Source organism: Orbicella faveolata, unplaced genomic scaffold (assembly GCF_042242905.1).
Source record: "Orbicella faveolata isolate gen_17 unplaced genomic scaffold, um_ofav_v1 contig_25, whole genome shotgun sequence".
Taxonomy (NCBI): Eukaryota; Metazoa; Cnidaria; class Anthozoa; order Scleractinia; family Merulinidae; genus Orbicella; species Orbicella faveolata.
The window spans coordinates 24,580,157-24,704,561 of record NW_028301553.1 but is presented as its reverse complement, the minus strand read 5'-3'; the positions used below and the strand labels follow the sequence as shown (position 1 = coordinate 24,704,561).

Sequence of the window (124,405 nt, the reverse complement as noted above, 5' to 3'; positions counted from 1 at the left end):
TTTACTTGTACTGATGCTTCTTTGGGAACATACGTTTGGTTGAACTGCATCTTCAAGGAATTGAGAAGGAAAGTGAATTTATCGACAATGCCCAAGTAAAGCCCAATACAGTATAAAAGTGACGGAAATAATTGTTGCATAAAAAAAAGACCCTTGAAAGGTACTAAAATGCGATTTGTAGACCCAGAACATACCGAGATTAATGGCGACTTGTTTAAGTTTAAACACATTAAGCAATAATCGAAACTGAGGCACAAACTTTAACCTCCAAAAACTACGAAGACTATCTCCGTCGCTGTTACGTAACTGATGGGGAGTTCCCATTCCCTTTCCCCCAGCTCTCAGGCTATGGTGAAAAGCCCCGGAGAAACGCCGGACAAGCTTCTCTTCAGGTTTCTCATGTCTGTAAAACACTGAGTCAAAGTTGCAGGAAAATTCATTGCCAAACGCAAGAAAATTTTCAAATAAACCTACGTACATTAGAATATTTGTGTCCTAAGTTGCCAGTTACCACGTGTTTCACCAGAAACAACAGGTGCAGTAGAGTGCGGCAAAGTGAAGAAAGTTTCAGTGGAATTTCGAAAAGGGCCAGTCCTGTTGGATGAGCTAGTTACAACATAGCGCGTGCGCTGGTCGTACCTAATTTCTATTGAGCCATCATGATAACAATCCCTATTCACACACGGCCTGCGTTAATAACATGACGTGTGCAGGTTCATTTTAGCTGCAACATTTCCGTGAACTTAAGCCGCGAGCTTTTTTTGTTAAAGTTTGTGCACTGTGAACATTATTCTGAACAATCCAAACCCTAAGTTAAGCCTTTAACTTTTGCCAAGCAAAGATGGTTACTGAAACTTGAGTATTTTGACTTTGTTTGCAGACATTTTCATTGTGTATTTCTGACTTTGTTTTCTTACATTTTCATCAAGTCGAAGAAGCGAATGTTTCATTGACAAGTTAGGAACCAGATAAACATTTCGTTGTTCTGAGCTGTTGCCCGACTGATTGTGGCGTATTTTTAACCAGGCAATAGGGTCCTTTGTTTTCCTTCACTGTGCATTGTGAGAACTTTGTAGTTAATCACAAACAAAAAACAAAAAACAAAAAACAAAAAACAAAAAACAAAAAACAAAAAACAAAAAACAAAAAACAAAAAACAAAAAACAAAAAACAAAAAACAAAAAACAAAAAACAAAAAACAAAAAACAAAAAACAAAAAACAAAAAACAAAAAACAAAAAACAAAAAACAAAAAACAAAAAACAAAAAACAAAAAACAAAAAACAAAAAACAAAAAACAAAAAACAAAAAACAAAAAACAAAAAACAAAAAACAAAAAACAAAAAACAAAAAACAAAAAACAAAAAACAAAAAACAAAAAACAAAAAACAAAAAACAAAAAACAAAAAACAAAAAACAAAAAACAAAAAACAAAAAACAAAAAACAAAAAACAAAAAACAAAAAACAAAAAACAAAAAACAAAAAACAAAAAACAAAAAACAAAAAACAAAAAACAAAAAACAAAAAACAAAAAACAAAAAACAAAAAACAAAAAACAAAAAACAAAAAACAAAAAACAAAAAACAAAAAACAAAAAACAAAAAACAAAAAACAAAAAACAAAAAACAAAAAACAAAAAACAAAAAACAAAAAACAAAAAACAAAAAACAAAAAACAAAAAACAAAAAACAAAAAACAAAAAACAAAAAACAAAAAACAAAAAACAAAAAACAAAAAACAAAAAACAAAAAACAAAAAACAAAAAACAAAAAACAAAAAACAAAAAACAAAAAACAAAAAACAAAAAACAAAAAACAAAAAACAAAAAACAAAAAACAAAAAACAAAAAACAAAAAACAAAAAACAAAAAACAAAAAACAAAAAACAAAAAACAAAAAACAAAAAACAAAAAACAAAAAACAAAAAACAAAAAACAAAAAACAAAAAACAAAAAACAAAAAACAAAAAACAAAAAACAAAAAACAAAAAACAAAAAACAAAAAACAAAAAACAAAAAACAAAAAACAAAAAACAAAAAACAAAAAACAAAAAACAAAAAACAAAAAACAAAAAACAAAAAACAAAAAACAAAAAACAAAAAACAAAAAACAAAAAACAAAAAACAAAAAACAAAAAACAAGAACAAGAAACAAAAAACAAAAAACAAAAAACAAAAAACAAAAAACAAAAAACAAGAAACAAGAAACAAAAACAAAAAACAAAAAACAAAAAACAAAAAACAAAAAACAAAAAACAAAAAACAAAAAACAAAAAACAAAAAACAAAAAACAAAAAACAAAAAACGAAAAACGAAAAACGAAAAACGAAAAACGAAAAACAAAAAACAAAAAACAAAAAACAAAAAACAAAAAACAAAAAACAAAAAACAAAAAACAAAAACAAAAAACAAACAACCAAAAAGCAAAAAGCAAACAAACAAACAAGCAAACAAACAACAACAACAAAAAATATGTTCTAGCGTTCAAGATGTTGTCGCTATGTTATAAAAGAGTTGGTTCATGCTTTTATTATTTGTGCGTATATCGAGTTGTAGATGTACTTGGGTAGTTTGGAGAACACTCTAGAAGCTAGAGTTACTGTGGGCTGCGCCTCCAAAAACTTTGGGCTTCCCTCGTGCTAGCTCTCGAAACTTCCCGCTTGCATCCATAGTTCGATGTACGCAAGCTAAGTATGAACCAATTCTTTAATATAATCAGACTCCTCTGTGCCCTGAACATTACAAAGAGTCGTGTTTTATCCTGTATCTTACAAGTAAGCAACGATTATGAATCCGGATTATACTTGTTTTGCAATTAAATCCACGTGGAGAATGGATTCTTGCGGTTCATATAACTCTTCCGATATTGTTTTAAACAACAAAAAGTCCTGACCCCAAACATGAAAAGATGGTGTCTTCAGAGTAAACCTGGATACCATTGAATTCAACTCTGACAAAACTTTGCTTGGAGCTAGCACGAGTTAACTTATCTTCCCCTGTCCTGATTGAGTCTTCCTTTTTAATTTGTTCGAATCATTCAAAAGAATTTGACATACTTGTCAATCAACATTACCACGCAGCACCATTTAAGAGCTTCGTTCGTTAGGTCTCCTGGCAAAACCTAAGACCGTGACTGTTTATATTTTATGTTATGTTATTTGTCGCCTAATATAATGAGGGAACAAGGATAGTTAAACATGCGATTTTGAACGGACGTTAGCGATGCATGCGCTATATGTTTTCCCATACAGGATCTCGCGTACCCTGCGCGGCAAGCGTTCCCAGACGAAAGACGAGCTTTAATTTCTGAGCTGTGTTTTGGGGGCTGGACGAGGTAACATCGTCTCCTGTGTGAACATCAGGAGTCTTTGCCAAAATCGTATTGCACGTGTACCAGATGTTTCTATATTTCACACTCTGCCAGATCAGGTGGTGCGACTTTGGCTGCGAACTCTGGTGTGTCTGATAGGAACCTGGAACGTCATGTTCGTCCGTTGGGCCTCAGTCTCTGCCAAGAACACTTACATAAAAGACTCTCTAGCAAGCAGATTAGGGGATTCAAAATCATTGTCACTTTAACCCAAGCCCTTTCTTTTTAACTCTATGATGGCTTCGCTGTCCAACGCGCCCAGTTTAATCACGATGTGTGTCCGGCTGAAAAGTCCGTTAGTTTAAATTTCTCCTACTGGTCTACAAAGCTCTCAATGGAACAGCGCCTTACTACATCAGTGAATTAATTAAGTACAACACCTCTCAACGAAAATTAAGATCGTCCTCTCAACACCTTCTGGCGACCCCGAAAGCTAGACTGAAAACATATGGAGAGAGAGCATTTGCTGTGGCGGCACCGAGACTATGGAACTAGTTCCCACTTGAACTAAGATCCAGTAGTTCGATTAACATTTTTAAACGGCATTTAAAAACATATCTTTTTAACTCTTTTAATTTTTAGATTATTTTTTTAATTTTTTTTTCCACTCCCCTTTTTTGGCTTTTTAAATATTTTCTTTTATTTAATGTAAAGCGCCATGGACAAATAGTGGATTGGCGCTATATAAGTATTTTATTATTATTATTATTATTATTATTATTATTATCATTAAATACTGGGAGATTGGTAATAGCGCCTCCAGCCCTCCCAACAACTTTTTGCAACATGAACTTTTTTTTTCTTCAACTATCAGTAACCCTACCTACATGCAAAGAAAGCTCTACATTGATTTTGATTTGTTATTTGATTCCATTTGTGCCACTGCATTAATGCTAATGGCCAGGGATACATGGTCCCTATTTCCCAACTTTTGAGGGGTTTACGTGTTCAGCTTTGGTACATGTAGAATAAATTGTTTATCCGTTTAGCTGTAATGTTATTTATATGTCAATTGAAACATATCCTGGCTTGGCTGACCAAATGCACACATGCATCAAAACTTGCGTGTGTTTTCGATTTTCTACGTGTAGTGAAGGTAAAATGATGTACATCATATAACTTACTTCAAGCTTAATTTTTAATTTTTGGCGTAATTTAATAACGATTTTAATAATTAATGGGTTCACCCAGTTCCTGTTGTCCACAGTCTCAGTGGAGAAAAAACACATCACTTAATTATTAGAAAATTATTATTGGAAGGCTACATTATAAAGGACGGTCTTTCAGATCGCAGGAATTTTCTTTCACGTCCACTACATTAGCAGGATGTTTTTTTTCGGGGGCAAGTCCACTGCACCAATTTTTTTCTACAGCAGCAATCACAATCTTGACACCCTCGCCACAATCTGAATGCCTAAAACAGCCTTCAAGTTCAAACAAATATATTTTTTTAAACTTTCACACTGTCGTTTTGCTTTCCTGTCAAAATTATACTCGGGGGAAACAGAACCAGTTATCAGATACATCCAAGTGCTATTGCCTAAATGGGGCTGCATTGCTATTTTGGTTTGATGTTTAGGGAAATATCAATTTTATTGATTTATTACCCTTGTAATAAAATTCATTGTAGCCATGCAGTGAATCAGGTTTTAAGCTAGGGTTCTGTGAGTGACCGTCCAATAGAAACATAGGACTGAAGGGCTTATTTAACTAGGTGGGGGGGGGGGGTCACCCCAGAAAATGTTGGAAACCTGAAGCATTCTTGGTGCGTTTTCCACGATTTTTAGCCGATAAATTTAATGTATCGATTTGACTTGAATGACATTTAATATAGACTAAGGACAGCAAAAGAAAACCCTTTAAATGGAACGCCCCTAGATGGAATGCAAACAGTTTTTTTAGACACTAAAAAAGTGTTACTCTTTCTCTTCAGTTTTAGACTATCGCTGAAGTCTCATCATGTTCAAGATCATATGCATGAAAAGGTTGCAGCAATACTATCTGGAAGAATTTTCCTAATAGGTCTATTGCAATAGTGGATGACATCGCCCCCGCAAAGAAAGGATATCTTTCAGCGTCATTTGTTTATTTGTGATTATACAAAATAATAAGAACGATACCAAATTTACATACTCCAGACCTGCTATTTCAACTTTGACAACCCTGCGCGCAAGACAATTTAGGAGACTTGCATAAACTTTTCAGATCTCATAAAATAAACCAAATGAACAGTTTTTGGTCCTTATGTATTACCTCTATTAACCTAATGACTCCCAGAGCTTTTTGCCAAAAACGTATTTTTTGGACATTCTGGAGATTTTCAGCCTGAATGTGGGCCAAATTAGCTCCAATTTACTCAAAAAAGTATTTGCAAAATGACAGTATACCTTTCTCTCCACTAGCATGGCGCTTTTGCGACATTTTTGCTCGGGCATGCGCAGAGATTAAAATTTCGAGATTTGGACGAGAAAGTGACGTTCAACTTTAGGCTCTTCGGTTTTTATTTTTTTATTTTTTTTCCGCCTCTCCTTTCTGTCTTTTTCTTTTCCTTTCGCTGCAGTGATTGACCTTCTACCGGGCTTGCTTCCAGTTAAAACATTTCTGAGAAAGCATCATGGAGACGAGCAACTGTTTAGATGGAGTAGTTAAGTTTAGTGGCAGGAAATTTTGCTGCGAGTTTTTCACGCAAATTTCTGAACATTTTCTTGCGTATTTCAGGCTCCATTGAGCCGATCGCTCTGATCTGGGTATCATTGGAAACATCTCTTACATTCTGCAGAACTTGAGTATAGATGGTGCCAATTTTGGTCAAAGGTGATGGAAGTCTCGAAAATTTAAGGTGGCTCTTAAGCTTTTGTACGGACGTTTTTTAAACTTTGTCCAAAGTTGCGTCTTATCATACCTATTAACATTTGATAAGAAAAAAATCACCATGCCGTTTTTGAATTATAAGCCCCTAAAGCCGTAAATTGAAGTGTTTTTAGCAGGTCATACTATTGCTATGGTAACCTATTGTGTCACGAAAATAATAACAGCGTGTTCACCAATGATTGAGCACTGTTTTGATACCATGGTGGTAGCATCAAGTGATAAAGAGTGGTTACAATCACCCATCAAAATATAACTGCTGGAAACTGTTTTGAGCCACCTTAAGCGGACACTATCCATTTCTCCGAGGGTGGCCGTTTAATAGGTGTTGAATATCCAGTTTTAGTATATTCTCAGCTCCGACTATTGCATTTCTAGCTCTCTGATTGGCTCAAAAACTCCGACTATGAGCCATTAGTCGGAGTTTTACCTTATATGGAAAACAGTGCGCCAAGTTTAAAAATTTTCCGCTCTGTAAAATTGTTGAAATAAAAATCGGCGGCAAAAACCCGATTAAGAATATACTAAAACAATTATTCCATTCGACCTTGTTGGATATGAAGTGATCATAACCAACTCGCGCTACGCGCTCGTTGGTTATTTATCACTTCATATCCAACGCGGTTTCATGGAATAATTGTTAAATAGCCATACATGAGTTTTCCCGCATACTACACTGTCTACCCGTCTCAATGGATGTTATGTCATAAGATGTTATCTCAATATGACAGACTTCTGGCTAATTGAACACCAGCGAATTCGCAAAATTCGTTTACTACTTTTTCCTCCCCCACAAAATTCCTCTATAATGCCGCAGTAATGTATAAATATTATAATGGACAGAAAAGCCGAATAAATATAGCTGTGTAGTTTTTTTATTATACAGTTAGAATTCGAAACCGCATTCTCCTTCAGGCTTATAGCTAATAATCTGAAAAGAATAACTATTGTAGTGCATACAACATGGCTGACCGACTCGAAACAACAGCTGATAGAATAGAACAACGTTACGTAATGCCGCTATTACCATACCAATTAGTCTGAAGTTGGTTTGCGTGATCTTGAATTCAATTTGACTTCATCGTTAAGTGTCTTAAGTGGTTTTAAAGCTTTTCACAACGAGCTGCTACGGATACTGAGTTACCTTAACTGCCGTTGAGGGACAAAGAACAGTTTGCACCACAAGTGAAGGTGAATTACTTGTTCTTGACATTAAGATGTCTTAATTCTTTTCATAATTTGGGCATAACACGGTTGATTGTTTTTCTGCCTAGACTAACTGTTGACTATAAAACTTTCTTGACTAAATGCCCTGAAGTCTGAAATTGTCACAGATTTTCGATAGAAAGTGTTATTCAAACATCTTGAGAGTGTGCTGTGTTTGCTTGGAAATGCCAACCAATTCCACAAATCAGTTTGGTCTTTTAAAGGATCACCATGTTCTCGACACTTAGGAAATTTATGGTTGGACTCTCAGATAGAGAATATGACAATTTCAAGAAAAAGACATGTTTAAACGCCCTGAGAGTATTCTATGTTTATTCAGAAATACCAGTCCATTTCAAGAATTACTTTAATATGTAGTATAGACGAATCTTTTGAGCTAAGGATACTATCAATCCACCATGTCTGTTTCGGTTAGGCTCAAGAGCGCTAAATTACATGAAGTCAGAAATTGTTACGTAATTGCCACGGAAAGAATCCCTTAAACCCCTGAAACGTTTTGATGGAGATTCCCAACGATTCCAAGGACTGTTTTGGTTTTTCCATTTTACAAATTTTCTTAGTTTTAGCATGCCATATATTGCTTGTCTTCAATTCTGAGAAATTTGTGGTCAGACGTTTCCGGTGCAAACATTGAAAAGAATTCGAATTTAAAAATCGATGGAAATTTTAGGCTGCTGGGAATTTAACTAATTTAAGACCTTTCCCAGCTATTTGACGAGCGTATGGTCATTACGTTGGAATTCATAGCCTCTTGATCGAGCAGTCCATATTTAAGAGCTAGAAAGAGCTCCTCTGTTATGTTCCTGGGAAATCACAGCTTATCTCTCCATTGAGACACTTTGAAAATGGAAAATTTGGGGGGATAACAAAAAACCCAGTAAAACTGAGCCAAAAGCCTCATGTGCTCTGTGAGACATACAACGGAAATAGCCATCACTGTGGACTTTAATTCTCAAAGTGTTTAAAATAGTGCATGTATAACAGGCATGAGAGGTCTTGGACCATCTTCAATGTGTCTTCAACACTGAAGAGGGGCCAAGATCGAAAGTGAAGCCTACATGGCTTTTCTAACCCGACAAAAGTCAGAGAGTGCCAAACCATCAGTAAGTAAGTATGTAAATAAGTAAAGACTTTATTTAAAGAGGGTAGAGCTTATCGAAAAGTGCGGCGAGCCGTAAATGTTTTCTTTACTCCCAGTCTTTTTATGTTAAAGAATATTCTAAAGTTTTACAAAAAATCACCCAAAATTTTTATAAGATGTCTGAAGACGCTATAAGACGCCCTCAATATGCATTTTCTAACCAGTTTTTTCAGATAACCTTTTCCTCAAAAACGCAGGATGCTATTAGTAATAGCATCCTGTGTGTTTGAGGAAAAGGTTTTTTTAAAATTTGTATATGGAGTTCGCTGCACCACTGACGACATCACAATAGCTGCAAGAAGGAAGGATGCATAATTCTGAGATTTGTACTAGTACTAGCTGGTGCGCGTTTAAATTCCCACATGAAGGAAGCTATCCTTGCTCAGGAATACATCAGGCGAACAACAATGAGTTCAGTTGACATGCCAATCTACCTAAAGCGTCGTTTGTGGAGACACATGACTAAATTACGAATGTCTAATTTTGCACGTGCGATACGACCTTGGCAAAGCGTCTGTTCCTTTGTGACTAGACTCCTGATGCTCAGGCAGGGGACGACGTTATCTCGTCCAGCCGCCAAACCACAGAAAAAGCTCGTATTTCGTCTGGAAACGCTTGCCGCGCAGGCTACGAAAAATCCTTTGTGAGAAAACATATAGCGCATGTATCGCTATCGTGCGTTCAAATTCGCACATTTAACTATATTATTGCAGTTGGCGTATATCAAGCGACAAATAAGATAATAATACATAGTCACAGTCTTGATTTTTATCAGCAGACCAAAGAAACGAAGCTCCTGAATGGTGCGGCTTGGTAATGTTGATTGACAAATATGTCAAGATTCCATCACAAATTGACATGGAAGATCAGTCACAGCATGGGAAGATTAATTAACTCGTGGTAGCCCCAAGCAAAGTTTTGTCAGAGTTGAACTCAATGGTATCCAGTTTTACTCTGAAGACACCGTCTTTTGGGGTCAAGGCTTTTTGTTTTTTAAGAGAATATCGGAAGAGTTATATCAACCAGAAGAATCCATTCTCCACGTGGATTTAATTACAAAACAAGTATAATCCGGATTCATAATGGTTGCTTTCTTGTAAGATACAGGATAAAACACGACTCTTTGTAATATTCAGGGCACATTAAAGAATTGGTTCGTGCTTAGCGTGCGTACATCGAATTATGGATGCACGCGGGAAGTTTCGAGAACTAGCACGAGGGAGGCCCAAGAGTTTTTAGAGGTGCAGCCGACAGTAACTCTAGCTTCTGGAGTGCTCTCCAAACTACCCAAGTGCATCCACAACTCGATATACGCACAGCTAATGAAAGCGTGAACAAACTCTTTTATAATATAGGGACAACATATTGAACGCTAGAACATGTTTTTTTTTTTTTTTTTTTTTTTTTTTTTGTGATTAACTACAAAGTTCTCACAATGCACGGTGAAGGAAAACAAAGGACCCTATTGGCTGGCTAAAAACACGCCACAATCAGTCGAGCAACAGTTCAGAACGACGAAACGTTTATCTGGTTCCTAACTTGTCAATGAAACATTCGCTTCTTCGACTTGATGAAAATGTAAGAAAACAAAGTCAGAAATACACAATGGAAATGTGGGCAAACAAAGTAAAATACTCAAGCTTTAATAACCATCTTAGCTTGGCAAAATTCAAAGACTCAAAGTAGGGTTTGGATTGTTCAGAATGATGTTCACATTGCGGAAACTTTAACAAAAGGAGCTCGCGTCTTAACTGCACGGAAATGTTGCAGCTAAAATGAACCTGCACACGTCATGTTATTTACAAAGGTCGTGCGTGAATAGGGATTGTTATCATGATGGCTCAATAGAAATTAGGTGCGACCAGCGCACGCGCTATGTTATAACTATCTCATCCAACAATACTGGCCCTTTTCGAAATTGCACTGAAACATTCTTCACTTTGCCGCACTCTACTGCACCTGTTGTTTCTGGTGAAACACGTGGTAACTGCCAACTTAGGACACAAATATTTTAATGTCCGTAGGTTTATTTGGAATTTTTCTTGCGTTTGTCAATGAATTTTCCTGCCAATTTCGACTCAGCGTTTTACAGACATAGAGAAACCTGAAAAAAGGCTTGTCTGGAGTTTCTCAGGGGCTTTTCATCATAGCCTGAGAGCTGTGGGAAGAGGGATGGGAACTCCCTATCAGTTACGTAACAGCGAGGAGGGTAGTCGTCGTTGCTTTTGAGAATTAAAGTTTGTGCCTCGGTTTCGCTCATTGCTTAAGGTGTTAAAACTAAGACAAGTCGCCCTTAATCTCGGTGCCTTCCGGGTCTACAAATGACATTTTGGTAGCTTTTCAAGGGTCATTTACAATTATCCGAAACTCATCCCCGTCACTTTTATTTTTGACTCGCACTGGGCATCGTCGATTAATTTACTGATCCCTTCTTAATTCCCTGCAGATGCAGTTCAACCAAACGTATATTCCCGACGAAGCATCAGTACAAGTGAATAAACCCATGGAACAAATATACAACAATCAAGTGCTGCTACAAAATTGCTTGCCCTTCCCCGACTGTCCTGCCTCTTGGGACACACTGCTACACAGACAAAGTATGGAGGAATTTGAACAACAGACTAAGGAAACTATGAACAACCTGTATTCCAAACGTCACCGCTCCTCGGGAATGTCATTGACCAATCGAAGAGATCTGAACCGAGAAAGAGAGCACAAAAGGCAGACGCGTCTGAAGAAAGCGTTTAACGTGCTTCGCAACGTAATACCCGATTACTTCTCCAAGAGAGAGCCCGGAGACAGGCTGTCAAGGATCCAAACTCTAAAACTCAGGCACAGAAGTACATCGCTGCATTACATGAATTGTTAGGGACATGGTTCTGTTGCCTTTCCTACTGAATGCATTGTGCGCCGTTCTAAAGTATTCAGCAGATGTTCTAAATCAACAACATGTTAGCAACAGTAATTCATTGTTTGTTTTCTGTTGCTTAATGGATTTCTGTTCATAACTTACATTTATTGTTTGAACCATGCTTTTCAATGATTTTCCACTGCACCTATTGTATCTACCTGTTATATAACTCTAGTTCAGGTGATTATGTTGAGCTCAATGGATAATATTCTGCACTAACCCATCGAAAATACATTGCGGTATTCATACATGTCCTTACGCCGCTGAACTGCTGCTCACTGTATATTATCAATATGATCATCTACCGGAAAAAAAGCACTAACTAATTAAATGATATCTCTGCTTCTCCTTCAACGAAATAAAAAGCCAAATTAAGGGTGAACTGTCGTTTTTAAGCCATATTAAAGGTGAAATGTTGTCTTAAATCCAATAATTATGGGTGAACTGTCGTTTTAAAGTCAAATTAAGGGTGAACTATCGTTTTAAGTGAAGTTAAGAGTGAAGTGTTGTTATTAATCTTCACTAAGGATTTGTTCTGTTTGCCATTATCTGCTGGTTTGATGCTAAAGTTTTGAAAAGCCAGGGTAGTTTCTGAACAAGATGAAGGTGGCGTAGTTCAGTTGTTACTGAAGTACCGTTAAAACCAGGGATTTCGAGTGGATTAATTCATTGTAGAATCACTAGTCTTGTTTCTAAAAAAATATTTTGTTTTCTTTTTAAAATCTACTGTTAAATAAACTGATGTTGTTATCACAATGAGCCCTAAGAAAAACTTTAAAAAATAAATGCTTGTATTGTCATACAGATGTATGTACATAACTTACACATTTACAATGCTACATTTGCATGTAGCAAGGATTTTCCTATTTTTTGGAAAGAAAGTTCCTAAATTTCCTATTTTTTTGAAACACGAATTTCCTATTTTCCTACTTTTCTGAACAACCATGATGCTGGACACACTGTCAATGTCAAAATTAAACTTATGCTATAATATTTGATTGATTTCAGTTGAGTGATTGGAAGTGTTTAATTGATTGATTGAAATGTTTAGCTACGTTTGTATGCGTCATGAGAGACTCGCCAGAATACTCCTTCTTGTTCCCAGAGCCACAAGGACCGAAGGAACGAAGATGCTCGTCGTCTTGCTTGGGGTGTGAAAAAAAGATTTTGGAACGTAATAGTTCATCAATTAGTTGATGTTTCTTGGATAAAATGTCGCCGAGTATATTAACCGTTAAAAAATCATTTGGAATTTTGACGTTTGCGATCTCCGATTTCCATTGTGTTTGTATGGTGTAACTCGTTAAAAAGTACTGACTTTAAAATCATCCTTTACTGTTTTGGATTGACGTTAGACGACCCGCGCCTGAATAAGAGCCCACCTGGCGAGGGGAACTTGGTCGAGGGGCAGTTGTTTGTTTTCTTCCCATTCCCCAGGCTGTGATCTTTGTTGAAATTTTTATGATTAAAAAGTCAGTGAAAAGACCACGAGGTTGATCTTGAATCAAACCAGGTGGTCCGTTTGCACGATCAGTTTGGTAGAATATCGGTGGACCTTCGGGCACTGAGTTACAAATACTTGGGAGAATTCAGTTCATAAACGAACAAATTGCTTTGGAAGTTGTATCCAAGGGCTAAACTTGCTGATCTCGCTCAGATGCACCGTGAACAGGGCTAGAAGACAGCAAAGGTTCTTTAATGTTTTAATTGAGATCTCATTTTATTTTTATCTTTCAGCAAAAAGCACACTTTATCATTAATTGTCCTGAAATCCGATAAAACAAGAACATTCAATTCAACAAGCATTTGACTATCCTCATGAACTCACGCTGGGTGTGAGCAGATCTGTATCGTTATTCTCAACACCTACACATGTTCATTTATTTATCCACGATAAAAATATCCAGCAACACTGACGCGTTCGTGTCTAAGAATTGAAAACCAAAACCCAATTATAGCCATATAATTAGTTTTCCTGCACAACACATTGTCTACCCCTCTCAATAGAACAAATAAGTGTCTGACCTTGCGAGACGCTATGTCAGTATGGCAGACTACTGTTTTCAAACTAGCAGCACGGAAGAATTCGTTTACTAGTTTTCTCCCCTAGAAAAACCTCTCTTATGCCACAACAATGTAGAACTATTATAAAATGGACCAACAAAGCCGAAAACAAATAGCTGTTTAATTTGTAATCGTTCAGTTACACAAAACGGAAACCACATTGTCCTTTAGGCTCTTAAACTAATGACCTGAAAAGAATAACTATTGTACTGCATACAACATGGCTGAGCGACTAGAAACAACAGCTGACAGAATAGCACAATATTACGTAAAGCCGCTATTACCATACCAATTAATGTTGATCAAAGTTCAATTTAACTTTATCGATATGCCATAAGTGTCTTAAGTGGTTTTCGAGCTCTTCACAACGAGCTACTACAGATACTGAGATACCTTATTTGCCGTTGGGGGACGAAGAAAAGTTTGCACGACAAGTGAAGGTGAATAACTTTGAAATTGTTGTTAACATGTCTTTTATTTATTTTTCAAAATTTGTGCCTGACACTATTAATTTTCTTATCTACCTAGAGTTGATTCTTGATTTTAAAACATTCTTGAATAAATGCCCTGAAGTGTGAAATTTTCACAGATTTTCGAGAGAAAGTGTTATTCAAACTTTTGGAGAGTGTTCTATGTTTGCTTGGAAATGCTAAGCAATTCCGCAAATCATTTCGGTCTAATACAAAATCACCATGTTCTCGACACTTAAAAAATTCATGGCTGGACTCTCAAATAGAGACTATGACAATTTGGAGAAAAAGATCCATTCAAAAGTGCAGAGAGCACTCTACGCTTATTAAGAAACGTCAGTCCATTTCTAGAATTACTCTAATATGTAGCGATGATAGACGAATCTTTTGAGCTGGGCATACTATCAATTCGCCAAGTCTATTTCGGTTAGGCTCCAATGTGCTATACATGCGGCAGTCAGAAGTTGTTACATAATTGCCACGGAATGAATTCCTCAAACACCTGAGAAGTTATGTTAGAAATTCTTCCCAGCTACTTGACGGGCATATGGTCACTATGATGAACTTCATAGCCCCCTTATCGAGCATTCCATATTTAAGAGCTAGAAAGGGATCCTCTGTTGTGTTCCTGAGAAATTACAGCTTATCTCTCCACTCAGATATTTTGAAAATGAAAAATTCTTGGAATAGCAAAAAACCAGTAAAACTGAGCTCAAGAAATTTTGTGATACTTACCGGCAACTAACATAGTGTTTACAGTAGACTGTAATTCTCAAAGTGTGAAATAGTGCGTGTATAACAGGTCTTGGACCATCTTCAATGTGTCTTCAACACACTGAAGAAGGGCCAAGACCGAAAGTGAAGTCGACAGCTTTTCTAACCCGACAAAATACAGAGAGTGCCAACCCAGCAGTAAGTAAGTTAGTAAAGACTTTATTTAAAGAGGGTAGAAGTAGCTGAAAAGCGGGACGAGCAATGATGTCCTTGCTCCTAATATCTTTATGTTAAAGAAAATTCTAAAATTTATAAAATATCGTACGGCCCACTGAATGTTTAACTTCTTCCCCTATAAGACGCCCTCAAAATACATTTTCTTAAAGTTTGCGGCTAACTCAATAGCATCCTTCGCCTGAGAAGTTTTTTAAATTTTTGTATGGAGTTCAGTGCACCGCTAACGACATCACGATAGCTGCAAGAAGGCAGCCATGCATGAATGTTAAAAAACTAATTATCCTGCGACTTTTAGTAGTTTAAACAGTTAACTTATTAGAAGAAGAGTTTATTTCAGTTGTTCTCGTTGATTTCCAGCCACAATATTTGTTTCCTTTCGTAGGACACAAAGACGGCGTTTCAATACTGCACTCTTTACATTTCCTTGGATAACTTGAGTATGGAATATCACATTGACCTGAAACTCCGAAAAAAGATTATCTTTTAATCTTCTTAGTACTTCAAACGCCTGATTTCTTTTATTCAGTGGTTTAGATTTTACTATTGTGAAAATGACACTGAAAGCAGCCAGTTGACCTTGACAAATGTACTAGCTATTTAGTTTTCGCCTATCTTGGTGAAGGTGAATGGGAATCTTTCATCAAAATCATTTTTCTCGTTGGTAGCTTGTACAGTCATTTGAAGCAAGTACGTGTTTGGGAAAATAGTGCATGCACCGGTTGTGCGCGTTTAATTTTGCACATGAAGCAAGCTATCCTTGCTCAAGGATACATCAGGAAAAGAACAATGAGTTGAATTGACACGCCAATCTACCCAAAGCGTCGCTTGTGGAGACCCATGTCTATGTCTGTCTAATTTTGCACGTGCAATACAATTTTGACAAAGCGTCTGGTTCTTTGTAACAAGACAGGGGACGACGTAACCTCGTCCAGTCCCTAGATACAGAGAAAGCTCGTATTATGTGCGGGAACGCTTACCTCGTAGGCTACGCAAGATCCTGTGTAAGAAAACAGAGCGCATGTACATGTATCGCTAGCGTGCATTTAAAATCTCACATTTAATTATATAATTGTTCCGGCGGTATGTCAGGCGACAAATAAGATAAGATATAAACGTAACAGTCACAGCTCCTGAATCGTGCGTCGTGGTAAAGGTGATTGACAAATATGTCAAATTCGCTTGAATGGTTCGAACAAACTGACATAAGAGATAAATCACGGCATGGGAAGATTAGTTAACTCGTGCTAGCCCCAAGCAAAGTTTTGTCAGAGGTGAACTCAATTATATTCAGTTTTACTTTGAAGACACCTTCCATTTTAGGGTAAAGACGTTTTGTTGTTTAAAACAATATCTGAAGTGTAATACGAGCCAGAAGAATCCATTCTCCACTTGGATATAATTATTAATACAAGACTATATCCGGATTTATAATCGTTGCTTTCTTGGAAGATACAGGATAAAACACGACTCTTTGTAATCTTCAAGGCACAGAGGAGCCTGATTATATCGCCTTTTTTTACCAAGCCATTGTTTGTTAACTATACGATACCTGAGTGTATCACCTCTTCCAGACTGAATTAAATTAAAAAGACGTCCTTGACGCAGTGGGAGCAATTGTCAGCTTTGCTTTGGCGGATAGTCGCCCTTTTCGGTCAAGATTCAATTTGTTTCGTAATTGCACCGTGAATTTAGGCGCAATTTAGCTTATCCAACAAGACGTCTGTGTAAATTGCACTGAAACATTCTTCACTTTGCCGCACTCTACTGCACCTGTTGTTTCTGGTGAAACACGCGGTAAATGGCAACTTGTGATACAAATACACATAGGTTTATTTGGAATTTTGCTGGCGTTTGTCAATGAATTTTCCTGCCGAGTTTGACTCAGCGTTTTACTGACATAGAGAAACGTGAAAGAATCTTGTACGTTTCTCTAGGATATACAATCATAGCCTGGGAGCTGGGGAGAGGGTATGGGAACTCCACTTTAGTTACGTAACAGCGATACAGAGAAGACGTTGTAGCTTTTGGAGCTGAAAATTTGTGTCTGTTTCGCTTCAGTGCTTGATCAGTTTGATATAGTGTCGGAGACACTTTCTAGCTGCGATAAAGTTGGCCGTAGGCTGTGGTGAGTTCTACTTTGCTCGCTAATGTGCCCTGAAATGGACTTGAACATTCGCGTCGGAAAGCAAGGTCATGTGTTTATTTTGACTGATTTTAAGAGGTGGCGTTGTTATGTTTCATTCCTGACATCAATCTGTGTCAACAATTATTTTGAGACAAAGAAAAACTGGATTTTTTTAAATAAATTAACCTCGTAAACATTTTGCTTATTGGGTTTGCTAAATTCGAGACAAAGCAATAGTTTCTTACCTTGAAGTAAGCTTAATTTTAAGACCAATTTTGTGTTTGGCTTATAGTTTCGTTCAACTGCCGACTGAGACTACTCGAGTCATTTTCTAGAAAAAGAAACTGTATTTTCTTTCTTCTTCTTGCTTTTTGTAGTTGCTCACAGCCTCGAGAAGACCTTCTTGCACCTTATATTTCGCTTAGTCACGTAAAATATTATCTAAATTCTGAAAACTTAGGGAAAGTGTATTATTGGCGTCATCTATGCGTCTGTCCTCTAATAGATCATAGGCGTGAACCAATCAAAATTCAAGAATAATTTGAGTTATTATATAAGTATTAATTGAAGTGCTCAAAACAAATTGACGTCAGTTTTTCATGCGTCTGTCCTGTTATTGACAATGAACTTCTTCACAACATTGTCAAAGTAGTCTACGGATAAGGCGGCTATCGCCTCGTGGACCGGCCACAGCTACTTCTACAATGTTATGACATGTTCAATAACAGGATAAACGCATAGAAAATAACGTCAATTTGTTAAACAAAACTTGTACGTGCAGAGCAAAAGTTCACATACCATAACTCATCACTAGACGTCTTCACACGAAGACCTTGTGTTACAAGCATTCGAGGAAATGGTTTTGGCTTTAACGTTTCCTTATGGGTTCAAATGGCTCAATTGGCCTCCGAATATTACCTGGACGTTTAACACTTCCTGTTTGGTCACTTATTGTATCAGGTGTAGTGCAGAGGGGAAGTGGAAGAGACGTAATTGACACCACTGAATATCGATTTAGATAGGTTTACCTGCGTCATAGTAGACTCGAAAAAAATACTCCTTCTTGTCCCCTGAGCCAGGCGGACCGAAGGAACAGGAGATGCTTGTCGTCTTTCTTAGGGTGTAAAAAGGAGGTTTTGGAACGCATTAGTTAATCAATTAGTTGGTGTTTTTTAGACAAAATGTCGCCGAGCATACTAACCGTTGAAAAAAAAAAAAAAAAAAAAAAAAAAAAATTTCGAAATTTAATTGACGTTTGTGAAATGATCTCCGATAGGCCTAGACAGATTCTGCTCGGCAACGTTTGCGCAACTTTTACAATTTTGAGCAACTTATTCGATTCTGAGCAACTGTTCGGAGGGTGAGCAACTTTACAGCATCTTTTCTAAAAGCTAGCATATTTTTGGCATGTTTTCATTATTTCAAAATCACATCCATAAGTAATTGATAATGATTTTAACACGTTTTTTTTTGGGGGGGGGGGGGGGGGAAATTCACAAGAATTTCACTAGAAACTCTCTTGCGTTTTGATCGGTATCTTGTGTTGATAGATTCCAAATATGGATATGCCGGATGTGACTCCATTTCCAGAATGGGTATCCTGTGTTGATATTCCAAATATGGTACAACTAGGTCAAAAAAGCGCTTTCTTCTGACAATGAAGAATCCGATGAAGAACAACATCAAGGAGATCCAATCCATGGCTTCCCTTGTAAAGAAAATACTCCTCGTCCAACCGAGCTCTGCCTCTGCCGAGAGGGTATTTAGTCTGCTCAGTACCCTTTCATCCCAGCAGGAAAGCGCCTTAAAAGATTACATTGAGGCATCCGAGATGATCAGGTACAACAGTTGCCGAAGAAAGCAGTAAGATGAAACCAGTGTTATAGCTTGGTCTTCAAGAAACTGTAACTGAACTGAAACTATTCTTTTTTTTTTTGTTTTACATAAAGAGAGCCGGCTTGCTGCTCTTTGATTTCAGCAAGCAACTATAAAAAGTTTTTAAGCAACTTTTGCGATTTTAAGCAACTTTTGAGCAAATTTTGAGGATATTTTTAAGCAACTTTTTAACATTTTTTCAGCAGAATTTGTCTAGGCCTATCTTCCGATACCCACTGTGTTTGTGGGGTGTAATTCGTTAAAAAAGTACTGTCGTTAAAATCATCCTTTACTGTTTTGGACTGACTAAGAAGACCCGTGCCTGGATAAGAGCCCACCAGGCGAGGGGGACTAGGTCGAGGTGTAGTTGTTTGTTTTCTTCTCATTCCCTTATCCTTGTTTTTTGTTTTCTATTTTTTGACTGTAGGCTGTGATCCTTGTTGAAATTCTGCAATAGTAAAAAGTCAGTGAAAAGACCACGAGGTTAATCTTGAATCAAACCAACTGGTCTGTTTGCACGATCAATTTGATAAAATGCCACTAGACCTTCGGACAATCAGATTCAAATACTCGGGAGAATTCAGTTCACGAACGAACGAATTGTTTTGAATTCGTGTCTAAGATGGTAGGTAGGAATAAAGGACGGCTAAGGTTTTTCATTGTTGTATTTAACTCTCATTTGTTTATCTTTGAGCAAACGAACACTATATTAACCGTCTCAAGATCCAGCAAAACATATAACATTCGATTCAAGAAACATTTGGCTATCCTCGTGAACTCGCGCTGGGTGTGAGCAGATCAGTATCGTTATTCTCATCACCTACACACCTGACAGGGAGATTGATTACGTCCCTCAAAAGCGTCATTATTAAGTGACCACGACGCTTGAAATAATACTTATAGTGTACAGATATCATACTGCTCCGATTAGCCAAAGGTAAGGGAAAGCACTTATTTCTTTATACGCGATAAAACTATAAAAGCAACGCCGTTTTCTCACATACCACATGGTCTACCCCTCTTTAATAAAACAAAATAACAGTATGACCTTACGAGATGTTATCTCAACATGGCAGACTTCTGTTTTCAGGGTAACATGTACAGTACGGAAGAATTCGCAAAATTCGTTGATTACTATATTCTCCCCCACAAAATACCTCTATAATGCCGCAACAATTAGCACAATCATATCATGGACAAACAAAGCCGAATAAATACTAATCGTTCAGTTACACAAAACAGAAACTGCATTGTCCTTCAGGCTAATAAGCTAATGACCTGAAAAAGAATAACTATCGTTGTACATACCACGCGTCTGAGCGACGACTCGAAATAACAGCAGACAGAATAGCACAATATAACGTATGGCCGCTATTACCATATCAATCAAAGTTCAATTGCACCCCATCGATTTTTGCGATAATTGGCTCAGGTGATTTTCAAGTTTTCACAACATAGTTAATAGAGGCGACTGGTTATGAAGCCCGGCAAACATCAAAGGAGCAAACAAAGATACCAAGATTTATGTTGGTCCACGACCGTGGACAATCTTTCATTTTGCGCTCATACACTATATGCATGAATTACGTAACCAACACGTTTCTATTGGTTGCTTCCTCGGTACGGAGTAAACAACTATTGTGTTTTGTGCACGGTGAAGGCCAAAACACAGAACAAAAATATGAAACAAAGAACTTTGTCGAGTTTCATAACCATTCCCCTCTATCAACTATGTTTACAACGAGCTACAACTGATGCTGAGTTGCCTTAATTGCCGTTGAGGGACAAAGGACAGTTTGCACGACAAGTGAAGGTGAATACCTTGTTCTTGACATTTTGAAATTGTTATTAACATGTCTTGTATTCATTTTGTCATAATTTGAGCCTGACACTGTTGATTTCTTTTACCTGACTACAATTAATTATTATTTTGATACGTCCTTAGCTTAATGCTCTGCAGTCTTAAATTTTTACAGATTATCGACAGAAAGTCTTATTCAAGTCTCTTGTGAGTGTTTTATGTTTGTTTGAAAATGCCAAGCAATTCCACAAATCAGTTCGGTCTACTATGAACCATGCTCTCTACACGTAGGAAATTTATAGCTGAACTCTCTGATAGAAACTGTGACAATTTCGAGAAAAAGACGCATCCAAACGCCCTGAGAGTACTCTATGTTTATCAAGAAATGTCAATCGATTCCTAGAATTACTTTCAATCGATTTGTATTATATACAAATCTTTGGAGCTCGGGCATGATATCAGTTCGTCAATGATGTCTGTTTCGGTTAAGCTCAAGTGCGCTAAATGCCTTGCAGTCAGAAATTGCTGAAGAATTGCAACGGAACAAATTCTTTAAACCCCTGAAAAATTCTGTAAGAAATTCCCAACGATTCAAAGGACTCTTTTGGTTTTTCCAGTTTAGGAATTTTCTAAGTTTTAGCATGCCATAAAATGTATGTTTTCGACGCTTTGTGGTCAGACCTTTCCGAACAAACATAGAATAACATAAGGGCATTTGGTCACTGCGTAGAACTTCATGACTCCCTGATCGAGAAGTCCATATCGATGAGCTGTAGCAGGCGACCCCTGTTATAATCCTGAGAAATCACAGCTTCTTTCTCCACTCAGAAACTTTGAAAATGGAAAATTCTTGGCATATCAAAAAACCGGTAGAACTGACCAAAAAAATATCATGTGACACGTGAGACTTACAACGAAGATAACGGTCGCTTACGGCCGGTAGACTGTAGTTCTCAAAGTGTGAAATAGTGCGTGTACAACAGGCGTGAGAAAGATATGTATAATTTTAATTATTTTTCTTATGGAGTTCTTGCACCACTGACGGCATCACAATAGCTGCAAGAACCTGCAACTTTTACTAGTCCGAACATTAAACTTGTCATAATTAGAACAAGAGTTCTTGGCAGTTGTTGTCGTTGATTTTCGGCCCGCGCATTAGCTAGCGTCCTTCCGCAGGAAACAGAGATGGCTTTTCCATCCATACTGACCTCTATGAATTTACTTAGAAAACTTGAATACCGAGTACCACGCAGACCTAAAACTCAACCTGGGAGATCAACTTTTAATCATCTTTAATGTTTTAAATTCCTGACTTCTTTTATTCAGTGGTTTGGATTTTTACAGTTGTGAAAAATGACAGTAAAAACAGTCGTTGAGCTTTACAGATGCACTATTTAGGGGCATCCAACGGTTTGTTTCGGTAAATTATCTGTTCGGATGGCTTTTTATCTCCTCTGGTTTTCTGAAGAGAATTGTCACCTCGAACTTTCGTGATATGAGAAATTTAATGTCTGCTGTTTTCGGATTGTAAACAAAATGTCGTTTTGGGTACCGAAAAAAGGTCAGCTATCATTTTCGAAAAGGCGATAAGACCTAAGGTTTCCGGGGAATGGACAAAAAAGCCCTAATAAATTCGAGAATACTCGAGTCCCCCTAGAATAACCGAACAGATAAATTTTCTTTTAACGCAACCTAAAATTAACCCACAGAGCTTAAAAAGTACTCCAGATAGCCTGAAACAGCGTTTAAAAGCATTTGAGAGAAAACGGTCCATGGGTGCCCCTGACTATTTAGTTGTCGGCTTCCTCACAGAAGGTGAAAGTGAATTTTTAATCAAAATCAAGGAGTTAATCGATGAATCGACATGCCAATGTCGCTTGTGGAGACACTTGTGAATCACGCATGTCCAATTTTGCACGTGCGATACGATTTTGACAACGCGAACGTTTCTTTGTGACCAAACTGCTCAGTGCTCAGACAGGGGACGACGATGCCTCGTCCAGCCCCTAAATACAGAGAAAGCTTTTATTACATGCGGGAACGCTTGCCGCGCAAACTACACAAGATCCTGTGTAGGAAAATAGCGTTGTATCGCTTGCGTGCCCTCAAAATCGCACATTGAAGTATATCCTTGTTTGGGCGTTTTATTAGGCGGCAAATAAGATAACATAAAATATAAACCGTCACAGTCTTGAATTTTGCCAGGAGAACAAACGAACGAAGCTCCTGAATGGTGCGGCGTGGTAATGTTGATTGAACAGTATGTGAAATTCGCTTGAATAATTCGAAAAAAATTGACATGGAAGATCAATCACGGCAGGGAAAGATAAGTTAACTCTTGTTAGAACCCAGCGAAGTTTTATCAGAACTGAACTCAATGGTATCCAGTTTTACTCTGAAGACACCTTCTTTGTAAGGGTAAAGACTTTTTCAGTGTTGTTTAAACAATATCGGAATTGTAATATGAACCAGAAGAATATCTTGGATTTAATTGCAAAAGTCTACATCCAAATTCACAATCGTTGCTTTCTTGGAAGATTCTAGATAAAACTGAACTCTTAGTAATCTTCAGGGCACAGAGGAGTCTGATTACATCGCCTTTTTTACCAAGCCATCGCTTGTTAACTATACTATACCTGGGTGTATCACCCCATCCAGAAATCATCTTAAATATCCTCCCGCACTTGTTATTTCGGGTGAAACACGCTGTTCCTGGCAAGCTAGGATACTTGTACTATTTTAATGTAGGGAGGTTTATTTGGAATTTTTTTGGCGTTTTTCCAGGAATTTTCTTTACAGACATAAAGAAACCCAAAGAAAAGAATGTGCGTTTCTCTGAGGCTAATAATTATAGCCTGGGAGCTGGGGCAGGGGGATGGGAACTCCACTTCAGTTACGTAACAGCGACGGCGGTGGTCGTCGTAGTTTTGGAGATTAATTAAAGTCTGTTCCTCGGTTTCGCTTAAGGCGTTTTTAAAATCAAAACCAAACACCCTTAGAGTTATCTTTAGGATATCTCGCTTTCTTCTGGGTCCACAAAGCGACATTTTGGTAGCTTTTCAAGGGTCATTTATAATTATCCGAAACTTATCCTCGTCACTTTTATATCTGACTCCCACAGGGCATTGTCGATAAATTTGCTGATCCCTTCTTAATTCCCTGCAGATGCAGTTCAACCAAACGAACGTTCCCGACGAAGCATCAGTACAAGTGAATAAACCCATGGAACAAATATACAACAATCAAGTGCTGCTACAAAATTGCTTGCCCTTTCCCGACTGTCCTGCATGTTGGGACACACTGCTACACAGACAAAGTATGGAGGAATTTGAACAACAGACTAAGGAAACTATGAACAACCTGTATTCCAAACGTCACCGCTCCTCGGGAATGCCAATATTGACCAATCGAAGAGATCTGAACCGAGAAAGAGAGCGCAAAAGGCAGGCGCGTCTGAAGAGAGCGTTTAACGTGCTTCGCAGCGTAATACCAGATTACTTTTCCGAGAGAGAGCCCGGAGACAGGCTGTCAAGAATCCAAACTCTAAGACTGGCAAAGAAGTACATCGCTACATTACATGAATTGTTAGAGACATGTTAGTACTTTTTTAGGCGCTGTTGCCTTTGCTAATGCATTGTGTGCCGCCATAAAGTATTCACCAGACACCAACGTAGGAGACAAGAAAAATAGCAATTTTTTTTTGTCACGCTTAGTTACACAATTTAAGGGGATTTGATTCGTTGCACTGGCTTTAGCATTTTAAAAGTGACTTTGCCACGTTAGGTTACGCTATATCATTGTTAGAAAATTATGGCTCGCGAGGTTATGCTAATTACGGCGCTTTTGTCATTTTAGGCGACTTGATCACTTTAGGTTAAGCTATGTTCGACGATTTTGTAACTGTAGGTTACACTCATTTAAGCGATTTTGTAATACCAGGTTAATTTTAAAGAGAACTCCAGGCCGGTATTATAAAGGGTGGAAAAAGCTATATACAGATCACACACTATCCAGTACAGAAGTGTTCATAAAATCAACAATGTCGTCCGTCATATAGTAACTTAACCGGTGGAAAAGGCTCTCGATCGCTTGAAAAACCAGACTTAACTTTACTTTTCTATAGAGTGATCGCTTTTAGGCATGTTGGAGCTACTATAGCATTTCCAACAAACAATGTTGAGAAATTAGGAAAAGTCAAGAACTTTCATTAAATTGTAGGATTTGTTATAAAAAGACCTAAATAAAACGTTCTGGTGTTTACATCGATCATGGTTTATTTGGTGCGAATGAACAGAGCTCAATCCCTATCCTATAAGGCAAATAAGGCTTTGACATCTTCTTTTCATTCACTCTGATTTAATTGTTGCTAGGGCTCTCAGAGCTTATGGAGCGGGGTAACAGGGGCATTTATTATAAGGGAACAAGGAATATTGTCAAATTATTTTCAGGGAACAAGAGATCAGAACTCCTGATTAGATTGTTGGGATCAAGGGAACACTAATCTAGATTTAATTACTGAGGGATGCCCTTAACAAACAACTACAATGTAAGCAAGCCGGCTCTAGGAAAGACAAATCTTGCACAGAGCATACTGCCACCGTAAGGATAAGATTTCATAGAACAGTGTAATGAATGGCAGACGCCATTATAAATGAACTTTATTGATTTTGAAAACGCATTGTTTACACAGGAACGTCATATGGAAGCTTATACACCACTATGGAATTCCATCGAGGTTTATTAAGTTGTTCCAGGACTTCTACGAAGCCTCATCTTGTCAAGTCATCCACAGTGGAAAACAGTCTGAATCTTCGAAATGAGTACAGGAGTTCGGCAAGGCTGCTTGCTGTCCCGTATAATCTTTATTATGGTTGTCGACTTAATCATGAGAGAGGTGGAAGATAAGGGTAAGAGAGGCATACAGTGGGCACTAACAACTCAGCTATATAACGTGGATTATGTAGATGATATACGCCTTTCCTATCAGAAACTGCAACATATGCAGGCCAAGACCAACAACCTAGCGCTAATCGCAGAGACTACTGGTCACAGTTTAAGCAAAGAGAAAACCAAAGTCATGCGAGCTAATAACAAGCAGCAGGATAAAATCAAGTTGAGCGGCAAATCGAAGATCTGGAAGATGCAGAAAGGCTCACCATATCTGGGTAGCGCCATCAAAGTCACCGGCGGAGCTTAGGAGGATGTGAAAAGCAGATTAGGCAAAACCAGACTGGCCGTCCACACGCTTAGACCAGTCTGGAATGCCTCGTCGATTTCTAACAAAATCAAATTGCGCATCTTCACTAAAAATGTTAAAGCTACGCTTCCCGCTGGGTCAGAGACCTGGAAAGTGAGACAAGCTCTATTGAAAAAGCTGCAAAGGTTTGTCAATAAATATCTCAGAAAGATTCACAACATACATTGGCCGGATAAATTAGTAACAAAGAACTTTGGAGCAGGACGGGACAAGACCAAATACCAACCGACATAGCAAGACGGAGATGGCCTTGGGTAGGCCATGCGCTGCGAAAACGAGCCACTGACACGACTAATCAGGCCTTGAAGTGGATTCTCTTAAGACGTGCACGATAAGGTCGACTGAAGAACAGATGAAGATGGCACAGCTGAGAATATGGCACAAAACAGAGTCCGCTGGCGGAGCACTGTTGAAGCTCTTTACTCCACTAGGAGCCTAAAGGATTAAGTCAGTTACCACTACATACAGTATCTCAACGTCTTTAAACGCTTATTGTCGAAAACACATTTTCAGAAATGAGAAGTGGTGCCAACGACATGCCCCTACAGCTTGAACCGTTTTCATCACTCCTCATTACGAGAATTTACCCAGGTTTCGCCCTCGAAAGGCACTTAAACTGTCTAAAAAGCAGGTAAATTTAATGAGGAACAGGAGAGCAATGTATGGTCAGAGCGTCCGCCAGAAAACCGTAGGGACTTTTAGTAACGCAAATTTTTGCGACGGCGACGACGACTGCGACCGGAAGTCAGATTTATTTCTGATAGACGTCTTACATTTTGGCAGGAAGCCGTCCTCTCTCCGCGCGGACGTGAGAACAGCGAGTTTCCCGTTGTCCACAAAACGTGAGTAAACTTTTTTGCTTTCATGCTTTAAATATCTACCATTCTTATTTGGCTTCCGAAGGCTTAAACACGAACTAGGCAATATAAATCAGATAGATTCACCACAGTTTCGTAGCAAAGATAAGAGAGAAGTTACAGAGCGTTGGGTATTGCTTCGACGAAAATTCAGGTCAAAGATCAGAGAGGAGGCGGCGGCTAGTGGTGTCGTCGTTGAAGATCTGACAGAGAAGGAGGTTCTAATCGAAGAGTTGATCGAGAGACAGGATACCATCAAACCAGATGACAACCTATCAGTTCAACAGACGAATGACAAAGATAAAGCCGAAGACATAAGGAAGAAAGTTATGGAGAGTATGGGAAAAAAAAAAAAGAAGCGAAAATCATCGAGGGGAACGACTGATGATGATCAGCCAACAAACTCAGGCCGCAAGAGATGCGCAGAGCCGCCAGTGGATTTCTTGCACGAAAATGCTAACCACGAAGGGGACCTTTTGCCAGCAAGAGTTGGACATTAAACGAAAGGAACAGGAAAAACAGCAAGAAACGATGCAAGCCATGATGTTACATCAGCAACAGATGAATCCGGCTTTCATATCAGTTGTCAAAAAATAGGCAGTCGAGAACTGCATGTGGCTACCTTGGATACAAACAATTGGCTGAACTCCTCGTTTTGATAAGAAATCAAAACGATTCGTGATATTTGAATCGGATCAGCCTTTCGCTTCAAAAAATTGTTTACGTACCATTGACTTGCTGGGACAGTTGATGCTCTGATTGGTCACCGAACACTTTCCGGGGATTACGCTTGTGTGAACGCAATCTGATTGGCTACGAAAACTATCCGAAGAGTAAGGTTACATGGACGGGCTACGAAAACTATCTGAAGATAGACCCTTTTCATGAATGGCTGCCAATTATAAATTCTTTTGTAAGTATTAAAATTAGCCTGACTAACCTCGTTTTTGAGTTGATAATTCAAAAGAATTTTTACTCCCAAACGAGTTTAGTGAGGCTAATTTAAATACATACAAACTAATTTTAAATTGGCAGCCATTTATGAAAAGGGTTTATTGGGGTTACGAAAATTACTTTCAAGGACGATGACATTAGTGGCTACGCCTCCTTGAGGCCGGTAGCTACAAAGAATTGCCTGAGAAGTGAAACATGATTTTATTTGTAGGCGACACAGAGTTGATTAAAACGATTGGCTTGTTCACAAAATTGGAATACATGCCGCAACATTGTGAACGCATGCCAGTTAAAACGTTTTAACCCAGTTACTGCGCTTTTCAATACATGCAGGCTCTAAAATTCAAAGCTCGACCGACAAATGCGTTTTTCGCTACCGTCAATAAAATGTTCGGCGGCTCCTGCCAGCTTACGACTATGTTGTCTGAACTGTGCTCAGCGATTTGATTTGATTACCACGTGTTCGGCAGTAGTCGGAAGCTGGGAGGAGCCGCCGAACATTTGATTCACAGTAGCGAAAAACGCATTTGTCGGTTGAGCTTTGAATTATAGAGTCCGAACGTTATTGAAAGGCGCAGTACAGTAACGAAATTTAAACTTGTCAGTGACTTTGAGAATGACTTTTACACTTTATTGCATTGAGCTTAACTCTAGTATCTTAGAACTAATTTTTTGCAAGCTGAGTATATTGCTGAGTTCGAATATTTCACACAAGCCATTCGATTACACGGCTTTGTAGAATTTTTAGGTCAATTAAAATTGTCTTTATAAGTTACTGGAAATTTGAAGGGTCAAGTTAAAAAAAAAAGTGAAGTTTGGTTTTTATAAAGGCAAGTAATGCAGTTCGAAGCAATGTTCATACCACGTACATCTTTTTTTTTTTTGTGATCAAGGAATTTAAAATATTTTTTTTTCTTTTCTTTTTATACTTTAACTGTGATTCACACCACTTACAAAACTTTTACAACTACTGAGTACAGAAGTGATAACTATTTACAACAATAATACAACTACTAACACTACTTAAACTACTTAACAATTCGATGTAATTACAGATGCTACTAATTAATTGAAAAGAGTTAATAACGCTGCCAAAAAGCCATTCAATGAAAACCCGTAATCCACTCATTGCGTCGTTGTAGACCTGCGTCTGCAGAGTAAGACGACTTTGACGAAATGGAGCTTCGAGGTGTATCCTAAGAGGGAAGCTGGGTGCCTGTTGGAAGATGCTGACTCATAGCCCAACCATACAAATTATTAGCATCAAGATAAGTGATGTATTTTGATGGTTTGGTCTTATCATATGATTTCATATATTTATTGTTTACGTCACCAAATCAGTTTGCGATATAGCTTGTTCCTCCACGCATACCCTCTCGTTAAATTGAAACATATCAATATCACTCATCAGTTCCAATTTAATGTCAGTCATTTTCAACATAGCATCCCATGATAATCCTGAAGAAGTAAAATAATGAGCTGGATCGAGCTTATAGTATTCAAGGCATGTTTTCCTGAAATTTTCAAACACGTCGACTAATAATAGATTATCAGAAATCAAAAATAGATCATGATACTCACCCATATTCTTGAGCTGAAATCCTCTCCATACTTTTTTAGCGTGCTCATAATCGTCATCACTGATATGTTGATCATTGAGTATACTGTAGAATGCTTCTTTTGTCGGTAATTTAGTTTCATTGAACTTTTCAAATGAGTCCATATAGTCGTATGGGTAAACACCTTTTTTGGACATCAAATCAAGTGCTTTTCCTTGGAAAACTTCAGATGTATATTTTAATGATTCCGACTAGTTTATCCAAACTAGAACTCATAAACTGGAAACTATCAATAAATACCAAATTGCGACCTAACATAAACGCCATGTTATTCGGGATACAGTTAATACTCATTTCTTTCTCCTCACCCTTTTTATTGATGTAGGTGTTGTTCTTAGCTATTTAGCCAATCTGGTGCATGATAAAATGGCAATCATAGCCCCTGAGATTATGGAAAATGACTGTTATCTTATCTGTTAGTTGAAAATTGAGGCGGCAAGCTTCATGAACAGACCTTCTGTATTTACCTGTCACATGACAATGATCTCTGACTCTTTTGTCCTCGTTGGTATACTTCTTGCCGCAAATATGGCACTCTGTTAATTGTTTGAAATTCTCTTCGTCAGCAAGAGTCATCTTGATTGGTTTATTGAACTTATATTTGATGGTATTTCTACAATATTTCACTTCATCTATCATTTTTTCCATGAATTTGTAAACCGCAATTTCACCTCGATAAATTTTTGCTGGTTTGGAATACTTATCATCATAACAGCAGACGACTTTATAAGCAAATCCACAATCTGTATGTTTTTGATAAGCTTCAGTATATGAATCATTATCATTTGGTTTACAAGAATCTACTTTTTCTGTGATGGCTTCGAAATCAGCATAAATCACAAATGGTACTTATAACTGTCGGCTGTGATTTTGAAAGCTAATTTTTTCACCTTTCCCAGGCATTTTTATTGCTTGTTCACCATTAATCACAATACACTCAGTCTTATGTTTATTGAGACCATCTTCAGATGAGAAACACTGAAGACAGTGCAAACAAAAGTGTTTTCTATGCTCATGTTTGGTTTGATTGTACATGAATCTATCAAAGTCTTTGATCAACACATAGTGATGTTTGTCCTCATTGGTTATTAAAAGAAGATTCAAATGATCATCAAATCGTTCTTGTGAAACATAAATTGGATGTGCTTGTTTATTTTCATAACCAAAAACATTAATTTTGATACTATTCTGTTTCTCAATTTTATGATAATCATTAATTTTGACCGGAAATTCAACATTATAATAATCTAACTTATTAATAAGTGATCTGTCTGATTTCTTGATTCTATCTGGATCTTTCTCTTGAGGATTAATATGCCTGATATGACACCAATGAAAGCATTCATTGTCCTTATTTTTCATATTTATCAAACCTTTCAACGAGTTTCTCAACTCTTTTGGAAGTTGAATATATGATTTACTCTTCATTGGTTTATATTTGACAATATTCAGATAATGTTTATCAACTGAGTCTATGATCCAACCACTACCCTCTGATAGCCATTGTGCGATCTTTTTCAAAATCTCTTCCTGAGAAATGTTCAATTCTTGATTTAAATCAATTATGTTTGTGACAGTCTTAGCCTTACTATTGAAATGAGCAGTTTTTCGTTTCAAATAATGCTTACCACCCATCACCTTATCAATTTCAACTTCGACGTCATCATCATTTTGTTTATTATCAGGAACCTCTTTGATGAAGGTTGTTCTCATAGTTTCATAAAATTTGAAATGCGTACTTTTTTCCAAGTGAGATTTATTAAAATGATGCTCAATTGCCTGCCTGGTTGACTGTAGTTGAACAACCGGATCACTTTTATTTTTCAAACCAATCTCATAAGTTTTAACAGCATCTTTCAAAGCTAGTTTAACTAGCGTTATTTTAGTTCTCGGAGCTGGTATTGGTTTTTTAGATTTAACACGAGGTTTTGGAACTGGTTTTTCTATCTTCAGCATAACACCAATAGGTAATTCCATTAGTCTTGTTCTCGGAGCTGGAACTGGTTTATCTCTGAATTCAAGAGGTGGCGCAATTAATATTTTCCTTATAATCTTGCATCATTTACTTCACGCTTTTGCGCGGTGCTAGAATAGGTTTTTCGATTTTTTGTTGATCTTTTAACAATAGAACAACTAATTGTTTTTTTGTCAATTTATTCAATTCTGATTTATTCATCTCTACGATACTATAGCTAGATAATTTTTTATTCTCATAATTTCTATTTTTCATACTCATTATTCCCAATGTATTAATGTCGATTTCTCTTTAAGTCATTTTCAGAAGCGCTGTTTGGCCACTTGGTGAGTAATTTTTTGATTTGCGGAGGCCTGGGACAGCCCAATTTATGCTGTTTCTGGCAGAAGGATTTTTTTTTTATTTCTGGAGGGGTGGTAAGATTATTTTTTTCGTCATGAGACAGCTCCGCGAATTTTTTCTGGCAGACGGATTTTTTTAATTTCTGGAGGGGTGGGAGACATGAAATTTGCTCACGAGAGGGCTTGACTTGGAAGTTGCTCTGAGAGGCCTGAAAATGCATTTTTTTTTTTTTTTTTTTTTTTTGAGTTGAGGCCCGGCGAGGGTATTTTTTTGATTTGTGCAGGAGTGGGAAGGCCGTTTTTTGCATAATGCGCTGGTAGCGCCATTTACTACACTACTCCTCATTTATATAATCTCGGGTACCCGAGATAACCCTCCATCTGCTGCAACTACACCGAGCGTTTATATTTGAAAACGTTGTCCCTGTAAGCCGAGTCAAAGTTGACCCTCTATGATTATTCATAACCCTTTCTATGAGTTTCCCTCGGTCATTCGATTACAGGGGGTTTTGCCGAGTTAAATTTCACTTCCTTGATACAAATCTCTGCTTTAAATCCTAAATCTAGGCATTGCATGATACTTCCCACGTCGAGCCAAAGTGTGTATATGAAGAAAAGTTGTACCGCTTGCTAGGGTGACCCTATCTGCCGAGGCGAGACAACTCGCCCACCCGACTTGTCTCGCCCTCCTAGACGGGTTCGCGATCCTCAAGTAAACGGTTGGTTTAATTTTTCAAGGAATAAGTGAAAAGTTAGCACAGTCAGGGTAACTCGGGGAAGGGGTGTCTCGGCTTCTTACATTAATTGCAGGAGTTTCAAATTTAGACCATTAACTTCATTTCAAAATATGCGATAGTAGCAAAAAGTTGCAAAGAGCAACGTAAAAATTTGCGTCAAACAGGTGTAGAGCAAGCCATGAAACTAGCTAACATTTCATCGGAGTAGCTGGGAATATAACATCCATCTGGTTTACTGCATGTTAGCATCGTTATAAGCTCGGTGGTTGTTTGCAAAAAGGATTCTGTTGACTACTCTTGCTTCAAATTATTGCTCCTTCGCGCCATGTGAAGCCTTGGATCCAACTGGCTCATAGCTACCGGAGTTTATCCCGGTTTCTGCAGCATGAAGCGGCTAGGAGTATTTCTACTCCCCCTGGACGGGATGCTAGTCCATCGCAGGTCCCTCCTCTGCAATTTGTTAGGTTTGGGCTCCAACAATTCGCCGGTACCCAATTATACTCCTGGGTGGAGAGAGGCACTGTGAGAGTTTAGTGTCTTGCCCAAGAACACAACACAGTGTCCTCAACTAGAGTCAAATTCTAAAAAAATGAAACGGCTTTTTATTTCTTTTTCCCGCTTCTCGCACCTGTTTACATCCTCGACGAGACTTTTTTGTACTTAATCTTTGGCCCAGTCACGTAAAATAGTATCTAAATTCTGACGACTTTCCTCCACTTTAAAAAAAACAGAGGGAAAGTGTTTGTTATATTGACGCCATGTATACGTCTGTTCTGTCCTCTAATAGATCATAACAGAAAACCAATAATAATAATAATAATAACATTTATAATGCGCAAATTTCATAAAATATTCAATTGCGTGTGACAAGATTAGAAACGGAATAAAAAGGCTAAAAAGCTAAAATTAACATAACCTTATGACAAAAACCAATCAAAATGAGAGAATAATTTTTGATTGATAGATAAACATTAATTCGTGTGCTCATTGTGTTTTGTAAAAAAAAAAAAAAAGAAAAAAAAGAAAAGTGACGTCAGTTTTTCATGCTTCTGCTCTGTTATTGACAACGGACAACGAATTTCTTCATAACATTGTTAAAGTAGTCTGCGGATCCACCGTCGGCTTATGGCTATCGCCCCGTGGATCCACAGCTACTTTGACAATGCTATGACCAGATTCATGGTCAATAATAAGACAGACGGATAAAAACTGACGTCAATTTGTTAAGCAAAACTTGTATATGCAGAGCAAAAGTTCACATACCATAATTCAGTCACTCGACGTCTTCACACGAAGAACCTGTGTTACAAGCACTCGAGCAAAGGGGTTTGGTTTTTACGTTTCCTTCTGGGCTCACTTGAAGGGCTCGATTGGCCTCCGAGTTTTACTTGGACGTGTAAGAGAGTGTCTCTGTAAGAGCGGTCCGGTCGATTTTGCTTGAGACACAAATTTAGCTCATTTCTTGTGTGTTGTAAGCCATTCATTTACCTATTCTAAAACCACAATCCGTTTGATCGGATCTCTTTATTTTTCAAAGTTTTACGGAAATTAAATTTCAATCGAGCGAAGGCCTGACGTGACACTTTTAAGACTTAAATTTGAGACAACTTTGGAAGACAATTTACAAAAAACTACGGGACTCAGCAAAAAACAAATACCACAGCCATGTATATTAACTATTAACTATATTAACATCACGTTTCAATCAAGAAAACAGGAAGACTTTAGTGACACCTTATCGGTTCGCTTAAGTCACACACGCGAAAACCGATCAAATTCAAAGTAAATTTTTAAAAAAGTGAGGCGTTCTTAACTGATCCAACTAACATGGCTAGGAAGAAGGTGCCATAGAAAAGGTAACTACAGAAAAAAAACTTTGCGGCCCGACCTTTACTAAAACTTTATAACTCCGTGAACTTACCTAATTTTCGGCAATCTCCAAGTTTGGCCGCCATTTTGAGGGACTTGTCAACATGAAGCGTAGTAGATATAAATCGAGCAGGTAGATCTAAAACCGTCTGAAATACACACGAAAGCATTCAAATGAACTTTACTTTCAATTCAAGCGGCAACATTTAAAATTGTTCGCAAAAGGCCGGCTAAATAAGCTCCTTCCCCTGGTAAGTAAGTAAGTGACCTTTATTTAAACACGATAAGTAATTAAGCTTGCAGCTTGAGGGGTCGTGTATAAATAAACAATAAAGAATAGTTACAAAATAAGAATTTAAAAAAAATTACAGTGTAAGATGTAAACTAGTTTACATAAAAATTTGCAGGTAATAATAATTACCTAATTATTAACATTATGTGACTAATAAACGTACACCGGTGGGCAGTCGAGTCATCTTCTGCAGTATATATTCGCAAAGCTAATGTCCCTGACCAAAGTAAGATTATTTATCATCTTAGAGAAGCTGTTTACACTGTTCGCATTCGGCATCCAATCGGTAGAAAATTCCACAGAATTGTACCTCTGTAAGATACGGAGGATTTCTTGATATTTGATTTAAAATGAGGGATTTCCAGCTTAAGGCTGTTTCTTAGATTATAGTAGGATTGTGATTTTGCAATATGTGCAGTCATACAGGGTGGTGAATCATTGTAGTACATTTTATAAATTAGCTTCAGAATGGAGTTCTTATAATAGGTTCTTAGAGTGTCCCATTTGGCCCTGGTGAGGGCCTCAACTGATGGTAGGTCTTTAGGAAAGTTGAAAATAAGCCTTGCTGCTCTGCAGTGTAGTCTTTCGAGTGAGTCGAAGTCATCTGAGCGATTCGTGCCTCCCCTTACGGATATACCGTACGTGACTGCAGGGATCACAACTTTGAAATATAGGTTTAAGAGATCTTGCTTAGGTAAAAATCTGCTCTTCTTTATGAGACTCAACTTGTTGACGAAGCTCTTCTTTAGTCCCTTAATATGTGCTGACCAGTTTAATTTATCGTCAATATCGACACCCAAGAGTCGACGTTGTGTGACCCGTTCCAGAATGTTGTTTCCAAGGTATATGGGTGGGTGGGGGCCTGTAAAGGATCCTCTGTGGATTAGCATGTATTCGGATTTTTTCGGGTGCGGAGTCAGCTTATTTCTCACACACCACGCATACAACTCGGTCAGGGATTGATTTAGCGCAGCGGCGACCTCGTCTACGCTCCTCGCTAAGCAGTAGATGGTCGAATCATCAGCATACATATGGACGGTCCCAGACTGAACTGACCCCACGAGATCGCTTGTGTAGAGAATAAATAGAGCGGGACCCAGGACACTTCCTTGTGGGACACCGGAAGTACACCGAGCAGAATCTGGATCGTTGCCCGTTGAGGGCCGTGTACTGCAGCCTAGATGTAAGGTAACTCGTCAGCCAATCTAGTAAGAGGCCACGTATTCCAAATCGACATTGAAGCTTGTTTAATAGGATGTCATGATCTACACAGTCAAAGGCTTTCCTAAAGTCGACAAATGCAGCACCCACCACGAGACCTGAGTCTATGGCATCTCTCCAAGTTTCTGTCAGGTGGATAAGGAGGAGCTCAGTGGAGTAGCCCTTTCGATATGCCCACTGATTATCTGTTACCAGACGATTAATTTTTTGACGATTAATTTTTTGCTCCTAATTTTTTGGTTGCTTTTGCCCCATGCCTCTGCACGACTGCCTGTTAGCTAAAAGGAAATTTGAAAGACTGCTATGCAGGACACCTTTTCTTTTTCATTTTCGGTTACCCTCTACAATTTTTGTATGCAAAGATAAATATATAAAAAAAAAAACAAAAAACAAACAAACAAAAAAAAAAAAACACAACGGTTTTTACAAGTAAACTGTTTTTCGTGTACCAGACTAAATATATACATATACTTTGTTCTGGCAAAATGCTGGCTAAGAACGACTGAATATATACGTACTCGGAAATAAATTATGCTGTTTGGTTTCCCGTTAAAACATTACGTAAGAATGACGCGTGTCTATTCAAATTGTGACAACACCAAGTGACAAAGTCAAAGCAAAACAGAAAAAAAGTGTAATTTTCACAACCAACTTACAATCTCTCCATTACAGACAGCAACAAGGGCCATTGCGTCACTGCTTGATGGTGTAATTATCCTTCCACTGAGCACTGGCATTCATGAGTCATTTCCTTTAATTTTGACTTTAGAACAGCTTTGGAATCTCTAGATTTAAATGGAAGCTCGAAGAAAGTACAGCTTTCCTTAAGCATGGAAACAGTAAAATAGTTCATTTTTTTTCTTCTTGACGTAGTCACACAAGTCATAAAAGTCAGAGACAATCGGATGTGTTAAGCCAATTTCTGTTACAACTGATTTGACGGTGGTCATATGACTCACTTCTTTCTCGTCAATTGATTCCTCGTCAGATTTATCGTCACCGCGGTGCTCGGAGAAGGACCTGCCCGTCTCCTTCTTAAGGAGGACAAACGGGAGAAAAATCTTTGTATTTAGGCTTCGGTCAGCCACTCTTCCAGGGAAAACAGGCGCTCCCTGTTTTCCCCCTTTGCTTTCCACATATCTTGCGAAACTTGTCGCGGATCCTCTCTCCTTCCAGATTGTTCACCAGTTTCAAACTTGGAGGTGAGATACTGCCTTACTTTCTCTAAGAAGCGAACAGCGCCACCTTTTGGTTTATTATGTGCCCATCCTTCGCTTGAATTCGACTGGAAAAGTTCGCTACCTTGTCTCTCGATAACATTGTTACTGTCGTATTCTGAAAGAGTAAGGGGTGAGAATTTTTCAACCCAGCCTGAGTTTGAGTTTGTCATACACACTCTCTGTATGTTGTCCAACAGATATATGCAGCTCCATTTCTTCGACAGATTTGAATGTCCTAGCACATACTGGTTCTGGGCATTCCAACACTAACCCCAATTCACAGCTGCTTTCCGCATCACCACTGTCATGCGCGCTTCCATGCGTTACTCTCGGAGTGAAGCCAGAATTCTCCTGTTCTGTTGTGAGATCGGTGGCGCCTTGATGCTTTATGTAAATTTCATCCCACGGAATGAGTTTGCCAGGCCCAACTTGGAATGCCTTCCACACTCTGAGCCCGTCTTGTTGATACGAAAAGTCGTGTATGGCAGTGAATTGCTGGAGTTTCTTGATATCTAAATCTTTCTTGGTTTCATTTACGCGGCATACAGCTGCGGTACATCCTTGAACTGGCCTTTCTTTGAGCGCCGTGTGTATATCACTGGCAGTGAGAACGTCATGGCTCTCGTTAAAGTATCTCCTTATGGCACCTTTCAAGGGGTATAGGATCCTGTCGCATACGTCTTTTCGAGACTGTGGCTCAGAAAAGTCGTATCTCTGAAGTGACACACCTACACGCTCTCCAACATCACGGGTGGCAACAATAAGCTGGCTATTGTGGTAACAGCCGCCTTCATCTGATTTGAGGTAAGCCTTCTTTACCTTTGGATTTGAGGAGCGAACGGTGATTAGGAGACTCTTCAAGATGGACAGCACAGAGAACCAATCCTCTGAACAGCTGTTGAATAGGTGGTTGTAGAACGAAACGAAAAAATTCCCCTTTCCATCACTCCTGATAGCACAGTTAACGTGCCAGTTCATTCCCCTCTTAGCATACCAATCGTACTGCTTTTCACGAAATCACCGCTGTAAGAAATTCATTGCCCAGTCCATCACTATAAACACGGAATCTTCTGTCAGGTTTTGTGTGAAGTTTTGTTTTGCGATCTCTTGGTTTTCGAATCGGAGAATATGGCATTTCCATTCGTTGATGAAGTTGACGGACTTTGCAAAGTCATACAGAAGATTACCATGTTGTTCTTTGGAGTAAATCGAAGAGCAAAGTTCATTGATTTTCCCTCCACGGATCGAAGAACAGTCTTCAGTTCCTCGCAACTGTCACACTTTGATAAATGGTCGTGTAAGCCCTGGTGTTTGAAGTGTTTATCAACGGGATCACTAAGAGCGAACTTCCTGCATTGATCTGCACAACGGCTGCCTTCGTTGCGACAATGAACGCCTTCTTTAGGCGGTTCCTACTTTTCCTACTTTTCCTCAAGTTGTTCAACAATTTGGGTGATTCTCTGGAAACCTTCGGCACTGTCAGCGGATACACTGTCCAGTCCTTGCAAAGACTTACGCTGAGACGCTTCCCTCACTTTAGGGACGCGGTACATATTGTTGCACGACTTAGTGGTTAAAAACCACGATCTTCACAAAATGCCACATACTTATACCACTGATGAAAAGCAAAAAAGTCATATGGGTACCCAGGTTAAAAAGATTTAAATAACTCTATTAATTAATACCAGTTCTAATTTAAAGGGAAACGTTTTGAGAATAAAAAAAAAGTTTTCTGTTCATGCCTTCACTGTTTAGACTGAGAGTCCTAAAGCTTTTTTAGCATGTATAAACAATAACCTCCATTTAGCGCGAAAATATGCCAGGATATTTGTAACGCGGACATGATCTGTTCCGAGAAGCGAACAGTTTTCCGAGAGATGATGTGAAGTGTATATGAAATAATTCATATTTGGACTGCGGTCATAGATGAAAGTGAAGAATGATCATCGCAGTCAATTTTCCAATATGAAAGAATTACTTCATATATACTTCACATCATTTCACTCCTCACGGGAATATGAATTCAATTAATTGGCCTCGCTCCCAATGTGTGGCTTCATAGCTCAGTTGGTAAAGCATCGCACCGGTATCGCGGAGGTCACGGGTTCGAATCCCGTTGAAGCCCTGATTTTTTCAGGCTTCTTCTTTCCAATTGCTTGAATTGAAAAATTTACTGCGATGATCATTCTTCACTTTCATCTATGACCGCAGTTCAAATATGAATTATTTCATATATACTTCATATATATATATATATATATATATATATATATATATATATATATATATATATATATATATAGAACGTTTGATAAAGCAAGGACGGACAACTTCTGACGGTAAAAAAAGTTAAAAAGTTAAAAATTTAATAGAAAAACGTTTCGGTCTTACACCTTCTAAGACCGAAACGTTTTTCTATTAAATTTTTAACTTTTTAACTTTTTTTACCGTCAGAAGTTGTCCGTCCTTGCTTTATCAAACGTTCTTAAATTCATTTTTGCGGTGAGGCTTGGACTGTGAATCTTCATTGATCCTCCTGACGCAGTGGCATTCTTTGTTGGCTTGAGGCATTTTATAGCCGTTATATATATATATATATATATATATATATATATATATATATATATAAAACGGTTATAAAATATATATATATATATATATTTATATATATATATAAATAATTTCACTGGCTGACTTTTAACCTCTGTCTATTGTTAAGATCAACGTTTTTCATCAACAGCCGCGGTTTTTGCTCATGGATGAAGTAACATCCACGAGCTTAGGAGCCAGTCGGATGGCGCTCGATCACTCACTCACGATCACTCACTCACTCGATTTTGATTAATTTATTCATTAAAACCGGATTAAATGGTTTTCTCCTATCCCTCCCCTGCTAAATATAGTTTTTGTCCTAGGCACTTCTTTGTGTAGGTTTGGCAGGTTTTAGACGGGGACTAGGAAGGCGAAATGTTTGTCCGACAGCATGAAGTTTATACATGGCGGTTAACGCGGCACGATGATGGTTTTTGGTTGAATTCGTGGAGTTGTAAAATGGAAAGTTGATAAGCTAAGCAACAGTAGCTGCGACAAATGAACATGGAGAAGACTAGAAGGAAGCACTATACCATTTTTGTGCGGCAGCATAGCGTAACGCGGCACGAGGATGGTTTTTCGTTCAATTTTATTGAGGAGACCTTCGTGGATTGGTAAAATGGAAAATTATCAAGCTAAGGAACACTAGCTTCGGGAATGAACATTGAAATCCTGAAAGCCACGATGCTCGCTTCGAAATCTTTAAAGCTACAATGCTGAAAAGCGACGATGTCACGACCGCGGACGAATCGTTTTTAAGTCTTTTAAAATGTCACCTGGAGGGGGACAACAGTGCAACGGGGAATGAACGCTGTATCATCTAGAAGCTAAGGTAAGCCTCCTTGTTGTGTCGTATTTTTTACTATGCCTTTTATACTGGAGGGATTATTTCGTCCGGAAAGTAGCACTGGTACAAAATCGATTCCGAATGTGGTCACGTGACAAAAGGCATTGTTTTCTGACTCAAAAGAGCTGCCTTTCGCCATTTTGGGTCATTTTGGGTGTTGTCTCTGCAGAGTTCTCTTCGATCTGTGTATTCAATATTGGCGATTTATATTATCGGTGCTATGGATGTAGTTTGTACAGAAAATGCTGATAACAAGTCTCTCGTATATTCGGGGACAAAAGTATTATCGCAACCCTCTACTGGCCGGGGTAATTCGCAAGGCCAGGAGACCTTTAGCTTCGAAGAAGCTTACGTCGAGTTCCCCTCTCGCTGGGACTTAAAATGCCACAATCGTGGAAAGCGAGATTGAGAGAGAATTGCCAGATACTTGTCAAACAAATGCTAAACAAATGCCAAATAATGTATACCAAATAACAAATGCCAAATACGAAATGTTGAACTGTCAAACACATGACCTATCACATGAGAAATCGCTGAAACGTGAAAATACCAAGGAGGAGAGCGAGTCTGTTACAGTACCCGAGCAGTATATCGACGCATGTATTAGAAAAACTGAACTTCAAAATAAACACGGAACACCATTCCAAGCGTCAAGTAAGTTCAATTGCCTATGCAGTGGCGATAATCTTCAAATTGCAAATGTACTCGAGAATGAAAGAATTATTCAGCTACGAAATTCAAGAGCAGTGATAGTCTCCCATTCTCGTTTACGAATGAGACGTGAGAGAGAGCCTTCGAGAATTTCTTTCAGAATGGTTTCTAGACTTTTTAAAAGGAGACAGACAAGAAGGGCAGTCAAATTATACATTAAGAAATGTGTCCCTACAACATGTAAGTTGAATGTTATGCTTTGCGGATATACTCGTAATCACTTCTTTGACCAATGCTCAAGATCAAAATTCACGGTATTCCCAAAGAAGAGTTTGAATAGACGTAATTTGTTTCTTGTTCGAATGATGACATTTAAGCACAAAAAGTTACCTTTGTTTTGTATTGGTACTGAAGACAATAACCACCAAAAATTAAAGCAGCTCCACATTAGAATTTTGTATCATTTAACTAGCAGACTTATATCACTTAGTGGAGATGTTGAGTTAAATCCAGGGCCTTCTAATCAGTCTAACAATGCCATGTGTAGTTCACCTACAAATTTTGTACCTCTATTAGAAACTAGATTGTCTAACTTAAACAGAACTGCGATTGATGTTGGAGGAGGTGGTGACAGCTTTTTCAGGGCTGTATCACATCAACTCTACGGCAATCCTAACAATCATTTTTATCTGCGCAGTGTTGGTGTTCAGTATTTAGTGCATAACCCTGAACAGTTTATAGAGAGTAACACTGAACATTCTTGGCAAGATTATTTACAAAGCATGTCAAATCAAGGAACATGGGCTGATGCTATCATAATTCAAGCAGTTGCTAACTGTCTTAACTTGTCAATTTATATTATTGAGTCAAATCCAGCCTTTTCTCCTGCTACTGTTGTTGAATCAATGAATGTGACACATGGTAGCCTAAAAATTTACATTGGGCATGTACACGAAATTCATTATGTTCCCACAAGTGAGATGCAAAGGAGATACAGTAATAGTGAAACAAATATAGACAAGAATTTAAACCAAGGTGCCCAAGAAAGGAAATGAACCTGGGACATGTAAGGGAAATCAAGCGAAAGTCCTTTAGAAAACGGAAAGCAGCTAACCCAGAGCTTGTACGGGAAATTAATAAGCAGTCAGTTAGAAAACGAAAAGCAGCTAACCCACAGCTTGTGCTGGAAATTAATAAGCAGTCAGTTAGAAAACAAAAAGCAGATAACCCAGAGCTTGCACGGGAAATTAATAAGCAGTCATTTAGAAAACGAAAAGCAGCTAATCCAGAACTTGTACTGAAAATTAATAAGCGGTCAGGTAGAAAACGAAAAACAGATAACCCATAGCTTGTAAGGGAGACTAAAAACAGTTTTTTTAAGAGAAAGAAAGCCAGTAACCCAGAACACATTGAAGAAATCAATAGAAATTCCAAAGAAAAGCTCAAAACTGTGTCAAGTTTCCATACAGTTGGTGTAGTTAATGAAACACTTTTTCAAGATCTCCCAAATGTATCACAGATAACATTTGGCAGTGACAGGTTGCAAGCACAAAAAAACAAAGATACTAATGCAATTTCCATGATAAATTTGTTTCACAAAAACATTGCGCATGGCCCAGAATATGTATGTACTTGTTGTGATCAGTTGTGGTACAAGTCCTCTGTGGTAAAATGTGATGTAAATGGATACAAATCCTGCTCACAAAATGTGGTTAAGTCCTGTCTTACTGGTTTTAAAAGTGTTAATGACACTGAATGGATTTGCATAACTTGTGATTCAAATCTGAAGAAAGGAAAGTTGCCCAGCTGTTCTAAAGCCAATAAAATGAGTTTTCCTGACAAGCCTGATATATAGAAGAGCGACTAATATCACCACGTATACCTTTTATGCAAATCCGTGAACTACCTAGAGGTGGTCAGTTGTCCATTCATGGAAACATTGTAAATGTCCCAAGTGATGCCAATTCCACTGTACATTGTCTCCCAAGGCCACTAAGTGAATTACAAACTATTCCTATAAAACTTAAAAGGCGTCTCAACTATAAGCATCATTGTCAGTTTCAGAATGTTAGACCTAAGATAGTACTAGATGCAGCTAAGTATCTTGTAGACACAAGTGACTTGTTCAAAGGAGAAGGTATAGAAGTTCAAAATAGATGGCTAAATGATATTAATTCCACCAACAATGAGGATTGGCGAGAATTTGTGCAAAACCCTAGTGTCCTAAATCCTATTGATGAAGCCCTTTCAAAGGACAAGATGGACGATGTAAGCAATAACAACATTTTTAACACTGGAGTTGATAGTCAAGACAAAATAGTTGATAATGATGATTGGTGTGGAGTTGAGGAAAGTCCTTCAGGAGTTACAGATACATTACTGCAGGAATCCAACATAATAGAAAATGCAGACAGAATTATTAGTTTTGCACCAGGAGAAGGAAACAAACCATTAGGGATATTCTTGGACAAGGACTCAGAATACCTTTCATTTCCATCAATATTTTGTGGAAAACGAAGGCCTGACAACAATGAAAGAAATGTCCCTGGATCATACAGTACAATTGCGAAGTGGGAATTAAGAAGTAAGGATAGTAGAGCTGCCATGTCTGTCCCTAATATCTTTTATGAGCTGAAAAAGCTGCAAATCAAGCAAATTCAAGAGAGTGTTTGTATTTCACTCAGAAAGTGTAAGACGAAAGGTAAATGTCTCACTGCTGGAGACTTGAAATCTGAAGATTATCTCAATAAGCTTGTACACCTAGATGAAGGTTTCAGAGTTTTAAAAAGTGTTCGAGGGTCACCACCTTATTTTGAAAAGTGCAAAAAAGACCTGTTTACAATGATTCGTCAACTTGGCAACCAAACATGGTTTTGCTCTTTTCCAGCTGCTGAAACAAGGTGGACTCATCTTCTCCAAACGTTAGGTAGAATTGTTGAGAAAAAAGAGTACAGTGATGATGAAATCCAACAAATGACTTGGGAACAAAAATCAGATCTTATTAAAAAAGATCCTGTGACCTGTGCTAGGAACTTTGACCACATAGTACAGTTGTTTATTCGTGATGTTTTAAAGAGCAGTGTTGCACCTATAGGAGAAATAGCTGATTATTTTTACAGAGTAGAATTTCAGCAAAGAGGAAGCCCACATATTCATGGATTGTTTTGGATAAAGGATGCACCGCAATATGAAAAAGATTCCAATGAGGAGGTTGTTACATTTGTCGATAAATTTATCATCTGCCACAAGCCAAACAGTTCAAGTGAAATGGAAAATCTTGTCAATTTGCAAATGCACAGACATGCCAAAACTTGCAAGAGATCAGGGAATAACATATGCCGATGAGAAGGAGAGTAAACTAATAAAAGAAAATTCCAAAAAAATTAAACAGGTCCTTGACAGCATGAAATATGGGGAATATATACGCTTTGAAGATTTCCTGAAAAAATTAGGATTAATTGAAGAAAGTTATCTCTTAGCTATCAGGAACACATTAAAGCGTTACACATCATTTCTTAAAACATCACCATCAGAAATAAGGATCAACAATTACAATGCTCACTTACTCCAAGCCTGGCAAGCAAACATGGACATACAATATGTGTTAGATCCTTATGCCTGTGCTACATACATACTGTCGTACATTACAAAAGGCCAGCGAGGTATGAGCAGACTTCTGGAAAAAGCGTCTGAAGAAGCAAAGTCAGGTAATAAAGACATTACCAATAGAGTTAGACATATTGGAAACAAATTTCTCAATGCAGTTGAAATCAGTGCTCAAGAAGCAGTTTACCTTGTATTACAAATACCTCTAAGACGTTCATCTCGTGATGTTCAGTTTATAAGCACCTCACCTCCAGATGAAAGAACATTCTTAATAAAGAAACTGGAAAAGCTGAAAGAGTTGCCTGATAGCTCACATGACATAGAATCTGATAATGTAATGAAGCGGTATCAACGGAGACCAAAACAATTAGAAAAATTTTGCCTTGCTGACTTTGTTGCTTGGTCGTCACTCACTGCTTCTGGTGACTTTCTTCCAGAGACTACTTTTGAGGAAAACACTGATGATGACCCAAATGACACTAATATTACTGACCCACAATGTGAACTAACTGAATACAAACTGAAAGGAGGCATGAAACTAGTAAAACGAAAGAATGCTAAAATTTCTCGATATGTCAGGTACCATAAAGATAAGGACCCAGAAAAACATTACAGAGAGCATCTTATGCTTTATACACCATGGCCGAAGGAAAGCATAGATTTGATTTAAGACTGTCACACTCACCAAGAGAGATTTGAGCAGGTTAAGGATAAAGTTATCAGGCATTCAGAAATACTAGATAACGCAATGGAGGATATGAATAATACTGAATGTGACAACTTTGACAATATTAATGTCGCTCCAAATGCAGAACATATCAATCAGCAGGACTGTACTGTTGAAGACAAACAAGCCTAGTGAACTGTTTGGTTGCTTTGACCCCGGCAAAAACAAGCAGCATGGCCAGTATGATTTGCTTGATGATATTGGAACTTTCCCCAGAAGTAGTGATCAGGAAGAACTTGTTGTAAAGCGCATGTCTGATGACGATTATCGTAGACTTGTCCGCTCTTTGAATGAAAAACAAAGACAGTTTTTTATTTTATTTTTTTTTTTTATCACGTCTTAAATTCAATTAAAACAAAAGATGACCCTCTAAGATTATTCTTAAGTAGAGGTGCTGGATTTGGCAAAAGTACCGTTACAAATGCATTGTATGAAGCTCTGATCCGATTTCTGAATAGTATTGCTGGGGAAAATCCAGATGATGTGAAAGTTGTCAAGACTGTCCCAACTGGTAGAAAAAGCAGCATTCAATATAAAAGGAAATACACTACATGCTGCTTTGAAGGTATCTGCCAATAGAGGATTCGAGTATTGTGCCCTGGCCAGCGACAGATTGAATACCATTAGAGCAAAACTAAACAAACTTAGGGTGATATTTATCGATGAGATTTCTATGGTTGGAAGTGGTATGTTCAACTTTTTGAACTTAAGGTTGCAACAAATTATGGGAACTAATGAACCATTTGGTGGAATAACCTTGGTAACTGTTGGAGATCTTTGCCAGCTTAACCAGTTTTTGATAAGTGGATCTTTGAAAATTCCCAATCTGGCTATGATGAATTTGCAACTAACATTTGGACAGAGTACTTCACCCTCTTCAAATTGACAGAAATAATGAGACAAAAAAATGACAAAGAATTTGCTCAGCTACTCAATCGTTTGAGAGAGGGAAATCACTCTGAAGGTGATATATCCATTTTGAAACAACGACTTCTGAATGTAAGGCCTGAACAAGATAATTATCCTATGAACATGGCACATTTATTTACTACAAATGCATCAGTAGATGCTCACAACAATCCTCTGTATACCCTCTCTAAAGCTGATAAAGCTCAGATTAAGGCTGTGGACATTATAGTTGGGGACATTTCTGATGATCTCAAGAAACAAATGAAAAAAAAAAAAATCCCAGATGATCCAACAAAGACAATGGGTTTATATTCGCTAGTGTCCGTAGCAACTGCAGCAAAATATGACTTGACAGCTAATATTGATGTGACTGATGGACTCACCAATGGTGCAGAGTGTGTCATAGAAAACATAGACTACAGAGTTGAAAATTCTACCAGACCAAGTATTATCTGGGTCTCTTTTCCACATCCTGACATAGGCAGAGACCAGCGCAGAGAAAATGCACATTTGTACAAGGCAGCTATAGATAGAAATTGGACACCAGTATTGGAAGTAACAAGACAATTTCGAGTCAATAAAAAAAGTCAAGTCCAAAATCTCCGGCGCCAATTTCCGCTTAGACCCGCTGCTGCCAAGACTATTCACCGTTGTCAAGGCGACACATTAAATGAGGCAGTTGTTGATTCTCTAGCATCCACAAGAGAGCACATGCATTATGTTGGCTTGAGCCGTGTACGAAACAGCTCTGCACTGCATGTTCTTAATTTGAATGAAAACAAAATAAAGGTTACTGACAGGGTTAAAAGTGAAATGAGCAGATTAAGAACACAAGCAAGCCTTGTACCTTTAGCAGTGTTACAGACTGACAATTCACTCCAAACAAAAGCAATCTTGTTTCAGAATGTTAGATCTCTCCTCCTCCACATAGATGATGTGCGAAGTGATTACAACATTCAAAAAGCTGATGTCAACATTTTTGTTGAATCAAAACTTTGCTCGTCAGATAGAGATGATACATATCAGCTTGGTGAGTTTACTCTTTACAGAAATGACTTTAGTCAGTCTAACATAAGAACTTGCTATGGAACTGATGTGTACATTAAGAATGATTTAAATGGTGCTAAAATTCCATACAGATGTATCTTTAATAATTTGGAATTACTGTTATGGTTTTAAGCCAACCAATTCCAAATATTCATGTCACTGCTATCTACCGCTCGAAAACTAAAGTTACAATTTCACACTTAATTGATGCTCTTACTCATCTTCGCAACTCGGTATTAATAGAACCTACAATTCCAACTGTACTGCTTGGGGATTTCAATATTGATCTAATGCAGGCAAATACAGAACAAAAAGCTCTAACAAAGTATCATATAACAGACGAAGGATACACTCAGATGATTAACCAGTATACTACTGACTGCCGTACACAGATAGATCATGTTTATACCAATGTACCACAATGTGTACAATCAGTAGGTACCCTGGAGTCTTGCTACAGTGATCATAAGCCTATTTATATTTCCATGAAATCTGTTTGAATATTTGGTAAAAAAATTTCACCATGTGTATCATATGAGATCACTATAATTATGTTTAATTTAGCTGAATATGAAACTTAACATACCAAATAAATATCTAAATGTATCAAGAAACTATTTGAATCACATATAGAAAATAGTCACAAAATTTATTGGCAGAAACAAAGAATGGTTTGGATTTCCTGTACTTTTCATGTTCTTAAATTCCTAGTCCTCATAGAGATTCAAAATTACATGTAACTCTACCAGAATCTGCAGATTCTGTACATACGAATAAATTTTTCAGGTCAAAGAGATTATTTGGCTCCAATGTTCCTTAAGGAAAGCATACCATTTATAACTGGCATTTCCTTTCTTAAACCCTTTCCAGAAAAGCAAGAAATTTCACTTGGACACCACATTTAGGTAAGTAGCTTATTTTTGTTGGGTTTGGGGAGAGGGGAGGGGGGAGGGGAAAGGGCAGCAAATTAAAGTTATACATTTCATGTATCATTTTTCTGCATTCATTTTCATACCCTTTTAAAATATGTGACCATTATCTTTATTGTGTATTGCAGGTGACATCGCGTTGGGGCTTTACGGCGTAGGGGGACGTCCCCCAGGTGGCGGATAGGGAAGCCCTCCCTTTGGTGGGGGGGGGGGGGTTGCACCTGAATAATACGGAATAGGGTGCCGTGGAGAAGACAACTCTGATCTCAAAACCCGGATAGATGGAACTCGATAGCCTTGGTAGGCAGTCCGTCTAGGAGAAGGAAAACTCTGATTCTAAACCACAGGCGGATGGAGCTCGTCAGCCTTGGTCGGCAATCCATCTACGAGAAGGAAAACTCAGAAACCAAATCAACCGGCCCCCCGGGTTTAGGGTTGGGCGGTGGGCTAACAACCCAGTCCCGGAAAAAACAGACCTGTTACAGAAACCACAACAACAAATCCAGAAAACAACTTGGCTCCGGAAGAGTCCTCTCCAGTAGAGCCTATGATGCGGGCTGGTGAAAGCCTTCGGGAAGCCAGTGCGAAGGCAACTCTTCCGACAGCCAAAAGCAAGATCAGAATAGGGACCTGGAACACCCGAACCCTATATGAGGCAGGGAAATCTACACAAGTGAGCAGGGAAATGCATCGCTACAACCTCAAGATGCTAGGGCTGAGTGAAACACACTGGAACGGCGCTGGACGAACGCGACTGACGAGTGGTGACACTATCATCTACTCCGGACATGAGGAAGGACACCCACACGTTCATGGAGTAGCCCTGCTTCTGACACCTGAGGCAGCACAGGCACTACTCGTCCGGGAGCCAGTATCACCGAGGCTCCTGACGGCAAGGTTCAATTCCAAGGGGAGGAAAGTTACCGTCATCCAGTGCTATGCACCCACCAACGCAGCAGAGACCGAGGAAAAGGAGGCATTCTACGAACAGCTCCAGGCAGTGATGGATAAGCTGCCAAGAAGAGACCTGAAGATTCTAATGGGTGACCTCAAAGCAAAAGTGGGGGCAGACAACACCAACAGAGAACTCGTCATGGGAAAACATGGAGCTGGCGTCCAGAACGAGAATGGAGAGCTACTTACTGAGTTCTGCACTTTCAATGACCTGGTCATTGGAGGCACCGTGTTCCAGCATAAGCAGATCCACAAGACGACTTGGACATCACCAGATGGGAGGACTGTGAACCAAATCGATCACGTCACCATCGGAAGAAAGTGGAGGAGAAGATTACTGGACGTCAGAGTCAAACGAGGAGCAGACGCAGCCTCGGACCATCACCTGGTGGTGGCAGACCTGAAAGTCAAGCTGAAAGTCTACAGAGATCGAGCAGACAGGCCATCTCACAAATACAACGTACACAACTTGAAAGACAAAACAAAGGCTGAGATCTACCAATGTGAACTGAGAAACCGGTTCAGCGCACTCGCCCACCAACCAGAAGAATCAGTAGAGGAGACATGGCATGGCCTGAGGGACACCTGGAAGGCCACATGTAACGAGGTCCTGGGGAAGAAAACTAGACAACGCAAAGAGTGGCTGTCAGCCAATACATGGACCCTCATCAAGGAGAGGAAACAGCTGAAGAACGACATCAAGCAGACCCAAGACCTGCAACGGAAGCAAGATCTACAGGCCCAGTACTGGGAGTTGAACCGACAGGTCAAGAAAAGAACCAGAGCGGACAAGAGGAGCTTCATACACGATCTCACAGAAGAAGCAGAAACAGCAGCTGGCAAAAGAGACATGAAGAGGCTGTATGAGATCACAAGAACACTGTCAGGGAAGAATAAGGCCCCCTCAAGACCAGTGAAAGACAAGAACGGCGAGACCATCACAGATGAAGCCAAAGAGAGAGCAACATGGTCAGAACACTTCCAAGAGATTCTCACCAGACACCCACCTCAAGTCCCACCTGACATCCCACCAGCAGCAAACCAGCTAAAGGTGAACATCAATCCACCAACCAAGGCCGAGGTCAGCAAAGCCATCAAGTCCTTGAAGTCAGGCAAGGCAGCAGGCCCAGACGGCATTCCACCAGAAGCACTAAAGGCGGACGTCCAGACCTCCACAGAGATGCTCCATCTACTGCTGATTAAGATCTGGGAGAACGAGCAGATCCCGGAGGAATGGAAGAAAGAGTACCTGGTGAAACTGCCGAAGAAAGGGGAACTGTCATCATGCAACAACTGGCGGGGAATTATGCTGCTCTCCATCCCAAGCAAGATCCTGACAAGAATCATCCTGGAGAGACTCAAGAAGGCCCTGGACGAAACTCTACGAGAGGAGCAGGCAGGTTTTCGCCAAGACAGATCCTGCACAGACCAAATCGCCACGCTGCGAATTATCATCGAGCAGTCGTTGGAATGGCAGACCCCGCTGTACTCAGTATTCGTCGACTTCCAAAAGGCATTCGACAGTGTCGATAGAGGCGTCATCTGGAGGCTCATGCAACACTACGGCTTCCCCCCACCCCCACAAGTTCATTTCCATCATACAGCAACTGTACGACAACTCCAGCTGCCAAGTCATGCACGATGGGAAGTTGACGGACACATTCCAGGTACAGACCGGTGTTCGTCAAGGCTGCATACTGTCGCCGACCATCTTCCTTTTGGTAGTCGACTGGATTATGAAGCAGGCAACATCAGACTAAACGACCGGCATCCAGTGGACTTTCACCAAACAGCTGGAGGACCTGGACTTCGCTAACGACACTAGCCTCCTCTCACACAGACACCGGGACGCACAGGAGAAGCTGTTCCGCCTCGCCGTAGAAGCTGTGAAGACGGGCCTCAATATCAACACCAAGAAGACGGAGGTGATGCGAATAAACAACAAGAAACAAGACCCCATCACACTCCACGACGAAGACCTGATCGAGGTGGAGAAGTTTGTCTACCTGGGCAGCGTCGTCAACAAAGATGGAGGAACAGACGAAGACATCAAGAGCCGGATCAACAAGGCCAGACATGCATTCAACACCCACCGCCCCATTTGGAACTCTTCAGCCCTCTCCCTCCTCAATCTTCAACACCAGCGTCAAGTCTGTCCTACTGTATGGCTCCGAAACATGGAGAACTACCAAGTCAAACACCCACAAGCTGCAGACCTTTATCAACAGATGCCTTAGAAACATCATCAACATCAGATGGCCAGACGTCATTTCCAACGCTGACCTATGGGACAAGACTGGTCAAAGCCCCATTGAAGTGGAGATCAGAAAAAGGAAATGGGGGTGGATTGGCCACACACTCAGGAAGTCCCCCTCAAACGTCACCAAGCAAGTCCTTGACTGGAATCCGCAAGGAAAGCGAAAAGTAGGAAGACTGAAACAGACTTGGCGCAGGAGCACTGACGCAGAGGTGAAGGCCATCGGAACGACATGGGCGCAGCTGAGGAGGACCTTACAGAACCGAGTGCGTTGGAGGAGTGTTGTTGTGGCCCTATGTTCCTCAGGGAATTAAAAGGCTCAAGCAAGTATTGCAGGTGAAGCAAGTTGTACTATTGTGCAGATGCATACAACCCAGATGAACACTGCAATAACAAATACAGTATAATATGCAAGTGACAGTAAGCAGATGTTAATATTAACAACACCATTACTGATGCTATACATGTTTACCAGCCGTGCCAAGAATAATGTCAAAAGACTCATAGAAACTGGCTTTAACAACACAAACTTGTCACCCTTAAGACTTCATGGAATTAATCTGAGAATTACAGATGGATATAAAATACTCCTGCTTACAAAGAGAGTTGCTTTCAACGCTTGTGTTAGCTGCCACTTGAGCTGTTGAAACTCATTCTTTGTAAAAGACACTAGTTACAAGCATATAAAATGGCTCTCCAAACTGCACTTATAATTACACAGTTGGAAACACTTTGGAACTTTATCCTCGTATGTTGTTTAAAATCAAGAATGTCAACAAGTGAAATCCACCTGAACTCACGACATGTGTCAAACTTAACTCAGAAATGAACCTATAGCTTTGCAGTTCATGAACATGTACATGTAGAGTAACATCAGTCCTACATATTAGGACTGCAATTAAATGAAACTGCTAGACCCCATCATAAAGAAACACTGAAATAGAATGTGTTAATCTGTCTCTATTAATTAAATAGAAATCTTGCAATGTTTATTTCAAGTATAGGCTATCCTAACTTTTCCAGCTTATACCTGTTGAATTTTCATTCAATTCTTAAAATGGTTGTCTTGCTGTACTTCTGCTACATGTGTGTCCTACTGCGGTAAAGATTATGTTATTTATAACCCAGCAAAAAATTGATAACCTCTTAGCTTTTATGTGCTACGTTATGGTAGTCAATATTTCACTGTGTTACTAAGAAAGAAAATGTTCCTAATAAAAGGAGTGTTCTTCTTGATTTTTGTTGTTGCACTCTCTTGAGATCTATTTCAAATGTGTAATAAATAATTATTTATTAAAAATGATTTTACCAGAGAACGAATTCAGCCACCTAAACGGTGTCAGTAAGCAACCATATTTAGACATCAGAACCTATGCATTACATTTGACCAACAGATGTTTATTTTCCCGTTTTTCACTCTTCTCTTTTTATTCTACTACCTTTTCTACATTCATCCAATAGATCATTTCCGAGTTGCCTTTTGCCTCTATGTCAAAACGAGTCTAAATGTAAAACCATTCATATGACTTCCACCTAAAGGTTCCTTTTTCATGCCAATCAAACTCAGGTTTCGCACGAAGACCCATTGTGAAACAAAAGCACAAGGAAACATTTATCCATGAGCTGCCTCACAGGGGCCTTTGATTATACAGACAGATTTATCATAGTGTCAAAGTCCACCATTTGTTGACACGTTGCGTGACAGCGCAAGTTTCCGTAGACTCACAAGTTTAATGGAACGAAAATATTTACATTTATAGCCTTCAAATTTCGTGCTAAATATTCTCACATTAACTGGTAATGTTTGAACGTAAAAGGTAAGTTGTAAAAGTAAATTTTATATACATTATTCTAAACTGGAAGCACAAATGTAAGCAAACATTTGCAATTGTGTGCTCGTTTATCGTCAGCGTAAACAAACTTCGTGCGACTAATTCGCGTATCATGTTCCCCTGATGAATAAGGTAGACATATTTAAATAATTTGCCGTTCCTTGGTTCAGGCTCACTCTGATGGATCTTGCCTTCAGAGTACTTTTCCAGCGATTCCAAACAATATTCAACCGGATAAGGACTGAGCTATCTACGTGTCTGTCGCGACTGGAAATAATCAACTAATGCAATCAAAATATAGCTTTTCCCACGGTTAACATCCGGAAAGCCAAGGCGCTTCAAAGTCGTGTTCGTTTTAAAACAAATAAGTTAAACAAGGTCAATTCCATCAGATTTCGATAAATGCCACCGTCGAGGCGTTTACGTTCACCTAAATCCAACGCTGAGAGCACAACTGAATACTTACAGCTTCCAAATTACAGTGTAAATGTCCACAAAAACCCGCACTTGAACGAAACAAAGACCCGCACTCGAAACAAATGTACAGGACATGGTTTGGCGATGATGTCATTTGTTTCGCCCCTGCTGCGGGGCGGCCAAATCGGTGTCGCAACTTCGTACAAAGGTCCACCGTCCCATGAAACTCGACTCAAGTCTGCATTAGGACTGCGTTCTACGAACGCAATTATCCTTCAAATCTTTTTCGCAACGCGCGCAGTTTTGAAAAATGGGGAATATTCTCGGATATTCCCCAGTTTTAGCTGGGGAGTATTCGGTCACGTGACGCGTTTAGAACAATCGTGCGCGATGGGTTATAAATTCGAATATCTTATGACGATAAGCCCGCCAGCGACCCCACTATGGTTGCCGGATTGTTGCAATATTTAATAACATACAATTTATATTCAGTAATTCATATTTTTATTCAGTAATCGTCACTTTATATTGAATGTGTCGTATTTTTGTTCACTAAACTCATTTTTAATTCAGTGATTCATATTTTTGTTCAGCAATCGTCATTTTATATTCAATGTGTCATATTTTTGTTCAGTAAAACTCATTTTTAATTCAGTCATTCATAGTTTTGTTCAGCAATCGTCATTTTATATTCAGTGTGTCATATTTTTGTTCAGTAAAACTCATTTTTAATTCAGTCATTCATATTTTTGTTCAGTAAAACTTATTTTATGTTCAATGATTTTTATGTTATTCAGTAAATGATAATGTATTTAACAATGTTTTTGTTCAATAAAATTCCCAATTTTTGTGCACGCCGTCAAAATTTTATTCAACCCGTCCGATTTTTATTCAATAACTTCCGCTGTCCTATTTGTCAGCGGATCACTTTCGCGCCTTTTTGAAATCACATGACCCTCTGTTGTACCAAAATGGCGGAACATACTGAGCCGATGTTTACTGCAAAGGACGTGGAAGAGGCTGTTCAAAGAGGAATTCAGAGAGGTATCGCTTCATTTAGAAGCGAAGGTAAGTCTTCCAGCACTTTATGTTCCATTTCAGACTGTCTGGTGGAGAAAGCGAGAGTAGCTTTCATTTGTATTTAGCGTACGTGCACCTAATTGAGAATGGTACTTTTTTTTTCTAAAAAGATGTCTTGCTTTAACCACAGATTTGAGACTCCCTGGTGTTACATCAACTCCTTTTCCTGGACGATCACTTGTAAGTGGGGCAATCAGTCGAGCTAGGGACCTTCTGCGATCAAATATTGGAAGTGTTAGTAGCTCCTTGGAAGCATCAGTAGCTCAACAGCCAAAGCGTAGAAGAATTGGTCATCATTACACTAAGAAGTCAGAGAAACAACCAGAACAAAAGACCTTAGAGATTTCGGTGGTTGACTTTATGGCTCGTGAAGAATTTGTCGATGAAAAGGGAAACATCCCTCAAGTTGTTCCAGACTATAATTTAGGAAAGGAGGATCTTCTGTTTTGTGGAACTTTTGATGTTATAACTAATGATAAGGAATATGCAATAAGATCAAAGATAACCGAAGTATTGGCCACACGAATTCCTGGTATATTGCCAGATGATTTTTCTTTTGTTGAAGTCTCCAGGAAGCAAGTGTGTACACCAGCATGCAAAGAGGGGCACAAATGGGATTTCCCTCAAGTCAAGACTATAGCTGGGCAGGGTAAGCTGTATGTTCGCTTGCAAAAACCAAAAGCTCTAATTGGTGTGGAAAAACCATCAACGGTGAGTGACCTTCCATCTACTTGTCCGCTGTCTGTTCCTGAGTCTGCACCAGATGTACAGCTGGTAAATGAATGTTTTGCAGGAGGCAACATGTCTGCATCCTCACTGTGTGACCCTCAGCCATCAACCTCAACTGGCAGAGTTTCATCGAGCACCATCAAAGTAGGTCCTTCCAGCATCAGTAACAGAGGAACAGGATCACAATCTACAGCTGTCAACATCTTGACCTACAACCAGTCTTTTGATGAGGATGAGCAGAAAGACATAGAAAAGCTCAAAGCAATGTTCCCTGATAAAGATGAGTCATACCTCTCTGATGTTATAAGAAACAACATGACTCTTAATGACACAATTGATGATATTGTTGGCGTTGAAGCTCTTGAAGGTTGGTTTTGTTTTAGATAAAGTAAATGTACTGTTAAAATAACTCTTAGAACCTTGGTCATGGTATAGCCAACATAGATAGCATGCTGTGCTATTGAACAAACTTGTTCTGTACAATTAGGGTGGAGCTGTACAGAATCTGTTATTTTAGTTAGAAATTTAAAATTAACTTGTTATGGCTAATAAAATTATTTACTCGAACATCATTATATGGTTAACTTGAAAGGTGAAAACAATAACATCTGTTAAAAGCTGGTAATTGTGGATATGTTAAAGAATACCAGTGAAGTGGAGTTGATGTAAATGGTGGGTTTGCCTTTTTAAGTAGAGTAGAATATCAAGTCAAAAAATAATTTAGAAATTGCTCGTAGCTGTAATATTCTTGATATTTCTTTCAGGGTCAAGTATTTCCAGTGATTAGGACTAGTTGTTGATAAGGATTATTTCATTTGCAACATAAAGTTACATGCAGTTGTATAATTTTTTACTGTATGTGTTTTCTTTTAATTCTCAGTTCCAATTTGTTTTAAAGCTGAACTGGCATCACATCGTCGGAAGTACGGACCAGAAGAAGGAGTTAATCGAATAAATGTAGACAGAGAAACTCTGTTGGAAGATAGGATCATTACTTTTAAAAGCCCAAAATTTGACACCCGAGGAACTTTGCGTGCAAGGTTTGCTGGCGAGGCAGGATTAGATCCAGGAGGAGCAGGGATGGCGCAGTGGTGAGAGCGCTCGCCTCCCACAATGTGTCCCGGGTTCAATTCACGGACCCGGCGTCATATGTGGGTTGAGTTTGTTGTTGGTTCTCCTCTCTGCTCCGAGAGGTTTTTCTCCGGGTACTCCAGTTTTCCCCTCTCTTCAAAAACCAACATTTCTCAAATTTCAATTCCATCCTTGAATGCACGGACATTTCTGAACGAGTTCTGTGAACTCCTTGGTGCTCCGTGGGTAAACAAATTACATTTACATTTACAAATTACAAATTACATTTACAGGTTTGAGGATGGAGTACTGCTTGTTACTTGCAAAAGTCACTTTTTCGAGGGAAGCATCCTTGTTTGAAGGGTCAACTGACAGATTTGTTCCCATCTACAATACATCAGCCATCCAATGTGACATTTTTGGATTGGCTGGAAAAATGATGAGCTACATGATTGTTCATCATGATGTGTCATTTTCTTGCATGAGCCCAGCTGTTTATGAGTATTTGGTAAGAGGGGATCTTCATAAAGCAGCACGATTGTCTTCTGTGTTGGATGTGCCCGATTGGGATATACGTGAAATCATTTCAAAGGTAACAATGTATGCAAATTATAACTGAAGAATTACCCTAATAGGTATGATTATCCACTTGCTGTATTGCATTTCTCTTCTTCAAGTAGGAGTCATCAGATCTGTAGTAAAGAGGGTAAAGGGGGTTCCCTAAAATTTGAACTGTGTTATAAGCAAGTTCCTCTGCATATACTTCAGTTTTATGAAGGCCAGTATTGACTTGTATAGCTATCATGAAGTAATGAAGGATGTAGAACAGCAACATATGTTTTCCTTGGTTCACAAGTAACAACTCAACATAATCCATTCCGAATTTCTAAATTTAACTCATTCTTAAGGTTATTTTCTTATCCTCCTCTCTGATGGTAACACAAATAACTTGCAATGTATTACTTTGATTTGAAACATTTGCCATTATGCAAAATGTTTGTTTTTACAATTTGACAGCTAAATGACATCAAAAGTGATGAAGACTTGAGGAACTTCTTACTGGAGAATCCAAATGTCCGTGACATATTGAATGTGGCTGGATGGGTCAAAAACATCACTATGGCAAACAAAGGATCTGCTGTAATGAATCTCCTCATTCATGAAGTGCTCACAAAACGGAAGGTTCCCTTGGATCAGCTACGAAGGGGACTGGATTGCTTGGAAGTTATGTCTCTGATTCAGAAATATCCTGAGGAGATGAAAGTTTACTTTGTCAAGGCAGATGGTGAACACTTAACACCAGATATCGTGATCAAGAAAGTCTTCGCAAATGCAACACGTGAAGAAGACAGTGAAGAGAAAGAAAGAGCACGAAAGTTCTTTGTACAAAGTCTTGGTGCCTTGTATGATGGTAAGTATTTCTAAATTAAGGAGTAACAACAATGATGCTGCAACCTTCTTTGAAGCAGTGTATTGAACAAGAAATTGGGTTAATGACCAAGTTTTGGAGGAAAGCAGACAAGAGATCTCCCTTGTTGAAGGCACATAGCCACCTGGGAGGGTTGTGGATATTGGTCCTGAAGCAAGCCTGTTTACCACAATAAATGATGAAATACACGATGGAAATTCATGCACACATTGTGGGTATTTTGTGTTTACACACTGTATGCCCCAGGGTTTTTTTAATGAAAATGTGAAAATGGCTGATAAAGCGAGGAAACAAATTGCTGCAGAAATTACTCAGAATCCAAGCAATACCATTTACAGTGAGCGTTATTTTGCATTGGAGCATGTCTGCAAGCTTCCCCCTCTCTCCCCCTTCTCCTTTCACGGTTAATTCAGCGTGATGGGTACCTGTCTCCCTCGCTCACAACTCAGTTTCCAGGATTTGCCAGGATTATTATTATTATCATCATTGTCATTATCATTAATATTATCATTATCATCGTTATTGTTATTGCTATTGTTGTTGTTGTTGTTTTTGTTATTATTATTATTATTATTATTATTATTAGGGTTAGAAAACAGAGGAAATTCTTAATGCAGAGTCCAACGTTGTATGTTACAACCATTTAAACCTGAATTTCAGTGTGAACTACAATTTATACTGATGGGTAGCAGTTGTCCTGTCGGTAATGATTGTAGATGACCAAAAAGGATTTTGACTAGATTTACAAAGTCCATGTTCATTCTACATGTAAGTGAATGAAACAGTCTCCCGCCATTAGGATTAGAAGAGAGGGTAGAATTAGTGTACAAGATTGATGGTTCTTCTATATTTTTTGCCTGTCTACTCAAGCTTCAAGTCCCACTGGTGTTTGACTCTTTCCATAACTTTTATGAACAGGTCATCTTTGCTGTTGATTATGGGTACAGAGGCTTTGGGTGTGTTTAATAAAATACCTTTGTGAAAATATTTTTGGCAGTTATTACAGCAAAATTAAAAGTAAGCTGCCATTGAATTAGAGCCAATGTTTGCACTTACTTGTATAGTTGACAGTTGTGTTGCATTAGCTGAACAGTTTTGTAATTGGCCTTACAATGAAACTTAGGATTATACGGCATAGCCGTCAGTCAGTAATTTCTTTCTACTTCCATGACAGAAATTACAGCAATTGAACTTCAGTTTTAAAGCAGAAGACTTATGGGCACTAGAAACAAAAACACAAAAATAGGCTGCAATTAAGTTTTCCTTGTTATTGTTCAAGTTATACTGATGCGTTTCTTAATCTTCATATCCCCAGAGTTATTGGAAATGATAAATCTCCTTATATCAGTGCTTTCCAATGTCAAACACAAACTTAACAAATGTATAAGGAAATGTATAACAGATGGATAACAGAGTATGAAAAGTCCTCATGAGAGCCCTGAGATCTTTAGATTTAGAGGGTTAACAGTAGAGATCATTGCTTCTACTGGTCGGTGGTGGGATGTTAGGATTAAGAATTTCTTACAAGTAGAAAATATGTTGATGTTGATGTTGATAACTTATCTTGACTTATAATAATTATGCCAACAACCAAAACATAGACTTGTCGTTTACCAGATACCCAACTGATAAAGGGAAACCGGAATCTCTAAAAGTAAAGCGAGCAAACCTCGATGATGCACTGTCTTTGTACTTGAGATAGATGTGGAAAGTAAATAAAAAGTTTGTTCTTAAATGTTAAACAATTGCTTTAATTTTTCAGCCTTCTTCCTTTTCCTACAGTACAGCCTGATAACGGTATTTTTCTAATTGAAGACGGTATACATCACTAGCCTTTCACACAGATGTTTGAGGGGGACGAATTCATGATAAAGCCGTAAAAGCACCTGTGCCTGTGTGGGAGGCAATATGCATAACAACTAATATACAATTAATATAAGTGAAGTTAAGATGTAATAACATAATTATACATGCTTGATTAATCTCATGGTATACTTCAGAAATAGGGCATTGAAACTGTATAAAACAATACAGTACAGTGAACAATGACTTCCATGTACCCAGTGCCCAATTCCCAAAACAACCTTTTTGAAATGATTGTAAAATATTTTTTGCAAGTATACAGTGCATAATAACACCCAGTAAACTGAACGAACTCGAACACCTGAATATAGCAGTTTCCTTTGTCCTAATAATAAGCCTGACCTCCTTGAAAAAATGGCCAAGGGGGATGGAACTAATGGATTAATGGAATAGGGATGGATTAATGGACACGGTCATTTTCCTTTAGAGTCTGGATTAACCAGGTTTCACTGTACCTGAGCACTTACTCAGAGCCCACAGTAATGTGATACAAAAATGATGGATCAAAACAGACTATAAGATGATAAAACTAATAACTGATAAAAATAAATTTTAACCCTAGGTTGGCATAAACCTGCATTCAAAGCAGCTTGGCCAAGTTCAGTAAAAGACCTAAACCTGAAAGGAACCTCAACCCATGGCCACTTGATATGGAAGGCCAAAGTACCCACACGTATAGTAAATTTTCAAAGGGAACTCTGTATTATGGCCAGGAGAATTCCCGAGGAAGAGGTAGCATACATAATTCATGTGTTACGGTAAGAGTAAAGTACTTAAAATATTTGCAAGTGTTGGGAAATCTGACTGTATTAACATTGTGGTTCTAAACCCTAACCCCAAAAGCACTAAACTCTTCACAGACCAGACCAATACTCTTTCTGTTTTGTTTGTGAATGGAATGCCATTTTCCTTGGAGGATATAAAAATGGTGCAGAGGTACATGCCTAGTATACGACTTTGGCAAGTCACTCCTGATCCCATACAAACTACCTCCAGGATTCTGTGTACATTCAGTTTTACAACAAAGAAACCGCTTGCATGTACAGGTCAATCCCATAAACATTTGACTCCTCAAGTGGATTTACAGTTTGTTGCAGCAAATTCAGCATGTCTTGTTGAATCGGGCATCGTGGTGGGTCTACCTCAACCATGTTTACTCTTTCCACTGGAAGAGGCCCATCCCAGTCCGCTCCATATAGATCAATGTTCTCTGGAACTGCTTCACCAATAGCTGGATCACGAAGAGCTGTTTGTCCTTCATTACTTGGGTTGATCATTCCATCGATCCATATCTTATTAGGACCTCCAGTTGTTTTCTGTGCGAATGGGACGATTATTAAATGCGGCGGCAAACTCCTTTAATGCATAATTGATGCGTGCTTTAAATATGTAATGCAAAACAAAAATGTGCTCATTGTTCTCCAAATCAAGACTTCCACTTTCCTCCAATGCGTAAAATACACAGTAAAATAGGAAAACAACACACCTAAAGACCTCACGCCAGAGTCTCTCTATCCTCTGGTTCCTAGTAGAGGAGCCGGCAATAAAACTACCACGGCCGTCACCCCTTACTTGTACCATCAATGAAGCAACAATAGAGTTCTCACCCCCATGATCTCCTCGAACACGTGAAGGCCATCCAAATTCTTCTGCTGCATTTTGAAACAGATCACCTACTGTTTCTGAACGGTTGTTGTCAGCACATAGTAGGTATAAAATTCGTCTCGAAAAACCGTCGATGCAGCCATGAATAACGAACTTCCATCGAATTAGGGAATGATGGCCGTCAATGTGCCACAGAGAATTTGGCCCAGGAACGCTACATACCCTTCGCGTTATCACGCATTCCCACCTTAATGCAGTGTTTTCTGGATCAACACGAGTGAGTGACATCCTAATCCTATCTCTTTGAACCCTCAGCCCACGAGACCTGATAAAACCAATCAAATAGGATTCTCCTGTTGTGTTTCCATGCCGAGAAATATATCCTCTAATTAGGGCATCTAGTTCATCATCTGAAATATCCGAATATCGACTTAAGTGCTCCAGATTGTACTCTCTTACCCTTCTATACAAGGTCCAGCGCGAAATTCGTAACATCTTCGCAATATCTGTCCATGTGTAGGAAGCGCTCCGGAGGTCCTCTAGTAGTTCCTTCTCGATGTCAAAACGTGGTCTTCCCGGGTTTGCAGCATGATTCGTCTCGCGCAATCCAAAATCTGGCAAACTTACAGTCCTTCGTCTCATTTGGCTTACTTTTGCTCCCCAGTATTGGTATATATCTGTAACCAAACCACACAGCTGACCTAACACTTGACCAACGTTCCTGTCTAAATCCAGTTCCATATCAACTATTGCACGCAGGACAGATACCGCCATTTCTAGTCTGTTGAGGACTAGTGCCGCTTCGTGGAACCCTAAATCAGAGTTATTATCTTGGATTTCCGTCTCCATCAACAGGTTATCAATGGAGGAAAGTACGACCTCCCACGTAACCTCCACAATCGCCGCCATGTTTTTTTTTTTTTTTTTTAATGTAACTTTTGTGGATTCGCTGACCAATAGGACAGGGGGTATTATTGAATAAAAATCGGGCGAGTTGAATAAAATTTTGACGGCGTGCACAAAAATTGGGAATTTTATTGAACAAAAGCATTGTTGAATATATTATCATTTACTGAATAACATAAAAATCATTGAACATAAAATAAGTTTTACTGAACAAAAATATGAATGACTGAATTAAAAATGAGTTTTACTGAACAAAAATATGACACATTGAATATAAAATGACGATTGCTGAACAAAAATATGAATCACTGAATTAAAAATGAGTTTAGTGAACAAAAATACGACACATTGAATATAAAATGACGATTACTGAATAAAAATATGAATTACTGAATATAAATTGTATGTTATTAAATATTGCAACAATCCGACAACCATACCCCACCCTGCGCCGTATTCTTTTGACTCAGCGGCTGGTCAGCGGTCACGTTTATGAGGTAAACATGGCGATCACTTCCTGATTACCGTCCTTCTCGATCAGAAAATCAAAATACCAGCATTTATTTGTATATTTACTCGTAAAAGTCTTTGTCGTTATCGTATGAAAAAAATGTACAGGAAAATTGCAAATGAAAAGAATAGGGTTTAGTGATAAAAGGTCAGATCGAATCAAGGAATGAGCTGAAATTAACATAGTTCACTTGACAATTGTATGTCGGGCTTAAAAATGGACAACGTTAAAAATTGTACAATACTAGTTTTATTAACACCATAGGTAAATGACATTGGTCACTGTTATGGAAAATCATATTTTAGAGTCAGCTTTGTATAAAGCAATGATTATGCATGCATTCTTGGGAACAGCAAAAAAGGATTTAGAACAAACGTTCTAAGTATAGTGTTCATTCCGTGCAATGGGGTATAAATAAAAGGCTCTGGAAGAAAAGACACCTTATGTTATACCACTGATGACAAGCACAAAAGTCATATGGGTACCCAGGTTAAAAATATTTGAATAACTCTATTAATTAACCCAGCTCTAATTTAAAGGAAAAAAGATTATGAGAATAAAATAAAAGTTGTCTCTACGACGAAGCATGCCTTCACTGTTTAGACTGAGACTGAGTCCTAAAGCTTTTTTAGCATGTATTCGAATATCTTATGACGATAACCCCGCCACCCACTCCACCCCGCGTCGTAATGTATTCACTCAGCGGCTGGTCGGCGGACACGTTTATGAGGTAAACATGGCGATCACTTCCTGATTACCGCCTTGTCGATCAGAAAATCAAAATACCACCGTGATATTGCCTCGAAGATGAAGCAGTTATGTTATTTGATTCGTACTTCACATTCGAGTCAAAGCTTAGGTGGCACAGGGTATTTTTTACGGTGGAATCGACGAGGGGAATTCGAACACTAGTTGTAGTGTTTAAATCGTTGGAAGAAATGGTCACATGGGGATGTAGGAATGGTAAGTTTTACGAACAATTTCTAATTTTGCCGCTTGAATTGAAAGTAAAGTTCATTTGAATGCTTTCGTATGTATTTCAGACGGTTTTAGATCTACCTGCTCGATTTATATCTGCTACACTTCATGTCGACAAGTCCCTCAAAATGGCGGCCAAACTTGGAGATTGCCGAAAATTAGGTAAGTTCACGGAGTTATAAAGTTTTAGTAAAGGTCGGGCCGCAAAGTTTTTTTCTGTAGTTACCTTTTCTATGGCACCTTCTTCCTAGCTATGTTAGTTGGATCAGTTAAGAACGCCTCACTTTTTCAAAAATTTACTTTGAATTTGATCGGTTTTCGCGTGTGTGACTTGAGTTAACCGATCAGGTGTCACTAAAGTCTTCTTGTTTTCTTGATTGAAACGTGTAAACGGTGTAATTCTGCGATGGATTTCTTTTGAGTTGTGAAACTCCTTCGAGTGCACGATGTCCACTGGATAGTTTTTCTCTTTTAAATACCCGTTCAATGGCCCTCTAGGGATTTCAGTTTGTTATCATCTCCGTTTCTTTTTGTGAACAAGGCGTAGAACTAGCTCAATACTCAAGACCTTGTCAAGTTCTTACGGTGCAATTTGTTTCAAGATATTTTCAAGATGGCGGGACTGGCACCAGCTTCGTAAGACGTTCGTTCATTCACTGTTTTGTAGTTTTGACTATGTTTATTTACAGCGACAGAGTTGAACTCTTGTGTTGCTTCGTTTGAAACTACCGGAAACCTGGAAACATCTACCTTTTTGAGGTGACTCTGAATTTGTTGTTGTGTGGTTTTCGTTTTTTTTTTTTTTTTTATGTTTTACTGGACTCGGTATTATACGGATCTTGAGCAGATGTTGAAGAAAAAATCGTAGTCGAAATGGCCACGGAAAGTTGGAAACTTCCATGAAAGAGGGTCTTTAACCTGAAGGAGCTTTTAATCGTCATTCAGAAACTGTAATTAATTAAATTCGTCAATTTTTTTGGAAAAAAACAACAATAAGAAAGTTTTGGCAAATATGGTAGTTGCAAAATTCAGCACACAATAGCTTTTTGCCCTTTCTTTTGATGAAATTTTATTGATTACTTTAAACTAACCTTGAAGTCTGATTGGTTGTTTTGTTTTACTGTCCCATTCTCATTGGCTGAGAAAAAGATGCGATTTGGAGCAAAAAATGGTGCGATTCGTGATTAAATCGCACCACTGAGGGCCAATCAGATTGCAAGGACAACCAGTGATTTCAAAACGGATTTAATAAGGTCGTTAATTGTACCAGCTGTAGTGCAGAGGGGACGTGGAAGGGGCGTATTCGATAGCACAGAATATCGATTTAGTTACGTTCGCATGCTTCATGAGAGACTCGCCAGAATACTCCTTCTTGTTCCCAGAGCCAAGAGGACCGAAGGAACGGAGATGCTCCTCGTCTTGCTTAGGGTGTGAAAAAAAGATTTTGGAACGTGATAGTTCATCAATTAGTTGATGTTTCTTGGATAAAATGTCGCCGAGTATATTAACCGTTAAAAAATCATTTTGAATTTTGATGTTTGTGATCTCCGATATTCATTGTGTTTGTGGGGTGTAACTCGTTAAAAAAGTACTGGCTTTAGACTCATTCTTCACTGTTTTGGATCGACGTTGGACGATCCGCACCTGGATAAGAACCCACCTGGCGAGGGGGACTAGGTCGAGGTGGAGTTGTTTGTTTTCTTCCCATTCCCTTATCCTTGTTTGTTTGTTTTCTATTTTGCGCCGACAGGCTGTGATCTTTATTAAAATTGTTATGATTAAAAAGTTAGTGAAAAGACCACGAGGTTGATCTTGAATCAAACCAGCTGGTCTGTTTGCTCGATCAATTTGGTAAAAGGCCACTGGACCTTCGGGCACTCAGTTACAAATACCTGGGAGAATTCAGTTCATGAACGAACAAATTGCTTTAGAAGTTGTGCCTAAGGGCTAAGCTTGCTGATCTCGCTCAGGTGCAACGTGGGCAGGGCTAAAAGACAGCAAACGTTTTTCAATGTTTTAGTATAACTCTCATTAATTTTTAATCTTTCAGCAAATGAACACACCTCAATAATTGTCCTGAGATCCGATAAAACAAGAACATTCAATTCAAGAAGCACTTGGCTATCCTCGCGAGCTCGCGCTGGGTGTGAGCAGATCTGTATCGTTATTCTCACCGCCTACACACTTTCATTTATTTATCCACGACAAAAATATTCGGCAACGGTGACGCAGTCGTGTCTATGAATTGAAAACCAAAACCCATTCAAAGCCATATAATGAGTTTTCCTACACACCACATTGTCTACCCCTCTCAATAGAACAATTGGTTGAAATTTTATGATTAAAAAGTCCGTGAAAAGACCACGAGGTTGATCTTGAATCAAACCAGCTGGTCTGTTTGCACGATCAATTTAATAAAATGCCACTGGACCTTTGGGTACTCAGTTACAAATACCTGGGAAAATTCAGTTCATGAACGAACAAATTGCTTTGTAAGTTGTATCTAAGGGCTAAGCTTGCTGATCTCCCTCAGATGGGATAAAAAATCCACGATAAAAATATCCGGCAACGCTGATGAAGTCATGTCACAAAATTGAAAACCAATACCCAATTATAGCCATATAATAAGTTTTCCCGCACACCACATTGTCTACCCTTCTCAACAGAACAAAATAAGAGTCTGACCTTGTGAGAGGTTATGTCAGTATGGCAGACTACTGTTTTCAAGCTTAGTAGCAACACGGAAGAATTCGCAAAATTCGTTTACTAGTTTTCTCCCCCAGGAAAAACCCTATAATGCCGCGACAATGTAGAACTATTAAACAATGGACCAACAAAGGCGAAAAATAGCTGTGTAATATGTAACCGTTCTGTTATACAAAAGGGAAACGGCATTGTCCTTTAGGCTGTTAAAATGACCTGTAAAGAAAAACTTACTATTGTAGTGCATACAACATGGCTGAGCGATCACAAACAGCAGCTCATAGAATAGCACAGTATTAAGTACGGCCGCTATTACCATATCCAATTAATGTTGATTGAAGTCCAATTTAACTTAATCGATATGCAATAAGTGGCTTAATTGGTTTTCGAGCTCTTAACAACGAGCTTCTGCGGATACTGAGTCACCTTCTTTGCCGTTGAGGGACAAAGAAAAGTCTGCACGACAAGTGAAGGTGAATAACTTGTTCTTGACATTTTGAAATCGTTATTAGAGCGGTTTTCATTTGAGTGTCGAAATTAATTAGACAACTACTTTGGTTTTGGTTTTGGTTTTGGTTTTGGTTTTGGTTTTACTGCGGTTTGAGATTAGCTGAGTAGTCTAATTGATAAGTAATTGGTTTGGTTTTACGAAACTTAATTGAAAACCGCTCTAACATGTCTTTTATTTATTTTTTCATAATTAGAGCCTGATACTGTTGATTTCTTTTTATCTGACTAGAATTAATTATTATTTATAATACGTCGTTGACTAAATGCCCTGCAGTCTGAAATTTTCACAGATTTTCGATAGAAAGCGTTATTCAAACCTTCGGAGAGTGTTCTATGTTTGCTTCGAAATGCTAAGCAATTCCACAAATCATTTCGGTGTACTATAAAATCTCCATGTTCTCGACACTTAGGAAATTTATAGCTGAACTCTCTGATAGATACTAGGACAATTTCAAGAAAAAGACTCATCCAAACGCCCTGAGAGTACTCTGTGGCTGTTAAGAAATGTCAATCGATTCCTAGAATTACTTTGATATGTAGTATAGACAAATCTTTCGAGCTTGGGCATGATATCAGTTCGCCACTGATGTCTATTTCGGTTAAGCTCAAGTGTGCTCAATTGTTAAATAATTGCGACGGAACAAATTCCTTAAACCCCTGAAAAGTTCTGTAAGAAATTGCCAACGATTCAAAGAACTCTTTTGGTTTTCCAGTTTACGAATTTTCCAAGTTTTAGCATGCTACAAAATGCATGTTTTCGACGCTTTATGGTCAGACGTATCTGAACAAACATAGAATAGGATCAGGGCATATCGTCACTGCGGGCATATGGGCATGTGGTCACTGAACTATAACAAGCGCTACCTTGTTATGTTCCTGAGAGATCACAGTACAGCTTCTTTCTCAACTCAGAAACTTTCAAAATAGAAGATTCTTGGCATAACAAAAAACCAGTACAACTGAGGAAAAAAAAAATATCATGTAATACGTGAGACTCACAACGAAAATAGCGGTCGGTTACGGTGGACTGTAATTCTCAAAGTGTGAAATAGTGCGTGTACAACAGGCGTGAAAGAGATATACGTATATTTTTATTATTATTATTATTTTTTTTTTATTATTTATTTTTTTATGGAGCTCTTGCATCACTGACGACATCACAATAGTTGCAAGAAGGGTGCCATGTATGTTAAACTAATTTTCCAGCAACTTTTACCAGTAAAAGTAAAAGACGTCCGAAAACTTAACTTGATATAATTAGAACAAGAGTTCATAGCAGTTGTTGTCGTTGATTTTCGGCCCGAACATTAGCGTCCTTCCGCAGGACAAAAAGATAGCGTTTCCATACTGACCTCAGTGAATTTGCTTGAATAACTTGAAAACGGAAAGACCTGGAACTCAACCTGGAAGATCAACTTTTAATCATCTATGGTATTTAAAATTTCCTGACTTCTTTTATTCAGTGGTTTGGATTTTACAGTTGTGAAAATGACAGTGAAAACCGTCAGTTGAGCGTTACAAATACACTATTGAATTAGTTGTCGGCTACATTAGAGAAGGTGAAAGTGAATTTTTAATCAAAATCATGTTTTTTTAATGAGTTGAATTGACAAGCCAATCTATCCAGAGCGTCGCTTGTGGAGACACATGTCTGAATTTTTTTTTTTATTTTTTATGCAGTTCTTACACCACTGACGGCATCACAATAGTTGCAAGAAGGGTGCCATTTATGTTAAAAAACTTTTACTAGTGCCTAGTGAAAGACTTCCGAACAGTTAACTTGTTATAATTAGAAGAAGAGTTTATAACGATTGTTGTAGTTGATTTTCAGCCCGAACATTAGCGTCCTTCCGCAGGACACAAAGATGGCGTTTCCATACTGACCTCTATGAATTTGCTTGGATAACTTGAATACGGAATATCACACAGACCTAGAACTCAACCTGAGAGATCAACTTTTAATCATCTATAATATTTCAAATTCCTGACCTCTTTAATTCAGTGGTTTTGATTTTACAGTTGTGAAAATGACAGTAAGAACTGTCAGTTGAGCTTTACAAATACATTAGTTAGTTGTCGGCTACTTTAAAAAGGGTGAAAGTGAGTTTTTAATCAAAATCAATAAGTTGATGGATGAACCGACATGCCATTGTCGTTGTGGAGACAAACGTCTGAATCACGCATGTCTATTTTTCCCCGTGCGATACGATTTTGACAAAGCGCATGTTTCTTCGTGACTAGACCCCTGATGCTCAGACAGAGGACGACGTAGCCTCGTACAGCCCCTAAATACAAAGAAAGCTTGTATTACGTGCGAGAATGCTTGCCGCGCAGGCTACACAAGATCCTGTGTAGGAAAATAGCGTTGCATCGGTACCGTGCCCTCAAAGTCGCACATTCAACTATATCCTTGTTTTGGCGTTTTATCGGGCGGCAAATAAGATAACATAAAATGTAAACAGTCACAGACTTGTGTTTAGCCAGGAGACCAAACGAAGGATGCTCTCTTTTTCCTTTATCATCAGTTATTGCAGTCAAGAACTCCGCTTTTAGGCTTGACTAAATCTATATATTACGTTTCCTTCTGGGTTAAAAGGCCTCGGTTAGCCTCCAAAAATTACTTGAGTGTTTAACACTTCCCGTTTGGTCGTTCTTTGTATCAGGTGTAGCGCATAGGGGAAGTGAGAGGGGCGTAGTCGACACCACTGAATATCGATTTAGTTACGTTTGCATGCGTCATGGGAGACTCGCCAGAATACTCCTTCTTGTACCCACAGCCACGAGGACCGAAGGAAAGGAGATGCTTGTCATCTTGCTTAGAGTGTGGAAAAAGATTTTGGAACGTAATAGTTCATCAATTAGTTGATGATTCTTGGACAAAATGTCGCCTAGTATATTAACCGTTAAAAAATCATTTTGAATTTTGATGTTTGTGATCTCCGATATTCATTGTGTTTGTGTGGTGTAACTCGTTAAAAAAGTACTGACTTTAGAATCATTCTTTACTGTTTTGAATTGACGTTGGACGATCCCCACCTGGATAAGAGCCCACCTGGCGAGGGGGACTAGGTCGAGGTGGAGTTTGTTTTCTTCCCATTCCCTTATCCTTGTTGTTTTTTTTATTTTTTGTTGTTTTCTATTTTGCGCCGACAGGCTGTGATCTTTATTGTAATTTTTATCATCAAAAAGTTAGTGAAAAAAGCACGAGGTTGATCTTGAATCAAACCAGCTGGTCTGTTTGCTCGATCAATTTGGTAAAAGGCCACTGGACCTTCGGGCACTCAGTTACAAATACCTGGGAGAATTCAGTTCATGAACGAACAAATTGCTTTGGAAGTTGTGCCTAAGGGCTAAGCTTGTTGATCGCGCTCAGGTGCAACGTGGGCAGGGCTAAAAGACAGCAGAGATTTTCAATGTTTTAGTTTAACTCTCATTTTTTATCTTTCAGCAAATGAACACACCTTAATAATTGTCCTGAGATCCGATAAAACAAGAACATTCAATTCAAGAAGCACTTGGCTATCCTCGCGAGCTCGCGCTGGGTGTGAGCAGATCTGTATCGTTACTCTCGGCACCTAAATACGCTCATGTATTTATCCACGATAAAAATATCCGGAAACGCTGATGAAGTCATATCAAAAAAGTGAAAACCAAAACCCAATTAAAGCCATATAATGAGTTTTCCCGCACACCACATATTCTGCCCTTCTCAATAGACCAAATAAGAGTCTGACCTTGCGAGACGTTATGTCAGTATGGCAGAATACTGTTTTCAAGCTAGCAGCACGGAAGAATTCGTTTGCTAGTTTTTCCCCCAGAAAACCCCCTTTGATGCCACAACAATGCAGAACTATTATAAAATGGACCAACAAAGCCGAAAACAAAATAGCTGTTTAATTTGTAATCGTTCAGTTACATAAAAGGGAAACCACATTGTCCTTTAGGCTCTTAAACTAATGACATGAAAAGAATAACTATTGTACTGCATACAACATGGCTGAGCGACTAGAAATAACAGCTGACAGAATAGCACATTACGTAAGGCCGCTATTACCATACCAATTAATGTTGATCAAAGTTCAATTTAATTTTATCGATATGCTATAAGTGTCTTAAGGTGGTTTTCGAGCTTTTCACAACGAGCTGCTACGGATACTGAGATATCTTATCCGCCGTTGAGGAACGAAGAACAGTTTGCACGACAAGTGAAGGTGAATATCTTTGAAATTGTTGTTAACATGTCTTTTAATTATTTTTTCAAAATTTGTGCCTGACACTATTAATTTTCTTATCTACCTAGAGTTGATAGTTTTTTTTAAAACATTTTTTGAATAAATGCCCTGAAGTGTGAAATTTTCACAGATTTTCGAGAGATAGTGTTATTCAAACTTTTGGAGAGTGTTCTATGTTTGCTTGGAAATGCTAAGCAATTCCACGAATCATTTCGGTCTAATACAAAATCACCATGTTCTCGACACTCAAGAAATTCATGGCTGGACTCTCAAATAGAGACTATGACAATTTGGAGAAAAAGACCCATTCAAAAGTCCTGAGAGCACTCTATGTTTATTGAGAAACGTCAGTTCATTTCTAGAATTACTTTAATACGTAGCGATGATAGACGAATCTTTTGAGCTGGGCATATTATCAGTTCGCCAAGTCTATTTCGGTTAAGCTCAAATGTGCTATACACGCGGCAGTCAGAAGTTGTTACATAATTGCCACGGAATGAATTCCTCAAACACCTGAGAAGTTATGTTAGAAATTCTTCCCAGCTACTTGACGGGCAGATGGTCACTACGTTGACCTTCATAGCCCCCTTATCGAGCAGTCCATATTTAAGAGCTAGAAAGAGCTCCTCTGTTATGTTCCTGAGAAATCACAGCTTCTCTCTCCACTCAGATATTTTGAAAATGGAAAATTCTCGGAATAGCAAAAAACCAGTGAAACTGAGCCCAAGAAATTTTGTGATACTTACCGGCAACTAACATAGTGTTTACAGTAGACTGTAATTCTCAAAGTGTGAAATAGTGCGTGTATAACAGGTCTTGGACCATCTTCAATGTGTCTTCAACACACTGAAGAGGGGCCAAGACCGAAAGTGAAGTCGATAGCTTTATTAACCTGACAAAATACAGAGAGTGCCAACCCAGCAGTAAGTAAGTTAGTAAAGACTTTATTTAAAGAGAGTAAAAGTAGCTGAGAAGCGGAGTGAGCAATGATGTGCTTGCTCCTAGTCCCTTTATGTTAAAGAAAATTCTAAAATTTATAAAATATCGTATGGCCCACTGAATTTCTAACTTCTTCGCCTATAAGACGCCCTCAAAAATATATTTTCTTAAAGTTTTGCGGCTAACTCAATAGCATCCTTCGCTTTTAAAGAGAAGTTTTTTTTCTAAATTTTTGTATGGAGTTCAGTGCACCACTAACAACATCACGATAGCTGCAAGAAGGCAGCCATGCGTGAATGTTAAAAAAACTAATTATCTTGCGACTTTTAGTAGTTTAAACAGTTAACTTATTAGAACAAGAGTTTATTCCAGTTGTTCTCGTTGATTTCCGGCCACAATATTTGTTTCCTTTCGTAGGACACAAAGATGGCGTTTCAATACTGCACTCTTTACATTTGCTTGGATTCCTGATTTCTTTTATTCAGTGGTTTAGATTTTACTATTGTGAAAATGACGCTGAAAACTGTCAGTTGAGCTTGACAAATGTACTAGCTACTTTGTTTTTGCCTATGTTGGTGAAGGTGAATGGGAATCTTTCATCAACATCATTTTGCTCGTTGGTAGCTTGTTCAGTCATTTGAAGCAAGTACGTGTTACGTTTGGGAAAATAGCGCATACATCGCTTGTGCGCGTTCAATTTTGCACATGAAGTAAGCTATCCTTGCCCAAGGATACATCAGGAAAAGAACAATGAGTTGAATTAACACGCCAATCTACACAAAGCGTCGCTTGTGGAGACCCATGTCTTTGTCTGTCTAATTTTGCACGTGCAATACGATTTTGACAAAGCGTCTGGTTCTTTGTAACAAGACAGGGGACGACGTTACCTCGTCCAGCCCCTAGACACAGAGACAGTTCGTATTATGTGCGGGAACGCTTACCTCCTAGGCTACGCAAGAAAGATCCTGTGTAATAAAATAGAGCGCATGTATCGCTAACGTGCATTCAAAATCTCACATTTAATTACATAATTCTTCGGGCGATATATCAGGCGACAAATAAGATAAGGTATAAACATTCACAGTGTCTTGGGTTTTGCCAGGAGAGCTAACGAACGACGCTCCTGAATCGTGCGGCGTGGTAATGTTGATTGACAAGTATGTCAAATTCGCTTGAATGATTTGAACAAATGACATGGAAGATCAGTCACGGCATGGGAAGCTTAATTAACTCGTGCTAGACCCAAGCAAAGTTTTATCAAAGTTGAATTCAATGGTAACCAGTTTTATTCTGAAGACACCTTCCATTTTAGGGTAAAGACGTTTTGTTGTTTAAAACAATATCTGAAGTGTAATATGAGCCAGAAGAATCCATTCTCCACTTGGATATAATTATAAATTCAAGAGTTGTCCGGATTCATAATCGTTGCTTTCTGGGAAGATACAGGATAAAACGCAACTCTTTGTAATCTTCAAGGCACAGATATGAGTCTGATTATATCGCCTTTTTTACCAAGCCATTGTTTGTTAACTTTACTATACCTGGGTGTACCACCTCTTCCAGGCTGAATTAAATTAAAAAGACGTCCTTCGCACAGTGGGAGCAATTGTCGGCTTTGCCTTGGCGGATAGGCACCCATTTGGGTCAAGATTTAACTTGTTTCGCAATTGCACCGTGATTTTAGGCGGAATTTAGCTTATCCAACAAGACGTGTGTGTCAATTGCTCCGAAACATTCTTCACTTTGCCGCACTCCACTGCACTTTGAAAATGGAGAATTATTGGCATAACAAAAAACCACTAGAACTGAGCAAAAAAAATATCACGTGATACGTGAGACTCACAACGATAATAGCGGTTGGTTACGGTAGACTGTAATTCTTAAAGTGTGAAATAGTGCGTGTACAACAGGAGTGAGAGAGATAATAGTTGCAAGAAGGGTGACATGTATGTTAAAAAAACTGACTTTCCAGCAACTTTTACTAGTCAGAACAGGAAACTTGTTATAATTAGAACAAGAGTTCATAGCAGTAGTCGTCGTTGATTTTCGGCCCGAACATTAGCGTCCTTCCGCAGGACAGAAAGATAGCGTTTCCATACTGACCTCTATGAATTTGCTTGGATAACTTGAATACGGAATATCACACAGACCTGGAACTCAACCTGTAAGATCAACTTTAAATCATCTATGGTATTCTAATGCCTGACATTTTTTATTCAGTGGTTTGGATTTTACAGTTGTGAAAACCGTCAGTTGAGCTTTACAAATACACTATTTAATTAGTTGTCGGCTACATTAGAGAAGGTGAAAGTGAATTTTTAATCAAAATCATGGTTTTTAATGAGTTGAATCGACAAGCCAATCTATCCAAAGGGTCGCTTGTGGAGACACATCTCTGAGTTTTTTTTTTTTTTTTTTTTTTTTTTTGTAATGGAGTTCTTGCACCACTGACGCCATCACAATAGTTGCAAGACGCGTGCCACGCATGTTAAAAAAAGTAATTTCCCAGCAACTTTTACTAGTGCTAATAAAAGACGGCCGTACAGTTAAATTCTTATAACTAGAACTAGAATTCATAGCAGTTGTTGTCGTTGATTTTCGGTCCGAACATCAGCGTCCTTCCGCAGGACACAAAGATGGCGTTTCCATGTTGACCTCTATGAATTTCCTTGAATAACTTGAATACCGAATATCGCACAGACTTGGGACTCAACCTAGAAGATCAACTTTTAATCATCTATAATATTTCAAACAGTTCCTGACTTCTTTCATTCAGAGGTTTCGATTTGACAGTGAAAACTGTCTTTACAAATACACTGTTTAGTTGTCGGCTTCCTTAAAGAAGGTCAAAGCGAATTTTTAATTAAAATCAATGAGTTGATCGATGAATCGACATGCCAATGTCGCTTGTGGACACACATGTCTCAATCACCCATGTCTAATTTTGCACGTGCGATACGATTTTGACAAAGCTCATGTTGCTTTGTGACTAGACTCCTGATGCTCAGACAGGGGACGACGTAGCCTCGTTCAGCACCTAAATACAGAGAAAGCTCGCATTACGTCCGGGAACGCTTGCCGCGCAGGCTACACCGGATCCTGTGTAGAGAAATAGAGTTGTATCGCTTGCGTGCCCTAAAAATCGCACATTCAACTATATTCGATTCTTGTTTTGGCGTTTTATCAGGCGGCAAATAAGATAACATAAAATATAAACAGTTACAACCTTAAGTTTTGCCTAGAGAGCAAACGAACGAAGCTCCTGAATGGTGCGGCGTAGTAATGTTGATTGACTAGTATGTCAAATTCGCTTGAATAATTCAAAAAAATTGACATGGAAGATCAATCACGGCAGGGGAAGATAAGTTAACTCGAGCTAAAAACCCAGCGAAGTTTTATCAGAGCTGAACTCAATGGTATCCAGTTTTATTCTACAGACAATTTTTTTTAAAGACTTTTTGTTGTTTGAGCTATATCGGAATTGTAATATGAACCAGAAGAATATCTTGATTTTAATTGCAAAAGTCTAAAACCGGATTCATCATCGTTGCTTTCTTGGAAGATTGAAGATAAAACTGGACTCTTTGTAATCTTAAGGGCACAGAGGTGTGTGACTATAGCCTTTTTTACCGAGCCATTGCTTGTAAACTACACTATACGAGGGTGTATCACCTCATCCAGAAATTAAATTAAATATTCCCCCGCGCTTGTTTTTTCTGGTGAAACACGCGGTACCTGGCAAGTTAGGATACTTATAATATTTTCGTGTATGGAAGCTTCTTTGGCGTTTTTTAAGGAATTTTCTTGCCGACTTTGACTCGGCGTCTTTACAGACGTAGAGAAACCCGAGAAAAGGATTGTGCGTTTCTCTGAGGCTTATAATCACGGCCTCAGAGCTGGGTAGAGAGGAACTCTACATTAGTTTGTTGCTCGGTTTCGCGTAAGGTGTTTTTAAAATTAAAACCAAGCACCCTTAGAGTTATCTCCAGGATATCTCGGTACCTTCTGGGTCCACAAAACGACATTTCGGTAGCTTTTCAAGGGTCATTTATAGTTATCCGAAACTCAGCCCCGTCACTTTTACATTTGACTCGCACCGGGCATTGTCGATTAATTTATTGATTCCTTCTCAATTCCCTGCAGATGCAGTTCTACCAAACATATGTTCCCGACGAAGCACCACTACAAGTGAATGAACCCATGGAACAAATATACTACAACCAAGCGCTGCTACAAAATTGCTCTTCCTTCTCCGACTGTCCTGCCTCTTGGAACACACCGGTACAGAGAGAAAGTGTGGAGCAATTTCAACAAGAGACCGAGCAAACTATGAACAACCTGCATTCCAAAGGTCACCGATCGTCGGGAATGCCTTTGACTAATCGAAGAGAACTGAATCGAGAAAGAGAGCGCAAAAGGCAGACGCGCCTGAAGAGGGCGTTTAACGTGCTTCGCAGCGTAATACCCGATTACTTTTCCGAGAGAGAGCCTGGAGACAGGCTGTCAAGAATCCAAACTCTACGAGTGGCAAAGAAGTACATCGCTACATTACATGAATTGTTAGAGACATGTTAGTACTATTTTAGAAGCTGTTGGCTTTGCTAATGTATTGTGTGCCGCCCTAAAGTATTCACCAAACACCAACGTAGGAGACAAGAAAAATGGCGATTTGTTTCGCGCTTAGTTATGCAATTTAAGGGGATTTGATTCGTTACTCTGGCTTTAGGATTTTTAAAGGGACTTTGCCATGTTAGGTTACGCAATTATTGTCAGAAAACTTTTCACGCTATAGGCTATGCTAATTACGGCGCTTTTGTCATTTTAGGCGTCTAGATCACTTTAGGTTAAGCTATTTTCAACGATTTTGTAACTGTAGGTTACGCTCACTTAAGCGATTTTGTCATACCAGGTTTAATTTTAAAGAGAACTCCAGGCCCGGTATTATAAACGGTTGAAAGAGCTATATACAGATCACACACTATCCAGTACAGAAATGTTCATAAAATCAACAATGTGGTCCATCAGATAGTAACTTAACCGGAGGAAAAGGCTATCCACCGCTTGAAAAACCAGACTTTACTTTTCTTAAGAGTGATCGCTTTTAAGCATGATGGAGCTTCTATGGTAGTTCCAACAAGCAGTGTTGAGGAACAGTTAAAATTTCAAGAACTTTCTTTATATTGTAGGCTTTGTTATAAAAATACTTAAATGAAACGTTCTGGTGTTTACACAGATCATGGTTTATTTGGTGCGAATGAGCAGAGCCCAATCCGTGTCCCATGAAGGCACATAAGAACTTAATATCTTTTTTTTTATTCACTCTGATTTAATTGTTGCTGGGTCTCTCAGGGCTTATGGAGCTGGGGAACAGGGTCATTTATTTTGAGGGAACAAGGAATATTGTCAAATGATTTTCAGGGAACAAGAGATCAGAACTCCTGATTAGATTGTTGGGATCAAGTGAACACTAATCTACATTCAATTACTGAAGGATGCCCTTGACAAACAACTACAGTGCAAGCGAGCCGGCCCTAGGAAAGACAAATCTTGCACAGACCATACTGCCACCTTAAGGATAAGATTTCGTAGAACAGTCTAAAGAATGGCAGACGCCATTGTAAATGAACTTTATTGATTTCGAAAACGCAGTGTTGACAGGAACATCATATGGAAGCTTATACACCACTATGAAATTCCATCAAAGTTCATTAAGTTGTTCCAGGACTTTTACGAGCCCTCATCTTGTCAAGCCATCCACAGTGGAAAACGGTCTGAATCTTTGAAATGAGTACAGGAGTCCGGTAATGCTAGTTGCTGTCCCTCATGATCGTTATTATAGCTGTCTTCTAGATCACGAGGGAGGTGGAATGTAAGAGTATTTAATACCCTTCTTTTAAAAAGACAGGCATGCAGTGGACACTAATAACTCAGCTATATGACCTAGATTTTGCAGATGATATATGCCTCCTCTATTAGAAACTGCAACATATGCAAGCCAAGACCAATAACCTGGCGCTCATCGTAGAGAGCGCTGACCTCAAGGTAAGCAAAGAAAAAAACAAAGTCGCGCAAGGTTATAACAAGCAGAAGGATAAAATCAAGTTGAGCGGCGAATCGAAGATCTGGAAGATGAAGAAAGGTTCACCATATCTGGGTAGCGCCATCAAAGTCACCGGCGGTGCTTAGGAGGGTGTGAAGAACAGATTAGGCAAAACCAGACTGGCCGTCCACACGCTTTGAGGGTCCACAATAGGGGTCTCAGATGCCGCTTTCCCGCCCATTTTTTCCTATTAATCCCACCATCCCGCCCTTTTTTGGCTGGAAGTCCCGATCCTGCCCACTTTTCAAAGACGTTTCTGCGTTAATTATTAATTTGTTAAATTAATAATTGATTTAATTATTTACACAGAAACTTTTTCAAAATAGATATCCCATAAAAGATCAAAAAACAATTAAATGGGTAGCAGATAAGCAAGCTCAAATGATTAATAACGTTTCTTTCTGTAAACAGCTCACTGTTTTGTTTTCTTTTTTCTATCCACGTATCAGTGAAAGAAAATGACTGCTCATTCCCATATTCAAGAGAAGGCCCGTAAACACACTTGGCAATTTCTTTCAAAGCTTTCAGTGTCTTCACTTTCTTTGAAATCTGGCCTCAGAACTTTTCTTTCTGAACAAAGACATTCCTGCTCACTCATCCTTTTCGTAATATATTGTGACGCAATTCGTAATGTCGCATACTTCGTTCGGTAAATGACTATTAGACCTATTATCACCATTCGGTGTGGCCATCCTGGCCAAAACAAGCCAGGCACTCTGGAAAAGGTCGAAAGACTAGAAAAACTGGAAAGGATTGGGGGACCAAGATTACAAATGCAAGCGTCAAAAATGTTCGAAATGGACAGATGTCATTGATGTCAGATTACAATAGGACTCAAAGACCTCGTGAAGTGTCATGATACTAACGTAGTCAAGCGATAATGGATAGATACGTTTCACAGAACCTGACAGGGTACAGAGCCGTTGCTATTCATTACGTAAAACCTGACACAGCTTAACCTGGGTGCCTGAGGTTTTTCTTCCGCCGCGCACGAGAAAAAACCTCTGGTACCCAGGGCAGACACAGCTATATGCACAAAAGGTTGGTTTCTGCCAGCTTGTGGTTTTTGCGCTGGTCAATAACAATTTATGTGGTTATGTAAGAATTGAAATCCTGTATCCCGCTCTGTTCCCCTTGCGAATCGCACATCCCAACCCCATAAAAATACTAAATCCCGCTCCCGCTCGTGATTGAAATTCCCGCTTCCCGCACCTGTTTTCAGCTCAAAAATCCCAAATATAACAGCGAAAAAACGCCAAATTCCGCATCCCGCCAAACCTATTGGGGACCCTCCGCTTAGACCAGTCTGGAATGCCTCATCGATTTCTATCAAAGTCAAATTGCGCTTCTTCACTTCTTCAAATGTTAAAGCTCCGCTCCTCTATGGATCAGAGACTGGAAAGTGACACAAGCCCTATCGAACAAGCTGCAAAGCTTTGTCAATAAATATCGCAGAAAGATCCTCAAGATACATTGGCTGGAAAAAATTAGTAACAAAGAACTTTGGAGTAGGACGGGACAAGACCACATACCAACCGACATAGCAAGATGGAGATAGCCTTGGGTAAGCCACACGCTGCGAAAACGAACCACTGACACGACAAAGCAGGCCTTGAAGTGGATTCTCTTAAGACGTGCATAACAAGGTCGACTGAAGAACAGATGAAGATGGCACAGCTAAGAACATGGCACAAGGCAGAGTCCGCTGGGGGAACACTGTTGAAGCTCTTTACTCCACTAGGAGCCTAAAGGATTAAGTCAGTTACCACTGAATACAGTATCTCAACGTCTTTTAACGCTTATTGTCGAAAACACATTTTCAGAAATGAAAAGTGGTGCCACCGACATGCCCCTATAGCATGAACCGATTACAGATTCAGCAGGGCAATCAAGGAACGGTTGAAAAGGCAATGTTTTACACCATTTGCTTACTTCAGAGCACCCAAGTCCTTCTACCCACAAGTTTTCATGACACTACATTACAAGGATTTACCCAGGTTTCGTCCTCGAAAGGCTTTCAAGCCATCTGAAAAACAGGTGAATTTAATGAGGAACAGGAGAGCAATGTGTTGTTAGAGCGTCCCCCAGGAAACAGTAGGGACCTTAGCAACGCAAATTTCTGCGACCGCGACGGCGACCGCGACCGAAGTCAGATTTATTTCTGATAGACATCTTACATTCTGGCAGGAAGCCGTCGTCTCTCCGTCCTGACGTGAGAACAGAGAGTTTCCCGTTGTCCACAAAACGTGAGTACATTGTTTGCTTTCATGCATTCAATATCTGCCATTCTTGTTTGGCTTCTGAAGGCTTTAACACGAACTAGGCAATATAAATCAGATAGATTCACCACAGTTTCGTAGCAAAGATAAGAGAGGAGTTACAGAGCGCTGGGTATTGCTTCGACAAAATTCAGGTCAAAGATCAGAGAGGAGGCGGCGGCTAGTGGTATTGTCGTTGAAGATCTGACAGAGAAGGAGGTTCTAATCGAAGAGTTGATCTAGAGACAGGATAGCATCAAACCAGATGACAACCTATCAGTTCAACAAACGAATGACAAAGATAAAGCCGAAGACATAAGGAAGAAAGCCATGGAGAGTATGGGGGAAACAAAAAAGCGAAAATCATCGAGGGGAACGACTGATGATGATCCGCCAACAAACTCAGGCCGCAAGAGATGTGCAGAGCCGCTAGTGGATTTCTTGCGCGGTCGAGGCAGTCGAGAACTGCATGTGGCTACCTCGGATACAAACAATTGGCTGAACTCCTCGTTTTGATAGGAAATCAAAATGACTCGTGATATTTGAATCAGAACAGCCTTTCGCTTCAAAAAATTGGTTACGTACCATCGACTAGCTGGGACAGTTGATGCTCTGATTAGTCACCGAACACTTTCCGGGGATTACGCATGTATGAACACAATCTGATTGGCTACCAAAACTATCCGAAGAGTAAGGTTTCATGGATAGGCTACGAAAACTATCCGACTATTTCAAACTATTTCAACCCAGTTACTGCGCTTTTCAATAACATGCGGACTTTAAAATTCAAGCTCAACCGACAAATGCGTTTTTCGCTACCGTCAATCAAATGTTCGGCGGCTCCTCCCAGCTTTAGACTATGTTGTCTAAACTGTGCTCAACGATTTGATTTGATTACGCGCGCTCGGCAGGAGTCGGAAGCTGGGAGGAGCCGCCGAACATTTGATTGACGGTAGCGAAAAACGCATTTGTCGGTTGAGCTAGCTTTTAATGTTAGAGTCCGCATGCTATTGAAAGGCGCAGTAAAATTAAGGTAATTAAGGACTTTGAGAACGATTCTTGTACTTTATTGTGTTGAGCTTAACTATCGTATTTTATAGCTTATTATTTACAACCCGAGTATATTGCTGAGTTCGAGTATTTCACATGAGCCATTCGATTACACGACTTCGTATAATATTTAGGTTAATTAAAATTGTCTTTATAAGTTACTGAAATCATTCTTCCAGTATTGGAGGGTCAAGTCAAAAGGAAAAGTGACGTTTGGTTTTTATAAAGGCAAATGATGGCATTTCGAAGCAATGCACATACCATGCACATCTTTCTTACACTGCTGAGTTCAGTTTTTAAGTTTTCTTTCCCTTTTTTTTGGAATCAAGAAATTTAAAAGAGTTGATAATGTCGCCAAAAAGCCATTCAACGAAAACTCGTACTTCTTTCATTGCGTTGTTTCGTCGTTTTCATGCATCTGTCCTGTTATTGACGATGAATTTCTTCATAACATTGTCAAAATAGTCTACGGATAAGACGGCTATCGCCTCGTGGAGGCCACAGTTACTTTGACAACGCTATGAACAAATTCATGTTCAATAACAGTACAGACGCATAAAAAATGACGTCAATTTGTTAAGCAAAACTTGTACTTGCAGAGCAAAAGTTCACATAACTCATTACTTGACGTCATCACACGAAGAACCTGTGTTACAAGCATTCGAGCAGATGGTTTTGGTTTTTACGTTTCCTTCTGGGTTCAAATGGCTCAATTGGCCTCCGAATATTACTTGGACGTTTAACACTTTCTGTGTGGTCGTTTATTGTATCAGGTGCAGTGTAGAGGGGAAGTGGGAGGGGCGTAATCGACACCACTGAATATCCATTTAGATAGGTTTACCTACGTCATGGTAGACTCGTGAAAATTCTCCTTCTCGTCCCAAAAGCCACGGGGACCGAAGGAACGGAGGTGCCCGTCCTCATTCTTAGGCTGTAAAAAGGAGGTTTTAGAACGCATTAGTTAATCAATTAGTTGCTGTTTCTTGGGCAAAATCTCGCCGAGTATATTAACCGTTAAAAAATCATTTTGAATTCTAATTGACGTTTGCGACGTGATCCCCAAAGGCCTAGACAGATTCTGCTCTGAAACTTTTGAGCAACTTTTCGGAGGGTGAGCAACTTTACAGCAGCTTTTCTAAAAGCTAGCATACTTTTGACAGATTTTGACTACTTCGAAATCACATTCATAAGTAATCGGTATTTTAACACGTTTTCTTTGAAAATTCACAAGAATTTCACTAGAAACTCTCTTACGTTTTGATCGGTATCTTGTTTTGATAGATTCCAAATATGGATATGCCGGATGTGACTCCATTTCCAGAATGGGTATCCTGTGCTGATTGTAATGATTAACTATGACTTCTTTGACCGATTGTTACGTAATTTCCGTTTCAAGTCAAGTTAGTTTTAGGACAATGAAACAAGAGACATTCCTAATTGTACACGGACGAGAAAGACCATTATAAGCCTAAAGGGATTTTATCAAGTGAAAGAAATAAGGATAATACCGGAGAAAAGAGGTACGAATTTCACTATTGTGATTTGCATGCTGTTAGAATATATCAATTAGTTTGTTATCGCGGGTTTTCGTTTGATTTAACTCATGCTAAAATAGTACTCTCGCGTACGCTTTGGATACGAGTGATTGCATAATAACACATGTAATGTATAGTTTCCAAATCGTTTGTAATTGTATTTATTTCGCAAATCGACCTTTCAGTTCTTACGTTTTCAAGTGCTCCACAAGATTATCAATAAAGATCGTCAGTTCAAATTTAAGATGAGTGCTTGGAATCAGTACGGCTCTGCCTCCACAAATCCCTTATTTATTTGGGAATCGAAACCCGCTACACTGATATTCCAAATATGGTCATAAAAGCGCTTTCTTCTGACAATGAAGAATCCGATGAAGAAGAACATCAAAGAGATCCAATCCAGGGCTTCCCTTGTAAAGAAAATGCTCCTCGTCCAACCGAGCTCTACCTCTGCCGAGAGGGTATTTAGTCTGCTCAGCACCCTTTCATTCCAGCGGGAAAGCGCCTTAAAAGATTACATTGAGGCATCTGCGATCATCAGGTACAACAGCTGCCAAAGAAAGCACAAGGATGAAACCAGTGTTATTGCTTGGTCTTCAAGACACTGTTACTGAACTGACACTAATCGTTTTGTTGTTGTACGTAAAGAGAGCCGGCTTGCTGCTCCTCGATTTCAGCGAGCAACTATAAAAATTTTTGAGCAACTTTTGCGATTTTAAGCAACTTTTGAGCAACTTTAATTTTGAGGATATTTTTAAGCAACTTTTGAACAGTTTTTGATCAGAATCTGCCTAGGCCTATTTTCCGATACCCATTGTCTTTGTGGGGTGTAATTCGTTAAAAAAGTACTGACTTAAAAATCATCCTTTACTGTTTTGGACTGACTAAGAAGACCCGCGCCTGGATAAGAGCCCACCAGGCGAGGGGGACTAGGTCGAGGTGTAGTTGTTTGGTTTCTTCTCATTCCCTTATCCTTGTTTTTTTGTTTTCTATTTTTTGACGGTAGGCTGCGATCCTTGTTGAAATTCTGCAGTAGTAAACAGTCAGTAAAAAGACCACGAGGTTGATCTTGAATCAAACCAGGTGGTATGTTTGCACGATTAGTTTGATAAAATATCACTAGACCTTCGGGCAATCGAATTCAAATACTCGGGAGAATTCAGTTCATGAACGAACAAATTGTTTTGAATTTGTGTCTAAAAGGGCTAAGCTCGCTGATCTCGCTCAGATGCACCGTAGGCAGGAATAAAGGACAGCAAAGGTTCTTCATTGTTGTATTTAATTCTCATTTGTTTATCTTTGAGTAAACGAACTCACCACATTAATTGTCCCAAGATCCAGTAAAACATAGAACATTCAATTCAAAAAGCATTTGGCTATCCTCGTGAACTCGCGCTGGGTGTGAGCAGATCAGTATCGTTATTCTCATTACCTACACACATGACAGGGAGGTTGATTAGGTACCTCAAAAGCGTCATTATTAAGTGACCACGACGCTTGAAATAATACTTACAGTGTACGTATATCATAATGCTCCCAATAGCCAAAGGTAAGGGAAAGCACTTTGTTGTTGTTGTTGTTGTTGTTGTTGTTGTTGTGTCCCCAATTAGTTGTGAAAACTAAATACATCGACACATTGATGAAGCTTTTACTTATTATTTATTTATTCTTTATACACGATAAAACTATGAAAGCAACGCTGTTTTCTCAAATACCACATGGTCTACCCCTCTTTAATAAAACAAAACAACAGTATGACCTTACGAGATGTTATCTGAAGATGGCAGACTTTTGTTTTCAGGGTAACATGTACAGCACGGAAGAATTCGCATGATCCGTTGATTACTATATTCTCCCCCACAAAATACCTCTATAATGCCGCAACAATTAGGACAATTATATCATAGACAAACAAAGCCGAATAAATACTAATCGTTCAGTTACACAAAACGGAAACTGCATTGTCCTTCAGGCTAATAAGCTAATGACCTGAAAAAGAATAACTATCGTAGTACATACCACACGGTTGAGCGACGACTCGAAACAACAGCAGACAGATTGAATAGCACAATATCACGTATGGCCGCTACTACCATGTCAATCAAAGTTCAATTGCACCCCATCGATTTTTGCGATAAGTGGCTCAGGTGGTTTTCAAGTTCTTCACAACATAGTTAATAGAGGCAACTGGTTATGAAGCCCGGCAAACATCAAAGGAGCAAACAAAGATACCAAGATTTATGTTGGTCCACGACCGTGCACAATCTTTTGTTTTGCGCTCATACACTATGCATGAATTACATAACCAACACGTTTCTATTGGTTAGTTCCTCGGTACGGAGTAAACAACTACTGTGTTTTGTGCACGGTGAAGGCCAAAAAAGAGAACAAAAACATACAACAAAGAACTTTCTCGAGTTTCATAACCATTCCCCTCTATCAACTATGTTTACAACGAGCTACAACTGATGCTGAGTTGTCTCAATTGCCGTTGAGGGACAAAGGACAATTGCACGACAAGTAAAGGTGAATAACTTGTTCTTGACATTTTGAAATTGTTATTAACATGTCTTGTATTCATTTTGTCATAATTTGAGCCTGACACTGTTGATTTCTTTTACATGACTAGAATTAATTAGTATTTTAATACGTCCTTGACTAGATAACCTGCAGTCTGAATGTTTTCCATATTATCGACAGAAAGTCTTATTTAAACCTCTTGACAATGTTCTATGTTTGCTTAGCAATACCAAGCAATTCCACAAATTATTTCGGTCTACTATGAAATCACCACGTTCTCTACACTTAGGAAATTCATAGCTGAACTCTCTGGTAGAAACTATGACAATTTCGAGAAAAAGACGCATCCAAACGCGCTGAGAGTACTCTATGTTTATCAAGAAATGTCAATCGATTCCTAGAATTCCTAGAACAGAGCAAAAAAAATATCATGTGATACGTGAGACTTACAAAGAAAACAGCGGTCGGTTACGGCCGGTGGACTGTAATTCTCAAAGAGTGAAACAGTCCGTGTACAACAGGCGTTCTATGGAGTTCTTGTACCACTGACGACATCACAATAACTGTATGTTAAAAAAGTAATTTCCTAGCAACTTTTACTAGTACTAGTAAAAGACGGCCGCACAGTTAACTTGTTATAACTGGAACTAGAGTTCATAGCAGTTTTTGTCGTTGATTTTTTTACCCAACATTAGCGTCCTTCCGCAGGACACAAAGATCATGTGATACGTGAGACTTATAGGGAAAATAGCGGTCGGTTACGGTAGACTGTAATTCCCAAAGTGTGAAATAGTGCGTGTACAACAGGCGTGAGAGAGATATGTACACTTTTATTTATTTATTTTTTGATGGAGTTCTTGCACCACTGACGACATCAAGATAGTTGCAAGAAGGGTGCCATGTATGTTAAAACTTATTTTCCACCAACCATTACTAGTCCGAACAGTAAACTTGTTATAATTAGAACAAGAGTTCATGGCAGTTGTTGTCGTTGATTTTCGGTCCGAACATTACCGTCCTTCCGCAGGACACAAAGATGACCTCTTTGCTTGGATAACTTGAATACGGAATATAACACAGACCTGGAATTCAACCTGGGAGATCAACTTTTAATCATCTATGGTATTTTAAAGTCCTGACTTCTTTTAATTTATTCAATGGTTTGGATACAGTTGTGAAAGTGACAGTGAAAACCGTCAGTTGAGCTTTGCAAATACACTATTTAAGAGGCCCTGCGCCTAAGAAACGACCGATGATTTCCGGCTAAAAAATAAAATCGGCCGATTTTTATCTCTCAAGTAGAGATTACCGAATACTATTTAAAAATGAATTTCTTTTGTTTCAGTTTCGCTTTAAACCAAAAATATCGAGCCGCAAAGTTTTTCCGTCTGAAAGCAGCAAAATCAGGCCGAAAATAAGCCCCCGCAAAAAACTGTTTAGAAATTACTATCGCAACGCAAAATAATGAGAAAACTACACAGTGTTGAAGAAAAAGGCCTTTTAATGCAATATCATTCCATAAACATCAAAAAGCTGCCGAAGCGTTTAACAAATAAAGTTTCAAATATTGCATACTAAATTAGATGGAGCGTTGGAGCTGATTTTAAAATAATTATTTCTCAAAAGTTCAACGCTTTTGAAAGCAATCACAGTGATGAATGAGACATTGGAGGGATACAAATCACGTTTCTGGAAAAACATTTTTCGGCCAAAGTATATTGACCTTGTACAAAGCGTTCAAAGTTACCGTTTTTACCGTTATCCTGCTACTTCGGCGAAACACTTCTCTTTTGCCAATACGGCCGTGGATAGCGTGTTAAACGCCACCTTAAGCCTTGCTAGGCATTCAAAGACCGTCCTAAGTAGAAGGAAGTAGAATTAAAAGAGAAAGGAAGATGAAAAATACACAGAAAAAGAAAATAACTCGAAATTACCATCTGCTAACGAAAGTTGAATCTGGAAAATGTCGTCGCGTGACAGCGGCCATTGACGTCATTTGTATCAATAGCGGTGGAATCCAAACGACTGCACAAATAGGAAAACAATTTTTCCCGGCCAGAAAACGTTTAGTGGAACAATGTTATGTTATTTTTCACAAATGATGGTCACTCAAAAAGAAAAACTTCCCCAACCGCCACACCGTTTTGGCCGCAGCGTGATCTGAGTTATGGGTCACGACTGGATCTCTTGCCGCTGACCGCCCGAAGGACATTGCAGACTCGTTTTCCCACGCTCTTGCGACCTTTACGTGACATATGACGTCATTGGCCGCTGTCACGCGACGACATTTTCCAGATTCAACTTTCGTTAGCAGATGGTAATTTCGAGTTATTTTCTTTTTCTGCGTATTTTTCATCTTCCTTTCTCTTTCAATTCTACTTCCTTCTACTCAGGATAGTCTCTGAATGCCTAGCAAGGTTTAAAGTGGCGTTTAACACGCTATCCACGGCCGTATTGGCAAAAGAGAAGTGTTTCGCCGAAGTAGCAGGATAACGGTAAAAACGGTAACTTTGGACGCTTTGTACAAGGTCAATATACTTTGGCCGAAAAATGTTTTTCCAGAAACGTGATTTGTATCCCTCCAATGTCTCATTCATCACTGTGATTGCTTTCAAAAGCGTTGAACTTTTGAGAAATAATTATTTTAAAATCAGCTCCAACGCTCCATCTAATTTAGTATGCAATATTTGAAACTTTATTTGTTAATCGCTTCGGCAGTTTTTTGATGTTTATGGAATGATATTGCATTAAAAGGCCTTTTTCTTCAACACTGTGTAGTTTTCTCATTATTTTGCGTTGCGATAGTAATTTCTAAACAGTTTTTTGCGGGGGCTTATTTTCGGCCTGATTTTGCTGCTTTCAGACGGAAAAACTTTGCGGCTCGATATTTTTGGTTTAAAGCGAAACTGAAACAAAAGAAATTCATTTTTAAATAGTATTCGGTAACCTCTACTTGGGAGATAAAAATCGGCCGATTTTATTTTTTAGCCGGAAATTATCGGTCGTTTCTTAGGTGCAGGGCCTCTTAATTGTCGGCTACCTTAAAGAATCAAAATCAATGAGTTGATCGATGAATCGACATGCCAATGTCGCTTGTGGAGACACATGTCTGAATCACGCATGTCTAATTTTGCACGTGCGATACGATTCTGACAAAGCGCATGTTTCTTTGTGACTAAACTCCTCAGTGCTCAGACAGGGGACGACGTTGCCTCGTCCAGCCCCTAAATACAGAGAAAGCTCGCATTACGTGCGGGAACGCTTGCCGCGCAGGCTATACACAATCCTGTGTAGGAAAATTACGTTGTATCGCTAGCGTGCCCTCAAAATCGTACATTCAACTACATCCTTGTTTTGGCGTTTTATCAGGCGGCAAATAAGATAACATAAAATATAAACCGTCACAGTCTTGAATTTTGCCAGGAGAGCAAACGAACGAAGCTCCTGAATGGTGCGGCGTGGTAACGTTGATTGACTAGTATGTCAAATTCGCTTGATCAATAACTCCAAAAAAATTGATATGGAAGATCAATCACGGCACGGGAAGATAAGTTATCTCGCGCTAGAACCTAGCGAGGTTTTATCAGGGCTGAATTCAATGGAATCCAGTTTTAATCTGAAGACATCTTCTTTTTAAGGGTAAAGACCTTTTGTTGTTTAAACAATATCAGAATTGTAATATGAACAAGAAGAATATCTTGGATTTAATTGCAAAAGTCTAAATCCGGATTCATAATCGTTGTTTTCTTGGAAGATTCAAGATAAAACTGGGCTCTTTGTAATTTTAAGGGCACAGATGTGTGTGACCATAGCCCATTTTACCAAGCCATTGCTTGTTAACTATACTATACCTGGGTGTATCACCTCATCCAGAAATTAAATTAAATACCCCTCCGCACTTATTATTTCTGGTGAAACACGCTGTACCTGGCAAGCTGGGATACTTGTAAAATTTTAATGTAGGGAGGTTTATTTGGAGCGTTTTTTCAAGGAATTTTCTTGCCGACTTTCACTCAGCGTCTTTACAGACATAGAGAAACCCGAAAAAAGGATTGTGCGTTTCTCTAAGGCTTATAATCATGGCCTGGGAGCTGGGGGGAGAGAAACTCCACATCAGCTTGTTCCTCGGTTTCGCTTAAGGTGTTTTTAAAATCAAAACCAAACACCTTTAGAGTTATCTCCACGATATCTCGGTACCTTCTGGGTCCACAAAAGGACATTTTGGTATCTTTTCAAGGGTCAATTATAATTATCCGAAACTTATTCCCGTCACTTTTATATTTGACTCAAACCGGGCAAAGTCGATTAATTTACTGATCCATTCTCAATTCCCTGCAGATGCAGTTCAACCAAACGTATGTTCCCGACGAAGCACCACTACAAGTGAATGAACCCATCAAAAAAATATACTACAACCAAGTGCTTCTACAAATTTGCTTGCCCTTCCCTGACTGCCCTGCCTCTTGGGACACAATGCTACAGAGAGAAAGTGTGGAGCAATTTCAACAAGAGACCGAGCAAACTATGAACAACCTGCATTCCAAAGGTCACCGATCCTGGGGAATGCCATTGACTAATCGAAGAGAACTGAATCGAGAAAGAGAGCGCAAAAAGCAGACGCGTCTGAGGGGAGCGTTTAACGTGCTTCGCAGCGTAATACCTGATTACTTTTCCGAGAGAGACCCTGGAGACAGGCTGTCAACAATCTAAACTCTAAAACTGGCAAAGAAGTACATCGCTACATTACATGAATTGTTAGAGACATGTTAGTACTATTTTAGGCGCTGTTGCCTTTGCTAATACATTGTGTGCCGCCTTAAAGTATTCACCAGACACCAACGTAGGAGACAAGAAAAACAGCGATTTTTTGTCGCGCTTAGTTACGCAATTTAAGGGGACTTGATTCGTTGCACTGGCTTTAGCATTTTAAAAGTGACTTTGCCATGTTAGGTTTCACTATATTATTGTTAGAAAATTATGTCACGCTAGGTTATGCTAATTACGGCGCTTTTGTCATTTTAGGCGACTTGATCACTTTAGGTAAAGCTATATTCGACGATTTTGTATAACTGTACGTTACACTCATTTAAGCAATTTTGTAATACCAGGTTTAATTTTAAAGAGAACTCCAGGCTCGGTATTATAAAGGGTGGAAAAAGCTATATACAGATCACACACTATCCGGTACAGAAGTGTTCATAAAATCAACAATGTCGTCTATCAGACAGTAACTTAACTGGTGGGAAAGGCTATCCATCGCTTGAAAAACCAGACTTAACTTTACTTTTCTATAGAGTGATCGCTTTTGAGCATGTTGTAGCTACTATAGCAGTTGCAAAAAAAAGTGTCGAGGAGCAGTTAAAAAGTGAAGAACTTTCATTAAATTGTAGGCTTTGATATAAAAATACTTAAATGAAACGTCCTGGTGTTTACACCGATCATGGTTTATTTGGTGTGAATGAACAGAGCCCAGTCCCTTTCCCATGAAGGCACATAAGGCTTTAATATCTTCTTTTCATTCACTCTGATTTAATTGTCGCTGGGTCTCCCAGAGCTTATGGAGCAGGGGAATAGGGGCATTTCTTTTGAGGGAATTAGGAATATTGTCAAATGATTTTCAGGGAACAAGAGATCAGAACTCCTGATTAGATTGTTGGGATCAAGTGAACACTAATCTACATTCAATTACTGACGGATGCCCTTGACAAACAGCTACAATGTAAGCAAGCCGGCTCTAGGAAAGACAAATCTTGCACAGACCATACTGCCACCTTAAGGATAAGATTTCGTAGAACAGTCTAAAGAACGGCAGACGCCATTGTAAATGAACTTTATTGATTTCGAAAACGCAGTGTTGACAGGAACATCATAAGGAAGCTTATACACCACTATGAAATTCCATCAAAGTTCATTAAGTTGTTCCAGGACTTTTACGAGCCCTCATCTTGTCAAGCCATCCACAGTGAAAAACAGTCTGAATCTTCGAAATGAGTACAGGAGTCCGGCACGGCTACTTACTGACCCTTGTGATCTTTATTATGTTTGTCGACTGAATCATGAGAGAGGTGGAAGATAAGGGTAAGGCAGGCATACAGTAGACACTAGCAACTCAGCTATATGACCTGGATTTTGCAGATGATGTAGGCCTCCTTTCTCAGAAACTTCAACGTATGCAAGCCAAGACCAATAACCTAGAGCTATTCGCAGAGAGCACTAGCTGGCCTCAGGATAAGCAAAGAGAAAACCAAAGTCATGCGGCAGCAGAAGGATAAAATCAAGTTGAGCGGCGAATCGAAGATCTGGAAGATGTAGAAAGGTTTACTATATCTAGGTAGCGCCATCAAAGTCACCGGCGGTGCTTAGGAGGGTGCGGAAGAGCAGATTAGGCAAAACCAGACTGGCCTTCAACACGCTGGTACAGCTGAGAATATGGCACAAAACACTGTTGAAGCTCTTTGCTCCAGCAGGAACCTAAAGGATTAACTCAGTTACCACTAAATGCAGGATCAAACGTCTTTTATCGCTTATTGTCGAAAACACATTTTCAGAAATGAGAAGTGGTGCCACCGAGATGCCCCTACAGCTTGAACCGATTACAGATTCAGCGGGGCAATCAAGGAACGGTTGAAAAGGCAACGTTTTACACCATTTGCTTACTTCACAGCACCCAAGTCCTACTACCCACAGGTTTTCATCACACCACATTACAAGGATTTGCGCAGGTTTCGCCCTCCAAAGGCACTTAAACTATCTGAAAAGCAGGCGAATTTGTTGAGGAACAGGAGAGCCATGTATGGTCAGACCGTCCCCCAGAAAACAGTAGGGACCTTTAGCAATGCAGATTTTTGCGACGGCGACGGCGACGGCGACGGTGACGGCGACCGGAAGTCAGATTTATTCCTGGTAGATTTCTTGCATTTTGGCAGGAGGCTGTCCTCTCTCTGCGCGGATGTGAGAACGACGAGTTTCCCCGTCTCCACAAAACGTGAGTACATTTTCTTTGCATTCATACATTCCGTATCTACCATTTTTTTCCTTTTAGTTTCCGAAGGCTTAAGCTGGGAAACATAAATTGGAATTTATCCTGGGTTTTCGACTTAATAATGTGTTCAAATATTCGTCTTAACTTTCAGTTCTAAAGCAGCGCTGTAAACGCGAACAAAGACAACAAACAGCTCGCATCAAAGTAAGTTCATTGAACGAGTTAACTCTACATAAAATTTAGTAAAATATGCCTAGATAAATGTTAGTTAACGGTGATAGCTAACCTACTAAGTGAGCAGTTTGTGTGGCTTCGAGTTACCATGTGAGTGCCGAAGAGTATTACGAGGAATTTTACACAATTTGAACTTCATTTCAAGTAGGTAAAGTGAGTAAAGAAAAGACTCGCTGAAGTCAAATGCAGCTTATAGAGGACTTTAATTTCATTTACTGAACTCTTGGCTCTGCAAGGACGGCCAGGAATTCGGCGGAATGCTCAAATTTTTTTTTTTTTTTTTTTTTTTTTTTTTTTTGTGTTAATTCGTGTTTTATACTTTATGTAGAGCGCCTATGGAGTGGACCGATGAACAATGAACATGACGTGCTGATGCTCTGGGAAATGGTTGTCAATGATGTATTTTTTTTTTTTTTTTTTTTTTTTCAAGAAGGGAAGCGTCAACCTAGGAGAGGTGTGGGATTCTATGCCTAAAAAGCTAAATCAGATAGATTCACCACAGTTTCGTATCAAAGACAATGCAAAAGAGGAGTTAAAGAGCGCTGGGTATTACTTCAACGGAAATTCAGGTCAAAGATCAGAGAGGAGGCGGCGGCTAGTGGTGCCGTCGTTAAAGATTTGACAGAGATGGATGCTCTAATCAAAGAGTTGATCGAGCGAGAGGATATCATCAAACCAGATGAAAACCTATCAGTTCAACAGAAGAATGACAAAGATAAAGCCGAAGACATAAGGAAGAAAGCCATGGAGAGTATGGGAGAAACAAAAAAGCGAAAACCATCGAGGGGAACGACTGATGATGATCAGCCAACAACCTCAGGCCGCAAGAGATGTGCAGAGCCGCCAGTGGATTTCTTGCGCGAAAATGCTAACGCTGAAGAGGAACTTTGCCAGCAAGAGTTGGAGATTAAACGAAAGGAACAGGAAAAACAGCAAGAAGCGATGCAACCATGATGTTAAAACAGCAACAGATGAATCAGGCTTTCAAATCAGTTGTCAAAAAATAGGCAGTCGAGGACTGCATGTGGCTACCTTAGATATAAATAATTGGCTGAACTTCTCGTTTTGATAGGAAATCAAAATGACTCGTGATATTTGAATCGGAACAGCCTTTCGCTCAAAAAAAAAATGCTTACGAGCCATCGACTTGCTGAGACCATTGAATCAAGGAATTTAAGAGTTGATAACGTCGCCAAAAAGCCATTCAAGGAAACTCGTAGTTCTCTCATTGCGTCGTTGTAGGTCTGCATCTGCGGAGTAAGACGACCTGGACGAAATGGAGTTTGGAGGCGTACCCTAAGAGAGTACGCTGGGTTTCCATAGATGCACATAGGTTGGCCAGTGGGAGAAATGGCAAATCTTTGAAGATTATTAAGAAGTCCCGAGTCAGCCAACATACCTTCATCGTGCTTCCGTCCCTCTGAAATATAAAAGTCCTCCATCAATTTTCTGATTACAAAACAAAAAATTATATATCGGCATTACTAAGCTACCCTCCCTAGACAGTAAGAGAACGAAATTAAGTCTGATTGCAACCATGAATCGACTAAGAAAATTTGTTTTCATTTCTACTTACCTACTGGCCCCCAATTTTTTTTCCAATTAATCCATTATGCTACGCCAATGATTGAAATTTAAGGGAATGAACCCTTTTATGTCCATCGTAAACAACTCTCTGAGCATGCCCTGGCCTGACGGTTCCATCGACGAATCCGAAGCAATTGTTGAGGGGAGCTCCTTTCCTTGAGATGCATTCAGCATAGCTCCGCTTTTGGGCAAGGGGATTTAAGACATTTCTATTCCACTATGCTATAGATGATCGTGGTTTTCGTAAATGTAGTCTAAGGTGTGATTTGTTATATCAGGGCTTAAAAACAGATACCGGTCTCCCAAATCGAAGAATCGTGTCACTATACCTACATGGATAGGACACTCTTTTAAAAAGAACACGCAGCCCTTCCATGCTGTCGAACGCAGTCCATTGTTGACAGTGGAAAGTGGGAGGCAATTGCAGTGCTTCAGGAAGACGAGGAAGGTCGGCTTTTTCAACATGGAACTCTGCTTTACATTCGGCTGAATCGATGCCATCAAGATTGAACGGGTAATATTGCTGGTAATTTGGACGGATAAGCATCATACAGAAGGACAAACGCTTTATGAGAAGCGACGTTGTTAACATAGCTAAGCAAGAGCAATTCCCGAACGTTCTTAAAGCAATTCATCTTCAAGCCTTTGAGTCCGTTTTTGCAAAGTGCAAGTGTCAAGTGAGGACGTTGCCGTCGCGAAAGCTAAAGATTTTTCTATTTCGGCGGGAAAACGCAGACTCCACCCCAGTCTTAGGCCCCATTCATATGATGTCGGAGATAATAACCCTCCCTCTGATGCAATTTTATCTGTGAAAACGTTTCCCTGTAGGCCGAGTCAAAGTTGACCCTCCAAGATTATTCATAAGCCTTTCTTTGAGTTTCCCTCGGTCACTCGATCACAGCGCGTTTTGCCGAGTTAATTTCCACTTCTTTGATACAAATTTCTGCCTGAAATCTACAGTCTAGGCATTATGTGACACTTCCCACGCCGAGAGTTGTCCTGGTAAGGCGAGCAAAAGTATTTAAGTGAAGAAAACTTTTCCTGCTTCCCAGGGTTACCCTACCTGCCGAGGCGAGACAACTCGCCCACCCGAGTTGTCTCGCCCTCCGAGACGGGTTCGCAATCCTCAAGAAAACAGTTGGTTCAATTTTCCAACAGATAAGTGAAAAGTTAGCTCGGCCAGGGTAACTCGGGGGAAGGGGTATCATGGGTACCCGAGACCATATAAATGGGGCCTTAATCGTTCGTAGACGTTGCCGTCATCTTGAAAAGTCATTACTAAAGGTTCCTAGTGCGAAACATGACAACAAAGGAAAATCCAGGAACTCTGTCTGTTAATCTGTATGTAGCTGAATCTCCGACTGTACAGTCTCTAGAATTCACCGTGCTGAGTGAAGCAGCAGTGGTCCCATTACCACATAGGGAAGCAACAGAGACTTTGAACAAATTAAGCCAGATTGTCGGTGTTAAAGCCTTTTCTAGTGATTCTCATCAATTGTTCGTCATAGCCTTTCTGCACGAGAGTGTGAGTGTCGGCATGAAGAGGGTGGAAGTACATTGATCTGTGAAGTGTTCGTTCAAGATCCTTTCAATCCAGCTGCTGTTCATAGAAGATGCAGATCAGAGAGATATGTCGATGTGTGCAGCACTGTTTATGCCCTACCAGCTATAACTACCTTGAAGATATGAAGTTTATATGAAATAATTCATATATGAACCCCGGGGTTCGAATCCCGTTGAAGCCCTGATTTTTTCAGGCCTCTTCTTTCCAATTGCTTAAATTGGAAAATTAACTGCGATGATCATTCTTCACTTTCATCTACAGCTGCAGTTCATATATGAATTATTTCATATAACCTTCACATCATTTCACTCCTCACGGGAAGATATGAACTCAATTAATTGACCTCGCTCCCAATGTGTGGCTTCATAGCTCAGTTGGTAGAGCATCGCACCGGTATCGCGGAGGTCACGGGTTCTAATCCCGTTGAAGCCCTGATTTTTTAAGGCTTCTTCTTTCCAATTGCTTAAATTGGAAAATTAACTGCGATGATCATTCTTCACTTTTACCTTAAAGATAATTTAGAGCATGAAGGCGATGTTGTTCTTCTCCCTGATGTGCTTCAACATACCAATAAAGTCGTCACTTTCACTGAGGCACCTGAGACAGTTGAGATGACAGAAACTGTAGCCGATGAAGTAGAGCATAAACGGATTCCCAGGAGAAGAAACAGGCGGTGCGATGTGATGTTTTAGAGATCTCCAAACAACAAGATTACGTCACAGGAATCCAGGAGGAGAGAAAAACCTTCACAAAAGCCATGTATGGCGCGAAGGAACAAGAATTTGAAGCCAGAGTCCCCGATGAAATGTTAGTTTCATTGCTTACTCTATACCTGTCTGAAGAGAATGTTCACGTTACTCTTAGCAACTTTTTAAGTTAATGGTTGACCATTAACTTAAAAAGTTAATGGTCTAAATTTGAAGTTCCCGTCCCCTTTCCCCTTAATTAATGCAAGAAGTCTATTAACAATTCATTTAAGCGCCGTCTAGTATTTCGACGGTTGCACTAACAAAAAGAGCTCAATTATTATTTCATGTTTTCTTTTGCAGGAATGCTATAACCAAAAATGGCAAAAACGAACAACAAAAAATAACTAAATGGAGCGGTAATATATTCTTTAGTCACTAATTAACTATTCTCTAAATTGTATAATTGAAAGGCCGCGTGCAAGAACGTCCCCTAGATTTTTTGGCCATTTTGAAAGTGTTCAAAAATAACTGAATTTTGGCATGTAGGCTTCGTTGTACCTGAGAAACATTGCTCTGAATTTTTTTGGCTGGGGCGCTCTTCATTCTCGAGAAATAACGTATGCAAAAAGCTCAGTTTTCCAAGCGGCATCTTTTGGAGATCTTTTGTTGAACAAAAAACAAAAGAAACCTTATTATCTTGTTAAACAGCAAACAGGCAGACTGTTTAATATAGTGTATTCCACTGAATCTTAGCTGTCTTAAAGTCAAAGGAAAATAGTATATAGAGCGGAAATCTGGGAACAGATTGTTTACATCGGTTATTGTGACGTAAACACAACACGTGAATCGATCGAGCGGCAAACGAAATACCATCGAACGAAAAGGAGATGTGCCGCATTAGAGCTCTGTCAATTAATATCTTAAGCATAGTGTTAAAGTACCTTGTGTGCCTGCCTGGTGGTTGAGAGGCAACATAAAGCCTCGATAAACCCGTAAGTCATCAGCACGTTTTAAAGAATCAAAATGTGTTCTGAAACTTCGAAGGTAGCTGATATACCGTAATCGTGTTATCGGCGTTCGAAGTCAGATCGAGCCAGGCAGCAAAGTCCAAGAGCAGTTCTTGCCCAAGAAAAATACCCTCTCGTGAGTTGTGGCCCATTTGCCAAGCGTTGCTAGTGTCAAAGTTTGGAAAGCGAGAACTGGTTTTTGACTTATAAAATTTGTCTTGTATCGACCGCCATGCTTTCCCGCGCACGAGGTGTAAAGACCCTTCCCGGCATGCATTGCGATCACGTTCTGCTCGCGTTTCTCGAACTGGTAACTAGATTGTTTCGGCTTTTTTCATTTAAAGGTAATAATGGCCAACAAGTAGCGATCGATTGTAACATAGATCTGTGATCCAGGTTGCGTTGATTTTATTTCATATCGGCATGATTTGTAGTGTTTTGAACTTCTGGGATCAGCGGACATGCAGATGTATGGAGACCCGTACGTTGCGCAGAAGGGTTAATTTGTTAATCTGTTAGGCGGTGCGTGACATAAAGCTACGATCGCGTTTGTCGAAAAATATGTATTTATCTCGTGATTTTTAGCCATTTAAGACGTTGCTGTATTTGGAAAAGTGCTTATTTGATGTTTATTTGTTCAGTGCAGATAATCATTGTCCCAGATAACCAAAGTAAGTTCCAGATGTTAACACTATTTTCCGGCCGCCATATTTTACCTATTTAAACCCGAAATCGACATTTTGAGCTTATACGTTGCGTGAAATTAACATTTTGCTGTTTTCTAAGTGAAATCAACATCCTTTCCGGCACGCGTTACGTGAAATCAACATTTTTACCTATTTAGACCTGAAATTAACAATTTTTAGCTTATAAGTTGCGTTAAATTAACATTTTGCTGTTTTCTAAGTGAAATCAACATCCTTGCCGTCACGCGTTAACGTGAAATCAACATTTTTACCTATTTAGACCTGAAATTAACAATTTTTAGCTTATAAGTTGCGTGAAATTAACATTTTGCTGTTTTCTAAGTGAAATCAACATCCTTACCGTCACGCGTTAACGTGAAATCAGCATTTTTACCTATTTAGACCTGAGATCAACAATTTTTAGCTTGTAAGTTGCGTGAAATTAACATTTTGCTGTTTTCTAAGTGAAATCAACATCCTTGCCGTCACGCGTTAACGTGAAATCAGCATTTTTACCTATTTAGACCTGAAATCAACATTTTTGAGCTTATACGCTGCGTGAAATTGACATTTTGCTGTTTTCTAAGTGAAATCAACATCCTTGCCGTCACGCGTTAACGTGAAATCAACATTTTTACCTATTTAGACCTGAAATTAACAATTTTTAGCTTATAAGTTGCGTGAAATTAACATTTTGCAGTTTTCTAAGTGAAATCAACATCCTTGCCGTCACGCGTTAACGTGAAATCAACATTTTTACCTATTTAGACCTGAAATTAACAATTTTTAGCTTATAAGTTGCGTGAAATTAACATTTTGCTGTTTTCTAAGTGAAATCAACATCCTTACCGTCACGCGTTAACGTGAAATCAGCATTTTTACCTATTTAGACCTGAGATCAACAATTTTTAGCTTGTAAGTTGCGTGAAATTAACATTTTGCTGTTTTCTAAGTGAAATCAACATCCTTGCCGTCACGCGTTAACGTGAAATCAGCATTTTTACCTATTTAGACCTGAAATCAACATTTTTGAGCTTATACGCTGCGTGAAATTGACATTTTGCTGTTTTCTAAGTGAAATCAACATCCTTGCCGTCACGCGTTAACGTGAAATCAGCATTTTTACCTATTTAGACCTGAAATTAACAATTTTTAGCTTATAAGTTGCGTGAAATTAACATTTTGCAGTTTTCTAAGTGAAATCAACATCCTTGCCGTCACGCGTTAACGTGAAATCAGCATTTTTACCTATTTAGACCTGAGATCAACAATTTTTAGCTTATAAGTTGCGTGAAATTAACATTTTACTGTTCTCTAAGTGAAATCAACATCCTTACCGTCACGCGTTAACGTGAAATCAGCATTTTTACCTATTTAGACCTGAAATCAACATTTTCGAGCTTATACGCTGCGTGAAATTAACATTTTGCTGTTTTCTAAGAGAAATCAACATCCTTGCCGTCACGCGTTAACGTGAAATCAACATTTTTCTCTATTTAGACCTGAAATCAACATTTTTGAGCTTATACGCTGCGTGAAATTAACATTTTGCTGTTTTCTAAGTGAAATCAACATCCTTGCCGTCACGCGTTAACGTGAAATCAGCATTTTTACCTATTTAGACCTGAGATCAACAATTTTTAGCTTGTAAGTTGCGTGAAATTAACATTTTGCTGTTTTCTAAGTGAAATCAACATCCTTGCCGTCACGCGTTAACGTGAAATCAGCATTTTTACCTATTTAGACCTGAAATCAACATTTTTGAGCTTATACGCTGCGTGAAATTGACATTTTGCTGTTTTCTAAGTGAAATCAACATCCTTGCCGTCACGCGTTAACGTGAAATCAGCATTTTTACCTATTTAGACCTGAAATTAACAATTTTTAGCTTATAAGTTGCGTGAAATTAACATTTTGCAGTTTTCTAAGTGAAATCAACATCCTTGCCGTCACGCGTTAACGTGAAATCAGCATTTTTACCTATTTAGACCTGAGATCAACAATTTTTAGCTTATAAGTTGCGTGAAATTAACATTTTACTGTTCTCTAAGTGAAATCAACATCCTTACCGTCACGCGTTAACGTGAAATCAGCATTTTTACCTATTTAGACCTGAAATCAACATTTTCGAGCTTATACGCTGCGTGAAATTAACATTTTGCTGTTTTCTAAGAGAAATCAACATCCTTGCCGTCACGCGTTAACGTGAAATCAACATTTTTCTCTATTTAGACCTGAAATCAACATTTTTGAGCTTATACGCTGCGTGAAATTAACATTTTGCTGTTTTCTAAGTGAAATCAACATCCTTGCCGTCACGCGTTAACGTGAAATCAGCATTTTTACCTATTTAGACCTGAAATCAACATTTTCGAGCTTTTACGTTGCGTAAAATTGACATTTTGCTGCTTTCTAAGAGAAATCAACATCCTTGCCGTCGCGCGTTAACATGAGTCGACATTTTAAGCACTTTTGACCTGAAATCAACAAATTCAAGTTTATATAAGCTGCGTGAAATTGAGATTTTGCTGGTTTCTAAGTAAAATCAAAGTCCTTGCGGTCGCGGCGGGCCGATCCTTTGTTATAATAAACCGAGGCGAGACTTTGACTTATAACAAAGGCTTGGCTTGGCTATTATAACAAAGGATCGGCTCTGTTTACCATAACAAAGGCCCGACCTCGTTTATTTGAAGGATTCGGCGGGAAAAGGGCGTCAGGTATTTTAATCAAAGGTGAACTTTGTTGAAAACGCTCCAAATTTCGCATGCAGTTTCGTTCAGGTATGTTAAGCAATGTCCCGTAGTTTTCGCGCTAAAGTTCGCTTCGTTCTCGAGATATTGCGTATGCAATAAACCACTCGCTTTTTCCAACCTGTGTGCCTTTTTTTGCATACGTTATTTCTCGAGAACGAAAAGCAACCCAGCGAAAAAAACTTCAGAGCAATGTTTCTCAGGTGAAACGAAGCCCACATGCCAAAATTCAGCTAGTTTTAAGCACTTTCAAAAATGGCCGAAAAATCTAGGGGACGTTCTTGCACGCGGCCTTTCAATTGAAGTATTGATTTCTGTTGAGAACGGCAGGTTCATTACTCAAAACTATTATTTGACGAAGACTCCTTTGTTGTTGTTAATATCTTTGTTCCAACTGATGCCAATCAGCAACTAGAATTCTTTTCTACACTAAACCAGTTTTTACAAGACTTTGCTTAGGAGAGTTTGATAATCGGAGGTTACTTCAATTGCACACTTTCCGATAAAGCCAAAATACAGTCGATCCTATTCACAGCAGCCACCTTGGGAAGAGAGGAAAATGGCCGTTGTAGAGAGTAGGCTGTAGTGGGGACTTAGGGGTGCAATGCAGTAACGACAATAAAACCCAGTGTGTAAGAACCTACAGTTTTTGAAGTCTGGCAAAATAGGTTCTTGTATTTTGGGGTAGTTACTGGTAGTTTAGGCTAAGTAGGCTCTTAATTAGGTTCTTAATTTCTAAAGTGATGTAGCTCTTGATTTCCAGAAAAATAAATCAACTTGATTTTGGTCCCTAAGGATACAGTATTTATTCACGACTGTGGTATATACTTTCTTGAACTATAAATTTGTAATCCCAAAGTCACACTCCTTGAATTGGTTAAAATGTTTATCAAAATTTAACTGTAAATAAACTTTATTGGGAATGAAGTAAAAAAGAAAGAAGGTTCTTATATGTAACCCACATAGTGGCAGGTTTTTATATGTAACCCATATATAAGAACCTGTTTGATCTTGCTTGGCTGAATGGGTTCTTATATTTTTTGGGTGTGAAAATGACACGCTACTGCCAACAGTTTCTAAAACCACTAGGTTCATACATGCAGGTTTTTACTGCATGACACCTGCTTTTTTGGGGTGCAACATTTAAACACTTTTTTCTTAAATTCTATTAAAGTATATAAATAAGTAGCACAAGCAAGTAAGCATTTGCCCAAAACAAGAATGCTTGATCACAGGTTACCACAAACCATCCCACCACAATAACAGGGTGACCCACTGGGATGGAATAAACAAAGCCACTGATCTATAATTTAACACTGATTAACAGATTAAAGCATATAAATAAGATTAAGGCATATCAATAAGTAACACAAGCAAGCAAACATTTGCCCAAAACAAGGATGCCTGATCACAGGTTACCACAAACCATCCCACCACGATAACGGCATGACCCATTGGGACCGAATAAACAAAGCCACTGATCTATAATCTAACACTGATTCACAGAAATTAAAGGGACACTCCAGCTTCAGTAGTTACACCACAACATTTGCCATATGCAATTACACAGAAGAAACAATCTAAATGGTATCTTCATCATGCAGGTATCAGGGTACATAGCTATGCATATCCTGTAACTGTTCAACTGCACTCAAAGCATGACAAATATCCGGAATTATCAGTTGCTCAAAGAATTCAGATTAAGGTCCCAGTGTAAGATGAAATGGAAAATTTGTGCTAATTTCACCAGTTATTAGTAATTCATTGTAAGGAGATTTCTCCCAATATATATCACTGTAATCACTTATCTTTGCAATACATTCAATACATCATGTCCTTTAAAACATTTATTAAAACTATATAACTACAGTTAATTTCTTTATTCTGTAAGGTCAATAATTATTACACGCTATCATTAATTCTGTCATCCTTGCTATCTTCTAACACAACAGTACAATCAAACACATTTTGAAAGGACTCTATAAAGGCTGGAATTGTACCTTGCGGTTCAATGTTTTGGTTAGTTTCCTTTGAAAGTGATGTAACACCTTTGCCTTCTACCCCACAAGGTGTGAAGTGCTCAAACCAACTCAGATCAATATTACAGTTCAGTGCAATACCATGTGTTGTAATCCATCGGCTTGTATGAACACCTGTAAATACCAAAAAAAAAAAAAAATCATTAAATCTTAACAACTAAACAATATTTTCCTTTTCCTCATCTTTCCTCATTGTAAAATATTTCCTTTTCCCCAAGGATTTTCAATTAATTTTGTTTGACAGTCACAGAGCATCTGTCCACCCATGAGAAAAATGAGAGAAAAAAAAAAAAAAAACGAGAAAAATAAAACTGTTCAACCATCCTTGCAAAAAATGTTGCAAATAACCCATCCATCCATAAAAGTAGCACCACTCCCGTTTGCTACAGGCACCTACCCCCCCTCTCCGAGTTAGAACATCATTACGTCAAGTGGAGAGGGGAGGAGGGGGGAAGAGGGAAAGAGAGGGTAGGGGCCATAGCAACATGGAATGTGGAGGCTTGTTCAGTCGTCATATTTATTTTATTTACTCACCTATTGCTGCAATTTTGTTGTCTTTTACCCAGACTCCGGTGTCACACGTAGTCGCTGCCTGCACGTCGAACCTTTTACAAGTCTCAATAAGCGTATTTTCCAGTGAAGCTACATACCACCTTAAACTTTTCTTAAAACAGTCAAGGTTCAAAATGGGATAGCAAACTAATTGTCCAGGGCCGTGGAATGTCAACAGACCTCCTCTGTTGGTAAAATGAAACTCGGCTCCTAAATCTTCCAACCTTTTCCTTTCTTTTGAGTCAATGTTTTTGTTTCGTATTCCAATGGTAAAAACAGGAGAATGCTCGTAGAAGAGTAGAATATTTTCAACGCTGCTTGTTCCTTTGGATTTTAATTCTTCCAGGTGTTGCCTAGCTAGTGTAGTTTGTACTTTTAGAGCTGGTAAATAGGTGATTTTTTTCCAACTTTCGCCCATAGACGACCCTCTTGATGGCCGCCATATTGGAATGCTTGGTAGCCACGCTGATGTATGCTCCTTACCAGGTCCTGACTGCTTCTTGTGCCTGATTGTCATGGCTGACAAAGCATTAACGTCGAATTTTCGACTTCGATGGTGCAATGATAGGTATAGGTATGCCCCGCTCCAATCGCTGTTTATGACTTAAATCTCAGGTCATCTCTTTGAGGTTTGAACAAATGAAGACACCGAAAATGTAATGATTTTTAACCGAACGAGAGGCGCGGTGGCCTCATGGTTATTTCGCTCGACTCCGGAGCGAGCGGTTCGGGTTCGAGCCCTGGCCGGGAACATTGCGTTGTGTTCTTGAGCAAGATACTTTACTCTCACGGTGCCTCTCTCTACCCAGGTGTATAAATGAGTACCGGCGAATTTAATGCTGGGGGGTAACTGCGGGTAACCCTGCGATGGACTAGCATCCTACCCAGGGGGGAGTAGAAATACTCCTAGACGCTTCATGCTACTGAAACCGGGTTAAGCTCCGGCCTGATGAGCCACTTGGCTCGTACGCAGACTTTACTTATACTCGACAAGTCGGTCGGATCCGTCCCTGAAACAAGTTTCAGAAGCAAGTCGTTTCGACTGAAATACCCAGTTTGGCAAGGTTTCCATATAACCACCACATTTATTATGCATGTAGTTTTTTGTTTAACTAAACGATAGCCGAAACAATAGAGCCCCTTTGAGACTTACTCGCTTAACCACAGAGAACCCGAACTAATGACATGACCACTGGTTCAAGCTGACGGCGGCCATGTTAAAAGGATTTGAATAAAGCATCGTGGTTATACAGTGAAATCCCGATATTTTTTAGTCTCCAAGGGAAAAAAAAATGTTTTGAAATGTTGGTTAGTTAGAGAAATTGGGGGTAAAATTACAGTTTTCGACTGAGCGGAGAGAATTCGAGTTATCGGAAAGTTCCAAAGAGGTTCAGGAAATATGGATTCCACTGTAGCTGAAATCGACATCGAAAGAAAATGACAAGAAACGTTCATTACAGTTTGTATTCCTCATCATATTTTGTTCTGGTGGTCATGGAGGACATTGCAGCCGTAAATTATACTCTTCCAAGGAAGAAACGAAGCAAAACATACAACAATAATAGTTTCATAAGCTAACAAATCGTGACCTAGAATGTGCTGCTCATGGTTGATTGTAAGTTAATTTCACCTGATAAGGGTTTGGCCTTGATCAGTAATTTCTTAGACATCGATTTTGTAATAAAAACTGATGATAAAAAGTCACAATGTTTCGATCTCTCCGAGGTCATTTTCAAGTGCGAGTGAAAAATACAAAATTTGCATAAATATGTATCTAACAGGGAAAAATAGTTAAAAATGCCATGAGCGGCAAAATTCAATGAAATATGTAAGATAAGTGGTAATAATAGTTTCAGAGTTAAAAAGGGACCCCAAGCAATGAGACAATAAAACAACAATTCAATACTAATAAAAAAATTTTAAAAATAATACGACTTTTTTAATTTTCACAAACATGTTTCGACGGTACATCCGTCATCGTCAGTGTGACGGTTATGAAAGTTTACAGTGATTTAAAACGTGCCTGTTACAAATCATACGTTACATTGCGTTGGAAAACAATACGCTAGATAAATTTCGAAGTTAACGGAATTAAAAGATGCGCGTGCGCGTACAACTATAGGGAAAGCGTCAAATTGATGTGTTTGACCTGCTGATTAAGGTCAGGCTTTCCCACTTGATGTACATAGACTCCTTAAGCTTAACTTGGTACTTGGTAGGTGCAGAGTCTAAGATCTTGAAGCAGTCTAAGTTACAAGAGGTAGGGCACGACTCTGAAGTCTGCAAATGCTTATAAACGTGAGAAGATCTGTCCGATGACAAGTGCTCGTGCACGCGCGTGGAGGAATGTCGGCTTGTTTCGCCAACGTAACAAGCATTACAGCTTGCACAAGAAAATTTGTACACGATGCGCGTACGGAGCCTGTCAGGGAGAGGATCTTTCACGTTGAACAAGTTCTTAATTTTAAAGGTAGAATAAACAAATTTGATGTCGATGGGTTTGCAGAATCGATTGATTAGCTTGCGCACCCTTTGTTGTGCAACACCCGAAAAATGCCCGATGTAGGGGATCTTGAAATAGTGCTTGGGCAACTCCTGTTTCTCGACACCTGTTGAAGGTCGTGTGTCGTTCCCTACTACTGCTCTCGTGACATAACGGTGGAGTAACACGTCTAATACATGATCGGGATAGAGATTTTTGCGTAGAGATTTTTCCCCTTCATTTAATACCTCAGTCTCGATGGCACTTGTCAATTAACAGCAACAACAACAACAACAACAACAAAAACAAAAACAAAAACAACAACGAGAGCACGACAAGCAAACAAAGAGATAGCGTGTATGTCTTGCTTTTATTGGATAGTTCTTTGCACTGAAACGCTATTTTTCAAAATCGCGGCAAATTTAAATGTCTGGTCTTTCTTCATTTTGTTCCATGAGCATACAATGCATTATTATCACTTTTTGCATTAAAAACTAAATATACGTTTGCGTTATAATTTCTGTAAAAATATTAAATATCTGTTAAACAGCTCAGGTCACTGAAAGCAAATTGTTCGTGATTGTCTCTAAAATACCCGCATCCACAGAAGTCGTTCATGGTCTTCGTGTCATTGTCATCCAGTAGCTCCGACAGCGCTTCAATGTAATGCGTCGCCAATCTAAGAGTTTCAATTTGGGTTAGCTTGCCTTCTGGGCCTTTCCCTGACAAATAATCTGGTATAACGCTGCGGAGCACATCAAAAGCGCTATTCAACCGTCCTTGTCTTTCGCGCTCTCTCGCGTTTCGTCGAAGCTGTCTATATCGCTTCACTGGTGCCGGTACGGTAACCTTCGGCCTCCTTCCGACATGTTTTCGCGTTTCTTCGGTCTTTTTCGGAGCTTGTTCGCGAAATCCCCACTGATAACGCTGCTCCTCCACGAAGGGGGTGTTTAATATTTTTTCTTGTTCTGGGGGACGAAATACAACTTGACTGACCATTACTTCCTGTTAAAAGAACAAATTATAAGATTCCTTTCAAATGAGATAAAAAATATACTGCAAATTATTTTTTTTTCTTACTAGCAAAGTTGAGCCAAATACTGTAAATGAGTATTTTTGTCCATGATCGCTGGAAATGATTTGGTACTATTTTCGTTTAGTAAGCTTCTTATTTTAACAGAGCTTAGTCGAAAGAAAAACTTGAAATAAAGAAGGTCAATTAATTTGGATTTGAAAGTGTGTCGTTCCTACAAGTTTTCGAATCTAATGTAAAATAAATACTAAGTTAAACTAAAACGAACAATAAAAACTGAACATTTCATATTTCTTTCAGAGCAGAAAGAAAAATACAAATGACTCGGACAAAGTTACATGATGTCCATGCTTTTGATTGAGAGTGCTATTTACAAGGGATGACTTGACTGTCGACAATGTTTTTTTTGTTTTCTTTTGGTGATTTCACTACGGTTTATGCTTTGTGACTGTAGTATTTTTAACCTATTCACTAGGCGTAATACATCTTTTCATTCAGTAGACTCAATGTAGGTTTAACTTATCAAAAACGTGTTTCGCGAGTATCTTATAGAAATGATTTCATCAAAATTGCGAAAAGCACAATATGGACAACTCAAGAAAGAGAACACAAGTTTTAGTATAGTTTCAACAAAGTCTTCAGAGGAATCTGTCTTAAGAAATTTATAATATCCAATTAAAAAAAATAATAATAACAGACATAATCAAAAGTTATACGGCAAAATATAGATGTCACACTTTCAGATAGCCGAAATTTTTCGGATTTGCTAAGCATGTAATAATAATGGTATTGTTCTTTTTAAAAAAAGCCACTTAATAACTCCACCGAATCAGGGCACCTCTTTCAGCCGAACTCAGTACAAAAACGATTGCCAGTCAATGAGCGTAAAATTTTAAATATGCGTTGCCCGTGTTCTGTGGACACGTGAAAAAACTTTGCAGTTTGCATCACGTGCTGTTGTGAGTTACAGTTCTATTCATGTTTCGTTTGTACCAGTCACGTTAACGTGTATGTATTTACGTTTTGCGTTTTCGTTGCGCATCACGAGGCGTATCAAAATACGCCAGTGATTTTCCCAACAGCCACATGCCTTATCGGCTGAAATTGCGATGCTCCTAGTACATGGTGAATTTAGGGATGCGAAATCAGAAGTTGATTTACAAATTATGGACTGAATCTACAGCGTGCGTCTTTTACAGCAAAAAAAGCGCATCTTTAATGGTACAGCCAAAGTTTGCTTAGTTTTGGGTTACAGGTTGATTTTAGGTAAATAAAAAAACAATTCTAGACACGCCGTCTAGCGTTGTCCGTTTGGCGTTAGCGTGGGTAGCCAGCGTGCAAAAATATTATACTTTTGACAAAATTGTTAGCTTAAGTGTCAACTGATGATTTTGGATCAGCATAATTACAGCAGTTTTTCACAGAACATTCTCTACAATCAGCATGTTCCGTGAAAAAATTCTTGGAATCTTAATATGAGAGAAAAAGGTCCAGTTCTTTTGAAAACCGAGCGAGTAACACGTTTAAAATGGTGCTAAAGCTTAAGAGTGCTTGTTAATTAAAAATTAAGGTTTAGCAAAACAAGTCTAATTCTAATCCTGAAATCGAGCCAAAATGTTTATCTTTTTTTGAAGAAATAAGAAAGAATTTCCTTCTTACCTTGTGAGCTTTATAATGTTAAAGTCTTCTAATGTTGCTGTATTTTTGTTTTTACGCCAAGTTCGTTGAAATACGTTTGCTTGGGTCTACCGCTAATGATTTGACTGCTAATGAGTTGCGATCTGTTCTTTTAAAGGCTGTGAAAACAATGTAGAAAGTTATTCCCCACTGGAGTGAATATGAACTCATTATCCTCATAAAGGGGCGTTAATTAATGCACAGGGGGGAACAGCACAACAAAAACGGGGGAATTTCGAGAAGTAATTGTAGTTTTGTCTGTATTAAGCGATCTTAATCGCTTCTTATCTGATCATCTGAAAAATCAAAACTGCGCGTCTTTTTCGTCGTTAATAAACAAGAAATTATTGTAATTAAGTGGAAAGTGGGATTAACTTTTTCAGTAGGTATTTGTTTTAAAGGACTGGAATAGTTTTAAAGGGCTGAAACAGAAAATAAATTAACTTAGTCACTAAAGCACTTCAACTACTGCAGAGCGCAATTTGAATTTAAAACATGACGAAGTTAAGTCCTAATAGAAATCTCCACGTGAGTTCAATGTTTCGGAAAAAATAAAAAAGAAATTTTAGAACAAATAGATTCTATTTTTTCTTATCCGAAAAAAAATGTCTAAAATCTGAGATGGATCCGTGTTCCAATTGTTAAGATTGCCTCGCACATTTCGAACTTCGTGTTTCAAACAAACTTGGAAGCACTGCCGCAACGACTGACGCGCATGCGCTACAGAACATGACATCAATCCAGGTTAGAAATTAAGAAATTGATTTCGCTTAGATTGAAACAAGCGATTTGTGAGCGATGCAGTGGTCATTTTCCAAAAAAATACAAGCATCGAGGAAACGCTAGAGAATAATTTGAAATAACAAGACACCCGGCTCACTAAGAGACGACAGACTTCATAACGCCGGCTTTCGTTCTTTTTTTTTTTAAATTTTAATTTCGCTCCGATCCAATTAAACAAAAACAAAAAAAAATACATACATACATACATAACATAACATAAGATGGCTGTTTTTAAAACGCTACACAAGTGACTTAGCCTCTGGCGCCAGTGGATTTGAATGTCTAATCTGTAGTAGCACAGTAGAGATTTTATGATGAACAATGAACAGTGCGCACAAATATTTACAGAAGCCGTAAAGAAAGTTCCTTGAACAATCACCTAGTCAAAGAGTACTTTGTGGCGGTTTGCAAAATGACAATGTGACAATGATGACACGCTCTCCCATCAAGCCTTGTCATGGGGAATAACTCATGTTTGAGGGTCGAGTGTCTCAGATTGCGAGAAAAAACGACACGTAAAGTTGAGGTTGAGTGTTCATTCGAGTTTGGGACGGGGTGTGAGCCTTTTTTAACAGTACTCCGGAACAAATCAAACGTTGGACGAATTGAAAAAAAAAAAAATCTTAAGCACATCTGCATCGCCTGATCACAACTGTAAAACAATAAACAATTATCACTTACGAGCGATAACCCCCATTTACCCATGTGCATAATATCTTTTCAGAAAACTTATCGGCAGGGTGTGGACGATGGAGTGCGATAAACACAGGCCAGGCTGACCACACATGGCCTAGAAGAGGTCTTCGGGCGATTTCCCCACCAAACAGACGGGCGTGTGAGTGAACTGGGTTTAATTTAATAAACATGATTTCTCTCAATAAGCCACATGTCCCGATAAAAGGCTTTTTGCATAATCATTTGAAATCCTTTGGAGAATGAGAGAAATCAATTGTTTTGGTTCATTATTTCGGAAGCAGTGTAAGAGTGTCGACCGCAAGTGATAGGAATACAGGATTATGAATGGAGCCTTTTGACCGCTTATTATTCGTGTCGGAGGATTCGGCGAAGACTGCACGTGTATTCAGTAACGCATGAATTTAACAAACACGTCTCGATGTTTAAGGAAACTGATAAGCTGCCCTTCGTGTCAAGAGCTACGTGACCACGATGCATTTGCCTTACGCTGAAAACCAGACGAAGTAAAAAATTCACATTTTACCATGTTTAGAAAACAAGAGCCTAGTTTGTAAAAGGTTTTATTCAAAGAGGCGTCAAATAACCTATTTCCAAAGAGTTGAATGGGGTTTCGCAATCTCGGGCAATTAATGTAAACCTTCTTACAAGTGACCGTTTCTCTTCAAGAGAAAAAAAAAAATGAATTCATTTCCCTGTCATCATGACAATAACGGGAATTGACGACCCTATGAGCAGAGGTACGATTATTTAGAAGACAAATACAAGTTCTATTTTTTAATTCTCAGGGTTCCGAGGTTGTACGAAAGGATCGTTTTGGGAGAGATCAAATTCAAAAGTTAGCAAAGCAACACAGCAAAATGGCCATCGATCGACATACTGCAAGAGTGGCTAGCGATGTAATTTAATTCATGTGTTCAGAGTTTAGGACACCTGAAACATCGTACGGTAAAATAAACGTCTCTCTGGCTAAATACAAAACGCCATTTTGCCGAGCGTTTGATGGGAAAATATTACATTTTTTCGTACCGTGGTTTGGTTACCAGGCGCTTGTCGGCAATAAAGAGGCCCTTTGTTGCCTTTGATTTAATTAGCATTTGAAATGGCTGTTTTATTTTTCTGTGAAATCGAGTTAAATCAGGGCCTTTGAATACAACGTTGCAGAATTGTGCATGCGACTTTTCCTCCATAAAGACAAAAAAAATGATGAAATAAATTAACCTTCGTATCTAAACTAAAATCTCTCGCATTTACATTTTTGTGTTTATCTTGAAAGCCTCTGTGACGCTGCTTGTACACTACCTGACACTAAAATAAAAAGAACAAAAACAGAGGCAAACCGGAATTTAATACTCTTTACCGAATCTCTAATAGATATTTTTTTAACGTGTCATACGGCATTTAACCGACATCACGTGTTAGTGAAATATGGAGGAGTAACTCCAAGCCCAAAAATTTAATAACGCAAGGAGATTGCCATTATAACATTTTGTTTTATAAACATTGCTTGGGGCTTCTCCGTTTTTATGAAGAACAATGGGTTTAGTTCATATTAATTTCTCTCATAATGACTGTATAGTGATGCTCAAAAAGGGTAGATGGCTAATCCTGTCTTCTCGTTTTCACTCATCAAGTCAGCTGAGATATTCTGAGCTAACACAGATTGATATGCGCTCGCCTTCTGAATGAGGAATCGTGGCGAGAGCTGGCTCGAAGCTCCCAGAGGAGAGGATCAAAGAATGACTCATTTTTGATTAGTTTCGGCCACAAATCTAAACAATGAAGCACACAACTAAAATCGAAGTTCTACCTCTAAACGAGTCCACCTGCATTCAAATGTTTCCAGTTATTTCAGGTGAAAATATCAGGTGTCGTCTTCGGATATATCTTGGGCACGTTTCACCATCGTGCGTGTTGAAAGGGGTGCTACATGGATCATTTCCTAAGTCACGTCTAATGCAAATGGGGCCATCTGGTTCGATTGCAAAGTTTTGCCACGAATTCTTCGAGAAAAATCTGAAAAAAATACATTTACTTGCCACCAGCATTACTAAAGAGTTCGAAGGTGATCGCTTCAGAACTGTTTCATACTTTTGCTGCTGCTGCTGCTGCTGCTGTTACTGTTATTGCTGTTCAGATTTTTTTGGACTATCCATTCCTCATAAAAACACAAAAAGCATCTTGATCGACAGGAATTACAGAACACGCCAGTGATGTAGCGTTTGGCCCGTACAACTAACATGACATTACTTGTTAGTACTCAATGAGCGGGCAATATGGTGTTTTATCACCCAGTCTGTGTATCAGACACTGGCACGCCATTTAGCTCTCATTGAATTTATTACCCGATAAGGAATTGGAGGGAAGATAAGCTTTCGGACGCTAACGTGTGTCCTTATGTTCTAAATTTCCTTGTTTCAAGCCCATTTGAATGTGTACGATCGGTTCGTTAGATAATTTTGTTCATTCCCAAGTGTTAAACTTGTTATTTCATTCAAAACGGACTGACCTAACATAACAGCTTGCAATAATCTTGAGTGGTTGGTTTTGATTGTCGCTTATCGAATGATCCACCCACAGTTTACTGAAAACACACTGTTTACGGAGTCCTCAGTGTGTGTGTGTGTGTGTGTGTTATTTTACGCCAAATTTATACATTGAAGAACAATATATACACACATGCTACATAACAGAAGGGGCGCGTTTTAAATTTTGGGGCTAATGCCAGTTAACGTTATTTTTTAGTTCAAGTTGTTGTTTCCTCATACACCGAGAAAACTGACGATAAAAATCTTTGTTCTGCAACGTTCCTGCACCTCTAAACGAAGTTTTCGCACAACTTTCCGTGGCGGATTGTTTGTTATAATCCCGCATAGTCTAAAGCTTGAGAGCTGTGATAATTGTAAAACAAACATGTTTTGACAGCAAATTGGTTAATAAGTTGAACCATTGTGTTCGTTAAATGCGATCTGTCACAACCTCACACAGGAAAGGCATCAAGATTTGAAAAGATTTTGAAAGCACAAAAGAAAGTAAATGGTCAGACGTCCGTCACAATGCGCCGAAAAAGCTTCCTTTAAAAGACTAACAGAAAACTGCTTGTCAAACTACACATTAGCTCTAATGCTGCGAAACAAAAGATCTCTTCGACGCCACTTGAAATATGGTAAAAGCCCTCTGCTAAGCGTCCCGATTGTTCGGACAAAGATGAATCCGAGCGTAAAATGGCGGATTGGTCTTTAACTAACACCTGCTGAGAGGAAAAATGATGCTTGGAAAACTGTCCACGACGGTGTAGAGTTTCACTTTCTCCTGGCATCAGCAAAACAAAATTGTCATTGAATGAACTTCCTTTAGCGCGACTGTGTGCTCATTTGCATGCTATCGGTAAAAGGTTACTATTTACTTCGTATATTGACAGCCCGGAATAGCGGCCTGGAGCCATTAAATCAGGGAAACTTGCCAGATACTGCTCTAACAAGAATAGCTCGTGTGTATGGTTGAAATCCTCTGTCACACTAGCTGTTACTACTGTTTGCGGGCACAACCCACAAGGTTTCCTCACAATAAAAACAAACAACCCGTACATATGACCTAATAGAAATATAAAGTACACTGCAAGTTAGGTTACCGTCTTCTGTTCTTTCTCTAAAATTGCTGTTTCACTGTGTGACACTGTTTGAAATAAAACTTTAAATTCATGTTTAATTGGTTCATGAGTCGTTGAATCACGTCTAGCTCAAATAAAAATAGAATGAAGCCTGCACTTCCGATATGGTACAGATTATTTTTCTGCGTGGGGAATTGGAACTTGTTCAAGAATCTAATGATAACACAAACGGTAAAATGCAACTCACTATTGTCAAAAACCCTTGCCTGTTGGCAGGCTCTCGTCTCTTGGTTTTGCATTCGGGCTTCTTTTTGGCTCGTCCAGCGTGCAACATGTCTCACAGCTTTGCCGCTCTTCCACTAAAAACTCCAATCGAGATAGAGTCAATTACTTTGGTGGTTTTAAAATCGCGTAACGGTAAATTTCCTTCGTTGAGTCTTACTGAAAATTCAATTATCCAATAACAATTCCATCTTCCTTAGAAACTTCGCAAAAAAGGGACAACTGATCGAAAAGAGTAGGAGACGTAGTTCCCGGTGTGGTGATCTATCTCTCATCTGATGGTTAAATGCTCGGAGATAGCTGCATAAGCTACTCTGAAATCCGAGGGTAAATAAAGTAATGTATGTATGTTTGTAACGTCATCATTTAGTAGACCCATCGAGGCGCTGTCCTCTAATATTAATGGCTTTTAGCACTCGTTACGTTTATAATCAACAATATGATGAAAAAAAAAAAATTTTTTTTTTCTCCTCCTCCTTCCTCTGGTCTCCCAATGATTTATCTATGCTGTTTACCATTTACCCAAAAATTCCGGAAGTTTTGGTCAGAATGCAAATAGTGAGATTATTTTGGCTCAACCGACCGGAAATTTTCGAAATAAACGGAACGTCTTGAAAGCTAGTGCAAAATTTCCAACCAAAATATCGGAGTGGGAAATGTGCTTAGCATTTGCAATTCTTCACCGCCATCTTGGAAATATGATCAGGTTGAACCTTCCTAGTCTCTTTCGGTAAACTGGGGATTTTTGAGTAAATGGTAAAAAGGCCAATCCGAACGAAACTTACCATCAGGCTTTTTTGCTTACCATTTGCACAAACTGTTGACGAATGGGTTTCTCTGTGTAAACGGTAAACAACCGTAGTATCGGCTCAGCACGAAAACACACGTGGTACGGCCTTCACCGTTAATGGTCAAAGAAGTATATATCCAACATACTTAAAATTTTGATCGCTCAAGGATTGGCCATTTTCAGGATGGGGAGTCTACTTATCATGTAAAAGATTTTCTTTCTTCTTCTTCTTCTTCTTCTTCTTCTTCTTCTTCTTCTTCGAGATCTATAATTAAATATCACTAAAGACACAACAGATCAACAAAACTAATTTAAAGACATCTTGTAAGAAAGCATATACTTGAGCCGCAAGCCGTACTTCTCTTCAACATTGAATTAGATTATGAGCTCGAGAAATCTATGAGATGATAGTTGATGAGGCCGAAGGCCGAATCAACTATCACCTCATAGAAATCCCGAACTCATAATCTAACTGTTTTAGTAGAATTCTAACTGAATTTTCCTTCAAATAACGATTTCAATTATTTCTGATCTTATTATTAAACTTCACTCTTTAGAGAATTTACACGGACTGAATTGTCAATTTGAATTTCCAGTTGTGTACGCGCGCTTATCAGTTTCTATCAAATTTTTCTAGCCTTTTAATTCAAGAAACCGTAAATGCCCTCCTGTTAGTCTTCTCAGCAATTTGATTATCCATTTGTTTCTAAACGTTCTTTCAAAACTGCGGAGAAACGAGGAAACGTTGCAATTTTGTTGACCACACCAAACCAATGAACACTAATGGCTGATAGTGTGCAATGGCTCAGTCAATATGATTACAACATTTGCATCACTGGTGTACTAGTAGAATTCTACTAATAAATAATTAAATTATGAGCTCGAGATTTCTATCGCGTGATAGTTGACGAGGACGCAGCCCGAGTCAACTATCATGCATAGAAATCGAGAGCGAATAATCCAATTGTTTTAGTATAAATTTACTCGTCGTTCATAACTTTATCTAAATCCTCTTCACAGACACTTCGAAAACGCCAAGAGGCGGCCGTCATTTTGTTAACAAGGGCACACTGCTACGCTACTCACTATCCATCACAGAATAGATAGTGAGTAGCGTAGCCAATCAGAGAACAGCATTCGTGATAGAACGTTAGTAGATTTATACTAATACCAATTACATTGTGAGCTCGAGAACTAGATTACTGACTAGCCCCCAGCTGGTCTGTCTATGTTTCCCCAAGTAGACTACTGTTGGGAAAAAATGTCATCACCGACAATTTAGCGATGGGATCCGATTTAAGCCTAGTGCAATTTCGCCATAGCGGATAGAAGCATCCCTTGGGCCGCTCAGCAATAGGACCATTGTCTTAAGAATTTCAAACCATAAACAATAGCCAGAGTTTGATGTACTAAAACGTAATCTCTTGAACGCCTAATATACAAACGCACCCCAACCCCTCAACTCCCTCATATGAGCTACAAGGGTGTGTGCGGCTCCAAATGTTATAGTTTTAATGCTATTTTGGTGGAGAAAGGTACAGATTTTGACCATTTTGGTCCGAAATAGAGTACATTTTTCGCTCAAGCTTGAGCATCTTGTTTACAAGGAACCTTTTTTTTTCCCCCATATCGACATTAACAAAATCGTAGCCCTTCTCAAACGGTTACTCGAATGGAAGCCAATTCTGGCTAGCTAAAGGTCATATACCAGAGCCGTGAACTAATTTTAGAGGTCTAAAATAGGGGATCGTTTTCTGGCTCGGCTATGAAATAGGGTACGGAAAATCAAAGATTTGGTCTGAAATAGGGTAGGGCTTCAGGGTTCGGGGAACACACACCCACCAAAACCTTTAGGGAGTAATCCCCCGGAAAACGCTCACACTTTTATGCGAAATGAATATTACTATCACATCCAAGCTGCGAGTTACATAATCCCGACGGGGCTAAAAGACACTACAGCGAGAAGAGGCAACCTGGGAACGAGTTTCGGCCTCAAAATTGGCCATCTTGCTACTTTTTTTTTTTTTGTCTTTTTTTTTATATATATATTTCCACCAGTTGCCATATGTTACACGAGCAAGCATAGCAATTGTGTACCTTGTCCATCTTTTTACATCATTCAGGGTTTCTTGGAAATCTTACTTTATATTTATGTTTCACTAGGCTTGAAGAGAAAGCTTGCAACTGCTCCTGCTTATTATCCCGAAGAACTCGTCTCGCTTCCTTTTTACACGTGTGGTGGTCTTTGTAATTGAATCTTGCTGAAGCTAAAAGGACACGGAATTGAACTGAACGATTTTGCAAGAGGATGGAACATTTTCTGATTCGCTATAACGGTCTATAACGATAAATGGTGTAGTTCAGAGGGAATCATGGAGTGTATGCTCAAATGGGAAGGGAGGGGAGGCACGAATGTGATCAGTTTACATCATGTAACTGATGTGTTTGCTCCTCCCTTTCCTTTTTGTGAAAAAGCAAGACCGCGGCGCTCATTACTGATTGGTCAAGCGAGTGGTTAAAATCAAAGTGGCTATGAGCCACTCAACTCGGAAAATCGATCGTCTGTAAACAGTGACAACTTTGATGCCACTAACTTGAGGTTTTAATCCGTAGGTTAAGTTAAAGTTAAAGCGCGCTGGCATTGTTAAGAAATGGGGCAAAACGCAACGGTAAGAGAATACACGAGGATATGCGACACCGTCGAAAAAATTTATGAAGTTATCGATTATCCTTGTCCGAGACACCGAGACAATTATAAAGAAAGTTCCACTTCTTGTCCGATCACCAAAGCAAGTAATAAGTTCCATTTTCATTCCTATTTATTTTTTTCGTACTTTACCATTTTTATAGCTGTGAAAGTATCCTTTAGGGTGCACTCGGAGAAATAATGATGAAAGAAACGCTCTCATTTAATTTCTGTTTTTAGGCTTGATTTCCGCTGATCTCTCGAGTACGCGAGTTGGGTCTAGAAGTGCGCGTGGGATCCTTTCTTGAACAGTGGCTAGTAATCGAACCTATTCTGTTTTAACTGGTATCTTTTAGGGGTCTAATGAAGCTCGAGCAACGCCCACATTAGTTTCCTTTAGGAGTTAAATTCAAATTTTCCGATCAGCATCCCTTACCTTTTTATATGGGAGTTCCCGCCCCCTGGGGCTGCAAATGTCTAACAAGAAGTGACTGAGTGAAGGAGTGAAGGGTTGACGGAGTGAAATCGTTCCACCACTACAGCTTGGAAAATATTATTTTCCAAGTTAAAAATGACCTTATCTGTAATTTAGATCGACTCGTGATAATTTTGACGTGGGGTGAGCTTGCATCCTACATTTATTACATTTGCCATGGAAGGTGCTCCGGAAAGCCCGAGTGCTACGACTGGTTCATCTCACCGTGTCGCGACGTTCTTTGGACACACATTTCCAACTAGGGCCTTTCTTGACCCACAAGTTTAGGTAATGGCACGTTTCAGAGTGACTTGAGAAAAATTTTGCAAAGTTTGTGGTCACGTGCAATGGAGTAGTGTTTTATCAGTGTCCCACCCTTGGAGAGTACCTTGGTGGTTTCACGCCTTAGAAAGCGGAACAGCTCCTGTATGGGCCACTTTAGCCGAACAGAAATGTTCTCACTTAGCCAGAAACCTAAATTATCAGTTACGAGTTAAGAAAGGCTGATGTTTCTTTCTTTGCTCCGGCGAAGGGTTAGAGCTCGAGATGCCAGCTCATCAAAAATGCCATAGACCAGTCCTTGAACGCTCGCGAAGGGAGAGTTCAGGGAGTGGACTAACATTTTACGGCGTTTAATTTACCTCCACTAATGCACAGCTAAGTGTCTTACTTGCTTGCCAAAACAGCGGACAACAAGTTTTTTTAGAAACTTAAAAATCTGCAGACTTGTTGACATTTTGTTAGGGCCACTGCATTCTCGGCATTGTCTCATTTCAAACACTGGATACGCAGTAGCCAAATGGTTAGTATGCTGGACTCCAAATCAAGCGGTCTGGCTTCGAGTCCCGGCCGGCGCTCTGGTCTTGAGCAAGACACTTGACTCTCACAGTGCCTCTCATCACTTACATGTATAAATGTGTATGGGCGAATTTAATGCTGGGGGTAACCCTACGATGGACTAAGTCGCTCCATGCCACACAAGAGTTGCATGGACCACCGCCGGTCTGACGCAGGCTTTACCTTTACCTTAACCCATGTAAAACAACAATGAAGAAAAACTCACTTTGTATTTGAGATGACTGCATTCGTGAGTAAGAGTGTAAATCCAGTTCAGCACCGCTTAGTAAATTACAACAGAATTCCGATACTATCTAATCTACTATCTTATTCAGTTCATTCTGTAAGATTTGAATCAAATGGGGGTAATCCCCATGCAGCTGGATCAAACTCTTCGAGGGAATTTAGCACTAAGTGAGCCTGCGAACATTTTGCCTTATCTACCCTCTTGTCGGGTACCATGACAACATTCATCCCGGCAGCCCGAGCGGCCGCCACTCCATTTGGCGCGTCTTCAAATACAAGTACGTCATCTGGTGACTTTGGAGGCGTGGCAAACCTCGAGGAAGCTAGTTGAAAGATATCTGGCGCGGGTTTACATCTCTCGAGATGCGGATCGTCGTTTGTCACTGTATGCGACACAAGCTGGAAAAGGTCTTTGTGGTTCGTTATCTTGCTGTCGTAACCCTGTCTTCCTGACCCCGTAGCGACTGCAAACGGTATATTGTGCTTGTGAAGGTGACGCACAAGCTTTTCTACGCCTAAAACAAAAAAAGATTGCGAGTTAAAGGTGAAAAATAATTTTAAAAAAAGGAAGAAAAAAGAGAGAGAGAAAAGTTCGTGCAGTGCGATCGTCTGGGTGACTTTCTATGGAACGATCTGACTTTACTGTGAAACGATCTAAATTGGAACGATCTGACTGCAAGTCATATATATGTTTTCGAGAAACGCGATCGTACCTCTCTACATTACGCGCCGCCATAATTCCGAAATTCAAAATATACTGGTTTTCAAACGAAGGACGCTGTCGAGCTGAAAAGCTGTCAACATAAGTACATTTCGCACCTGATGATGATAGAAACTCTGGTGGCTCTTTAGCTTTGGATGTTAGAATTTGATGAAGTCACATGAAAACGATCTATTAAAAGGACGAGAATTGATCTTTAACCTCCTAAAATATCCATTAGGCACTATGAAGGCAAGAGAAGTATGGTTCTTTACATTTACTTGTTTTCCACGCACATCAATGTTATTGCTAAATCTCACCTTAAAATTTCCACCTTTACTTTAGGAAATGTTGTATTGAACAAACTCAGACTTTGTGCTACAACACAAACTGATTTGCGGTCTATCAGTAGTTACGTATACAGACGAACCTCTAAAAAGCGACCACCCTCTGTTAAGCGGACAGTCCCGAAATTGTTGTCAGTAAAATACTGTAAATAAAACCACTATACATCTCTTAAGCGGCCACGGCCACCTTTTGGCCATCCTGATGAGAGTTGTCTACTTTTAAGCACCCACCCAATATTTAATATCTACATAGTTTGGCTTTGTTTTGGAAAAGGTGATGACAGAGACGAGTCTGAAACAGCAAGTGACCACTGATAAAAACATTCAAATGCAAGTGTATTGTTGTCCTTACATGACTCCACGTTTCCTTAAGGCATGTTTGCATTTGAATAAAACTGACTTTTCTACTAAACCTCATTATAATTCATGACAAACCCATATAGCTGGTTTTCACATGACGTCACTAAAATTCGAACTACAAAACTATTGATCTTCCTGAGATTTTACTTAAATGATGTATAAGAGCAGCTGAAAACTAATATTCACACAAATTTTTGCTCCTAATGAGTTCTTGGTTTTGTGACAAACTACGCTTGAATTTCTAAGCTTTTGCGTGACGCGGCATTTACATGACGGTCTAGAGAGCTGTCATGATGGTTAAAAGAGTGACTTATTTCGGGGAACTTGGCTATCTGAACAGTTCATGTCTTAGAAAAAGTATTATTTTAATGTTTTAGAGTTCCTCGAGGGATAAATTCACGTTTTTGTAGCAAAACTCAGTCACAGATGTTTCTGTTGGTTTCTGGCCGCCATGTTGGTGCCCATACGGATGGGCACCAGCATGGCGTTTCCATACAAATCTCTATAAATTTGGGTAAAAAATTTCTCCGTATATCTCGCGTAAGAAAAATTGCTGTGACCAGAATTTTGGCGAGAGTCTTTGCATATTTACCTTCTTTCATTTCCCAGATTTTGGACTTTATCTATTGACCGGTTTTGATTGTTATTTTGATCTACTTTGAATTGCGTGACACTGAAAACCAGCAATTAAGGTGGCTGAATACAGTTTTTGATACCTGTGTTCATTCACCTTTTTCTCTAAAACTCTTGATCCCTCGGTCACCAAAAATGGCAGCAAGCAAGTTAACAACACAAACTTTGGTTTTTTGATGGTTAGGCTGACGTATGTGTCGTTGCCATGGCAACATGACTAAATATAACCGGGCCTTTAAAATCGGTTTTGTTTATTTATAGAAAATCTACTCATTAGATTTTCTTTATAATTTGCATGCAACAATCTTGTAACGATTCTCACAAGTTAACACCATTTTGCTAATAACTTAACAGAGAGATCTTTAATTATCCCTTGTTGAAGGTTCACCGGAATATCTAGAATTTCCTTTGTTAAAGTTCAATTATTTTCAATACTCCAGTTACTTATTTCCTTAAGTATTTTCGTGCCAAATTTCGTGAAATTCTAATTAGTGGTTTTCGAGTAATAGGCGTATTTCCGAGAGTGCAATTTTCATTCAATAGCAATTTTTTGACTTACTACGCATGCGCTGCATTTAACTGGGTTCTTTTGGTAACAAAGAAAGAGCTGAGAATTGCTGGGTTCTTTGCATCGTTACCTTTTCTAACATATCTTTTTAGTAAAAGACTAACGCCATCAATACACTGGGTTCAATTATAGAGAAAAATAACGCAGATAGTGCTGGTGTTGAGTAAATAAAATGATCACTGTATTGATGGCATGTTTGTTTTTTTGCAATCCTTGTGTGCACGCTGAATTGCATCAGCAAAAGCACACGTAAAAACTGTGTTCGGCCACCTTACGCTGCCATCCTCTATTTTAAGCGGCCATCTCCCATTCCCCTGAGGGTGGCTGCTTAGTCACCTTTGTTTTTGTCTACATGCAAGAGGTTGGCCATTACATTTTATTTGGAAGATGTTGAAATGAAGGTCTCAAATCACTGTGAAACTTAAGTTAATTAAGCATACTTTCAGGAACACAACTTACAGTAAAGCAATAACATTTTGCTTAACCATCCAATATCAATCATTTCGATGGTATCGTAAGTGGCAGAGGCTGACTAGGGTCCTTTAAAAGCAGTTATCCTCAGGGAAATGGGAGATGGCTGCTCAATGGGGGTTCGATTGTTGGTGCCTAATATGTAGATCACTGTAAATTTAATTATTAATAGCATTAGAAATAGGTGATGCAAATTCAACAAAACTTCACCATTATATCTTTCTTAAAAAAATCAATATACCGTATACAATAATCTCACCGGGCAGTAGTAATGCTGAAGGGAACTGCTCCAAAAGCTTGTCTTGTGATATTTTCACAACTTCTTCTGCTGTTAGCGGCAACTGAAGCTCCTCCACCAAGACTTTTGCTGCTTCTAGACTGCCACGCCCCATCATCTTAGATTTTACCGACCAATCAAATGTCTTGCCATAAGGTTCCAGAATTTCTTCAGTCACTCTGGTATAAATAGCTTCAGTATCTAAGATAAAGGTACAACAAAGAATTACAGTATGAATTAGGTACCTACTTACTACATAGTAAAGCTGCAGTTACTGTACTAAGTAATTTTTTCATAAATGCACTGACAATGTGTGGCTCTTTGAAAACATTAGGGCCCATGTCATCCACCGCAAAAATTGCATTGGTGTAGGTAGGCCTGTAGAAATCAATTGCTATAGAGAGTAGCCCAAGGATAATTTTCAGGGAAGGGGTGGCTTGGGATATTCTCTGTGGAAACTTTTTGCCACCCAGTGCATTTCAAAAGATTAAGGCTTCTAAAGAGACACAAATTGATGTCAGTTTCGAGTCAATTTTTAACTTGGAATCTAAGTACTTGAAAGTAATAGAATCTGATATAGTTTGCTCACTCCGGAAAAATTCCTAAAGCCCTAGAATGTATTTATCAATTTCAACTATTAATTAAAACAACTTTGGTTGAAGCCTGTACAGCAGGTGTATTAGGGCACAGGGGAGGGAGAGAAATCAGGGGAAAGTGAGGTGGAGGTTCTTCCCCCTTCCTCTTTTCTCCCAGATTATCTGGCCTCCCATTCTATGTCTGCAACACAGGAGAGGAAGGAAGCAATGCTTCTGTGTTTTCTATGGAGGCAGTTGTATTACCGCAGTTTACATGTATTGTTGACAGAATCATCTTTGCAAGAATGATTGTATATACATGTAAATATCATACCATTCTGTAGTCTCACTGACAAAATCAATTATGACACTAATGTGGTTTCTGCATCTCGATATCAAACTGGCTACATAGTGTAATACATGGTGATTAATATAATAATCCACATGTAACACACTTCGTTATTAATAACCAGTGTGAGACCTAGATTGGTTTCCTCAGATGGAAGACTGGAAATGGAGAAACATGATATTAGTAAGAAAATTTCTGATTTCCATTCAGAATGAATAAAGAGGAAAACCTTCTGAATGGATTTTTCATAAAATTTCTGTTTCATCAGTTGACTGTATATGAAAATTCTCAGACCAGCTGAATAGTAACACCAAAATTTGGCTTTAGTACATTTAAGTCCTTTGGGCAATAATCCAACATTGAAGGTTTCAGATATGAGGGTGTGTTAAGAACAGTTTAAGACCACCTCTGAAGGAAAAAGACGGTGTTGTTACCCTTAACTGCCAGTGTTCCAGTGAGCTTCATCTCGGTAAGCACATAGCAGAGGTATTTAACTGCAGAACGTTGAATG

At 39.0% G+C, this 124,405-nt stretch overlaps 6 protein-coding genes and 7 pseudogenes across 8 annotated transcripts in view; 9 read left to right on the top strand and 4 right to left on the bottom strand.

Annotated features, from left to right (window-relative positions):
* The first annotated feature begins 13,915 nt into the window (after nucleotides 1-13,915).
* LOC110058021 (twist-related protein 2-like) lies at nucleotides 13,916-25,067 on the top strand. Of its 2 annotated transcripts, none has more exons than XM_089294110.1 (2): nucleotides 13,916-14,019; nucleotides 23,967-25,067. In XM_089294110.1, exon 2 carries the CDS (start codon nucleotides 23,967-23,969, stop codon nucleotides 24,399-24,401), a length of 435 nt encoding a protein of 144 aa, XP_089150236.1. In that variant the 5' UTR covers nucleotides 13,916-14,019; the 3' UTR covers nucleotides 24,402-25,067. The 2 variants fall into 2 exon arrangements, with proteins under 2 accessions (XP_089150236.1, XP_089150237.1); XM_089294111.1 differs by lacking the exon at nucleotides 13,916-14,019 and adding an exon at nucleotides 20,306-20,813.
* Nucleotides 25,068-25,617: 550 nt separating this feature from the next.
* On the top strand, nucleotides 25,618-25,998 carry LOC149109599 (uncharacterized). Its single transcript, XM_089294654.1, has one exon. It carries the CDS (start codon nucleotides 25,618-25,620, stop codon nucleotides 25,996-25,998), a length of 381 nt encoding a protein of 126 aa, XP_089150780.1.
* Nucleotides 25,999-26,908: 910 nt separating this feature from the next.
* Nucleotides 26,909-27,911, top strand: LOC149109598 (uncharacterized; annotated as a pseudogene).
* An 8,700-nt stretch (nucleotides 27,912-36,611) lies between these two features.
* On the bottom strand, nucleotides 36,612-38,121 carry LOC149109597 (uncharacterized; annotated as a pseudogene).
* Nucleotides 38,122-41,073: 2,952 nt separating this feature from the next.
* On the top strand, nucleotides 41,074-42,288 carry LOC110058020 (uncharacterized). Its single transcript, XM_020764613.1, has 2 exons — nucleotides 41,074-41,236; nucleotides 41,810-42,288. Exons 1-2 carry the CDS (start codon nucleotides 41,074-41,076, stop codon nucleotides 42,286-42,288), a joined length of 642 nt encoding a protein of 213 aa, XP_020620272.1.
* Nucleotides 42,289-44,138: 1,850 nt separating this feature from the next.
* Nucleotides 44,139-48,635, top strand: LOC149109596 (uncharacterized; annotated as a pseudogene).
* A 6,090-nt stretch (nucleotides 48,636-54,725) lies between these two features.
* Nucleotides 54,726-59,341, top strand: LOC149109595 (uncharacterized). The gene is made up of 6 exons (XM_089294977.1): nucleotides 54,726-54,979; nucleotides 55,122-56,087; nucleotides 56,601-56,790; nucleotides 57,083-57,383; nucleotides 57,809-58,202; nucleotides 58,807-59,341. The coding sequence occupies exons 1-6, from the start codon at nucleotides 54,862-54,864 to the stop codon at nucleotides 58,830-58,832; spliced, it is 1,995 nt and encodes a 664-aa protein (XP_089151103.1). The 5' UTR covers nucleotides 54,726-54,861; the 3' UTR covers nucleotides 58,833-59,341.
* Nucleotides 59,342-61,018: 1,677 nt separating this feature from the next.
* LOC149109594 (uncharacterized) lies at nucleotides 61,019-63,134 on the bottom strand (annotated as a pseudogene).
* A 13,432-nt stretch (nucleotides 63,135-76,566) lies between these two features.
* Nucleotides 76,567-77,697, top strand: LOC149109593 (uncharacterized). Its single transcript, XM_089294821.1, has one exon. It carries the CDS (start codon nucleotides 76,611-76,613, stop codon nucleotides 77,040-77,042), a length of 432 nt encoding a protein of 143 aa, XP_089150947.1. The 5' UTR covers nucleotides 76,567-76,610; the 3' UTR covers nucleotides 77,043-77,697.
* Nucleotides 77,698-80,115: 2,418 nt separating this feature from the next.
* Nucleotides 80,116-81,377, top strand: LOC149109592 (uncharacterized; annotated as a pseudogene).
* A 12,104-nt stretch (nucleotides 81,378-93,481) lies between these two features.
* On the top strand, nucleotides 93,482-94,153 carry LOC149109591 (uncharacterized; annotated as a pseudogene).
* A 9,110-nt stretch (nucleotides 94,154-103,263) lies between these two features.
* Nucleotides 103,264-104,465, bottom strand: LOC110057991 (octanoyl-[acyl-carrier-protein]:protein N-octanoyltransferase LIPT2, mitochondrial-like; annotated as a pseudogene). The gene is made up of 2 exons (XR_016208784.1): nucleotides 104,003-104,465; nucleotides 103,264-103,582 (listed from the first exon to the last, which is right to left on the bottom strand). The product of XR_016208784.1 is annotated as an octanoyl-[acyl-carrier-protein]:protein N-octanoyltransferase LIPT2, mitochondrial-like (transcript).
* Nucleotides 104,466-119,579: 15,114 nt separating this feature from the next.
* The window catches only part of LOC110058116 (pseudouridine-5'-phosphatase-like), a 5,705-nt gene continuing 879 nt past the window's right edge, over nucleotides 119,580-124,405 (bottom strand). Inside the window, exons 2-3 of the mRNA XM_020764707.2 lie at nucleotides 122,953-123,171; nucleotides 119,580-120,129 (exon numbers count right to left, since the gene is read on the bottom strand). Coding sequence (XP_020620366.2) covers nucleotides 119,705-120,129; nucleotides 122,953-123,171 — 644 coding nt within the window. The 3' untranslated portion in view covers nucleotides 119,580-119,704. The remainder of the gene's footprint in view (nucleotides 120,130-122,952; nucleotides 123,172-124,405) is intronic.

What these genes read in the sequence shown, in the direction of transcription:
- LOC110058021 (XM_089294110.1), top strand. Translation starts at nt 23,967, where the DNA reads ATGCAGTTCAACCAAACGAACGTTCCCGACGAAGCATCAGTACAAGTG.
- LOC149109599 (XM_089294654.1), top strand. Translation starts at nt 25,618, where the DNA reads ATGAGTACAGGAGTTCGGCAAGGCTGCTTGCTGTCCCGTATAATCTTT.
- LOC110058020 (XM_020764613.1), top strand. Translation starts at nt 41,074, where the DNA reads ATGTTGAACTGTCAAACACATGACCTATCACATGAGAAATCGCTGAAA. An exon ending in AACACCATTCCAAGCGTCAA is followed by an intron (nt 41,237 to 41,809) that starts GTAAGTTCAATT and finishes TACCTCTATTAG; the next exon opens with AAACTAGATTGTCTAACTTA.
- LOC149109595 (XM_089294977.1), top strand. Translation starts at nt 54,862, where the DNA reads ATGACCCTCTGTTGTACCAAAATGGCGGAACATACTGAGCCGATGTTT. An exon ending in GAGGCAGGATTAGATCCAGG is followed by an intron (nt 56,791 to 57,082) that starts AGGAGCAGGGAT and finishes AATTACATTTAC; the next exon opens with AGGTTTGAGGATGGAGTACT. An exon ending in TACGTGAAATCATTTCAAAG is followed by an intron (nt 57,384 to 57,808) that starts GTAACAATGTAT and finishes ACAATTTGACAG; the next exon opens with CTAAATGACATCAAAAGTGA.
- LOC149109593 (XM_089294821.1), top strand. Translation starts at nt 76,611, where the DNA reads ATGCAGTTCTACCAAACATATGTTCCCGACGAAGCACCACTACAAGTG.